General features: G+C 47.1%; 1 protein-coding gene across 8 annotated transcripts; it reads right to left on the reverse strand.

The window, feature by feature from the left end:
• Positions 1 to 46,264: 46,264 nt before the first annotated feature.
• Syk (spleen associated tyrosine kinase) lies at positions 46,265 to 116,739 on the reverse strand. 8 transcript variants are annotated; one of them, XM_052156776.1, is made up of 15 exons: positions 116,319 to 116,639; positions 90,063 to 90,254; positions 87,792 to 88,248; positions 86,567 to 86,727; positions 75,634 to 75,772; positions 73,969 to 74,050; positions 73,462 to 73,493; positions 71,968 to 72,036; positions 64,220 to 64,307; positions 62,667 to 62,844; positions 56,728 to 56,937; positions 54,087 to 54,276; positions 52,944 to 53,084; positions 51,843 to 51,955; positions 46,265 to 49,506 (listed from the first exon to the last, which is right to left on the reverse strand). In XM_052156776.1, the coding sequence occupies exons 3-15, from the start codon at positions 88,203 to 88,205 to the stop codon at positions 49,434 to 49,436; spliced, it is 1,890 nt and encodes a 629-aa protein (XP_052012736.1). In that variant the 5' UTR covers positions 88,206 to 88,248; positions 90,063 to 90,254; positions 116,319 to 116,639; the 3' UTR covers positions 46,265 to 49,433. The 8 variants fall into 8 exon arrangements, with proteins under 8 accessions (XP_052012736.1, XP_052012735.1, XP_052012739.1 ...); XM_052156775.1 differs by lacking the exon at positions 116,319 to 116,639 and adding an exon at positions 100,121 to 100,316; XM_052156779.1 differs by lacking the exons at positions 90,063 to 90,254; positions 116,319 to 116,639 and adding an exon at positions 116,646 to 116,739.
• Positions 116,740 to 118,497: the final 1,758 nt, after the last annotated feature.

A 118,497-nucleotide genomic window follows, 5' to 3' on the forward strand; every position in this document is an offset into this window, starting at 1 on the left:
ATATGGGATCTGAACTCAAGCCCTCATGATTGAATGACAAGCACTTCCCCAGATGAACCATCTCCCCAGCCAGGGTCTATATTTATAGAACCAGAATGCTGTCTTTCACTTGAGACTTTGTGGTGCATAGGCTCACTTATGGTCGAAGTGTGTAGGGAGATGTATAGGTCAGTAATTTACTTACTTGAAAGAATTAAGAGTGAATTTGAAATTGAGAGAAAGATGTCAACATTTAAATGAAAACCTTGGACCCATGGGGTGGCTCAGCAGATAAAAGCATTGGCAACTCCTCAGTCCTGACGACCTGAGTTTGATCCTTGGGATTCACATGGTGGAAGGGGAGAAGCTACACCTGAAAGTTCTTCTCTACCTCCACATGCATGCCATGCCACCTGGGAGCCACCCCTTCTCCAAATAAAGAAATGTAATAAAAGAGAAAACATTTGTTTCAATTTTTGAAATGCATACATACATTCATGCATACATACATACATACACACACATATGTGCTCGAGAGTAAGCACACACCACACACACACACACACACACATACACACACACACCACACAAGAGGTGGGGAGAGATTGTCTTTGAACCCCCAGCCACAGATGTAAGCAGACAACACAGGTGGTATTTTGGTGACTCAGGTGATGAATGGGTTTTGACACCACAAATGTGATTTTCTAAAGAGATGAATCGTGCTTGGTGCTGTTCCAAGCCAAATATTGAAGAGCTTCCTCTTATCTTCTATCGTAGCTAGATTCCTAGACCCTGTATTTACACATGGAGTGTCAGACTGTCAGCTCAGATAATGATCAGGTTTTTCTTTCTACATGAAAACTCAGGTGGGCATAGCAAAGTCTTGTGAGATGGGGCACAGTTTATTCTCTTGTGGGGTGACTAGCTTCTCTCTTTTATTCCTACTGAATGCCAGAGGCACCTTCTAGTTGTATAAATGAGTAAACCCCACATCTCATTTGCAATGGCTGAATTACAATGAAATAGAATTCTTAACCCCACATGGTCTCTTCTGGTAGAGCTAGCACACTGAGTGAGGTATCATGGGAACCGGGGCAGGAGCATATGAGCAGATATAAAGAATCTGGGGACCCTGAGCTCTTAATTCCATTGCCCTGGCAGGAAGGAGTTAGCAGAGCCAGAAATTGCCATTCTGAAGGTTGGCTCTTGACTGACTTCTGGGGGGCCATGTATTCATTCTGTCTGATTGGCTTGTACAAACTGGTTGATGCCAAGACCAGGTTTCCTATACTATGTGGTTCAAGAATTCCTTTCATGGAGAGATGTCAAGAACACCAACCTCCTCTTTATAAGGTCACAAGACAAACCAATGTACAAGTCTACTTGGCAACCAATGAATTTATTGGGTTTGATTACACGGTATGACTGAGGGGTTCCTAACAGGAGAGTGGGGTACTAAGTAGCCACGCTGGAAAATCTTCACCTGGCATGGATGGCAGCTTCCCTGTAGACATAGAGATAGAGCCCCTTCAGTTAACTTTCCCAAATTATAGGCTCCAGCACCTGCTGGGGATGGTGAGGCCGTGTGCAGAGAGGGGAGAATTGGGTACCAGTATCTGGGAACAGAGGCTGGAACCTCAGGTGAGATCCAGTGACCCTCCTACCCCTCCTCCTCTGGTGAAATATCAACCGAGACAGGTCCACTGGAGATGCTCTCTCAAGCAGGCCCAGCCATTGTACACTGTGCAGTTCTACAGCACTGTGTGCTAGGCCAGGGGGAGCCTATATGGTCAGCTCTCAGCGCAGATGCTGGTACCGAAGTCCCCGAGCCCAGCAGAAGGTCACACTTTACAGAATCTGTTCTGACTTAGTACTGGGGGCATTAGGTGCACCCTGTGTGACAGCTCTGGGAAGGACCCTGGAAATTGTCACCTGGATCCCTCCAGACTTTGTCCCACTCACCTCCCCCTCCTTACTCATTTTGTGACCCAGAACAGTAACAGCAGGGGGTATAGCTATCTGCTGAGCCCCAGGAGGCTAGTTCTCTTAGCTAACCACTGAAAAGAGAGGTTCCCTGGGGACTCTGTGCAGTATAGAAATAGTGCTTTCGCCTCCCTGTGGGAAACTCCCTTTGCCTGGTGATTCCTGTGGCATCTTCTGAGATGGTGGTTCTATGGGTAAGCCTTCTCAGAACCTAGAAACTACACTTATATAAAGGTCTCAGCAGGTCCTAAGGGATGAGGTATAAGGCATGACCCACAATGATACGATTGATGCCAAGTATGTAACCTGGAGCTGACAGGAGCCTGGTATCTCTTAGGAGGTGGTATCAGGTGGAAGGAATGTAGAATGAGACAATTTGTCTGCATTGATTTATTACATTTATTCAGTGTGCATATATAACACATTTGTTCAGTGTGTGGATAACACATTCAGTGTGTGTGTATGTATAACTGTGCATTTACATGTGAGTGCACATGCATGTGTGTATGGGTGTAAGTGTGCATTTACACGTGCCTGCACATGTGTGTGTGCTCATGTGTGTGTGCATGTAGGACTTGTGGGAGTCAGTTTTCTCCCTCTACCATGTGGGTCCCAGGTATTGAACTCAGGGCATCAGGCTTGGCAGGAAGAGCTTTACCTGCAGAATCATCTCTCTAACCCAATCTGAATTTCTTACTGTACAGGCAGTAAGAAAGCTGGGATGTTGATTAGCTGGATGGGCTAGAACGGGCTCTACCTGGTGGCTCATTGGACAAAGACACAATAGTAAAGCCTGTGTATTGGTTCTCAGAAAGAAGTAGGAGACCTTGGAGAGAAATCGGAATTCCCTCACAGAGAACAGAACCACCTTGAAAGGTTAGTGGTCTGGACACTAAGGTTATTGTTATGAGGGCAAAGCTGAGAGAAAGGAACATCCTACGAGGATCTGGGCAAGTGGGCTTTAGAGTTACTGAGTTTAGAGGAAAGTATGTCTGACAGCCATGTAGAACATGGACCTCTGAGCAGTATTCTTGGACAGAGCGCTAAGGAAGTTTCCAAGCAATGTGTTGAAGGTGATTGTATTAAATTTGTCATTGATGTGACAAAATACTGACAAAAGCAACTGAAGGGAAGGAGGAAGGGAGGGAGGAAAGGAGGGAGGGGGAAGGAGAGAGGGGGAAGGAGGGAGAATGAGGGGGAAAGGAGGAGGAGAAGGAGAGAGGGAGGGAAGGAAAGAGAGAGGGAAAGAGAGAGGGAGGGAAGAAGGGAGGGAGGGACAGTTTGCTTTAGCTCACAGTTTGAGGGTGCAGTCCACCATTGCAGAGAAAGCATGACAAGCAGGAGCCCGAGGCAGAGGCAGAGAGGAAAGCAGGTGCCCAGCTCACTTTCTCCTCAGGGGACAGAGACAAAGTTCCTCAGACAGAACTCCAGTTTTAAGTCTGGGGTGGGAGAATCTGGGGTGCATCCTGGGGCTTGTTTCAGCTGCTGCTGTGTCCTAACAAGCAACTCCACACAGAATGGCTTAAAGCTATATATTTGAGGGTCCAGATCTGGAAAGGATTCAGCTGGATTGGGTTATCTCTGTATCATCTGACTGGGAATGGGATGTATGTTGCCCATGTCTGGTAACATGTTTTTCCCGTGTACATGTGTGCACATGTATCTGTTCATGTTTGTGTTTGTGTGTGTATGTATGTGTGTATGTGTGTGTATGTATGTGTGTATGTGTGTGAATGTATGTGTGTATGTGTGTATGTATGTATGTATGTGTGTGTATGTATGTATGTGTGTATATGTGTGTATGTGTGTATATGTATGTATGTGTGTATGTGTGTGTATGTATATGTATGTGTGTATGTGTGTGTATGTATGTGTGTATATGTGTGTATATGTGTATGTATGTGTGTATATGTATGTATGTGTGTGTATGTGTATGTATGTGTGTATGTGTGTGTATGTTTGTGTGTGTGTATGTATGTGTGTATGTGTGTGTATGTATGTGTGTATATGTGTGTATTTGTGTATGTGTGTATGTATATGTGTGTATGTATGTGTGTATGTGTGTATGTATGTGTGTGTATATGTATGTATGTATGTGTGTATATGTGTATATGTGTGTGTGTGTGTGTGTGTGTGTGTGTGTAGTCTATAGGTCGACATTAGGTATTTTCCCCCATCACTTTCCACTTTATTTTTGGAGACAGAGTCTCTCACTAAAGCTGGAGCTCACAGAATCTGCTTGAATGTCTGCCAGTGAGCCCCAGGGATTCTCTTGGCTCTGTCTCCCAGCACAAAGATTACAGGTGTGCACTACTATGTCCATATTTATTATCTGCGTCCTTGTGTTTGTATAGTAAGCACTTTCCCAACTGAGCCATGCCCCTGGCCCAACTTGTTCTTTTTGTATGTGGTGTCCTCATGTTTCAGGGTCACCCAGGGGGTGGTAAGACAGTAGCCATTCGTCACTCCTGGTACTTGGATTCCAGGAGACAAGAGTGGAAAGCTGCCAGCCCCTTGTGTTGCTATTCTGTAGAGCAAAGCAAGCGGAAGACCTGGCACAGGTGAACCCATGGCTTGAAACACATTACTGGGACCATTTCCAGAAAATGGAGTTGCTTATAAATCTCTTGTGGTGTCCTGGGAGAGAGGAACTCCCTGAAATAAACTTCAAAGTAACCATTCAGACAGGCACTGGTGAGGGACAGGGCATCCTCTTGCTAGAATTCCTTGCATGAGATGTCAGGGCCATGGTGGAGCCTGTGAGTTCTTCCTCTCAGGGATTTTCATATATTTTCAGCTATAGATGTTAATTCTCTGGTCAAGCATCCAAGGAGTGTTTGGAGAACTTCTGGAGGAACCCAGGAGCTGATAAAGGAACAAAGCAATAACTGCAAATGTATCCTTACATCATGCCCAGTCTCTGTCACGGCTTGATTCTTCACACGCCAGTCCTCATACCTGTAGGAAGGAAAAGACCATGAGACTGTTGACAGTCCTGTGTCTCATCCTCCTACATATAAAAATTGATAACAAGACAAAAATTCCTATTAAACCCTTGTGTGAGGTCTGACCCTCACCCAGCACCTCTGACTCTCACCAGCAACATCACACCTCAGTGGGCAGCATCACTACCTGGGCGGAGCAATGACCACCTGGGCGGAGCAATGGCCACCTGGGCGGAGCAATGACCACCTGGGCGGAGCAATGACCACCTGGGAGGAGCAATGACCACCTGGGCGGACCAATGACCACCTGGGAGGAGCAATGTCTTCTCTTTTTGGGTTTTCTTAATGAGTTCACAGACTCCTGTTTTTTCTATCCAGACGTGTAAAAATAGGATTCTTTTCTTCCCTTTTGATGATCAGGCTGCAGGATTTGATCTTACAAGTCCCAAATCCAGTTGTCTTTCTTCCTCAGTCACCATGTGACCTACTGGACACCTACACTGGCCACTACAATATGGGCAATAGAGCAGTCGTTTAAGTTGGAGAGGGAGTCATTAACAAGAAGCCAGAGCTGAAGGGTAATGAGGAAAAGAAGGGAAGAAACAAGAGGTGCCTGTAACTGGGAACTGATCAGGTACCCTGATATGGAAAACAGAATGTACTACTCTAATTCAAAGGGTATGGAAATCTGGTGTGGATGGTAACTAGTGGTCTTTGCCACAGGGCACCACTGTCTCTGCTGCTGTTTAGACAGCTTCTGTGTCTCATGAATACTCAAAGGGAACTTTACATGGGGAAATACTGTATCACTTTGGGTGATGATGGTCTCATGGCTGGTGTCTTTGCCCTAAGTTGGGGTGTTTGACAGGTGGCACTGTTGGACTAGGTTTTATAGGGCCTAAGAATCTTTATGGGTCTTCTGTTGTCCTGTCACAGTAGGAAAATAACCAAAAGTTGGCCTCCAAACATACACATTTTTGTTAACATGCAGAGAATAAGAAATCACAGCTGCAGGAGCTCCAGAGGTGGATTCACTTGCCCACACGTGTGAGGACCAGAGTCCAGACCCTTAGTGCCTACACAAAAACCAAGCAGGAGGGGGTGACTTACAGGAGCATGGGGGGAATTGAAGGTAGCTGTGTCACCAAGAAGCCCAACCAACACGGGTGACAGTCATGACAACAGCATCCCTGATGTTCTCTATTCATGTTTTTTGTGTGTATAACTGAGGACAGGGGCTTTGTGAGCCCCATCTGTTTTAGCTCCTAGCACTTGCGAGATGTCTCTGCCTTGGGAGCTCACCTCCCCCTCCCAGCAGGCAATGCTTCCACACAACTGCCTACCTACCCCATCGTTGCTAGCATCTGATGCTCACCCAGGCATCACATGGTTTGTCTGGTAGAATGCAAATGTGACTAGGCAATGGTCCCAAGGTGGTCAGCCAGAGACAGAAGGTCTTGGGGACACCTCCAAAGAGGAGAAGGCAATACTTTTAGGGCCAGATTAACTTGTGAGGGAGCTGGTTGTTATACCCGAATGAGGCTGGCCTCCCTCAAGTTTCCTGTCATCCCATGGTTCCTCTACACTCACCAAACCCTGCTCATACGTAAACTTTGCGTGAGCTGTTTGATACCATATTGCCAAAAAGCTGGATAATCCCCACCATAGCCAAGCAGCTCATGTTCACCATAACCTAACCTTCTAGGATCCAAAATGCTAAGCTAAATAAACCCATTTTCTTTTTAACATGTGCATCCTTGTATACTTTGTATGCCAACAAGAATGGACTAAGACTGATGCCATTTGGTGTCATCTGGGGACTTAAAAAGGGATCAAACTGCAAATACTTGCAACCACTTAAATGGATCTTAACGTGATTGTGTTGATTGAAGGGAGTCAGACAAAACCCAAGAAACTTTAGAATCATCTTTATAAACTCAGGGGAGACGAGATGAGCAGATCTTTTCCTTGGCATTAGCAGTGGAGACAGGTAGACATGTTCACTGTAATATTTATGCACTTAACTGTATGTAAACTCTTCTTTAAAAATAACTGTGGTGAACAGTGACCCCCAGCTAATGGACCTTCAGTGACATGTTCAGCGGCAGACTGTGCCAATGTCATTTTTTTCCTACTTTAGTCTGCATTGATCAATGCAGAAAGAGACAGATAAATGTGTTCGTTGTGAGAAGATGAATATAGTTAAAGCATTCAGTCTAGGATCCAGATAGGTAGACACAGTGAAACTCAACTTTTATGTTTGAGTTTTTAAAATAAACTATTAGGGTGGTCTGGCAAGATGGCCACCAAGCCTGGAGACCTGGGTTGGATCCCTTGGCACATCAGGTAGCAGGAGAGAACTGCTTCTTCCAGGTTGTCCTCTGGTCTCCACACATGTGCACAGTAAGTCAATAAAACAGAATCATTTTGGAAGTGAAATATTAGGAAAAATCATATTGAGACTTTGCTGCCCTCAGAATCTTTAGACATGATTGGAAGGGAATGTATGTCTTCGACCCCCTGTAGGCAAGCTGACCAGTGCATGCAACAAGGTGCAGGCTGAAGCCAGAGGCTGATGACACCATGTATTCCCCAGTCACTTGAGGACCTTATCTTTTTGACACAGGGTTTCCCACTGAGCCTAGAGCTTGTTTCTTACCTAGGCTGCCTGGCCAGTAGGTTTACTCTGCCATACCCAGCTTTTACATAGGGAATGGGGATCTCAACTAAGGTCTTTAGGCTAAGACAGGAAGCATCTCCCAGCCCACAAAGATACATTGTGTCTGTGTGTTCAGGGATCCTTACAGCTTCCTGTTGGTAGATAGAGTCTGGCCTTGCTCCTACTGGGATGGGGACTTTCTTGCATCTCAGTTTGTAATTGGCTGTCGCAACCTAGAGAAGGGTTTTCTTTTGTTTGCAGATCAATCATTTGGTAATAATCAACAGGTATGGTGACTGGTCTGAAATTACCCTGGACTTTCTGTTTATAAAGTTCTGTCTTTAAATGATGACGGTATTTCCTCTTCTCTTCCAACATTTGGCTTCTTTTGGTCCGGTTCTTATGTAGTTGACACTAAGTACAAATCCTGGTTGTGAACTCAGGCTCTGGATGGTGATGGCCATAGCGTAGAACTTAAGCTCACTCTCTCTCTCTCTCTATTCCTTTCTTCCTTCCTTTCTTTCTTCCTTACTTCTTTTCTTCCTTTCTTCCTTCCTTTCTTCTTTCCTTCCTTCCTTCCTCTCTCTCTATCTCTTTTCTTTCTTTCTTTCTTTCTTTCTTTCTTTCTTTCTTTCTTTCTTTCTTTCTTTCTTTCTTTCTTTCTTTCTTTCTTTCTTTCTTCCTTTCCATTTGTGTAAATTTAGGCACCTTATTTAAGGTCTGAGTATCTCCTTTACTCTTCTGTGAAATGGGAGCACAAGCAATATTTACAGGCTTGGGAAGCCTCGATGTTTAAAAAGACAGTATCTGTAATGGAGAAAGTTCAGTCTCTGAGGAAACAACATATTCTCAACTCCTGTGAAAACAGGAAAGAATTTATAATCAAAAGTGTGTGTGTCCTTCTTTGGGTACCATTCATGTTTTGTTTTGTTTTGTTTTGCTTTGTTTTGTTGTGATAGGTCTCTCACTGACTTACACTCACCAAGTAAGCAATCTGGCCAGTGAACCTGGATCTGCCATCAATAATTGAACTTTCTCCCCAGGCCAGAAGGATTTGGATGGTGGCAGTTTGGGATGACAAAATCAATTTGATGGGACCAAAAGGGTGGACAAAACTATGTCTTGTTCCAAAGTTCCTCATCCACAGGTGTGAGGGTCAAAGTGGGGAGAAGACGCTAAGCTTTTCCGCACGATGCTAACAAGATGGTTCAGCATCATCGCAGGCTGCACATCCACAGTCCTATTTCCCTTCCCCTAGACGCTAGTGAAAAGAATTTAGAGTATCAGTCATGAGAACTAAGATGAAGAATTGGCTTTATGTTTTTAAAGTCATTCAGTGGGTCTCCCTAGAGCGGAACCACTCACTGATCTGAAACCTGCCATGAATCCCGAAGAGGAAGGTGGGCCTTAGCATCCAGGTGCGCGAGAGGGCTCGTTGGGCTGCAGGGAAGTCGGAGTTTCAGTGTGTGGCCGCGGGGAGGCTGGTGGCCAGGGCAGCAGTTAGACCCGGTCATATCACAGTTCCTGCCGGACACACATGGATGTGGGCCACCTATAATTAGGAGCAGCAGATGCTGTGGTCCAGGCTTTGCCCGCCGCAGGCAGTGCTGGGGCTTGCCTCCCTCGGAGGATATTTTAGGCTGGGGGAGTTTTGATTTTATTTTTGTGTGAGATTCACCTTGGATGGAAACCCCAGAGCTGATTGATGGCCTTGGCCAGGCTGCCTCTTTTATCCCTCCACCTAAATGCAGGCCAAGGCTGTGGCTTCAGTCAACGGCCACAGCTTGCCAGCTGAGATGGCTGCGGATCCCACAGACAGGGCCTGATTTCCGGCAGATGTCCCAGATACCAGGCAGGAGAGCCACCACAGAAATGGTTGCGTAAAAAGAAGGTCTGCTCAGTGTGACCTGCCAGCCACAGGCCGGCCGCACCCTTGCTCTTTCCCAGTTGGAAGCTTCAGGCATAGCTGATGTCCCTCCTTTCCCAGAGCATCCCTCTGACCCAGATGCTGCCTCTGTCCTGTCCACTGAGGCTTCTTCTCTGAGTGAGTCCTGTCACTTGGGGCCTCTACAGGGTCTGTCCCCTCACATGAAGGGCCCTTCCTGCCTCCAGTGTCAAGTTCAGTTTGAAAGACAGGAATGGATAGCTGACAGCAGTGCCTTTAGCCACCAATGTATCACCAACTGGACAACCATGCATCCCACACGCTCCATCCACTAGGCAGCTCCCCAACATATGTCATGGAACAAGGGTGAGGGTCATATAGGTCCTGGGCAGGTGGACAGGGCAAGTGTCAAAACCCAGAGACCTCGACTCTCAGGAGCTCTGCTTGAGGGCCAGGCCAGACACCTGCTCTATGCTAAGTCACTTTTCTGAGAAAAGAAGCAGAGGGTGTCCTCTACTTCAGAGGGGGGAAAAAAGAAAAAGGAGAATGTCCCATAAAGGTAGGGTTGTTTACACACACACATAAAGGTAGGGTTGTTTACACACACACACACACACACACACACACACACACAGAGAGAGAGAGAGAGAGAGAGAGAGAGAGAGAGAGAGAGAGAGAGAGAGAGAGAGAAGTCTGAGTTTGCATCCCCAGCACACAAGTAAAGAGACTATTAAAAAAACATGGTGAGCCAGGCGGTGGTGGTTCACGCCTGTAATCCCAGCATTCTAGGAGGCAGAGGCAGGCAGATTTCTGAGTTCGAGGCCAGCCGGTCTACAGAGTGAGTTCCAGGACAGCCAGAGCTATACAGAGAAACCCTGTCTCAAAAAAGCAAAACAAAAACAAAAACAAAAACAAAAAAACATGGTGAACTGTAATTGAGGAAGACAGCCAAAGTCAACCTCTACCCTTCACACACACACACACACACACACAGAGAGAGAGAGAGAGAGAGAGAGAGAGAGAGCTTACAGCAATATTCCTACTCATTCAGATTGATCTCATAAACAAATATTATTTTTAGCAGTGTGTCCTTTAAAAAAAAAGGGGGATGTGATTATTTCTGCAAGGATTGCTTGCAGAATTTTCCCTCTTCAGATAGAGGAGCACATTGTCTACCATGGACACAATAAATTCTCTTGGTTTTGCTTGACATTTTGGTGGTGGTGGTGGTGGTGGTGATGATGATGATATTTTTTAATTATATTATGGCTTAGAATGAATTGGTATTCACAGTTCTTCTGCCTCAGCCTCCTGAGTGTTGAGACTGTAGCTGTGCACTTGTGTTGAACTGGCTTTGGTTTTACGATGTGAGCATTCTGGGAGGTAGAACGCTCCTCAACAGAGGAGCCGCAGCTGGCTGGCTGGGAGGTGCCGTGGCCCTCAGGTAGCTCTGCTCCTAAGCAGCAGCTGCCTCACCTGCAGGGCTGTCTTCTGCCCTGTCAGAAAGGAGAAAGCTGTCTCGCTGCTTTCCTCCACTTAGATCTGCCATGCTGCAAATTGTCAGCTCTGGGCTTCAATCTGTCAAACGAAGACAGGGTCACTGCCCTCTGCTCTTGGCCGATTAAAACAATCATGGAATCCAGCAAGAGCATTCTGGAGGGTAAAGGTCCCTGCTAGGGAGATCTTATGACCCGAGTTCAATCCCTGAATCCCACAGTGGGAAGAGAGAACTGATATCTGAAAGTTATTCTATGGCCTCTACATGTATGCCTTGGCATGTGTGCTTCTGCATATACTACCCACATGCATTCACACTGTACACACACACACACACACAAAGTAATAGAAAAGTGATGATTCTAACAATACACTTAAAGCAGATCAGAGGGCTGAATAAAAAATGCAGAGGAACCACTTTCCCGAAAGGCTCCCCGGGAATGGTGGTGATGGGAGCCATTGTTACCCTGGTCATGTCTCAGTGACCATAGAACCGTGTCATTGAACACAAGAGGAAACAATGTGAGGTCCTGAATCCCCAAAACCAGAACAGGGCCTGCGGTGGATGCTTTCTGTCAGGTGAAGAGCTAGGTCTCCTCAGCTACAAGAAGAAAGGACATCTGCATTTGCAGAATAAGGGAATGAATACCTCTGTAAACTCAGTTGAGACTTGTCAGGTCTTTTATGTTCAGAGAACAAAAGGCTGAAGAGAGGAAGGGAGGAGGGAGGAGAGGGGTGGGCAGGCTGCAGCAGGCCAGTGCTCAGCTGCAGGCCTTTCTCTGCCTGCACTGAGCAGAGCCAGAGGCTCTTGCTGTTACGTGCACCACACCAGGCCCTGAGGTGAGTGAGGCTTTGATGGACATGTGTGTCAAGTCTGAAGGAGGAGAGGACACAGCCCTGCTCCATGCTGTCCTTTCCAGTTCCCCTTGGTGACTTTCCCTCCATAGATGTCCTCCGGTGTTCTGAGTATGTGCAATGACTCTTTGCTGTCCTGTCATAGAGGGCTCTGTCACTTACCTGGGCTGATTCCAGAGGCAACAATACACTCTCTTCTGATTTCTTTGCCTCTCCTCATACACTCAGACCCTTGGCCTGTTTTCTAGTTTTATAATGAATCAAGTGAAAAGGATTTCATTTCTTCTTAGTTCCAATTCTTTCCTCTAAAATAAGACCCGTCGCTTTTTTTTTCTCCCAAACCGAGCAAACTCCCTCCTCCTCAGCCCCAAAATATGGAAGCCCAGGTTTGAAAGTTTAGAACATGATATCTAAGGTTTCTGACTTCAGAGGACTTGGAGTTTAGGATTTTCAGATGCTGGCAGATAGATTCTATGTAAAGATGCAACGTGGCAGGCTCCCTGGAGTCTGAAACCCACTGGATTCTGAGAAGAGTGGTTTGCTGAGATCTGGGCCTCGCTGGGAGATGTTCAGGCAGACTGACTCAGCAGAAGAGGAGTCTGACAGGTGTCTGAGGTGCTGCTGTGGCCTTGCCCTTTGATTCTTACACATACAAAATGCCGGGGTGGCTATTCCCCTAACAGAAAATTGGGGAAATTGGGGTCTGGGAGATGGCAGAGAAAGTTGCTGTTTTTCAGGATTCATGGACGCATGCATATGTATGATGTGTGTGTGTGTGTGTGTGTGTGTGTGTGTGTATGTGTATATGTGTGTGCAGGTATATGTATGTTCATGTGTGCATGTGTGTGCGTGTGAGTGCGCACGTGCACGCATATGTGTGTGTGTGTGTGTGTGTGTGTGTGTGTGTGTGTGTATGTGTGCAAACATGTGGATGCCAGAAGTCAGCTTTGGTTATCTTTGCAACCTACTATCTGTTTTCCTTGACAAAGATCTTTTATGCTGTACAGATGCAGCTAGACTAACTGGCCACTAAGCCCCACAATCCTCCTGTCTCTGCCTCCCCAGTGCTGGGTGGAGTTACAGGCACCGGCCATAACACCTGACTTTGGCTGTTGTTGCTGTTGCTTTACATGATTTGGGGCGTTGAACTTGAAGTCTCATGTTTGCAAGGCAAGGAGATCACTGCATGAGTCATCTCCCAAATCCAATGTCATCGCTGTTTCCTCCTGCTTTGGGAAAGCACATTCTTAGGGCTGTAGAGATGGCCCCACTGGTAACATGTTCGGTGTATGAACCTGAGAAATTGAATTTGGAACCTGTAGAAGTGGGTGTAGTTGGTGTGCCTGTGATCCCAGCACTAGTGGAAGTAGAGACAGGAGGATCATGGGAGCTTCCTGGTCAGTTACTCTGGCTGCAATGATGAGTTACCTGAAAACTTGTCTCAAAAATATAAGGTGGATCCTGCATTCAGAAGGCAGAGACACAACTCTCTGTGAGTTCAGGACCAGCCTGCTCTATATACCAAGTTCTCGGCCAGCTAGGGAGATCCAAGGCAGAGATTAGTGCAGAAGAGATGGGACAGAGGTCTCTGGATGCCACATGTGCATAGCTGGACACACAGAGGCATGCAATTGACCTTTAATGAGAAGATACATTCTTGTCTCTGGTTCTATGTGTGTGTGGAGGGATGGGAGATTGTACGAGATCTATATATCTGTATAGCAAAGTGTAGCAAACATACATGGTGTGCCATGTGACCTGTCTATGGCTTCCCTTCCTTTTTCTTCTATTCTTTTTTTCTGCCCCCAACAGTTAGACACGATGTCAGGAAACCAAGCACCCATTTCCCCTTAAGTAGCCCAAGAAAATAAGAACCTTTACACTCTAATTCGGTTCCGTCTCTCACACATTCACAAAAATAGAATTGCAAAGCTTATGGTGGTTACGGGCATCAGACAGACCTAGAGGATGGCACATTCTTAAAAGTAGGATCACTACCCGGGCCAGGAGCGAAAATGCTTGTGCCTACTTAAAAAGCTGGCGTGAGTCATGTCTGCTGAGTTCGCCCTTTGATTTAGGTGCCAGGAACGATCAGCTCTTTCAGATACATTATCCAATTAGTGGGATGGGCCTGCCTACTGGCAAGGCCTGTTAGCTGCTCATGCCAGGGCCTTCCAGGGTTGTCATGGAGACCAACAGAGCAGATTCCTTCGACTGAAGAAGGTGTCTCTTAGAGACACGATGCCAAGTGCAGGACATTGGGTTCTAAGTCACGGCCATGTGGAGCTGGAGAACCAGCTGGGCATACCAGAATCCTAGAAGCAGAAATATCTGGGCTGTCTGGGCTGAGGGAGCCTCCACAGGACCCACAAGGAGAGAACATCCTCAGCTTTCCTTCAATTCCTCCAAACCACGTGACCGCTGGCTGCCAGCTGTAATCCTAAGATATTCAGCCCACATCAAGAAGGCTTTAACTCTTCGAGTGTTGGGTGGTTAGTGGGAGGTGTCCATCAGAGGTACTGGCTAGTGTTCCCCCATAACAAATACTTAGGATAATCAAAAATCTGTTTAGGATCATGGCTTTAAGAGCTTTGGTTCAGAATTGGCTGGATCCGTGGCTTCTGAGCCTGTAGCAACACACCACATTGTGATGCACACAGCCTTGCAAGGTAAAGCCATTCACTGCTTCATGACCAGGATTCTATGGAGACCCAGGAAGAGAGCGGACATCCTGCGAAGCTGTTTGCCCAGTAATCTGCAAAGTCCCACTCAACCCCATCCGCTAAAGGTCCTGGTCCTGCCACATCTCCTGGGATCCCCAGATGAAGCACAAAGTCCTTAGGGTCTGTGGCACATATGGGTTCTATAGAGAAAAGCACTGTTAGAGGGAATATATTTACAAAGGGACTTTTACTACCTTTTTACATGGTGTGGGTAGTCCAGCAATGGCTACCTACAGATCAGAGAATCCAGTAGCTGCCCCACCCATTAAGCTGGGTGCCTCAGTAGTCCCAATATGATGCTAAAGTCCTGGAAGATCCTTGGAGAGCCACTGGTTTTCAGTCCACAATAGAAGACAGACAAGGCTGGAGCCTAGAGGCAGAGCAGAAACCGCAATGATGAGTTCATGCACTTGCCAGCAAGAGTGAAGGCATCGGGCAAACATGGGTCATCTCCTTTCTGACCTTGTTATGTCAAGGTAGCTGCCGGAAGGTACTGCCCATTCCAGAGGAGGGTCTTCCTCCCCTCCAATCCTCCAGAGTGGGCAATACCTTCCTGAAAATGTCCTCATAGACCTGTCCAATGATATATCAGTTAGTTGATACCAGATCCAATCACGGGTAACCATCACAGAAGCCATTCTAGAACAAATAGATCACCCTTTCTTTGCCTGTGAAGCACATTATCTTGAAAAATGCCACCCTCTGAATCCAGCTCAAGGCATTGTAGCCTGGCTGGTCTCCCTGAGAGGAAAGGCAACAGTGAAAGCCATGGATTTAGCCAATTCTAAACCAAAGCTCTTAAAGCCATGATCCTAAACAGAGGATCCTATGCCTCCTTAGTCACATCAGACTTAAATCCATTTTTAGGTTGGAAAACTGTAGTTCATGGGGAAGACTCTTGTGAGTTTCTGTTATGTAACAGATTTGCCTTTAGATATACTCACCAACTCTCATAGAGGCTGTAGGTGGTAAGGAAGATGGCGCCTATTATTTAGATAAATCAGCTGAGATCCATGGAGCTGTGGGTAGAGTTGGGATTTGGCCCTAGGTATTTCTGGCTCTGTGTTCTAGTAGGATGCCACATAAACTGATGACCAAGGAACAGTGGGCAGACCACCTACAGAACTTGTCTCTTACACAGTTTTTTTTTTAAGACATTGTTTGGGACAGGAGAGACAACTTGATGGCTGGGTACTTGCTGCTTTTGCAGAGGACCCAAGTTTGAGTCCCAGCACTGATGTCAGATGGTTCACAGCCCCCAGAAACTCCAGCTCCCGGGGGTCTGATGTCCTCTTCTGACTTCCATGGGCACTGCATTCACGAGTGCATACTGCTCCCCACCTCAGACACATAAGTAAAAATAAGATAAATCTTTAAAGAGGCTACTTATTAAAAGAGCAGAGAAAAGACAAAAGAGCACTGTGGGTAGTGCCTGTCAACCACTGTAACCACTGTAAGAACTTGTGCCTTTACTGCGGTCAGTCAGCAACAAGTGCTTCCTGATATCCGTATCCCGGCAACCCCCGTGGACTCTTTTGGGAGATGAAAGGGAGGATCCAAGGGCCCAGCAGACCCTGAGGCAGTGCCCCAGCATCCCCTCATCCTTTCTTCTTCTTGTGAATAGGAATCTTGTGAACCCACTGGTTCTCATCTCATGGCCTTATTTCTCATTCTCTTCTGACACTTGTCAGGGCCACTTGACCAAGTGAAAAAAGCCTAATGAGACGAGGAATGGACAGATGGCTCAGAGGTGAAGAGAAGATGCCATCTTTGCAGAAGACCTGAGTTCAGTTTCCAGTACCCACGTCAAGAGGCTCAGCTCACACCAACTTGTTAACTCCAGCTTCAGGGATCTGGTGCCCTCTTCTGGCCTCCATAGGCAACTACACTCATGTGCGCACTCCCCCCTCCATACTCACGCATGCACACAAAATTAAAATAAATCTTTTTTAATCAATAAAATGAGAGAGAAAACAACAAAGCCTTAAAAGGGGGAAGGGATGGCCCCAGAGTCTAACCTAGGAAGCCATAATGGATCCAAGAACCTGGAGTTAAAAGGCTCATGTTGAAAGCAGCAGAGTGTCCTGCCTGCCCAGGCCACCTTTCATTAGACCAAAGGGAAGCAAACCTATTTCAGCGACTGTATTTTGGAGTTTTATTCAAACCGTCAAGCCTATTTGTCGCTCATGTGCTCCAAAGGTGAAAGTTGACTTGAAATGGATTATGACTGTAAGAACTCACCCCAGGCTGATTCAGAGTGAAAGTGCCGGCTGGCTCTGCACACAGGGCCTCCCGTCCTACCATGTGGAGCAAGGAAGCCCATCCTTGGAGGCAGAGTTTGCAGGTTGCAGACTTACAGTGTGCATAACTGAGGTGTGGCTTGACTCCCACTCAGAGAGAAGCCCAATCTCCTTTCACTATTGATCCCCAATAGTCACTGGGTGGGAATTATGTGCAACCTGAACTCACGTGCAATAAATAATAGATGAGATGTCTGCATTTGATGCAGGGAACATGGGAGGCTGGATTGAAGCAGGCAAAGAAAAATGGAGTCATCTCCTTTTGATGTGTGTGTGTGTGTGTGTGTGTGTGTGTGTGTGTGTGTAGGAGTAATTCTGCCTGGAGGCTTGATGCTGGGGCTGTGGCCCTGACTCAGACGCTCAGGCTGTGTGGAGGTGGACAGGATGTTTGTTTCAAGGTTGGCCGGCTCCTTGGTTTTTGAGCCTGTGACAAAACCTTCTCCTTGACCCCCTGGGCCATCCTGCGGAAGCTGGGCACCATGACGACAGAACACCGACTTAGCTCTGTGGAGTATCACTTGGGAACCAAGCTGAATCCCCAACCAACAGCCAGTACAGGTATGTTTAGCATCTTTGCAGTAAAGGTCCCTGATCCCAGATGAATCCTCAGTTAAGCCACTTCCCAATCTGACATCAAAGCCCAGAACCAGGCAGCCAAGCCATTTTCCAATTCCAGACCCTCAGAAACTGAATGGGAAAGGATTTCTGCATGGCAGTTTGTTAAGGTGATATAGGAGCTGAGTGTAGCTTGGTGGTAGAGCACTTCCCAAGCATATACCAGGCTTGGGGTTTAATCCCAAGAACCCTCTAAATAATGCCTCTATGTGCATTCTAAGTGTTATGGTTTCATTTCTGTTGCTGTGATAAAAATCGTTTGACAAAATAAACTGAAGGGAGGAAGGTTTTTTTGTTTTGTTTTGTTTTGTTTTGTTTTGTTTGTTTTTTAGCTCACTGTTCAAGGAACCATCTCTGTGGTGGGGCGGCAGGAACTTGGAGCAGCTGGTTATATTTTATCTGCAGTCAGAAGAGCATAGTGAGTGCATGCATCTGCCCAGCTCCCTTTCTCCATTTGCACAGCCCAGGATCTCCTGCCTAAAGAATGGTGCCGCCCGTGGTAGGCAGGTCTTCCTACCTCAGTTAATACAATTAAGATATTTCCCCCACAGACATGCTCACAGTCATCTCCCAGGTGATTCTAGATTTTCAAGGATACAGTTCTAACCATTATAGGACCATTAGTAGGACGTGCATAGTAGGTACTTCTACTTCTTTCTGCAGAGGAACTTTTCCTGAGGTACCCAGGAGGACGGATTTGAATGACACTCTGTATCTGGTACTGACTTTACTGAATAAGAAAGTGAATCTGACCAATATCTTAGGCTTTTTATTATGCAGAGGGCCTTACTCCTACCTCATGGGGTGATGTGAGACTTGGGTTTGATGGTGACAGGGACTGCTGCCTCAGGCCTCATTCCCATCCTCATATCTGCAAACACCCAGCACGGTTCTTTACCATGTCCACTTCACTCCCATGATCCATTCATATCCTTTGCACTTGTTTATGCACATATGGAACAGGTGGGTTCCTGCCTTGCTGTTCCAAGAAGCCCTTTTCGTATGACATACTTTGGAGACAACATGGCTAAAGACTGTACCAAGGCAGAGGCAGAAGCAGATACATGAGCCAGCCTGGCATCTGTCTTCCACTCTGCCATAGCATCTATCATGGATGAGGTAACGCCCACTCAGGAGCAGCCTCTCTCTCTGCTTCCTGTTCATTGGGCCACACCATGAAGCCTCCATACTCCCTCTGCGGTGTCCTGCATGGAGCAGCCATCTGTCTAGGTACTTTTGGTGACAGCTCGTTGCCATGAGCATTCCTCTGAGAATATACTTGTGTCTGAATCACTCACAGGAATGCACGTAGCTCCAGGCCTCATTCCTGCCCAGCCTTGTTTACAGATTATGTCAGTTATGGAACGAGACTTAAGCTATGTTAATTTATTTGAGAATCAAATTTATGTTTTCAAAGGTGGGAGCCATGGACTCTGCTGGTCTCATATGTTCTGATATGAGATAGTTCCTACAGGACATGTGATAGGATGGGTCAGGCGATAACTGACCATTACAACAGTGTCATTAGGCTCACTGTCCCCGTGGGAGGCTGGGGGAAAGACCACGTGAGCACAGCCCATAGTGCCAGAATAGGTCAGACTTAATAAATGGTACTCAGGCATAACCACCTAAGCAAAACTGGAAATCAGCTGCATTCAGCCAACAACCCTACCCATGCCATGGGCCTGAGCATTTCTCATCCTAATGACCTCATAAAATTGCAACAAAGAATAAAATGAGGTCCAACCAGTGCTTGAGCTTCACAGTAAGATGGTTATTCTCAATGGTTTGTGAGAACAATTCCGACGTAACGATCTGAGGTCATCCGCACGTGGGCCATAATTTTCACACAAACCGTGTGCGTGAATCTGAAGGTGAGCAATATGATCCGATAGCCTCACCATCTTGATGTATTCATTTCCTCTTTATTGTGAAGATTTAGATTGTGTGCTCACAGAGGCCAGAGGAGGGCATCAGATTCCCTGAAGCTGGAGTTACAAGTTGTAAGTCCGAAGTGGGTGCCAGGAACAGAACTCAGCTTGTATGTGCCTTATTCGTTGTACATACTTCGGACATTTTTTGGTTCAAAGTCACAATTCTTGAGTTACTGCAACTTTTGTCCCAGAGACACACTGCTGCTCTACTTTGGAGATACTGGACTTAAGTTTCGTGAAACTTTGATATGAAAAATGATATGAATGAGGTTATTTTAGGATTCCCTGTGAAAGCAGCTCCAGCCCATGGTGCACCGAGGAGGGGTAGGGCAGGGATGGGGTGGGGGTGGGGTGAGGCGGGGTGGGGGGAGCGTTCTGTCCTGAGCAGACACCCAGGAGTTTCCTTATCTGCCCAGCACTCAAGGACAACACTAAACGAACTAAAAGTGAACTTGCTTTTATGTCACCACATACTAGGGACTCTAAACATCAAAGGTGACATTCTCTTTTCCCTAGAACTCCTTGTTGATGTGATTCTGAAGAGCTCTTCCAGTGGTCCCTACACACCCATCCACTTAACATAGCAGAAGAGCTTTTCTCTTCTTTCTGTTTTTTTTTACATTTAGTTATTTTTTGTATGGGAATATATATATATGTGTGTGTGTATATATATGTGTGTGTGTATATGTGTGTGTGTATATATGTGTTTGTGTGTGTATATATGTGTTTGTATATATATATGTGTGTGTGTATATATGTGTGTGTATATATATGTGTGTGTGTATATATGTGTTTGTGTGTGTATATATGTGTTTGTGTATATATGTGTTTGTGTGTGTATATAGGTTTGTGTATATATATGTGTGTATATATATATATATATATATGTGTGTGTGTGTGTGTGTGTGTGTGTGTGTGCCAAGGCGCATGTGTGGAGATCCCAGGACAGTTTTCTGTAGTCAGTTCTTTCTTTTTTTCTTTCTACCCTGTGAGTCCTAGGGATAGAATTCAATTTCCAAAACTGGATGCAAAGTGGCCCTTACCAGCTGAGCCACCTAATCCCTCACCCATTTAACAGGTCCTTTATTAATTATGGAATTCAAGTCCTCTATGTTCACATGGAGTGTGTACACATTCATGTTGAGAGAAATTGTTGTGTAGCAATTTCTTCTACATAAATGCATTCTCTCCTAGAAGGAAGATCATTCCGCTTAGGTCGTAAACAAGACTCTCATAGAGTTTCAAAAAGCCCATTAGCACCCAGAGATTCTTAATCCAAATCATCACCTAAATAGCCCAGTTCTTAATTAGGTCTTTGCTCCCTTCCTCACTAGTCAGGTCTCCTCAGTCCATAATTCTTCCAGGATTACAGTCTCATGTTATGGACACTTGGAGCCAATCTAGTCTGGGGGTAGAAGTGGCATCTTTCATTATGGGGATGTTGAGATGACCCCAGGCCCCGTTCTTTCTCTTCTGCAGTGACATGTGTCACAGATCTGCTTCACCAGACAGTCCTCTGCGGGAGGTGACTTTGACCTTCTGACTGAGTCAGCTCCTTCCTGTTAGACCTTCCTCATTTTCTCTGGCCATTTTACCTTCCAGGTTCTGGATGAGACACAGTCAGCTATGCAGAACCTCCTCTGAATCCATCATGGTTCTGAGCTTGTCTTTGATCTTTTGAAATCTATCTTCCCAGTGGACTGATGACACGTCTCGAATGGGAAGAACATCTAAGATCTCCCAACTCCCTCAGGGGGCCTCAGTCTCAGTAGCAACTGTGATGTTTGATGAAATTCAGGACCTTCATGGGGTGCTAGGATTAGTAAGACTATCCCGTATGTGCAGCATCTGAAGATGCCGATGGGAAAAGCATTCCTAGGCAGCCCTTTGATTACCCAGAGAGCAAACTTTCAACTCTCACTTCCCAGTCAGATGGCAACCTCAGCTGTTAGAAGTATTTCACTGAAGTACTAATGCTGTCTGCAATGTGGCTATCTCAGCAGTACAAGCCTATTATTGACATCAGATATCCACCCCCGGTCCCTGCTGAATGCTTACATATTGAGTAAACACAAATATCCCGGAGTCCCAAATGCTGCTGAGTGTAACCTAAGAGCACGGAACAAGCACCATCAGTATTGGTTCTAATGAGCTTCCTGTTGCAACAGCAGCTATGATGTCATCATTTCAGCTGCTCTGTGGGTGTCTCGAAGAATGTCTACCACCCTGCTCTCTGCAGAGGCTGCAGCCATGGGAAGCTGAGTCCTGCATATCCCATGAGGTGTGTCTCATAGGGCCTCAGTTTGCTGCCGGGAGCTGCCCCTTGGTACACACTTCTTTGATCATACTCTCTGAGGTGTTTGACTGCTTCTAAAAACCTCTCAAGGGTCCCGTAGACTTCCCAACTCGATTCCCTCAGGAGTTTTGTCTGCTGTGTTACTTTAGATAACCTATTTACCTTCGATTTTTAAAGCTGTCTCTTTGCTCAACAGCCCTTTAAGGAAGAAAGGGGGTCTTTCAGCTCATCGCCTACCATGGCAGAGAAGTCATGGCAGCTGGACGGCGAGGTCCCTGGTCACATTACATCTACAGTCAGGCAGCAGAGATAGGTGAAGGTTGCTGCTTAGCTCTTTCTCCTTTAATCAGTCCAGGACCCCAGCCTGTGGGATGGTCCTGCTCATAGTCAGCAACGGTTGTCCTGCTTCAACAAACTGAATCTAGACACTCTGTCACAGACATCCCCAGGTTTGCCACTTAGATGACTCTAGTTTTTGGTGAGCAGGTAGTATTATTATTAATCACAAAGAGTATCTATCAACAAGTGGTGATATATAAGGCTGCCTCATTCTATGTGGTGGAATGGGCATTGGGTATCAACTGCTGATATGTACAGGGTTTAGGTAATCTTCCATCAGGCTGATTCATGAATCTTTCTAATAGTGATGACTGTTTCTTGACTTTATGGTTGTTTGTTATAGGACCCACTGCATGGGCTATTACTGTTGGGTATAAAATCTGGTCTTGGAACCAAACGGAGAGACAGATGTGGTTCCAGGAGACTTGGGATGTACATAAGCTTACCACAGCCAACAAACCGTGGTAAGTTTTGTGTTGGAAATTGATACATCTGTACCCTGAGTTATGATTGATACTTGTGTGGTTGGTATATGCTGGGCCCAGAGAGTGGCACTATTAGAAGGTGTGGCCCTGTTGGAATGGGTATGGCCTTGTTGGTACCAGGATCCATGGATCCAGGAATCAGAGGTGGAAAGGGGAAAAGTTCCACTCACTACACTCCTAGTGACTCTCTAGGAAAATTTTTGCTTCCTGTCCACTCCTGGTACCAGATTCTGTCTTCTTTAGGGTTTTTCAGATGTGAGTAGACACCATGACCAAGGCAAGTCTTAAAAAAGGACAACATTTAATTGGGGCTGGCTTACAGGTTCAGAGGTTCAGTCCATTATCATCAAGGCAGGAACATGGCAGCATCCAGGCAGGCATGGTGCAGGAGGAGCTGAGAATTTTACATCTTCATCTGAAGGCTGCTAGCAGAATACTGACTTCCAGGCAGCTAGGATGAGGGTCTTAAAGCCCACACCCATAGTGACATACCTACTCCATCAAGGCCACACCCACTCCAAAAGGGCCACACCTTCTAATAGTGCCACTCCCTGGGCTGAGCATATACAAATCATCACATTTCTGGTGGAGCAGAATTCTACATGGTGCCTATTCTCCTCCTAGTGTGCCAAAATTAGTGAACATAATTTTCCTTCAGTTCAAGTATAAGCCATGTGCTGATGGTTTATAGGGCAGAAAGGAGGAATTTGTTCTTCTATGCTTGCTATTTCCATAGGGCAGTGTGAGGGAGAGCCCAATATTTTGCAGCAAGTTTCGCAAAGGTCCTGTATCCAGTCAGGCCTATAGCTTGTTGAGAGATGGGCTCAGAGCAAGTAGCAGGTACTTCAGCTCTGATCCCAGACTCTCAGCTACAGTGCAGTGTTTTTGAAGATCTCTGCTGAATACAACATCTGAGTGTTTCTGAACATTGCTTCTTCTACCCGATTGACTTTTCTTCGCCAAGATCCAGCTACAAGCTGGGGTGGGGATGGGCAGGGAACTTTCCACATGTGCTCATCTGTCCATACTGTCTGCCTTCAGAGGAAAAGAAAATGGGGCCATTGCAAGGGATCTAGAAAGGGCTTGTGTGCCCCTCCTGGGTGACAGGGAGCCAGTTGTATACTACATATAGTGTGGGGCTGGTTTCTTTCCTTCCTTCCTTCCTTTTTTCTTTGTTTCTTTCTTCTTTCCTTCCTTACTTCCTTTCTTTATTTCTTTATTTCTTCTTTTTGTTAAAACTGATCTGGATACAGTTTTGTTCCTTCATTTTTAAACATTATTATTATTATTATTATTATTATTATTAATTGACTAACAATTCTGCACGTGTAGGAAGGCAATAGGAAGGCTTAATATATGTGAACAATGTCAGCATATCCATCAGTTCACACACCAGTCATCTATTTGTAGTGAGAACATGTAAGTCTATGCTTTGAAGGCAGCTCTGATATCTGTGACCCGTCTTTGGTAGCTATAGTCCCCAGACCCTGTGATGGTTAAGTGAGCCTCATTCCTGTCTGAGAAGACAATTTCACCTTTCCACTTACCCCCACTCCCACCCCCATCCCAGCACCTCCTTCTCATGTGGTTCTTGGCAGAAGTCTTCAAAGCAGTGGGTCTCAGCACACTCCTATTGCTGTGACTCCTTATATAGTTCTTCGTGTTGTGGTGACCCCCCCCCCACACACACACACATCTTTAAAAAAATTTTTGTTGCTACTTCCTAACTGTAATTTCCCTACTGTTGTGAATCATACTGTAGACACCTGTTTTCCGACGGTCTCAGGTGACCCCTGTAAAAGGGCCACTGGAACCCCAAAGGGTCTCAGCCCACAGGGTGAGAGCCACTGCTTTAATGAGACAAGCTTTGAGACCTCCATGATGGCCACCAGCAGGGATAATGACTGAATCGGGTATCTTCCCACCTCATAGGCCTGAGACAGGGTACAGTGTGGTCTAACCACCTGATGCTAGATACATGGGACTCCTCCTGCAGGAAGCACTAGAGTCCAGGTCCCTGGATGGGAGAGCCCAGCTCTGAGTCCATGAAGCAGAGCAAAACATTGAGTAGGCCAGGATAAACATGACTTGGTCATAGCTAGAAATGGACCAAGACCAGTAGCTGCAGTGCTGACAGGACTTTGTCTTCTTTAGGGCCAGACACGTGCATGTGCACCATCTGTGGTAATTCAACAAACTGTATTTAAGAGGTATATGTGTGCCGGGCGGTGGTGGCACACGCCTGTAATCCCAGCACTTGGGAGGCAGAAGCAGGCGGATTTCTGAGTTCGAGGCCAGCCTGGTTTACAGAGTGAGTTCCAGGACAGCCAGGGCTATACAGAGAAACCCTGTCTTGAAAAAAAAACAAATAAAAAAAAAAACAAAAAAAATTTAAGAGGTATATGTGCTACATATGTTTATGTGTGCTTGTATGCATATGTACATGCATGTGTGTATTGTACATGCATGTAATGTGTGTACATATTTAAATGTGACTATGAGTATGTGTATCTATATGTGTGTGTGTGCAAATATGTAGGTGTGTGCATTGTAATGCATGTATTGGTATGTACATGTGTGTATATGACTATACACATTTGTATGTATTTATGACTATATATGTATATTCATGTGTGTGTTGTTTGTATACATGCATGCTTATGGTGCCTATACATGCCTGTGTCTGTTGTATACCACATATGCTTATGTGTTATATGCATGTGTTTGTCTCTGTGTGTATGTGACTCTTGCTATGTATGTATCATGTATGTACATATGTATGTGTGCATATGTATGTATGTATGTACGTATGTGGTGTTTTGGTAACTATGAAATGAAGGCATGTTTTTCTTTGTGTATATATGTATGTGTTTGTATGAATGTGTAGGATCATGCATATGTGTACACTGTAAGTTAAAATATATGTATAAATCTTCAGGTGTATGTCTGCATATTGTGTGTAGGTCACATGTATTATCTTTCTGCAAGTGCACCAAATACCCAAGGCAATCAGCTTATATTGAAAAAATATTTATGTGGCTCATACATTTCCTGATTAGTTGGCCCTGTTGGCTGTGGGTTTGTGGCAAAACTTCATGGAGGGAGTGTGTACTGAAGGAAAGCTGTTCACCTGATGATCAGGGTGTGAAATGATGAAAGAGAGAGAATAAAATGGTGTCTTGTCATCCCCGTCAAGGCCAATGGCAGACCCCAATGCCCTACAAACCTCCTTCTGCTCCAGTTTCCGCTGATTCCTCAGTGCACCCATCTGGGGCAACAGCCCTGGAATACATTGACCTTTGGGATACTTGAGGCCCAAATTATTGCAGTATGTATGCATGAGCTTATTGTGTGCATGCTCTATGCACATATGCATACATGTGTGCATTGCATATTGTTGTTATATGCATGAGTTGGGTATGTGTATGCATGTGTGTCGTGTGTATTTGCACATATGCATGCTGGTGTGTGTATGTACATACTGTGTATGCATATATTTGCAGGTATGTGTTGTAAATATGTGCATGTGTGTATATGCATATATTTTGTATGTATGTGTGCATGTATGCATATATATGTTATATATGTCTCTCTAGATCTTAATTTCAGAAAGATCAGAGTTTGCAGGCAGGCCTGTTGTAGATGCAATAATGTGTGACCTCCTATGGGCTTCTTATGTCCTTAACCCTAAGTTCTCATCTTCTGTCTGCTCTGCTCTAAGTTGCTCCAGGCTTGTAAGTGCTGTGCTCAGGCCATTGGCTGGGATGACCAGTCACTGTCAGTGTATCTGGGACAAGTCCTGACCTAGGATGCCAAAGAAGAAAAGTCATCAATTGTCTTCATGGTGGTGGCTGGTGTCAGCATGAGCACTCTAGGATACCCCCAAAAATGAAAGCCCTAGGACCATGGTTGATCCTGAATTGGGAGGCTGAGAATTGGAAAAGTGCAGAAGCAAAATGGACAGTCCCTCCTCAAGACACAGGAGGCGGCCAAACATCACAGAGCCCGGTGGGTGTGCAGGCAGGCTCCGAGCTTATTACCTTGAGTCTAGGATTTTCTTCAGTCTAGATAATTTGATGCCTGCAAACTGACTTCTTCCAATGGAGGAATTCACTTAGCCTTCAGAAGTACACTGGTACCCCAGATAAAAGAGGGCAGAGAAATTCAAAGCAGCTGTTTCTTCATTCCCGCTGAACTTCAAGAACATTTAAGGATGGGTAGGTGACATGCATGTGGACCCAAGAGTGCACATAAGGTTGCACATGCGTCTAAGTGTGCGCACACACAAAACATACTTATCAATACATGCAGACCCATTTTTTTAAAACAACAGGTACTTTCCTATTGGCCCTTTCACCTATTTCTGGGTGAGAAACTAGACATCCATTCATGAGGCTCTTCCCTCTCGCTTCAAAGTCCATCCCCAGATAGCAGGGCCTCCTCCTATCTGCTTTTCCTTTGCCCTAGAGTTGGAAAGAACAGTCTTGAAATTCCTGTTTCCCTTTCAGTGCATGATAGAATGTCACAAATCACAGCACCCGCTTCCGGTCTTACACACAGGCCTGGTCATTTCTGACAATGGATCCTTTAAAGTTATGTTTCTGTGGCCCCTGTGGCTGGTGGGTTCGTTGTTGTTGTTTGTTTGTTTGTTTGTTTGTTTCTTTGTTTTACTGGCACAGTCTCAAGGCTTCATCTGGAAGCTGATGCCTACACTGGTGATGTGAGGGTGACCAAAGCCCTGTGCCGTACACATCCCTGTTCCCAAAAGCTCGCCAAACCATATGCTCAGGAATGTCACGGCTCTGATCTGGATACCTTGCTCTACACAGAGAGAAGGCAATGGCTTTCTGGGAAAGCACTAGTGGCCAGGGCACTGTGTCACACTCTGTCTCCCTTGAGCCACTTCTCTGTGCCAGCCAGCTGTAGATCATGACAATCCAGGAAAGAGGGAAGGCAGAGGGTGAGCGGCCTGACCCTTCACTGCTTCTTACTAGTAGGACAACCAGAGGTAGTACACAGAGTGTGCAGGGCTCATGGGATAACCTCAGGCAGTGCATGGAGTGTGCACAGATCAACGGGAGGGCAGAAATCCACCTACATGCTGGGTGAGCACCTCAGCCTGCTTGCCTGTCTGTAATCCTAGCCTCAGGAGGAGATGGGATCCCCAGAGCAAGGCAGTTAGCAAGACAGGACATATCAACAAGCTCTGGTTTTGACAGAGAAACCCCACCCCCCAGGGAATAAGGATGAAGGGTGACCAAGGATTGTTTTCTGACATCAACCTCTGACTTCTACATGCATGTATACCCACTCACATGCAAAAACATGCATTTGTGCACACACATTCAATATATGCATGCACATATCTACACACGTAAACATATATACCCTCATGCATGCACACCTGCACACATGGGCATATATACATACTCACCCAGGAAGGCATTCATGTATATAAGCACAAGCACATGTATGTGTGCACACACACACACATGGCCACACACATGCACTCGCACACTAAGCTAGCTCTGTGCAGTGTGTCTATTGTTCTGAGAGAAACCCACTCATACATGAGATACAAAATGCAAACTGTGTAGGACCAAGAAATAATTCCTCATGCACCTTAAATCTTGCTGTATTTTCATATAAAATTGGCACTGTACAAAGGTCTCAGTTTATGCTAATCATGTAAAGCAGCAGCTCGCAGTCTTCCTAAGGCAACCCTTTAATGCAGTCCCTCATGTTGTGGTGAGCCTCAACAAAATAATTTTTTGCTGCTCTTTGATAACTGTGATCCTACTACTGCTATGAACAGTCACACAAGTATCTGATATACCGATGGTTTTAGGTGACCCCTGTGAAAGAGGTCAAGACCCACAGGTTGAGAACCATGTATCTAAAACTTGACCTTGATGAGACATCGTGTAACTGGAAAACATCACAACAAGCCAAGAAGCTCTTTGAAGGAAGAGGAGGCTTTATATTTAGTACCAGTACACATCCATCTGGTACACTGTCTACCTGAGAGAGACAGTTATGGTTAGGGTATCCAGATTCAGAGACCATTCTTTAAAAATTGACTTTGCCCTTCAAGGGTAGTGAGTTTTGAAATTAACTTACTGGACAGCAGTAAGTGCTGGTGGAGCCGTCAGGGGCACTGCAGGTTTTAGGAACAACAGGTAGGTGGGTAGGAGGTCAGGGAGATGGGGGCACCATTTTCTCTCCATGGCAAGGGGATCTCTTCAGAGCTTCTCTCCCTAGAGTTGTAGCATGGCCCCAGGGGCCACACTAGGACCCCAGAATGACCCAGGCACAGTATGTCTGGGCTATCACTGGAGAATGATAGGCTGAAATACTAAGGATGTTTTGGAACAGTGTCCTTGTGGTCATGCAGAACCAGGACCTGGATCGTGTGGTCCCTTAGGTAGCCCAGTGAGGGCATTAGGGACAGCACAGGACAGGAAGGTTCTGTACTGTTTAGGGAGATGCACTTGCCCATGTCTGTTCTATAGGTCCATGTGCTGGTAAATTGTGCTTCCACACAGACTGACAGACATGTACAGATAAATACAGGCATGTACACAGACACATAGCCACAAGCAAATAGATATATAAACATATACAGATATAAACACGGATATACATAGAAATATATAAACACTTGTACAGAAACATATAAGTGTATATACATATATACATACATAAACATATATGAAGATAGATAGATAGATAGATAGATAGATAGATAGATAGATAGATAGATAGATAGATGTATAAGCACACAGACACAAATACAGACACAACATACAGAAGCAAACAGGCATACAAACACACACAGATGTGTTTGCAAATACATAGGCAAATATACAAACATATAAGTGTAAGGTATACACAGACATGTACATAGATTCACACAGATGTGTACACACACATGCATATAGACACAGGCAGATAGATGACACACAAAAGCATATAGACATCCTAGCATGCATACATACACAAATACACATAGGAATGGGCTCAGACATACAGATATGTGTATACAAAGAGACATACTGACAAATGTCCAGGCATGTATATATACTCAAAGATACCCAGGAATGGAAAATATTCCTACATTATTTAAATATAATTTGTTGTGTTGAAGCAGATATAAGGCCCTGCTGACAAATGTGCCAGACACGCTGGGCCCCCTGTTACTTCTGCTCTGTGGTCCTGAAAGAGGCCATGATAAATGCTCTCAGCCAGAGCCATCTAAGAGGGGGACATGGGAAGAAAGTGTTTGTGGGGCAGTGTGGCTGGGGACAGTGGATCTGGGGAACAGTGCACCCGGGAGATGGTGTGCTGGGGAACTCAGAATAAACTTGTAAAGTGAGAAAAGTTTGCTTGGGTTGGATGCTAGAGATGCTGGGCCTCCAGTGGGCGGTGCCCATGGCAACAGCAGTGAGCACAGAGAGAAGCAGCCAGCTCCCTTCACACCAGGAAGCAAGAGGAAAAAGAAGAAGAGACTGGGTTCTCAAAATCCTCTCTGAGTGCATACCCTGGTAGCACAAAGATTTCTTCAAGGTTTCATGATATGAGTGACAAGCCGGAGATCAAGTCCCTAAACTGCTAGGCCTTCAGGAAACGTTCCAGACCCACACTGTGGTGAGTGTCTTGGCCCTGGACTTTGGACATGGAGAAGCAGCAGCTGGTAAGTGCTGTTATTTTCATAGCTGAAATGCTCTGAGGAGGACAGAGAGACAGGGACCAAAACCATCACCATGGTGATTACCTTGGACAGCGGCAGAAACAGCAGTAGCATTCTGAGAGGCTAGATCGGCATGTTCAAGGCCACCCAGTAAAGAAGCACAGCAAATGTCTTCAAGTTGAAGTGTTCTTGACTCCTAGGGCTGAGCCCATCTTTGTGAAGGGTTTGAGAAGGTACTTGAGACACAATAGAGATGCTGGGATTGGAGCTGCACCTCAGCAGTTCAATTCAGGCCTGGCAGAAGATCTTCAGTAGGCTCCATAGGACCACGTGACCGAGATATGTGGGCACCAGATGTCCTGAGTCCTTTAGTTATGGAAAGTCCCCAGGTGTGGTTATTCTATTCCTTCAGTGGTGACTTCTAAAGAAATGGTTCAGAAACATGCAACTGCCAGAGACTGTGCAGCAAAGCTACTCACTCTGAAAAACGAAAAGAAAAATATCGCAGAGGTGATGCAGGTCTGCGAGGCAGCTTCCTCCAAACTGCCTTACCCTCTCTTAACAACTGCTTCTCCATCGAGCTCCTGGGTCTCTGGCAATGACTGCAGCATGAACGGAGTGATATTCCAGTGGTCGGAATATCAATCGTCCAGTGAGACTTTAGCTATGAAAGAATTTTGTTTCACTGGAATTAATTGTCTAGTTGTTCTGGAGAGTGTAAGACTTCTAGAGCTCCATGAATCTAGAAGGACATGTTTTATCTCACCTACACGACATAGACAGTGGTCATCAGGGCTCTCCAGAGAAACACAGTAGGTGTGTTTTTATTATAGAGGCTGAGTTGGAGACCTCAGGTAAGCAGTGACATCATTTAGACCTACTCTGAAGAGGTAGGTAGGTACCTGAGGACAGAGTAGGCCAATGGTACATATCCAGGTTTAACTCTAAAGAACCCCTCTCCCTCAAAGAAGAACTTCATTGGCTGAGGCAAGAAGGTGGGTGTCTTAGTTAGGGTTTTACTGCTGTGGACAGACACCGTGACCAATGCAACTCTTATCAGGACATTCAATTGAGGCTGGCTTACAGGTTCAGAGGGTCAGTCCATTATCAAGGCAGGAGCATGGCAGCCTTCAGCAGTCATGGTGCAGGAGGAGCTGGGAGTTCTACATCTTCATCTGAAGGCTGCTAGTAGAGCACTGACTTCCAGGCAGCTAGGGTGAGGGTCTTAAAGCCCACATACACAGTGACACACTTCTTCCAACAAGGCCACACCGACTCCAACAGAGCTACACCTTCTAATAGTGCCACTCCCTGGGTTGAACATATACAAACCATCAGAGTGGGTGTTCCAGGTCAAGCTCAGAGAGCAAATTCACGCTCCTGCATCTTCATAGTCTATTTAGCTCCCACCAGCTTGGGTGGTACCCACCCATAGTGGATCTTACCAGCTCAGCCCACCAATGAATATGCTAACTCTGTCTGAAATTTCCTCCTAGAGTCACACAGACATAAAGAAGGCTTTATTAGTCATCTGAGTGACCTGTAGCCCGGTGGAGTTGATGCATAAAAATGGCCGTCTCAGATCTACCCTTTGCTGACGTGACACCTGTGTACATTTCCTTAGATGAGACTTAGCCACCAGTGAGATGATCTCTAAGTCTTGATGATATCTAATATAAGCATGTTGCACATTTCAAACTCACGAGTCCCTCACCAGAAGAGAGGGAGAAGCTTTTGAGTGACATATTCAATGGTTTTTGCTGTAAAATTAATTGTCCTTATCCCTCACTCTGCTGCTGTAATAAAACACCCTGACCACACTAGTTAGTTTTATGTCAACTTGACATGAGTTTGAGCCATTTGGAAAAGGGAACTCTCGATTGAGAAGATGTCTCCATAAGATTGGCCTGTCGTCAAGTCTGTCAGGCAATCTCTTGATGAACGATTTATGTAGGAGGCTCCATCCACTGTTGGCAGGGCCACCTCTGGGCAGGTGGAGCTGGGCTGAATATAAAATAGGGCTGAGCAGGCTATGGGGAGCAAGCCAGTAAGCAGTGTTCCTCGTCAGCCTCTGCTTCAGCTCCTGCCCTGAGTTCTTGCCTGAACTTCCCTCAGTGATGGACTGTGCTGTGGAATAGTAGGCTGAAATAAAGCCTCTCCTCAGGATGCTTTGATTGAGGTGTTTTACCACAGTAATGGACTTGGGGAGGGGGGAGGTTATTCTAGTTCACAATTCCAGGTTACGGGGAAATAGACAAGGCCATAGGAACTGAAAACTGCTACTCACGTCATGTCACGCGAGGTCAAGACAGAGCCAATCCACGTGTGGCTACTTCTTAGAGGACCTTCACAACTCTTATCTACAACCCAAACCAATTTTCAGGTTGTATTTTCTACATGAACTAAAGCAATCAAGGTAATGTCCCATAGACATCCCCACAGGCCGATCTCTCTAGAAAATTCCTCCTTGAGACTTTCTTCCCTGGTAACTCTATTGTGGCAGCTTGTCAACTCTAACCTTAACACTTAGCAGCCCTCAGATTCTTACATAAAGCCGGCATGTTGTGTGTTGTCTGAAAAGGCACTAAGAGAAGGAAACAGAATGTATTGTTGTGTAGCATATCCTTAGCCATTCCTCCTCTTCCTGGACCTGGACCTGTCTCATGGCTACAGCTGAGTAACCCTCTCCTTCTCCCCCTTCTGCCTTCCCCTCTCAGTCTCCGAGTCACTCTGCTTCATCATTGCATGGTGGAGTGACCCACACCATCATTCCTAAAGGATCTAGACCCCGGAATCTGACTTTGGTTGGGTTTCTGTCCTTAGTGCAGATTAAATGCATTAGTAGTTAGCTCCAATGCTACAATGCATCAGTATTGCATTGAGGGAAGAGAGAAAGGCACTTGCCCTTGGAGCCCTTTAACCAAGAGGGATTCCGGATTCAAATTCTCCACTTCATGCTCCTTAGGTCTTCTGTCCTCTGTCTGTCTGCTGCGTGAGTCCATGCCTGCGCCCGTCTGAAGGCTATTCTTCGGATCTCTCCCTGCATCTGTTGCATGGTTGTGTCTGTGTCTTTATGAGTAGTGTGTGAATGTTCCAACTTATCACAGGCTTTTGCTCTGTCTTTATTGACCGGCATGGAAAGGATCCCATGGAAAAATAACAGGATTCTTTTCAGAAATCTTTAACAGAGTTTTACAAGGGATGAAGTCACTGGCTCCAACTGGTCTTAACTGTCCCAGACAACAAACACCATTGTTTATCAACCAACGTCCATAAGTGGATGCTTTCCACCTTTATAGTACATTTTAGGAAGCTGCTTTCAACTTCTGTGTTTGCTGTTGGAAGCAAATGACACGTATGTCTTGTTCTGGGTCGGGGGCACAGGAGAGTACATACCTTAAGATTGCAGCCAGCTATGCATTAGCTTAGGTTGTAAAAGTTGATTACATGGGAGATCCTAGGCAAGCAAGGATGGTTATTACAGTGTTCTCCTAGAGGCAGACTAAACAAACAGTTTGAGTCCACAGTAGGATAGCAGCCTTAAGTCTTAAGTGACCTCAAGGTGCGTTATTAACTCTGGCTGTGTGGTCCAGCAAAAGTTTCAGTCTCGTAGAACAGAAGAGATAATTTTATATAGTGCATTGCCACGGGCCTAGACTTTGTGGGCAGGGCACAGTAATATTGAGATGTGCTAGGGGGTCTCCTATACCCCAGGCAGACTCCTTGCCACTGCTTTTGCGATAGCCTACTTTGTTTTCTCTTGGGAGATTAAATCGGTCACCTAAGCAGACACCGTAACTCACTTTTAACTCAGAATTATGAAGGAACCCAAAGGAGTCAGATAAAGCCTTCACATCCACTTCCGTGCAGCTGTGTTCTTGCCCTGTGCTGGAAGCATCTCCCTCCCTCTGGCACTAAGACTTTAAGCCAAGCAGAGCGTTCAGTCAGAAGAATGGGGGGTTGGGGGAACGTTACCAAAGGTGCCCCTAGGGACTCCAGTGAGTGGCATCATCCCATACCCACACTTTGATCTCTGATCTGGGATCCCTAGTGCCATGGTGTTAATCTTGGACGTCTGCCACAGACATTCTGAATGTTGGTCCCAACCAGTGGTACTGTTTAGAGAGGATGTGGAGCCTGTGGAAGGAGGCGAAGTCTAGGTGGCAGAAACAGGTTGTGCGGGTGGGCCTTCAAAGCGAAGCGTACAGCGGCCTCTGGGTCACATGCTTCCTTCAACTTCCGGTTCACCACGTGTGAACAGGCCCCTCCCTCTGTTACCCCTGTCAGCAGCTGAGCTCCTCTGCCCTGCCCTTTTCCCTCCACTGACCACACCCCCAAAACTGGGAGCTCAAAGGACTCTTTCCTCCTTAGGCTGCGTGTCAGGTCTCCCCGGCAGTCACAGCGACGTGAATGTGACTAAAATGCCGAGCGCTATGAGAGAGACGGACAGACGGAGTTCATTCAGGACATCTCAGTCCCAGGAGAATCTCCAGGGCAGCCATGATTATTCAAAACTCTGAACAGTAGGTTTGGCTTCCTGGTGCTGTGCTCAGGCTAGCCCCTATCTCCCTCCCGGCCCCATCATTAGGCCTTGGTCCCAGTCAGCCAAAGGAGAGTCTGTCAGACAAACACTTCGGCACCACCCAGGCCCTGCCAATCTCCCTGGCATTTCTCAGATATTTTCCTGGTTGTGTCAGGAGGATTGCTCATCTTTGGTTTTGACTCATGTCTCAAAACCAAGGAGAGACATTAGCTGTCCCCGTCTTGTGGTTTTTCTCAATGCAGCTAGCATGCCTGAGCGTGAGAAGATGCTGGGACCGGGAGAAGGACCAGGTGGAGGCGGGGCAGAGCCTGGAGCCAGGGTCTTAACGAATGCCCATCTGAAAGCACCTCAGATCTGCTTGGTGCCATTTCCTTGCCTAGAAAGCGCAGGTTGGCCTTGTATATAGCACAGCCTTCTCCCTGGCTCCTGAATGCCAGAAGCTCGAATATTCTGCTCTGGAACGATTCATGAGTCAGTCAGAGACACACAAGCTCCATAGCTTGGTTTTCAAACCACTCTCCCTTGGTCAAAATCCCAGGCTTTCTGAGTGCCATTAGCAAGCCTGAGCATTTGTCTCGTCTGTGAGACCGATGGCTTCCCCGGAAGTGTCCCCAGGTTCCACTAATCAAGAGACTCTGGAGTGGAGACCAACAGGCTGGCATGTGGGAGGTCCCTTCTAGCTAAGTCTGCACCCCACCATTGCTGATCAAAGGCCCCAAGATGAGTCTATTTTGATGTTGAACTAGCAGGAATGATTTTGTGCCAAGTGGACTTCCCCCTCCCCCTTTTTGAGACAGGGTCTCTTGTTGCCCAGTCAGGCCTTGCGCTCATTGTGTAGCAGAGCAAGAGCACACGCCTGCTTTTACTCAGTCCTCGGACTAAAAACAAACCCAGGGCTTTGCACACACGAGGCAAGCTGTCCGCCGACCGAGCTGCCCGCCACCTCAGCTCCAAGTAGATTTTTAAAAGAGTAAATAAAGAGATCTGTTTAAATTGCTACTCAGCAGTACTTTGATGTCCAAGATTAGAAATTGCTTCCTTGTATATTATTTCTGCACCTGCTGGAATGTGATTCCTGCCGGGTCTCCACTTGGCAGTGCTGACTCTTGTTAAAACAGGCACTTTGTTAAGGAGGAAGCAGCTCCATTTTCTGCCTGTGGCCCGTGGTGGCCCTGTCCGAGGATCTGCTGCCACCTACTGGACATCTGAAGAGTAGCACCGACAGGCGAATTCCTCTGAAAAGTTGAGTTGGCTGACCTTCAGAGAGTTGATTCGTAAAGGGGGGGGGGGGGGTCCTATCCAGCAAGGAGAGGGTCCACTGCCCAGGCACGTTCATCTTTGTGTTAGGTGCTAGGTGCTATGATAGAGCTTCCCTTCCTGCTCCCATATCCTCCGACCTCCTGGTAATGCTTACTTTTTAAAACATGGTCCAGGCTAAAAGAAATGAACCAGAAGAGCCAACGGCTGCCTTCTGGACATTGCTTCATGATCGTCTGGGTGACCTACCCTGCTTCAGGATGCTCTTATCTGTGCAACCCATCCCCCAGGTATACGCCATGGCATGTGCAGGAGGGCTGGCCAGAAGGCTGTGTTGGTGTTACAGGGACAGCATGTTCCGGGGCTGAGGTTCATAGGATGGGCCCTGGAAACCCTGGTGCAAGGCATGGAGCTCAGGGCTGAGCACTGGGCTTGAATTCCTGCTGCTGCGTGGTGCCTTCTGAGGGGCTCGCAGCAGAGATGACAAGAAAAGACCCTGAGCTGGTGGCCAAGGTACTTCTCCCAGGTGGGTTCAGAGCCGGTGACTGGCTGTGGATAGACAGACAGGTAGCAGGGCAGGATGTGGGGACACTCTGATCAGTCCTGACTACAGTGTCACATTAGTGTGACCCCCACTGTTACAGCTGTTGCTGACTGAACAGTTACAGGGAGGTTCATCTTGGCTTTCTCCAGGACTAGGGAGGGGCTCTGAGAACGGGGCCCAACCACTCTCACTGACTGTTAGCATGTCGAAGAGTGGCTGGGACTTTGTGAGACATCCCCTCGGCTCTCGGCTCCCAGTCCTCAGAGGAATGCCTTGAGAATTAGAACAAGTCTCCACTAGAGCAGGACGCAGCCAGCCAAGCCCCGCTTCACAAAATGGCGCAGGCCTTCTCCTGCTATGGAAAACTTCCTCAGGGTTTCCCCTACGTCGCGCTTGTCCCCTTGCTTCTGTCTCTTTCTGTTTATCTGCACGGATGTCATTACGTGGTCTCCCTTGTTCTTTCCTCTCCCTTCCTTGTCCTGCCATCTCTCTCTCACACACGTGTGTCTGTGTGTCTGTCTCTCTGTGTGTGTCTGTGTATGTGTCTGTGTGTATGTGTCTGAATGTGTGTCTGTGTATGTCTGAGTGTGTCTGTATGTGTGTCTGTGTATGTGTCTATATGTGTCTGTGCGTGTATCTGTGTATCTGTATGTGTGTCTGTATATGTGTCTGTGTGTTTGTCTGTGTGTGTCTGTGTATTGTCTGTGTATATGTGTCAGAATATGTCTGTGTGTGTCTGTATGTGTGTCTGTATATGTGTCTGTGTGTGTGCATGTATCTGTGTCTGTGTGTCTGTATATGTATCTGTGTTTGTGTGTGTCTGTATGTGTATCTGTGTATGTGTCTGTGTGTGTGTGTCTGTGTGTATCTCTGTGTGTATCTGTGTATGTGTCTGTGTGTATGTGTCTGAATGTGTGTCTCTGTATGTGTCTGTGTGTGTCTATATATGTGTCTGTGTATGTGTCTCTGTGTATATCTGTGTGTGTCTATGTGTCTGTGTATGTGTCTATATGTGTCTGTGTGTGTGTCTGTGTGTGTCTCTGTGTGTATCTGTGTGTGTCTATGTGTCTGTGTATGTGTCTGTATGTGTCTGTGTGTGTGTCTGTGTGTGTATCTGTGTGTGTCTATGTGTGTCTATATGTGTGTCTGTGTATGTATCTGTGTGTGTATCTGTGTGTATCTCTGTGTGTCTGTGTATGTGTCTCTGTGTGTGTCTGTGTATGTGTCTATATGTGTGTCTGTGTGTGAATCTGTGTGTATGTCTGTGTGTGTCTGTATGTGTGCATGTCTGTCTGTGTGTATGTCTCTGTGTGTGTGTCTCCAGTGATTCCCCTAGTCCCTCTGAGAAAGGCTGACAGTGTTGATCATGTTCATCTTTGTTCTCCAAAGCACACCCTCCACTCCCAACTGTAGAGATGGCTCTGTTCCTGGGGCTTTTGAGAGACCAGGTGGTTATGTGCTAGGATGTCCTACCTCTGGGTGCTTATTCTCGTGGGAGCCGAAAACAAAGCTAGGGCATCACAGGCCTTGCTGGATCAAGTCCCACAGGCTGCTCTGACAGCAGCCGCCAGCCCTGGGTCGATTCCACCTTGGGTTGTTTGTGTGGCGACCACGGTAGGCAGTGGCATGCATAATTTCTCTCCTGATCTTCTTTGTCGCACCTGGTGGCACTTGCTCTCTGTCTTGGCCTAGAAAGGCCACAAGGTTGTTTAAGATGACATCTAGAGGGACCCCTCCCCACACAGATGATGCCAGGACATCACCCTGCCTGTGCCATATCTCTAACCAAAGCAGACAATGGCCACTGTGAATGCTGTTTGGATGAAGATGCTAAGAACTGAAAGTGGCCCTTTTGGAAGCTAATACTGCATGGGTCCTGGGAATCGGGGGCATGGGGAGGAGGTCAGTCCATAGAGGGCTGTGCTAGTGGATAGTCAGGGTTACAGCCTGGGCAGAGGAAGCCCTCTCAGGCCATGCATGGGCACCCATCCTCAGTATGCCAATTAAACAGAGAGGTCTTAGTGAACAATAGGGAGAAGAGATACCCAGGAACCCCCAAGTGACCTTTAGGCTCCTGATATTGAGTTAAGTTTAAGAAGAAGAAGGTGGGTCAAAGATCTCTGATCTGTCATTGTCTCAGCCCCAGTTTTTCTTGCAAGGTTGTCAGCACTGTGTGAATCTTGTCCCAGGAGAGGAGAGCCCTCAGCCACACCCTGCCCGGCTAGTACTAGATGCCAGCCTCTTCCTTCCCCCAGCATGTGACTCCTGGGGAAATTCCGTTTCCTGTGGATGCTGTCTCAGAAGTCTGGGGTGGAGGATGCTCTCTTTAGAGAGTGTCCATTCTGCAAAGACAGTTGGGGAACACAGCAGACTGGCCACAGGGGAGGGGCGAGCTGTCCTGCATACCGGCAGGTGGCAGCCCTTACCAGAGGCCATAGTGAGAAAAGTTTATTTAGGACAATTTGGCCACATCTGAGGTTGTCCGAATCAGAGACTCCAGATCTGGGAACGCGTTCCTGAGCTCAGACTTGTCTCTTTGGGGCATTCCCCATGGGCCTGTTGGTCATGTCATTTATGCCAAAATACAGCACCCCACCCCGCTTCTCCTCTCCCTAACTCTTACTTTGGCTCCCCTTCTCTTTTCCCTCCTTTCATCTGCTCCTCTCCCCCTCCTCCTGTCCCCCTCCTCCCCTTTCCCTTCCCTTTCCTCTCCCCCTCCTCTCTCCCTCTCTCCCTCCTCCCCTCTCTCTCTTCTTCCTCCCTCCCTCTCCCCCTCCTTCCTCCCTCTCCCCCTCCTCCCTTCCTCTTTCCCTCCTCCCTCCCTCTCTTCCTCCTCCCTCCCTCTCTCCCTCCTCCCTCAGTCTTCCCCTCCTCCCCAGTCTCCCCTCCTCCCTCAGTCTCCCCCTCCCCTTTCCTTCCTCCTTCCCCCTTTTTCTTTCAGACTCTCCTTCCCATCTTCCTTCACTCCCTCCCTTTCTACTTTTACCACCCTCCCTTTGTTTCCCTTCCTCCCTCCCCCTCCTCCCTCTCCCTCCTCCCCCTGCCTCTCCCCTTCTTCATCATGTCTCCCTTCCTGTCTCTACATGCGTTCTATCCTAATGCCCCGTTGTTCTCTGGCACCCTATCCCTAGCCACACTGCCACCGCAGTGTCACCCTTTGTTTCTGGTGTCTGCATGGCTCCCTCCAAGATCCCGGGAAAGGATGTACCAAGGCAGTCACGGTTTTTTTTTTTTAAGAACTTTCTCAAATTAACACATTTTTTGCCTGCAATCTGTCAAGACAGCTGTCTCTTTGTCCCTTGAGTTCCTTGTGGCTAGCATCAGAAGCCGACACAGGCACTTTTAAGGTTTGGGAGGAAAGAAAGGGGAACTGGAAAACAAGAAGTCTGAACTCTGGCAGATCCCTGAGCCACGGAACCCTCCCATGTAGAGGCTAAGTCTTTGCGAGCTCTGGAGGGCAGCTCAGCGCACCCTGGACTTTGCTGTTTCCTTGCTTCTGAGACATGAAGGTTACATAGGATGCACACATGTTACATGGTATACAGTCCTAAAAGCATGAGGAAGAGAATCTTGGTTTGGCAAGGTGGAGACAGTGTTACTTCAACGTCTTACCATCGTGGTGCATGGCTGGGAGGAAGTTCTTGTCATGAAAAGCTATTGGGAAAGGCCCCTGACAGGGGAGGGCCCCTGGGGGCTGTTCTCATGCAGAAGGCTTCAAGGAGGGCTCCTGCAATCATCTTCTCACTGAGATCATCTTCATCATAGAGATGCTGTAGAGGGAGGCTCAGTTCTTAAAATCGGTGCATTCGCCATCTTAGACATGTGCAGCTAGACACATCCCATGACTCGATTTTTCCTTTTGAATGAAGTTATATGGAAGAAAATTCAGGAACATTCCCAGCTGGAGGCTGCCCCATGCTCAGCAGTTGAGTGTGGAACGACCCGTTCTGTGGCTCTTAGCCACGAGCTAGGCGGCAGGTATGGCCGTTGTCAATGCTGGTGGTTCTAGAACCAGAAACAGAGCCAGTTCTCATGGTTCCAGGCATCCCTGTCCTTAACACTCTTTTTTTCTTAAGAAACTCTCCCAAGCCACATGACTATCAAGTTCTACATCTCCCCTGACCCCTGAGACCAGCCTTGGGAGACCCTTGGCTTCTCTGGTGAGAGAGGTATCTTACCAAAGGGATGGCGGATTCTCTTACAGGAAGTTCAGTGCTGAAGGCAGACTCTTCCCATTTGGCACAGGAGTAACGGCTCTTACAATTGCTTAAGAAATTTGGTCTGTCACATGAGTAGTATGGCAGGGCCAGTGGTAGGTGGTCCAAGATGGGAGAGCCAGCATCAGAATCAGGCAAGGGACTCCTTGTGTGTGTGTGTGTGGGGGGGGGGAATTGCCATGAAGCCATCTGTGGGGCAATCCCATGGACTGGAAAACGAGTTAAAGGGATCGAGAGGAGAGTTAATGTCAAGAGGCTCAGACACCCAAGAAGCTGAGGTAAAAAAGGTAAAACACCCATGCAAGATACATGGCTCCACACGTGTAAGAATACACCCCCCAAGAAAGAGACATGCATGTTACACATACACATGCATGACATATAGATGCACATACATATATCACATTCACAACACATGCACATAGACCTACACAAACACATTGGGACACACCACCATACATGCGTATACACAGACACACACTATACATAGGCATATCCGTATTCTCAAGCATACATACTGCATGAGTAACAGATATACACATCTCTTTCTCAATACACACAAACACACACACCACATAGAGCCCCTTCCACAGCCATATACATACAAAGACAAGCACACACATACACCAGATACAAATCACACTACAAAAGAACCAAAGACCCAGCACTCTACTCTAGACGGTGTCTCCACACCCCACTTGGGGGTGCAATAGCCGTCCAAGAGCATCAGGCCACACGCAGCCCCGCCTGCACATGAAGCTATCTGCACAGGAAGTCTTTTGTAGGAAGCTGGCTACTGCTCCGTGCTGTTGTGTGACTCTTTTTCCTGGGGAGGTGTGAACAAGCCACAAAAGGGGACTCTGTATGACACACCAAAGTAACCTCGCCACCAACATTTAACTTGGTCAACCAACAAGTTTACTGGCATTACTAGCAGGAGGGATGGGTTAATTGTGGGAGTGGGGATGACTCAAAGGCGGTGGCAACACCAAAGAAGCCCACCCTAGCCTGGGTGATGGATGGCTCACGGAAGCTAGCACCTTGGAGCTTACTGCACAACTGCCAGGCAGCTCAACGGGTCGGAAGAGTGTTTGTTCTAGGCAGCTTGGGTCCTTTGGTCTCTTGGCAGTCCTTACTGCTTGTATAAGCTTGGAGAGGGAGGAGCCTAGTGCATTTGTTCAGTTTCAGGAACTTCCTGAAACTTTTGAGTTGAATGAATCTTCCTGAATCTTAAGGAGGTTTGCCTGCCAGATGAAGTGCTTCATCAAGGAGAGAATTGATGTAATTGGGTATAATTGAGAATAAAAAGCTGGGAAGGCCTTGAGGAAAACAAGTCTCCTGAGAAAACACTGACTTGTGGTATCTTTCATTGTTTGTTTGTTTGTTTTTTGAGACAGAGTTTCTCTGTGTAGCCTGGCTGTCCTGGAGCTCACTCTGTAGACCAGGCTGGTCTCAAACTCAGAAATCCGCCTGCCTCTGTCTCCCAAGTGCTGGCATTAAAGGTGTGCGCTACCACTGCCAGGCGACATGTGGTATCTTATTCAAGTGAAATTCATTCTGGAATGAATATTTGTCTAAATGTTTTTTACTCACAGGAAAAAAGTATCAACCGAGATCTTTTTCTCCACCCTCCAAGGCCTGCCCTCCTTTCTGACAGGAGGCTTGCTTAGTTTCTGGTCTCCACTCTGTGGGGTTCCCCTGCTGCACTCACAGGGCCTTGGGGGAACACAGAAGAGGTTTCTAGGAGTGGCTTTATAAGCAAGTACTCTCTCCTCTGATTTTCAAAGTTGAATATTAAAGAAAACAAGACAAGGGAGGGTGATCACTGCAGGGGACAGTGTGCAGAACATGACCTGTCTGGGACTTTTACAATTGGGAGGAACCGGCCTGTCTGAAACGCTCTGAACCTCCATGTTCATTCTAGAACCAAACCTTATGTGGTTTGGTGCAGTGATGGCTCCAGCACACCCTGCTGGGGAAAGCTACTTCCTGCCTGGCAGTGAGTCTTCCTGAGGTGGGCCTTCTGCTTCCTCACCTGCTCCCCACCCTCTGGGGTAGAGGCCTTTCTCTCTTGCATAAGGGACAGAGGGACACGGGGAACTTAAGAACCTGTTCCCAGGCAGTAGAGTCTTTGTGGCCTGTAATCTAATGGTTTCGTCAGCCCCAGTGATTTATAGAAATTGATGCTGTCATCTGATAGGAGCTGTGGGGAAGAAACTGTCCCAGACACTGGCTCTTTATTTTCTGTGAGCGAGGGAGAGTTGTTTATGAGTAGTCTGCATTTTGAACGCTTTGTTCCGTGGCTCGATGACAACCACGGTGCACTGAGTCACCCACAGAACTCAGAGACGGAGCCCCAAGGACTGTGACTAATGGCTTCAGTGCAAGAAAAAAAAAAAAAGCTTAGCTTAAAAAAAATAGAAAAAGGAAAAGGCAAGCAAGCAAAGAACTCGGTGGGTTTCCAGCCCTGGTGATGGCTGGCAGGGATGAGCTCGGTGTGAGCTCCCGGGTTCAGCAAGGAGGGGAGCTGGTCTCCAGAGGAACACAGCTCAGCAGCGAGGGGCGGGCTTCGAGCTCGGTAGCTGGAGCATGCCGGTGACCATTTCCTGGGTTTGGTAGTGGCTACTTTGGAAGTGTTTTTCTTCCCGTGTGGTTCATTTTGCAAAGCTGTAAACTATTTAGTGGCTGTAAATACAGCTTTCTGTGATGAGCGGTCAAAGTCAGTCCTCTAGCGCCCTCTGCTGTAGCCAAATGATATCAAGCTTTTTTTTCTTTGAAGGGATTATTGGTTATATTGCCCTGGGGGTGTGTTTGTCAGAGAGAAGGGCAGGAAGGAAAGAGAGAGGGAGAGTGGGGGTTAAGGGAGAGGGAGGGAGGGGGGAAGAGAGACAGAGACAGAGACAGAGAGAGACAGACAGAGACAGACAGAGACAGAGACAGACAGCGACACAGAGAGACAGAGAGACAGAGGGGAAGAGGGAGAGGAGAAGAGGACAGAGAAAGGGGGAGGGGAGAAGAAAGGGGAGAGGGGGAGGGGAGGCGGAGAGGGAGGGAGAGGGAGAGGGAGAGGGAGAGGGAGAGGGAGAGGGAGAGGGAGAGGGAGAGGGAGAAAGAGAGGGAGAGGGAGAGGGAGAGGGAGAGGGAGAATGCTGAGGTCCTGTTGGGAGGTAAATGGACTTTTAGGAGGTAGGTCCTCTGTGGTTGGAGGGATAGCTCAGTGGTTAGGAACATATGCTGCTCTTCCAGATGACCAGAGTTCAGTTCCCAGCATCCATGCTGGTTGGCGCACAACCACCTGTAACTAGCTCCAGGGCTTCCAATACTTTCTTCTGTCCTCAGTAGGAACCCTTGCACACGCAGCACACACACACACATGCATACACAAATAAAAATAAAATAATAAACTCAAAGAGATGGGGCCTTCTGGAAGGAGGGCAGTTCATGGGGGATGCTGTTGCAGGAGATGTTGGGAACGCCCCTCCCCTCTCTCTCTCTGCTTTCTGACCACAGTAAGAGGGGAGACTCCCCCACCATGTGTTCCTTTCATGAGGTGCTGCGCCACCGCAGACACAAATCAGCCGAGTCAGGGACCCACAGCTGTGATGTCCCGGCAGGAGCAGAGAGCCCTGCGCCCTCCCTTCGACCATCAGAGCAGAGCAGAGGAGCTGCAAGCCAAGAAGGGAAAGGCTGAGGCCCGGGGCCAGCAAGGAGGGGAGGCTGGCCTCCTGGCGAGAGGTTTACAGTGGGTCAGGGCGCTTCTCAGGGGGAACCGGAGCTGAAATGTGTTGCCAGTTGGAGGTTTGCCTCCACAGGGGCACATCGCTGGTCCTCTATTTAAACCGAAACTTCTGCCAGGACCCCAGAAGATGGACTTAGGAGGGCCAGCGGCCCTCTTTGCTCCTATCCCTGATGTGGTTACACTGATTAAATCTCCATTCTCTGCTTTGCACCACCATGTCCTCTGTTGGATACTGAAAGAAGTGGCTGGACCTGGCTCGTTAGGCTGACCGAGGGCCTGGGCTTCAACCCTCACGCCAGGGACAGGACCTCGGAGACTGTGGCCAAGATAGGCCTTTCCTCCTCCTAAGTCCATTTTCTGGGGTATTTGTCACAGGACCTGGAAACCAACTGTTTCAATGTGTGAACTTACAAGCTTTGAAAGTCTGTGGTCCTTACACACACGTCCATGTGTGGCTAGACAAGTGTTGATTCGTGTGCATGCGATGCTCTTAAATTGAGGTTGTTCAGAGGCATTGACATTCTTTGGCATGTATATGTGTGTGTGTACATGTGTTCCTGTATGCATTTCACATCTGTGTGTGTGGATGCATGTGCATATGTGCATGTTTGTGTGCTTGTGTGTGTGCATGTGCGGGCACATGTGTGTGCATGTTTGTATGTGTGCATATGCATGTGTGTGCATGCATGTGTGTGCAGGTGTTCGTGTGTGAATGTGCATGTGTGCATGCATGTGTGTGCATGTGCATGCACACGTGTGTGCGTGTGTTCATGTGGGCATGTTTATATGTGTGTGTGTGTGTGTGTGTGTACATGCAGAAAGTTGACACTGAGTGTTGTCTCCAGCTGCTTTTTACTTTATTTTTCTAAGATGGGATCATAAGACCTGGAGTATGACAACCATGCTGGGTGAGGCTGGATGGCTGGTGAGCTGTAGTGATCTGCTTCTCCCTCCCCAGAGCTGGTGCCACAGGTGTGTGCCAATGCATTGACTCTCTACACAGGCGCTGGGGGCTAACCTCAGGTTCTCACTGTCTTCTATACCAGGCTTAGATTAAACTATCAACTTGACACAGCCTAGCGTCACCTGGGAAGGGAATCACCATGGAGGGATTTCCAAGATCAGATTATCCAGTGGGCAAGGTGGCACTGGGACTGGGGACATGTCCACATGTACATGTAATTATAGACATGTATACACAGGTTCATGTTTGCGTGTGCAGAGTGCATTTACATGAATGCTTGTATATGTATGTTAGTATATGCATGAGTATATGTTTCTGTGTACACATACATAAGATGCTTGCCTATGCACACATGAAGATGTATGTGCAATTATATGTAGTGCATGCATGTTTGCCTGCTCATAACTCCCTTTAGAATGAGAGGAGCTCAGAGCTCAGGACCTTTTCATTTTCACATTCTCTGCCTTGATGCTTTCATGTCGTCTTCACAGACAGGGGCAAAGCTTCACTCTACCCTCCCAGACCACTTCTGGGTCTCCTCAGATCACTTTCCATTAGGTTTGAGTTGGGCTGTCAGGCCTCAGCCTATGAATCCCAGACACAGATGCTCCCCCAACTAGATGGGGACCTCCTTGCAGGCTTCCTCCAGTGACAGAATACGTGAGCTCTGAGATAACGTTCCCACCCAAATGTAGCAGTATGGCTGAGGACTCAATATTTCACAGGCAGGTTGCACTTATGAAGATGCTGGTCAACTCTGATCGAGGGCCTATCCCATCATCCCCTGTCTGTATCCATAAAAGTCACCACAAGACTAATAGTAGACCTTTATTAAAAATAATTTCTGAGATAACAGGGAAACTCTGCATGCAGCTCCGGGTGGGAGTATTCCCTGAGACGGACAACCCGGGGCTTCCCTTTGTAATGCAATCACAGGCCTGGCATCCCTGTGGAGTCACTGTCTGGCACACAAAGCAGGTCTGGGTACAGGGAGGACATGTTCCACTGCACAAGGAAACGGGATTTTATGAGTAACTGGCTTGGGTGTTTACTGGAGAGACATTCGGTTCTGCGTGAGGTTTGTGGTGCTCGCAGTCAGTGGGATGTGGGGAGGCAGCTTGGGTGCTCCTTGTGCTCTGCTGACAAAGGGCCATAGGCAAAGGCACACAGTGACCCAGCTGCTAGGCAGAAGGGGCTCGGAGCAGCAGAGGCAGCTCGTGAAGAGACCCAGCTAAAGGCAGATGCCTGAGATGCCTTGGCTACTTTCCGAACTTGCAAAGTCGCATCCATAGTCTAGATTCTCCAGGGAGGATCCTCTCACCATCTGCCCTCCTCTGGAGCCCCAGGGGAGAGAATTTATTTTGATAGCACGACACAGTTTTCACCAGCCCTGGACAATGGCTGCATATGACTTCTGTGCGTAGGAACCTGTTTCGGCCTTCTGGGGGGAGGCAAAACCTGTGCCTCTGTTCTGCTCAGTCATATCCAGATTATGAATGGGCAATCCCAACCCCCGGGGAAGGAGAGGCACAGCTAGAGGCCAGGAATCAAACGAAACAGAAAGAAGACAGAAGCCTCCACAGGGTTCTCACACATGTTCTCTGACCTTCAAGGTGGCCTTTATATAGCCCTACCCTGGGGACAGGGGAAGGTAGGCTAGGAGCTCAGCAGAGAACTTGCTCAAAGCAGACATTCCTGTCTCCATAACCAACACAATGGCTCTTCCTCTCTTGACTAAATCTACATGTGGCCTGACCCACAGGACTTCCTCACCAAGGCTGTGTTCTGCAGGTCTGTCTGCTCAGTGAATTCCACATACAGGGATACATACCCTCCCTTAACAGGTCAACTGGCCTACTAGCACAATTCCAAGACACACTGATAGCCTCTAAACACTTCCTAACCGCACTCTAAGTGTAGTGCCTTGATATCAAAGACAGTGGATCCCAACCTGTGGGATGTGCCCTCCTTGGGGCTGCATATCATATAGCCTGCATATTAGATATTTACATACCAGATATCCTGCATATCAGATATCTACACTATGATTCATAATAGTAGCAAATTTACAGTTATGAAGTAGCAACAAAATAACTTCATGATTGGGGGCCATCACAACATGAGGACCTGTATTGAAGGGTCTCAGCATTAGGAAGGTTGAGAGCCACTGGTCTAAAAAGAGGCACCCATTTCACCGTCTCTGTTCGTCGAACCCACCGCCAGTGGGGCCTTCTGTACCATCCCTAGCTGTGTACCATCACAGTGTCTTAGAGGTGAAGAAGAGATGTTCTCATTGGTTTATTTCCCTAGACCTAGATGGAAGGCTATGCAGCCTTTGTAACTTTCAGGTCCTCAAGCAAAGGTGCTGTGAACAGGTGACACTTGGTGCATGGCCAGTGCCACTTGTTAGCCAGGGCTAGGAGGATAGTGGGAAAGTCTTAGCTATGTGTCCTCAGCACAAAGTTGCACTTGGCAAGGCTTACTTGTGGGGAAGGTCACATCTCTGGTTTTAATGTGAATTAAAATTCTATTCAGAAACTCATCTTGAGATGGTCTTGGTCACCACACTGCCATCTGCTCTAGTATGAATGTGTCCCCACAGGGTTTATGTGCTGAAGACTTAGTACCTAGGTTCACTGGCACGGTGTCTGGAGATGGGGCCTTTGGGGGGGGTGGATGATTAAGATGAGGTGGGGTCCTGATGGGGGCTCTGAGAAGGTGTCAGGGGCTCATAAAAGGAGGACAGACCTGAGATGACTCCTCTGTGTTGTCAAGATATCACATTGTGTGGCATTCAGGAAGGTCCCTGCCTGGCACTGCACCTTGCTGGTGGCGGTTCCAACCTTCAGAGAAAAAGGATGTACAAGTACTAGATACATTTCTTTTCTTTGTACATCAGTGTTCAGTTATAGCAACAGAAAACTGATGGATCTTCTTGTGGTTTGAGTGAGAACTGCCCCCCCACAAAAGCTCATGTATTTGAACCCTTGGTTGCCACTGAGAGGCTTGTGGAGCCTTTGGGGGGTGGGGCCTTGCTGAAGGAAGTGGATGGGGGTGGGCTTTGGGGCCTGATAGCCTGGTCCCACTTCCTGCTTACTGTTTGCCTCCTGAGCATGGGTGCCGCGTGACCTTGCAGCTTCCCATTCATGCCACCAAGCCTTTCCTGCCTGTTGTAGCGTCTTTTCCACCATGATGGCCTTTGTCCTCCAACTGTGAGCTCAAACAAGCCTTCCCTCCCTTAAGTTGCTAGTCCGGTATTTTGTGGCAGCAACAACTGTCCTGGATGCATTCCCTCTGCAGAGGGGAGGGAGTCTGTCTCATGCCTGACACACTCTGCTCAGTCGCAGAGGATCATGGGAGCCCACCTTCCCTGCCACCCACCCCCCAGCAGCCTACATGCAAAGTGTTATTCACACCTCCTCCTGCAAGCACACAACAGTGGACTTCAAGTCATTCTGCAGGGAGGTGGACTCCAGGGCTGTGTAAGCTGAGTCAGCATGTCTCAGCATCTCATCCACATGGTATTTCTGTCTTAGGGCGGGGCGGAGAGCAAAACCGCCATCCAGGTTTGTCATTTTCCTTAACCGCCTTCCGGCTTGCCCACTGCGCAGGTGAGGTTTCTCTTTATGTTCTTCGCTGAAGTGGCACAGCCCTTTTCTTTCCTGATCTGCAGGGGACGCTGAAATCCTGGACCCAGAGGGACGGAATGACGTCAAGAGAATTTGGAAACGGTCCCCAAACGTGACCCATAACGAAGACCACCCAAATGGAAACAAAGACCAGATAGACGAGTCCACAGGCCCGAGGTCTGGCTGCTTGTATGTCTTTTGGGAACAGAACAGTTGTGAGGGTGAGTCCTAGCCTTTGCCTGGTTAGCTCTCACCCCAGGCAGAGGGAGACGAAACTCTGAGAGCCAGTTCATCTGAATGAATTTCCTGTGATCGCTTGAGAAGCCACGGTGTGCACGGACAGGCACCCAAGCTGTTAGTTAACCACGTCGTAATAGTAATTGCGAAGCCTCAGTTCCACGGCTGTGAATCCTGGCCTGTTCTCGACACTGAAGGAGGAAAGAGAGATGTATTAGTGTCTGTCAGTAGGCATGTGGAAACAAGATTAAGTCACCGTGTCCCCCACCCCCACCCCAGCGGCGGTGAATGCTGGTCACTGCTCCTGACTCTAGCATGGTCAGAAGTGTCTCTTCCTGCTCTAACCTTACAGAACTCAAGCCTGCATTTTATAGCATCCCGAAGATCCATGTCCTTGTGAGCTGGAAGAGTTTTACACAATGATACAGAATGTCTTCTGTGTCTGAAGACACCTGATTTGTCCCTGTACTATAGAGGCACAGATGTTTGACTCAATCTCTCTGTGTACTTTCGTAAGTGTGTGTGCACATGTGTTTGGAGGTGTGATTTAAGTGTGTGTGGAGGCCAGAGGGCAACCTTGGTGTCCTTCCTCAGACACCATGTCTACCTTGGTTTTTTTGAGACAGGGTCTTTCAATTGCCTGGAATTTGTCAAGTAGGCAAAGCTGGCTGACCAGAAAGCATCTGGAATCATCCTCTGGACTCACCCAGTCTCCATCTTCCTTGCTGATGCTGGGATCACAAACACTTGCTGCCGAGGCTGGCATATTTTACGTGGGCTTTAGTGATTGTACTCAGGACCTTACAGTTACACACCAAGTACTTTACCTCAGTCCCTTGGCTCAAAATCTAAGAGGAGAATATGGACACAGCTGTGGTATACGGTACCCACATTCAAACTGGACTTTCAAGGACAGGGGCTTTGGTTTGTGCTCTTGCTAGAATTCACAGATTTTTGTGGCTGTGGTCCGGATCAGGACCCAACCCTGTGCATCCTAAGTCTCGGCCCAGCAAGTCTGTGCTGTCGCCAACAAGGTAAATGCTGAGGTGAGCAAGCAATGCCCGAATCTTTTACCTGACAATTCAAAGGGAGCTCACCCGACTGTGTTCATGAGGGGATGGTTCCAGTCCCCTCCTAACCCCCAAGGTGAACAAACCCCTCCAGTGTTCAAGTTCCTTCTACAGCAAGCCCAGGGACTGGGGAGACAGCTGAGTGTATAAAAGTGCCTCTGTCCAACTGTGAGGAGCAGGTATGGGTTTATGTCTGTCTCATGGTGTCTGTGGTCAGCAGGAGCGTCTAGCCTCGATGTTAGGATTCTCGGAAGCAGGGATGCTACCCAGATGTGTCTGAGTTTAGCAAAGGCCAGAGTGTTCTAGATGCTTGAGATGCCGTCTGGGATTCTGTGATTTCTCCCAATCCACATCACAGTCTCAGAAAATGTTAACAGCTGGTGACTTTGGAGTTGCCCTAGTTTGCCTTGTTTTATGTCACTCCCACAGTTACAAAACGCACATAGTAGTATCCCTGCCCCGAAGCGACGTGATTGGATGGTAACCCAGTCAATCTCTCTGGCCCGCCTCCTGTCATCATTTACATAGAAGGTGGCACATTTCTGATGCATCAAGAGAACTCACACTTCATTTTAATACCCAGAGTGATGGCTAAATTCAGACATCTATCTTGGTACCCTCTAGGCGTTTGTCTCTGACTCCAGTCCCTGGTAGATACATTCCCAGTAACCCCGACTTGTGATCTCCACCCGAAAAGGGACAGATGTGACCATCTACTTGCTATGACATGACTGCCTTTTTTTGCTTCTGTAACTTGCTTATGTGGATAACCGAAGATTGTTTTGAGCTGCTTTAACCAATTAAGTTGGCAGAACAGACCAATTTTTGGTTGCCTGTTTTGGTTGCCTCTTAAAAAACAAACCACAAACACAACAACAACAAACCGTTCCTCATGCCCCTCCTTCACAGCAATTTCAAAAATTGGCTCAGAGATTGCTTGGAGCTAATCGATAAATCTCTTAATTATAATTGGCTCGAGTCTGTGGCCTCTTCCCAGGGATCACAAATAACAGCAGCTGTGGCTCGTTTTACTTGTCAACTTGACAGTCAGGAACCACTTGGGAAGAGAGCCTCAGCAAGGCCTGTATGCAACAGGCTGGCCTGTAGGGGAATTGTCTTGATTGTACTATTTGTGTGGAGACCCAGGCCACCATGAGTTGCCATTGGACCAAGGAATCCTGGAGTAAGAAAGGAGAAAGAGAACTGAGTGCTAGAAACGTACGCGTCATCTTCTCAGCTCTCTCATGTGTTGTGACCGAGGTTTAAGTTTCCACCGCTCTGACTTTCTTGTGAGCATGGGCCGTAACATGGAGTCTGTGCTAAAATAAATCTCCCCCCACTAAGTTATATTTTGCCCACAGCATTTTATCACAGCGACAGAAACGTAGCTAGGACAGCAGTCACACAGCTTATGTCTAGAACCTTCAGGTCAATGTCGGGAAGGGTTGGGCACTCACTCGTAAGTCCAGCACAGGTTCATTAGGTCGTACATCTCTCTCGGGCACCCGGCGGGGCACCCCATCCGCTCTCCTTTCTCCAGCATGGCCGTCACTTCACTCCCTTTCATCCCCTGAGACGTGAAAATGCACAAAAGCTTTCAAAATATACAAACGAAAGTACCTCACCCGCAGACACACTGGGGCGCAGACATGGGGTGTTTGGTTTCAAGCAACATCAGTCCTATGACTAGGGGTCCCTCCTCTGGAATCCTAGAGTCAGATGTGGCTGCCTGGTGAGAAGGGCTGGGTTTGTAGGGGAGAGGGGAGGCTTTGGAGTTTGGAGTCTTGAAAGCTTCATTTGTGACAATCCATTGAGTGACAGTGACATCCTAGGATCTGCCTATACCCAGGAAAACACACACACACACACACACACACACACACACACACACACACGGGATAGTTCAGGTTGCAAAGTGCTTGTCTTGTAAGCACAAGGACCTGAGTTCAATCCCCAAACCCATATAAAAAGACAAGAGTGGTACTGAATGCTTGTGAGCCCAGTGCTGGGGTATAGAGACAGGCAGATCCCTGGGGCTCACTGGCTAGCCAGCCTGGCCTATTGGGTGAGCTCAGGCTAATGAAGAGACTGTCTCAAAAACAAAGCAAATAGTCCCTGAGGAATGACACCTGAGGAAGATCTCTGGTCTACACAGACACACACACAGACACACACACACACACACACACACACACACACACACACACACACGTATGCACATACATGAGAACACACACAGTAACAACTAAAATACTTGATGTCAATATCACCACCATTTCTATTTAGCTCTCAGGAAGGATGGTCTGGGGCTGTGTCTGATGTATTTATGTGTGTAGCACACAGTGAGAATGTGTTTGCTTAGTACCACATGCCATTCTCAAGCAAGTGCAAACTTTGGTTAGGTGGCACTAACCACCCACTGTTAGAAGGTCATGAGGACACCCCAGGGTGTCCTCAGATTCTAGGGGTTCAGGTTCTTGTGGCAATAACCCCATGCTGAGTGATGGTTTCCTATGTCCAAGAGGCTGACATGAAACACACAGCCAAGCGTGGCTCACTTTGTATGGCTTCTGCCCGTAGGAGAACGCTTCCCACATCAGGACGCCGAAGCTCCAGACGTCACTCTTACTGGAGAACTTGTAGTAGTTGATGCATTCGGGGGCGTACCACTTCACGGGCCACTTCCCGTGGGTCTGGGCCTGGAAGCAGAGTGGACATTCTGTGATGCATTACGTCAGGTGTGCACACGCCAATGCACACAGGAGTTGGGGACAGGAAAAAGGCTCTGCTGAAATTCAGTGTCAATTCAAAGGACTCAGAAAAATCTCTAAAGGATCCACCAGTTCTGGGGCCAAGGAAGTGGCTCAGTTAGTAGTGGCTTTGTCCAACATGCATAACCTCCGCAGTGGTTCTCAGCTTGTGTGACCCCTTTGGGAGTCACATATCAGACATCCTGCATATCAGATATTTGCATTGTAATCCATTTGCATTACAATAGCAAAATTACAGTTATGAAGTAGCAATGAAAAATGTTATGGTTGGGGGTCACCACAACATGCTTCCTAACTAGCATTAGGAAGTCTGAGAACCACTGGACAACCCAATCATGGTGGCGTATGTCTATACCCCAGCACTCAGGACATGGAGAAGGGTATCAACCTGGGCTGCATGAAACCTTGTCTCAAAAAGAAAAATCAATTTGTTTAATTTATATTTTTCAAAGAAAGTTAATGCAAGTATTCAGGGCCAGCAAGACAGTTCAGTGGGTAAGATGCCTGCTGTCAAGCCTGAAGATCAGAGTTCGAATCCTCCCATATACATGGTAGATGGAGAGAATCAACTTCTGTAAGTTGTCATCTGGTCTCCATTAGAACACTATGGCACACATGCCTACATACACAGAGCAAGATAAGTAATTGTATAAACAAAACAAAACAAAAACAACAACAGAAAACCAACATAGAATGCTAGTCTGAGTAAGTCTCCAGTTGAGAAGCATTACAGTATTTTTGGTTTTTGTTTCTTGATTGCCAGAATCAATCTTAAGAATACTTTCCACCAAGGTTACTAGTGAGATTTCTACCATAATAATATACAGAGAGCACAACTTTGTCTTTCTATGTCTTTATAACCCACAACCTTGACTATGCACCGAGCTGTCCGCTCAGCCTGCTCTGTGAGCCTGCCCTGAGCTGTCCTACCTTGTAGTAGTTTTCATCAGCACGAAGGGCTTTGGAAAGACCGAAATCACTAATCTTGGCGTAGTGCTGCGTGACCAGAAGCACATTCCTCGCAGCCAGATCTCGGTGCACAAAATTGCACTCTTCCAAATACTTCATCCCCATGGAGACCTGGTGAACCAGCTCGATGATGTTCTTATCCTTGACGTGCCTAGAATCACATGACATCATTACCGAGAGTGGACAGTGGCCATTCCAAACACGCAGCCATGTTCCCCGAGTACACAGAAGAGGGGTCCACTCATTCCTTCTTTTTCAACAATAGGATGGGCTGGGAAGATGACTCAGTGCGAGAACACTTGCTGCACAACCTGAGGACCTAAGTTTTGATCTCCAGAAACCATGTGAGAAAGTTGAGCGTGGTCACATGTGTTGTAATTCCAGTGCTGGGAGTAGGGTGGAGATCTAGAGGCTTGCTGGCTACCAACATAGCCAAAACCACACCACACTAAACCATACCAAGCTAAAGTATACAAAACCAAATGAGCAGGACTTCCTGTTTAGTGAGAGAACCTTTTGGTTTTGGACAGGGTCTCACTATGTAGCCCTAACTAGCTTGGAATGCACTATGTAGATCAGACTGGCCTCAAACTCAGAGATCCACCAACTTCAGCCTCTTTAGTGTTGGGATTGAGGGCATGTGCTACCTCATCTGGCTGTGTTTTAAGGAAATAAAGCAGAGTGACAGAGAAGGTCACAGTGTCCTCTCCTGGCCTCGGCACGTATGCATGGGCATGCATACCCACGCACACGTGCACACACATGCATATACTATACACACAGACACGCAAAAACCAACCACAAGAGGTGTGAGTGTGGCAGGTAATCTTGCTGACACACAGTTGTTCCAGACTAAACACCATTCTCCTGTGCAAGAGTGGGCTTCATTTTCAGGCGTGCTTTGAGATGGACAAAGATTCATAGCACTACGGAGAAAGCTTTTAGTAAAGTGCTCATCCTGCAAGCAAGAGGACCTGAGTTTGATGCCCAGCACCCACGTGAAATAAAAACCAGGCAAGGTGGCCTGCGATTGTAATCCCAAAGCTGGGGAAGTGACACAGGTGGATTCTTGGTGTTCCCTGCCAAACGGTCTAGCTAAACTGATGAGTTCAGGCCAGCGAGGGATCCTGTCTCAGAGGAAGCAGATGGTAATCCAGGGGATGGGTGTTGCTTTAGCTTGACCTTTGACCTCCACCTGCTGCACTCACACATGCTCACACCCAAACTTTCTCACACTCATGCTCACACCCACACATGCTCATACTTACACATGCTTACACACATACACTCACACGTGCTCACACTCACGTGCTCACACTCACACATGCTCACACTCACATGTGCTCACACTCAAACATGCTCACACTCACCTCACACATGCTCACACATGCTCACACTGATACATGCTCACACTCACACATGCTCACTCACACATGCTCACACCCACACATGCTCACACTCACACATGCTTACACCCACACATACACCCACACATGCTCCTACTTACATATGTTCATGCTCACACATATTCACACTCACACATGCATACTGGAAACAATAAAGAAAAGCTGTGCAAAATGAGCCCTGGCTCAGAGGAACCAGGGAGTTACTCCATGTTGACAGCAGCCTTAGAGCAGATGTGCCTGGACCACCTGATAACCAGCTCCATGAACGCTGCTGCCCCTGCACATGCAGGCACTGAGGTGTCAGTCAGACAAGACAAAGCTGGTGCCCCAGGAAAATGTTTGTCCCAGGTGTTTACAAGGAAGAATGCTCTGCCTGTTGGTAGGCAAGGCCCTGTCCACACACATTGGGGATTTTATCACTGGACAGAGTTGTTCTGACAGGGCTAGGGAGATGCCTTAGTTGGTAAAATGCTCGACATACAAGGATGAAGACCTGAGTTGGGACCCATACAAAGGCCAGGTATGCCAGTGAGGTCCTGTAATCCCTGGGGCTCCGTGGCTAGCCAGTTTGGCTGAATTATTCGTCTCACGAAATAAGGTAGAGAGCTGAAGAGATAGTTCAGTGGTTAAGAACATGAACTGTTCTTGCAGAGGACCTGAGTTTGGTTCCCAGAATCTATGTTGGGAGGCTCACAAGTGTTCTAACTCCAGCCTCCACGAGTATCTGCATCGTATGTCACACACTCATGCCAACATGCACACAAATAAAAACATTAAGCTGGAGACCAATAGAGGATAGAGGGTGATAGCTAGTATTGACCTCTGACCTCCACATGCACACATTCACACAGGTGCACACCCTCAAAGATGTATACACACACACACACACACAATATATATATATATATATATATAGATAGATAGATAGATAGATAGATATAGATATATAGATATAGATATAGATAGATAGATATAGATAGATAGATATAGATAGATAGATAGATAGACAGAGAGAGAGATACAGAGAGAGAGAGACAGAGAGACAGAGAGACACAGAGACAGAGACAGAGTCAGACAGAGAGGGGGGGAGGGAGAGAGGAGAGGGAGAGAGAGCTTTCCCCCAGAAATCAGGCCCCAGCACAGCCCAAAGGCGGGGAAGGGCAGCGCCTGCGCACAGCTCCCATGCTCCAGGGCACCTGTTCTGCTGCAGGTACTTGTTGAGGGGCCCCAGCTCCGCCATCTCCATCACCAGCATCCACGATTCCGCCTCGCAGATTCCGATCATGCGCACAATGTAGGGGTTGTCCAGCTGCTGCATGACGTTCGCTTCCGCCAGCAGCTCGTCCTTCAGGGCCGGGTCGTTGGCCTCGTTCTTCAGGATCTTCACAGCCACTGTTTTCACAACTCTGTAACGCAGATTGTAACTTGTGAGAAACTTTCCAAACTGCCTAGAGGTTCTCCTCTCTGTGGCTGCTGCGGAGCTGGGGTGGGGAGGTGGGGGGGTAGGGGTGAGGGTGGGGAGGTAGTTGGGTGAGGTGAGCTGAGGGAGTAAGGACCAGAGTTCAGATCCCCAGAACCCACAGACTGTTGGATACAATAGCATATATCTGTAATCCCAGTGCTTCTATGGAAAAGATGAGAGGCAGAAAGGGGAGAATCTATGGGTACTTGTGGGGCCAGCAGTGAGACAGCACACACACACACACACACACACACACACACACCACTAAATACATAGCTAGTACCATTTTGCCCCTTCTTGTGAAAATTTTATCACAGGTTTAAAATTTCAAAGCACACACAGCTGATGTCTGTTCTTTTGTCTAAACCACAGTTTGTTAGAATACTTTCTGCATGATCCGTGGGGTGTTTTTTTGTGAGAGAATGAAAAAGACCTGTATTTTCAAAACATGTTGAGGCTTGAAAGTAACACAGCCCAGTGAGGGAGAAGTGTTTCTTTCTCATTAACTCTGGGCTTGAACAACACGTGTGCTTCAGATTGGACATGGTGGTACTCACCTGTGAGCCCCAGCGCCCTAGAGGTGGAGACAGGAGGATTGTTCGTTTAAGGTCATCTTTAATGTCCTCTAAATATAAGACCTGCTATTCTCATCTGACCAGCTATGCCTTTTGCAGCAGAGAAGCAAGATCAGCTTCAACTGCTGATACTGGTCTAAGGAAGGGGTGGAGATGGTCACTGGGCTGTCCCCTGGATTCCTGGAACTCCCTCTGCTATCCCCCAGTCATCTGTGTGAAGTTCTGTCCTAAGTGAACATAGACACAGTCTTGGGAGGTGCTGAAGCATACGACTGTGGAAGTGAACAGCAGTCTGAGAGGGGGCGTCTAGGCTGTCTAGGGGACCCTACACATCCTGTAGAGGCCACCATCCGCATTGCAGCCAGAATTCTCAGTGCTGTGGCTCCTCTAAGTAATCCCACACACATACTCCGACATAAGCCCCAGTCACTGGTTCCCCAAATTAGACTTTGGTTTGTGGTTGGTGCTCTGTATGAAGGAGTAGATACTCATGTCTCCCAGAAAAATCTCCTGCAGTAGTGAGTCTCCCAATCTAGTGTTTGTAACTGGGGGCTTTTCCACCATTGCCCAGTTCCTGAAATAATAACTGAGATTTATCATTTATGAATAAATGCATAGGCTACAAGCTTGGGTTTGTTCCCTCTAACTTGTAACTCAATGACTCCATTTAATCTAGTCTAAGTCTGCCATAAGTCTGGTTACCTCTCCTCACTTCCATGTGACTGTCTTCCTCAGAGTTTGGAGTAAATCTCTTCCTGTGCCTGTCTCTATCCCAGAGTTCCTCTTTCTCCCTACCAGAACTCCCACCCCCTATTTCCTGCCTCAGCTAATGGCCACCAGCTTTTTACTGACAGGTAATACTTCCACACAGAACACAGGAGATTCTCTCTGCAGCTGTTTTTTTTGTTTTTGTTTTTGTTTTTTTTTGTTTTTTTTTTTGTTTTTGTTTTTGTTTTTTTTGTTTTTATAGACAGAGGAACTATGCCCCACTCTCTGTAAACACACGGAGCAGACAGCAATGGAGGACGGCCCAAGCTGAGGAAGGCCCCTGCACTGTGAAATATTTAACCAGCTTCAATAAAGTTCACCAGCTGTGAAGTGCATACAGCTTGCTGCAGCGTCATGTGATTTACTGGCTAGGTTATGTCTATACGCATAAAAGAATACAAAGTTCCTTTATGATACTGAAAATGAACTTCTGGGCCTAGAATTTAAAAAAAAAACATACATTGTTTTACATTTTTTTCTTTTTTGAGACAGGGTCTTTCTTAATCCACTGTGGCTAGAGACTCTCGCTGTGTAGTAGGAAATGTCCTTAAACTTCCAATCCTCCTGTCTCCGCCTCTGGGGCACTGGGGATCGCAGGTGTGTACCCGACATGCCCAATTGGAAGCGCACACATTGTTCAAGCTCAGAGTAAAAGAGAAAGAAACACTTCTCCCCCACAGGGCTTTGTTGCTTTTAAGCAAGCCTCAACGTGTTTCGAAAATAAAGATTTTTTTTTCATTCTCTCACAAAAAACATCACCCGGATCATGCTGAACTCTTGAAAGTATTCTAACAAAATGTGGCTTAGATGAAAAAACAGACATTAGCTATGTGTGCTTTGAAAAATTACCTGCTATAAAATTCCCACAAGCATGAGAAGGTATTTCTTTTGTTGAACCTTTAAACTCGAGAATCAAAACAGAACTAATCAGGAAAGGGGCCGAGGGGGGCTGAGTAGGGGAAGATGCTCCCTGCCAACATTGATGACTGGAGTTTGATCCCCAAACCGCACACATGTGCACACACACACACACCCCAACAAATAGACTAGGTCGAATAACAGAATAAGTGGGACACACACACACACACACACACACAGGAAAGTAGACACAGCTTGTGTGGTGATCTAGAATGCAGCCTATGGTCTGACAGGAGGATTTAAATATTCTCCTGTGGTCCCCAGAAGCCTCTCTGAGTCCTCCTGGGAAGACGAGAGCCCCCCTTCTGTCATCTCTAACCACGTACTTTGGCTTTCATAGTTGGGTCTATCATTACAGCTGTGGTGTGAGGCAGGGATCTAAATTAAGAAGTTAAAAAAGGTCTCTCAGTTCCTCTAAACATTTTTAAAAAAGAAAATACCGTGCCTTCTAGAAAAGCAGATGAGAGAGAGGATGCTCCACTAATTCTAAGAGGCTACCATTGTCCCAATTCCTAAATGTTTGTTTATGATGGCCCTGGAAAAGACTATGAAATTCCTGGTCTTCCAAGCATTGGGCTCTTCTACAGATAAGAGAGTCAGGCCCCATTATGAGAACTGTAAGAAGGCAATTGACCCATAAGTTCTTGTGGTGGTTTGAGTGAGCAAAACCTCCGTAGGCTCATCTATTTGAAGGCTTGGCCCCTAGTTTGGTAGAACTGTTTGGAGAACGTTTAGGAGGTGTGGGCCTGTTGGAAGGGGCCTGTAACCGGGGGTGAGCTTTGAGGTTCCTTGCTCCCTGCCTCCAACTTGCAAATAAGATGTCAACTCAGCTACTGCTCCAGCACATGTCTTCCTGTTGCCACGATGTTCATGGACTCACCACGAAGCTAAACAAGTCCCCAGTTAAATGCTTCCTTTCCTAAGTTACTTTGGCCATGGTGTCTCTTCAGAGCAATACAACAGTAATTAAGACACTTCATGAGAACAGATGGGAAAATTCTAGGACAAATACTCATGGGTTATAGTCAGTTGTTTATGAAAGGAGACGTAATGGACAAAGGGCTAGGGGTGCTTACCCCAAGATGGGGGGACATGTTTAAGATCTGAAATCTACTGGGTGTAACTCATCACAGAACCACAGTAAAGAAAAAGAAACACAGAATGAACTCAGTGGAGCAGGGAGAGTCTTCAGCAAAATTCAGTGTAGATGCAGGACTAAAGAACTGGCAGAAATAAAGGAACAAAATGTCCATCTGTCAGACAGCAGCCGTCATGTACAGATATAGGCCATACCGAAAGGAATGCTGGGATCTCTCTCTTGTAGCCAGGCACAAGGCCCCTGACAGTTATAAAACACTACTCTACCACTCCTAGATAATGCTCTAAGGTGGGGGAAAATACTCAAAGGATAAGGATTGGACATGGCTTTCTTTAAAAAGTATCATTATTGGGCTGGGGAGGCAGCTCAGTCTGTAAAGGGCTTGCTACGAAGTCGTGGGGACTGGGGTTCAATCCCCAAGACTCCAACATGTAAAAAGATGGTTTTGGTACACAGTCATAAACATAGCACTGGGGAGGCAGAGACAGGTGATTCCTGTGGTTTTTCTGTCCAGTCTCCACAGCCTAACTGACAGGCTCCAGATCCCAGTGAAAGACCCTGTCTCAAAAAGCAGGGTGGATGGGTCCTAGGAATTATTATTATTATTATTATTTATAAGGGCATTTGTACCTGCACAAATGCATACTCACAACTCACCCATAGTTGTGAACACATCTGAAAATATACAATCACAGCCACAAACATACACATGTAGGCACACACACACACACACACACACACACACACACACGATAGATAGATAGATAGATAGATAGATAGATAGATAGATAGATAGATAGATAACAGGCATTCATAAGTGACTCATTTGTATGTTAAAGAATAGCTACATAATAATAAACTGCTACTGGTCACAAATGAACTCAGCGCTGCCAGTTGTCACATCTCTGTGTAAAATCTGTTTTAGTTCATATATAAGATCAAGATGTAGGAAATGCTACATGATGCTACACGTTACCATAAAACTGTTAAGAATACCAAAAGCACTTGGTATTTCCATTCAAAATATCTGAGAATGCATGTAAGGGAGGTGTCTAAGACTTGACACAGAAAGCTAAACAAGTCAGCTGAGAGAAATCTGAAAGATGGCCAAGAATGGTGTCCAGGAAGGAATGATCTGAGTTTACAAATGGAAAGACTCAATGGTAAAAAGCCTTTGTTTTGTCTCACAATGGTTTTGGTAGAACTCAGTTCTCAACTCACTAAATCCTGCGGTTGAAGTTGTATATAAATTCATATTAACTAACCACACTAATTCATACTAATTAATCAATAAATTAAAATACAATAAACTAAAGCAAATCATGAAAGGTTATGTCTAAATACCTAAAAGTCAACATTTAGATATTCTAAAGATTTATATTTAATAATGTATCTAAGTGTATGTGCCTGTTTAGTGCAGGTACCCTCAGAGTCCAGAAGAGGGAAGCAGAACTCTTGGAGCTGGAGTTACAGTCAACTGCAAACCATCTGATATGCGTGCTGGGGACTGAATTTGGGTCATCTGGAAGAGTAATATGTACTATGAACCCCTGAGCCATCTCTCTATCCCTTAATTGTCAACTTTAAAAGTGACTGTGATTCACATACATATATTTAAACTAAGCATTATGACCATTATGTGTGCACACAGAAAGTGAGGAACCAGAAACAAAGATTTCACACACATATCAAGATCCAGTAAGTGCCTCCACCAAGGCTAGTCACAGATAGTTGTGTTCTGAAGGTATAATTTGTTCTTATTTTCCTATGAATTTGCTTATTTCAATTTAGTTATTGTGTACACTGTACTATGTACTAAAACAAACATGTCATGATTGTCACCACAGTTAGCATACACAAAGGATGCTTTTACTATAAATGAGTCAGAAACGAAGATTACAAGATGGCTCAGTTGGTATAAGAACTTGCTGCCAAACTTGATGACCTGAGTTTAATCCCTAGAAACTGTGTGAGGAGGAGAACCAACTGACGTGTACTCTGACCACATGAGTGCTGTGACACGTGTGTGTGTGTGTGTGTGCGCGCGTGCATGTGTGTGTGTGCATGTGTGTATGTGTGTGTGTGTGTCTGTGCATACACACCACACACACACACAAACATAAACACAAAGAAAATAAATTAAGAATTATTGTATTGGGAATGAATAAATATAATGCTAGTGCAAAAGTCCTTAGACATGTATTGAACTTCAATGTCTGGGATTAAATGAACACTCTAGGTGTGTCCTGATAAGTTTCCAGAATGCAGCTCGCACTGGGGATGACAGCAGTGTAATGGTGCAACTATACTTACTTTTTCATTTGGTAGTATCCCTTTTTCACAGTCCCGAAGTTACCGGAGCCCAGTTCATTGTCCTCCAGGGTCAGCAGGTTCCTGTCCAGGTAGACCTCTTTAGGCCGGATCTCTTCAGGGTCAGCATAAGGGCTCTCGTACACCTCTGTGTCCATGGGCAGGGCTTCTCTCTGAAGGCCTGCAGCGTAGTCAGGGAACAGATGACTCCGGACTCCTGTGAAACAGCAACCCTTGCCACCCCGCCCTCCATCCTTTGGTTTTATGGGGCAGTTGCATGCAGCAGAGAAGTGAAGCAGGGGAAGAGACAAGGTGGGTCTTCTACACCAGTAGTAATGGTGGATAAAACCTCCCTTAGGTTTTAAGCCAGGTGTGACAGTCTCCTATGGAGAGGTGGCACCAAAGACGACATGCTCCTAGTTGGCTTTTCATAACCGAACCAACAGAGCTCAAGAGAAATGGTATGTGTGCTTTCCAAGACTTTAAAAAGCCAATGTGCTTAATCGCCAAGATGCTAAGGACTAAGTTTCACCACTCTGAGGCTCACGTGGGAAAGGCCATGAACTCAGCACGTAGCCAGGAGAGATGCTGATGGTGTGTCCAACCCCATGCCTGGCTTGCTCATGCAGGGCTGGGGATGAAAGCCAGGGCTCCATGCATGCTAGACAAGCAATCTATGTGAATTACTCTTCCAACCACGAGGTATAAATTGAACGAGAGGTAACTAACTCTTGTTGCTTTCAACTTTTGTTTGGAGGCAATTGATAGCAATAAGCAGAACACTGACTGCACTTCCGAAGGTCATGAGTAGCATGACCACAACCCAGCAACCACATGGTGGCTCACAACCATCCGCAATGAGATCTGACGTCTTCTTCTGGTGTGTCTGAAGACAGCTACAGTGTACTTACATATAATAATAAACAAATCTTTGGGTCTGAGAGAGCAGGGACAGCAAGGAGAGGTCCTGAGTTCAATCCCCAGCAATCGCATGATGGCTTATAACCATCTGTACAGCTACAGTGTACTCATATACATAAAGTAAATAAATAAATCTTAAAAGAATAAATAACATGCCGATACTCATGAACCCAAGAAAGGTACCCAAAAGACCCATTTCTGAGAGCAAGTCACCAGTGCCTTCCTGAACTGAGTCCCCTGTGTGCTTCCAGTCATCACAGCTCTGTGAACAAATCTAGAAGAACCTCTGAGCTGTACCTACTGTCAAAACCACCCAGAGGTTACTGTCATCCTTTGGCAACATATTCTTCCAAGAAAGGCAGCTGGGATGCTACCGATGCTAACGGCTTGTTGGGTTTTTGTTTGCTTGCTTGCTTGTTTTATTTATAAAAGACCATTTCCACTAGACAGAACTGCTTGTTTTATGGATAGGTTATCGTCTGCCTGTAGCTGGATATCACCACTGTTTAGCGTGGACCATCACTGTAAGCCAAATTTGGAATGGTGCCAGGAATTCGTAAGCTGCCTCTTCTACACTCTGGCAAGCGTCTGTGCACCCTGCTTGAATGTGTATCGAGTAAAAGTGCATCTCTCACCTCTGTCTGGGCCCCAGGGCCCTCCCGTTGGCTCATAGGGGTTGAAGGACACAGTGCTCTCCGGACGGCTCCCTTGGGGTGGTGCAGGCTGAAGCACACAGATGATAAGATGTTATTTTCTGCCCTGATGCTACTATTTTCAAATAGTCATAGATAACTTATTCAGGGGAGACAGAGGATTAGGATGAGGTCAAAGAGGCCCATCTCATTCTTCAGGCAACTGTTTGGACCTGAGAAGGCCAGACAGGCTCAGCGCTTATAGCTTCCACCCCTGGCCCCGCCTTAGAGAGGGAGGGAGAGCGTCTGTTCTGTCCATCCCAGGAGATCTTCATTTAGCCCCTCCCAGAAGATGGCAGGACCTCACAGACTTGCTCTCCATGGGTTCATTTCTGCTGTCATCTAAGGTCAGGTGGGAGTTATTTAAAAAGCAAAGTCAAACCATGCCCACCTATTTTGCCTTCCATACAAATTGAGGTGCCAAGGCATTGCTACCACAGGCTAGCCCAGACCAACTAGCTGCAAGTCCCAGAGAGGAAGGCTGCATTCTGCTGCTGCCTGCCACACACACCCCCAACCCCAACCCCAACCCCAGGCACTGCGGTCATCATCGTGATAAGGATCATGGTAACAGCAGCAGGCACGTGCCCTGTCAAAGAGACATTCTCTCTGCCTTCCTGAAGGAAGAGAGCTCTTCTGGTCCCCTGTGGCTGGCCACTAAGGCGCACTGGCTCTTAGACACAGAGGTTTCTCATTCAACCCATCAATATCATTTTGCTTCATGAAGTAGGCAGAGGGTGCAAATCCCCTTATAGTCCTAAGGATTTTCCATTTGAAATTGTTTTCTCTCTTTTTGGGGGGGCCCATCTTTACTCACTATTTAAAGCAAGGTTGCAGCTATTAAACCTGTCTCACAGGCAAACCGCCGTCCAGCTCTGACCAGTCTCTCCTCTCATTTCCGTCTAATCTTGCGCATCTCCTTACCTTATCAGCATCCACACACATTGCCAGGAAGAAATGAGATAACGCCAGATTTGAGGGGAAGTGTAAAGAAACAGCGACGTTCAGCCAACATTACACAGCCACTGTCTTGAAGCACACATCAACATCTCACCCGCCTCACTGATGGGACAACCCCACCCATTCACATTTAGCAGCAGGGTAGCACCCGGTCATTACAACTCTCTGGCTTCATGGCGTTTACCACGAGTTACCATGGTGTTTACCGTGAGTTAGAGGCTGGCAACACCTGTTTCAGCGAAGCCAAAGGACATCCAGTGTCAGATGTCACAGGATCCATAGTCTCATGGTCTCTCTCAACCCTCCTGGAGGACCGTGTGCTAGAACTATCCATGGCAACAGAGCAGAAGCTGTGCAGACTTAGGCATTAAATCAAAGCTCAGTAGCTGGGCCACAATGGTAATGGACGCTAAGGAGAAACACACAACACGGACGCATGAAGGGGTGGAAAATGGGGAATAGGCAGGTGAATGGGTGAATGGATGTATGAGTATGCGGACGGATAAGTAGATGACTAAGTGGATAGATAAATGGATGGATGGTTGAATGGATGAGTTGGTAGATGGACAGATGGATGCGTGGGTGGATGGTGGATGGCTGAACAGATCGATTTAAACGTAGCCTCTCAGAAGACGGAGATGTGAAATGTAAACTTAGCATGGCTTAAAATGAATTCTCTCTTTAGTCTTTGCACACAAGAAGGGAACTAAGTACAGATAATCACTCCTGACCCTCTTAAACATTTACACGTGACGTAGGTAGAGTTGAGTGTTGCTTAGATGCCCTGCCTAAGAAGAACTCCCCTAGCTTATATTTGATAATTGCTACCATTATCCAGCTGCAGTTTTCAGATGCATGGTTAGCGTGACTACCCTGTTAAGTCTTTTGATTTTTCTCTGTACACAAGAAAGTTCTGAGATCCCCAGGGCAATCTCTGGCTCATCGTGGAGTTAAAGGATACCTCAGGATAGAGAGGACAGAGATAACCCTTCCTGTGGTTATAAGAGCTCCTGCCCTCTGCCACTCAGTGCCCCAATTGGGAGCTTCATGCAGGCTTTCTGGAATCTTCCCCACAACAAGGGCAATTCGAAAGGCTTGTTATAATAAACCAGCACTTACAATTTCCTAGCAAAAATCTTCTGGGATATTTTTAAAGCAGGGCTGGTGGGGGGGTCTTAGGAAATCAGAAACAAAAAGTCAGTATATCAAAGGCCCGAAGGGATCAGTGGGGAGGAGGCCTGAGCATCCGAGCTCGTGGAGGGAGCTCCCACCCAGATAATCAGGTGCTACCCTGTGTCTAGCTGACAAAGGAAAAGGTTGGGCATCTCTCTTGGAAACTAGGATTCTTCAAGTGGGTGTGGCTTCATTTCCAAGTCGCCCCAACAGAAAACACCCTAGGAGACCGAGTATTCCGGATCCAAGTAGAACCCCTGAGACCCAAGAGATTCATAACCTTTCTCATCTGGATGCATCAGACACAGCACCCACCACCGCCTGCCTCCTGCACAGGTGGAGGTCTAAGGGGACCCGGACAGTACTGTCACCTCACTCTAGTGTCCCACAATTCTGCAGAAGGAATGGGCGGTTTTGCCTGTGATAATTACCAGAGCAGTGGTTGGCTGCTTTATGCTGTAGATGAAGATACAAGGCCCTGCTTCCAGCTTTCCCACAGTACTTGGGAACAGCAGGCCCTTGCTGGGACCACTGTCACCACTAAAGGCTCTGGAAGCTAAGCCTCCACTGAAAGACGAACCAGGGGTCTGTTTAAGGGATGAACACGAAGGCAAGGGTCAGGGTTAAAAGGGAGGGAAATGGGAACCGTAGTGGGAAGCACTGCTGGTGGGCAGCACTGGCATGCGTTTTTGATCTCTCCACTTTGTACTCGGTGGTCTGCCCCTCCCTGGCATCGTCTGTCCTGCACTGAGAACAGAGCTGTGAAGGAAGTGCTGACAACTTCGCCCTTACCTTTCCACCTACGCACAACCGCTAGTCGCCTCTAGATGGCGCCAGGTATCCAACCTTCGGTAGATAATTTTCAAGGTCGAAGTACTGTCACAGTGCATTAAAAGTGGTGATGCACAAGACCCGTTTGTGTGTGTGCGTGCATGATATTGTGTGTGTGCGTGCATGATATTGTGTGTGTGGCTGAGCAGTTATGTGTGTGCATGTGCCTGTGGAAGACAAAGGTCAACCTTGGGAGTTGTTCTTCAGGAACCATCCACCCTAGTTTTTGACACGGGGTCTCCACTGGCTAAATGGCTGGTCAGTAGGCCCCAGGGACTCTGTCTCTCTAGGCTTGGGATTACCACAGCTCTCCAGCACACTCACTGTCCTGTGGAGCTGGTGGCCTCCGCCCTGTGTCCCGCTTCCAAAGCCTTGCCTTGGCTTCCTGGGTCTTGGCTCTCTCTCCCAGCCTCCTGCAAGTGTTTTCAATGCTGGCAGTGACGCTCCCCAGAGGCCACAAGCCAGAGGGCTCCAGGACATTGGGTGCAATCAGCCGGCTACAGTTTCTAGTCTCACAGGCAGTGTGATGAGGGCAGATTCTGTCAAAGGCAGGATGTGGTTAGGCTCCCCAAAGGTGAGCATATGCCCTGTATAATTATTCTTTAATCTCACAGCAAAAATCTAAACACTGCCCCCCTCTTCCTCCTCCTCCTCCTCCTCTTCCTCTTCTTCTTCCTCATCTTCCTCCTCTTTTTTTAAAATTAATTTATTTTTTAAAGATTTTATTATATATAGATAGATAGGTAGATATATAGATATAGAGGTATAGATATAGAAATAGATATAGATAGCTATATACTGTAGCTGTCTTCAGACACACCAGAAGAGGGCATCTGATCTCATTATGGATGGTTGTGAGCCACCATGTGGTTTCTGGGATTTGAACTCAGGATCTTTGGAAGAGCAGTCGGTGTGCAGTCGGTGCTCTTAACCACTGAGCCATCTCTCCAGTCCAACCTGGCCCCTTCTGATCACACTTTCTCAAAATCCCAGCCATCAAAGTTTACACTGAATAAAACATGAAATCTGGCTTTGACAGGAAAGCCCAGGGATATGTTTTCCATTTAATGGTCTTGGGGAGGGTGTGTGTGGCTAAAAAGCCTCCTTCAGTCTCCATGGCCATGGCCATGGTCATAGGTAACCAACACAGTGGGAATGGTAGGAGTCACAACAGCAGGGATTTTAAATGGCCACAAGTGCTCTTCCGCCTTAGCTAAGTGCAATTACATTCTAAGAATATAAACACATTCCTGTTTTCTAAAGTTAAAATTCACCTGCCTTGGGGCTAGAGAGAAAGCTCAGTGGTTAAGATCAAGTATTGATTTTTGCTACTTGCAGAGAACCCAAGTTTGGTTCCCAGCACCCACACTGGGCTGCTCACAACCAGTTGTAACTCTGGCTCCAGAAAGTCCAATGTTCTTTCTTGGCCTCTGAAGGCACCTGCCTGCACACATGGAACACATGCTGACACAGAATAATAATCGATTTCTGTATTTCTGTATTTCATATAATCTATCTGAATAATAATCTATTTCAAAAATGTACTCGATGGGGGCTGGAGAGATGGCTCAGCAGTTAAGAGCACTGACTGTTCTTCCAGGTGACCTGGGTTCAATTCCCAGCACCCATATAGCAGCTTACAACTGTCTGTAACTCCAAGATCTGAGACTCTCACACAGGCACACATGCAGGCAAAACACCAATGCACATAAGATAAGAAGAAATACATTCTTTCAAAAAATGCATTTGACTTTCCGAGCATTTTTCTCCTCCTGTTGCTAAGAACCAAATCCAGGGCCTTATTATAGTTATTAGATAGATACTCTGTAACCGAGCTATGTCCTCAACCTGGTTTGAAAATTTCGAATTGATAAGTCAAAGCACACTTTTCATGAGCTCTCTAAATGCTAGAGTTAATTCAAGTGCTTGTTGATTGGGTTTTGTTGGCGTTGGCTTCAGCTTCTCTAAAATGTGCACATTGTATAGGTGTGTGTGTGTGTATGTGTATGCACATGTGTGTGCATGTATGTGAGATTGCTTATGTGGACATTCAGGGACCAGAGGCTGGCATCAGATATCTTTTTCAATGTCTTCTTCACCTTATGGTTTGAGGCAAGGTCCTGTCTATTTGACCAGACTGGCTGGCTGAGGGATCCTCCTGCCTCTCCTCCTCAGCACCGTGATGGCACCGTGTGCTACAGTGCCTGGCTTCTTACTTGGGTGCCAGGGATCTGAATTTGGGAGCTCATGCTTGGGTGGCTAGCACTTTACTGGCTGGGCTATGTCTCCCAGCTGCAGCGTTGGCTTTTGCTATGACAACTGACTCTCCCGAGCAGTCATTACTGAATCACACAGAAGACCTGGAATGAGGCGGTCCTGCTGCTGAGAAGGGGCTCTGTTGATGGGATTGCGGCCCCAGGTAGGTGAGTTACATCATGAGGATGATCTCACATGGGCCTGACTCAGTCAAGCATCCTTAGATGCAAGTTTAGACTTTCTAGGGAAAGGGGAAGGGGGGAGAGACGCTGACCCCTCCCCCACGGCAGCTTTAGCAGCACCACTGAGGTTCCATCTGGTTCTGGACCCCCCTCCCCGTGACAATCTCCCCCATGGACATTGCAATCGCTTAACTAGTCTGTGTAACTCTGTGAGTCCTTTAAATAAATCTCTGTGTAGCTATATGTAGGCACTACATTTGCCATGTATAAGTAGCAATATACGCATATACAAATATACATATCATACAGAGGTATGTGTACAAGTACATTACATATTCAGGGCATATGCAATTCAAATATTATATGCAACTATCTACATCCAGGCACAGGTATTTCCATGTATGCGTTGTGTATATGAGTGTGTCATACATGTGTATGTGTGCTCATGTATGTACAGCAACTCTGGTTGATGCGTCTCTGGTGGAACCCAAGAGATAAATGGGAGATGTCATGATGAAACACTCTTTGCTAGGACTGTGCAGAGCCGGGGGCTGTGAGTTAGCAACAGGCCCTGGGCCAAGGCAAGTGGAATGGCAAGGTGTTGTCAGAAGCTCGGGAGGAGTCAGTTGAGGAGGGGGAGGCTCAATCAAGGCTTGCTGGGCCCCACAGTGTTCTGTGAGGCTTGTTAAGTGTAGTGTCACATTCAGGGCTATGGAGTCTGTGAGTGTAACCATAACCCGCAGTGCTGGCCTGAATGGACACCTCTGAAAAGCTCCCTTCATCAGTCACACTTAAGTACCTTAGCCTGTGAGGGACCAGGCTGCCTGGCTCCTACTGGGCTTGCTGGACATGAGCTACCGCAGTCACATGGGGCCCTCAGCAAGGAGCAAGTGTCAGGCTCTGAGCAAGGCTCAGGCAGCTGCAGAAGAGTCTCCAGCATGCTCCATCTCTGGCTGAGCTCAGCACAACATGGCTGCCTTCCTATTCAAGCAGCATGTTCCCCTCTCTTCTGTGCTCTGGCCAACAGGGTTAGGACCCTCTACTGAGTGGCCAATAGAGCGAGCGAATAAGAACTGAGTTAAATTCATGGGCATTTATGCTTTTGTTTTTAATAAATACCTTAATATTCAACTCTGTGTGCACTGGCTTAATCATATGCCCACGTGCTTGGAAAAACATTGATATAAAATTGAAACAACTGTTAATAAAGTTAACTTTACCCTATATGAAAGAGCAGCCTATACATATTATATACACATATATGTATATAATACATATTATATATGTGTGTATATGTGCACATATATCTATGCATATATATACACATACAGGTCTATGTACATGCATGCACATGTGTGTGTGTCTGTGTGTGTGCTTGTATATGTAATTCACTATAAAGTCAATATAAAGGTCATGACAGGACTTATAATTTCGGAACTTGGGAGGTGGAGGTAAGTTCAAAGACAGCCTTGGCTACAGAGTAAAATCCTGTCTCCCAAACCAAAAACTAAAATCAAACAAACAAGAACCCAGGGCTGGAACATAGCTCAATGGTAAAGCACTTGAATTTGATTCCTAAACCCTGAAAAAAAATATCTGCACGAGTCAAGGTGTATACATGTGGATCCGAGGACAACTTGCAGGAGTTGGTTCTGGCTTTCCCCTTTCACTATGTGTGACAACTCAGATTGTCAGACTTGATGACAATTGCCTTTGGCCTCTGAGACATCTCCCCATTAAGGTCTCCATTTTTTACTGTCCCTCAAAATTTGGCCATGTAACAAAATGCAGAAATCCACCCGATATCTCAGGGGGGCGGAGCTCCCCTGGAGACCTCGGTTCCCTCCATTGTGAAGGACTTTATGTAGCAGAAGCCCTGATGCTGCAGCTTGTGACTCTGGACAAAGAAGGTGAGCTGAGTGTGCAAAGACTGTCAGATATGAGAACCAGCAGGTGGGGCTCACGGAAGTGACTGAGGTACTAGAGAGCAGGACAACGTGGACAGACTGTGCAGTGGCAGTGATGGAGAAGCCACATGCAGAGCGGGCATGCACTGTGCAGGGGCTGGGAGGCTGGGAGGCTCAGCAGCAGCATAGGAAGCAGAGCGCAAAGAGAGGTGTGGAGACACAGCATGGGACTGTGAGGCTCAGCAGGTGTGCTGGGGGCTGGGCAAGTGGGAGGCATGGAGGCAGAGCTGCATTGGGCACAGGATAGACAGCCAAGCATGGGCTGCAGGAGGGTCTATCCTACCACTCAGTCAGGGACAGCAAGCAAGGGACGCTTTAGCACCTTTTTGTGGCCAGGCTTTGGGAAGGAGTAGGATTTGATTCTTGAGATTATTCCACCCGGTGACCAAGTCTAGAAACCACAATGGCAGAGAGGAATAGAGCGTTTAGTTTCAGAACAAGACACATGCAGGATAGTCTTCGTCGTAACATGCTACCTGGCCTTGATTCTGCAAATGCACTGCTCGCTCCTGCTCCCTTTATCTGCCCCAGGGAGATTTCCTGCATGCAAGTCTGGATCGTTTGCGATGTTTTCAGAAGAGTCTATCATTCTGGCAGATAGGTCTAGAATAATCAATAAGTAGTTTCCACCGAAGGCTACAAAATTAAAGCTGAGACATGAAGCAGCTAAGTTGTCTGTGGAAATCTTGTGTCTCAGGCTCCACAAGAGACTCTAGTCACTGACTGTTCAGTGGTGTCACCAGTGAGCATGATATCATCATCTACAAAATCCTGGGACATATGCAGCCCTCAGGCTACAAGTTGGACACAGATCTTTCTCAAGGGCACAGAATGATAAACACCAGGTGAGGCCCCGGGGAGGGGGGAGGCGCTGTGTTTCAGAGGACCCTCAAGCTTCCTGGTGTGTTAGCCAATTCAAAAGGCTCTCTGTTTGATAAGAAGTGCTAACCCAGGAATGAACAGTTTCAATTGGCCACCCCTTCATCTCCCAGAGACAAAACATGTGTTTGGCCTTTGGTAGATTTTGTTTTTTAACAGCTAGCAAAATAGAAGTCAAGATTTATTCCCTGGTGGTGCTACTGAGCTGGGATGTGCATGCTAAAGTCCCTAAGATAATGAGAAGAGATACTAAGTACCAGCTCCAACATCCCAGATAGAGAAGAAAATTGAGATTCTTCTCTCTTTGCAGGCAAGACAATGAAAGGACTAACCCAACACAGGGACATCTGGTCTACCTTCTTATCTAGTGACATGGAGTAGAATGTGTATTCTGGCCAAGATTCTTTCCTTCTCTGGACCTTTCTATTGAAATCTCACCAAGTGCTCCTTCCCTCCCCTAATCATTAGTCAAATCAATTTAGGTCAAGTCCTTAATAATTAGGTGTCAATCGGTTTGGCCGAAGGAGTTAGATAGCCAACCTCAAGGAGATACCTGTCCACTGGCCGTGTTATACTGATATACATGTTGGCAGGCCTGTGTGAATGGCACACACAAGTTCACACAGACAGCACAAGGCTGAACTTGGACAATATATTTCCCTTTTCTACATCTGACTGGTGGCTTTTCTGATCTCCTAGTGGGTTTCTGTCTCACTTTGTATAGCTCTAGAGAATGAAGTGAAAATAAAATGGCCAAGAAACTATGAAAACAGGTCTAGCTTAGCAGTGGGTCACAGGCTAATGGTTTCCCAGATTCACTAGATTCCCAGATCTTCAGGGATGTGCTCAGAGTCCATGTCCTTTGCTGAGTAAAACCTGACCCTCCCATGTGTCCAGACACAGCCGCTTCCCCAGCAGAGACACCTATAATACTTACCACAGGATGGGAATTTGAATTTCCTGGATGACCTATAAGAAGAATATGCTCTGGTTACAGTTCAGTTACTTCTGTGTTTGTACAAACCACCTACTTCTCAGATCTATCAATATGACTGAAACATACTGGGGAGACTAAACATTCTACAGCTGTACTTTTCTCTTTTACTGGATTTTTCATACATTCAACTAAGTAAGCCTTTCTCTTTAAGACAGGGTCTGACAGTAGCCTTGAACTCAGAGATTCCCTACCCTGCCTTCTTAATGCTGGGATTGAAGACATGTGCCACCATCCTGGCAACAAATGCAACTAAAATCCACTTGTTTTTGTTTGTTTTTGTTATGGTTATCTTTCAGCTAATGATTTCAGAAATTGGACTGACACAAGTTTAATCACATAGTAAAATTGAAGCCTCACCCTGTGTGAGTTTAGAATAGGTAAATCTGACACCAGGTTGACAGTGACCAGCTCCCCCAAACCAGAGCCTCTTCTGTGCCAATCACTCACCCATCTGCGCACCAATCTTTTGACATGGCACTGTGAGGACTCTTAATAGCCCATCTGGCTTGTAAGAATAATGTTCCACTAGCTGGAAGAGAAACAAGGAAGAAAAACGGTTAAGAGGGAGAGACAGGGAGACAGCAGGGCAAGTCACGGCCCTCACAGGGTCTAAAACTATCTAAACCCCAGATAGTCTCCTCCACAGGGTACTCAGGGGATGGGCCAAGGATGTCCTTGGGTAGAGTGAACAAACTTTTTAGCCTTGAAGCAGCTCCTCACATCCATAGTCAAGAGTGGAGAGTGAATGAATGCATGTGAGCTTACTGCTTGGCAAGCACTCTCTGCTCTTATACAGACCAGAATTCAAGCCTAGGGAATGATGCCACCCGCCAAGGGCCTGGGTCTTCCCACATCAATTAATGCAATCAAAAGAATGCTCACTCTTTAATCTACACAATCCTTCATTGAGACTCTCAGGTAATTTAGATGGTGTCAAATTAACAATTGAAACTAACCATCACGCAGCCAGATAGTGATACATTAGGGGTTTGGTGTCTCCACACCATCATCTCCATCACCTAGTCCTTTATTGACTCAATCTTTTGTTTGTTTGCTGAGATAGGATTTTTCTGTGTAGCCCAGGCTGGCCTTGAATTTACTACTTTTGATCCTTCTGCCTCCACAGTTAATGTAGTTATGATATCAAATTAAGGAAGCAAAGTGTGCTCAGTGGCAAGTGTGGAGAGCTGAGTGGATAATGTTGGGGTGCTTGAGTTGCCTCGGGGTTTCCTGACAGCTAGGATGAGAATGAACCCTTTGCAGAACAGGCATGTAGCGTTCCTCCGACAGGCAGTTTGTCTGGAGCCCAGGAAGAGTAGACTTGCTTTCTAAGCTGTTTTAACTTCCTGTGGTGGCTTGGCCATGAGGGTGCTTGTCTGTAAGGGTGCTCCCCACATTGGTTATCCACTGTGATGTCATCTGAAATTCAGTGTCTACCATGGCATTTCAGAGCTCCAGGACCAGCTGGATCACAGCCCCTAGAGTCTTTGGTCAATTATAGTGTGTGTGTGTGTGTGTGTGTGTGTGTGTGTGTGTGTGTGTGTGTGAGTGTGAGCATGGTCATGTGTGCACATTTTATTCCAGTCCCTGATGGCAAAGCCTTCTGTTAAATGCATGATCTTGAGGCACCAGGAACTTAATGGCTCTGAACAGGTAGTGAAAGCCTCTGTGGCTTCATTTGACCTGATGAGGATCTGTGTGAACATTTCTCAAACAAGTCTTCTAGAAATCAGAAAGTGGGTTGATGGAGGGTATGGGACAGATAGCCTCATTCCTCCTCTTGTTCCTAAGAACTTTGGAACCAGCAGCCCAGTGGGTCTGCATTGGGCCCTCCAGGATGGAGAGAAGGACAGATAGAGAGAGAGAGAGAGAGAGAGACAGAGACAGAGACAGAGACAGAGACAGAGAGACAGAGACAGGCAGATAAAGAGAGACACAGAGAGACATAGAAAAGAGAGTCCAGAGAAAGAGAGTCCAGAAGAGAGACAGAAAGACAAAGAGACAGAGAGACAAAGAGACACAAAGAAGAGAGTCCAGAGAAAGACAAAGTCCAGAGAGAGAGAAAGAGACAGACAGACAGACAGACAGATAGACAGACAGACAGAGACATACCTGCCAAAGGGTGTCGAACTTCTTCCCTTCAGGGATGGAGAGCTTCCCGGTCTTGTCCCTGTCAATACGATAGTGCAATACCTTCCCTTCGTGCAGCAAGCACAGTGCATAGGAGCCGCTGTTGTCTCTGGCCCTGATCCTGCGAGAGAGAGCACATCATATTACCCCCACTGTGACCTTTTGACCTAGGAAGCAGTACCCTCGCCTCAGCTGGTGGCTCAACTGCTGCCCACTATCAGCACCAGCAAGAGGGCAGGTGGTGGGCAGGCAGCACCCAGACCTCGAGATCACAGGAAGGCTCAGTACCAGAGCCAGTGAGCCAGCCCAAAGGAAATGCCAAGGGTGGAGAGGGACCATGGCCAGGGCCCAGCAGGCCATGGAGCTTCGGAGATCAGTGAAAGGGCTTGGGGGGGGGTGTAGCTCAGGGCCATAGACACAGGCTTCAGGGTGTCTGTGACGCCCCTAGACTCAGGTGTAGGGCAGACGAGGAATCTAGTGAGCATTTTAACAGAACTTTCTAGAGCACACATGGAAGATGATGAACGCTTCTACTCCCATGGTCTTCTGCGCTTTCTTACTCTCTCCTCAGTGCCAAGGCCGGGTTTAAAACCCTGTTTGACATTAGCAGGTGGCATCCCTGTCCTGAAATGGGAATGGTAGCCACGTGACATAAGCCAACAGAGACAGCCCGAGGTCTGAGGTGTCAGTAGGTGACTGAGACTTCACTGTTGCACTGACATACGTGTAGGACTCGAGGCCCCCATGCCAAGCGACAACACACAGGTGCATCCTTGAACCTCGAAACACAGGCACAAGGCAGTCCTGACATCAGAGGAGGAATCGGTACTTGGAAAGGCCCCAGAGAGGGTGAGACCGGAGCTGGCGTGGCAACAGGAGATGTGATGCTTCCAGTTCAGAGGCTCATTTCTCTGAGGCCATGCTATACTCCTTTCCAGCAGTTCATGCCTTCTAACCACGAGGTCTGGGGCAAGGTGAGTCTGTAGGACATCTTGTGGTCTGGGAGTCCCTGAGGCCTCTGTGGCCTCTGCATTTGCTCAAGAAAGGAAGATACATTTTCAGAGCATTCAGCATAAATACACTGGACTTGGGAAGAGCTCAATCAAGTCCCAGCAGCCTGGAGAAGGGTGTCTGCAAACTGGGGTGATTTTTACAGCTCTCTCCAGGTATGCGATGTCAAGGCCACAGCCACAGTTCAGGCTGGGCTGGGCCTTGGGACCGGAAGTGACCTCACTTCCCTTCCTCCTGCCAGTACCCATCTCCTCAAAGTCAGGGAGGTTACAACTTTACAAACCATTTCCTTTTGAAGTGGCGCTTCCTGGCAGAGTGGCCAGGACTCCGTCCAGGCCCCTGCTTGAAGCTCAGGGCAGATGGTGAAGGGTGGAAGAGAAGACTCTTTCGGGCCATTGCAGATGTGTGTTCTGAAACTTCGCCTCTGTGGAAATATCCCCTCCTTCCTACGGTGGCATCACCAGCACCCTGAGGTGCCAACTCCTTTTAAATGACCATGTGACTGATTAAAGCCTTGTTGGTTACTGGGTAACACCCGGTCACATAATAAAACACCATTTATGAACAGAGGGTTGAACCTGTTTTCTGGGGAAGCCATTCACAAGGTGTGCTGGCTGGATCTTATAGTCACAAGCAGCTTGCAGAAAGGACAATGTGTGTACACACATATAAGGGGCTGGGGACATGGTTCAGTGACTAGGAACACTTGCTGTAAATCAGGTTGGGCATGTCATGTCCACATTTGTCTGTAAGCCCAGTGACGGGGGCTGGAGAGAGACAGATGCTGGGAGCTCCCAGGCTGACCAGCCCAGCTGAAGCAGTGAGCTTGTGTTCAGTGAGAGAGGGAAAGAGAGAAGAGGAGGCAAGAAAGGGGAAGAGGGAGGGTAAGGGAGGGATAAAGGGGAGGGTAAGGGAAAGATAAGGGGGAGGGGATGAGGGAGGGGGAGGGATATGGGGAGGAGAAAGAAGGGAAGGGGAGGATAAGAGGAGGGTAAGGAGGAAGGTAAGAGGGAGCGCAAGGGGGAGGGCAAGGGGGATGGGAAGGGGAGGGGAAGGAGGAGGAGGAAATGCACACATCATCTCACCAATAGAAAGTGTAGGTAGGAGGGTTGGTAGTTCAAGGTTATCCTCCACTACAGTGAGCTGGAGGCTAGTCTGGGAGCTGCGTACATGTCTCACATATAAAACAAACCCAACCAAGAAGCACACAGATGCCAATATATAAAGAATTTGTACCCATACCTATAGAAGTTGGTTTGGGTAGAAAGATGACCAGAAGACACACCTGAATGTCATTCTCCTAACGGAGAGTACTCTGTTCCTGAGATCCCAAAGTCATGGAATAAAAGATGGGGTCTGAACTCCCATTGCTAAATCTATTATGTTGAGCTTGAACTAACTAATCCATCTGGTCTCCGTCCCTGGCTGGTTTTCTCTAGCTGGAGGAAGCTCCAGGCTCTGTGGAGCTCACCTCTGTCACGCTCACGTGGGAGGGGCCATGCAGGCCAGAAATTTAGGGCCAGTCTAGGGCAACATAGCATTGTTTCTCTGTTAAGCAAACGAACCCAATATTTCAGACCAGAGGGTGCTTAGTGGTGAGTCAGACAGGCAGGCAGATGGGGTAACTGACCCTGTGAGAGATCTGGGGGAATCCAAGTTAAGCTCACAGTGGAAATGCCACAACTAGGGATGCCGGCAGAAGTCTAAACAGTGCTGAATCCTGAGTGTTGCTGACATGAAGCAACTCCCTCCTGTGTCACTGTTGGGAACATACATAGTCCTGCCACTTTGGAGAGCCACCCGAGAAGGGCTCCTGACACTACTCACACCACTGGATCAGCCGTTGCATTTCCAGATGTTTGAGGCGGGCACTCAGCAGAATAAAAGCTGAGATGAGCAAACTGAGCCCTAGTCCTATAATTAGAATATTCATTTCTTTTAAAACCTGGTTCTGTTATGTGACTATGTTTTTGTTGGAATTCCAGGTGTGGGATTTGTGCTGCTTCAGATCACCCACAGACGCTAACTAGGATTGTCTCCTGCTTTAGGAGGGGTGTGATTTTTGCCAGCTGCAGACAGTTTTTGGACAAGTTTTTCTGCTAAGGCTCCCACTTCTTGGAAGCTCCCCAAGGGGACTGTGGGTAGTGACTCTCTGTAATGGAGGCCATGCTCCCCTCAGACAACAGGTAGCCAACGGCTGTGGTTACAGCCTGGCTCCACAGCCTGAGCCGTGCCCGTGGTAGCAGGGAGGAAATGAAGACAGAGACGGGAAACCCACAGGCTCAGCACCTAGAAATGACAGCAACCAGAAGGGCTTGCTATACCAAACAGTGCAGAAATTCAGAGTTATCTGCAGGCTACAAGCAGATCTGACTGGGATCTAGTGAGGAAGCTGCTGCCTGGCTTCCATCTTGGCTGCCTACTGATTTTAATTGACCATGGCAGGTGCCACGGGTGTCACACCATGTCACATACATTCCACGGCCAAGACTATAGAGAAAGCCTCAAGGTTAAGCTGTCTGATTTTGTTGGGTTTTATTGGCCTTAGACTGTTCATAGAGTCCCTTGACCAATGTTTAACTCTATGTGTGTAAGTGGACATGCATGTGTGGGCGTGTGTATGCGTGTGCATATGTAGTTATGTACAAGGGTGTGCGTGATGAAGTCAGAGGTCTTCCTTTATTATTCCCCCCTTACATTTTGAGACCCGGTCTCTGACTGAACTGGGTCACCGTGCTCCTGAGAGTTGCCTCTTTCTTCCTCAGTCCTAGGATAACAAGCACATGTGTGGGTTCTAGGGACTGAACTCAGGTCCCCAAGCTTGCAAGAGAATCACTTCACCGGCTTTGCTGTCTCTCTGGCTCATGGTTTGACTCTTTGCAGACAATGTTTTCCTTGAAATAAGTAAGTGAATGTATCTGCAGTTTGCTCTCACGAAGTGCTAGTCTTGTGGGGGCACACCATGGGACCCATGCTGGATGTTGTGCCAACTAGCCTTACTAGAGTCCTTGTTCTTCCTAGGCACGGCTCCTTCAGGGGTTGGTTCATTGCTTAGTAGACAGACCTTGTACCTGCCCCTCACAGATGTGAGAGAGAGGAGGGTGTGGTTTTTGCTGGAAGGGCTTGACCCTCTTCTCTACCCTGGTGTACCCTCGAGGGCAAAAGAATGTGTGGCTGGTGGTGAGACCAGGCAGTGAGTGGAGGGCCTCGGAGATAATGAGACACTGAAGGTTGCCGTGTCTAAGACTCTAGGGATGCAGTCTGCGTCCATACAGAGAGAGCAGAGCAGCTGCAGCCCCCAGCCTGAGGACCATTCTGTCTCTGATGCTATTGTCCAGGGGCATCTGTGGTGGGGTCAGAGATGAAAGGGGAGGAAAGATGTCTGAATGGGAAGGAGGAGAGGGGATGGAAGAGGTGAGGCAGAGGAGGGGAGGGAAAAGAAGGAGAGGAGAGAGTGGAATAGTAGGTGGGAAAAAAGATCCTCACTCAGCTAAGAATGCAGAAGTAGCTTTTCCAGAAGGGCTAAGGAAAACAGGAGATGGGAATCCTGGAGTAAGTGACATCCGGCACAGAAATGTTGTGTCTTCCAACGTCTTGAAGTAGCAACACATAGGCACACTGAGTGTTGTCTGTGCAGACCCTGAAAGCAAGATCAGTCCCTAAAGCAACCCAGGCATGCCAAACTTGTGTTCTCCACCCATGCATCCTTTAAAACATCTTCCACAAATGTCTCTCCCTGCACTGTGGAGAGGTAAAGTGCTTGTCTTGCATCCAGGATGAACTGAGCTCAACCTTTAGAATCCCTATGAAAACAGCCAGCCAGGCAGCCAGGCAGCCAGGCAGCCAGGCAGCCAGGCAGCCAGGCAGCCAGGCAGCCAGGCAGCCAGGCAGCCAGGCAGCCAGGCAGCCAGGCAGACAAACGATCAAACAAGCAAGCAAGCAAACATACAACAAACAGCAAACAAAGGCAGTCAAGTGTCATGATCTGTGCTTGCAGTCCCTGTGCTGGGGAGGCAGCGACAGGGGGATCTCTGGGACTTGCAGGTATTTGTCTTAGCTTAATCAACAAGCCCTAGGTCCTAGGGTGAAAGACCCTGCTCAATAACACGTTGGAAGCTCCTGGGGACTACCTCCTGAGGCTGACCACGGGTCTTTACAAGGTAGGCATACACCCACCCCTTGCTGCTTTCTCTCTGTCTCTCTGCTCCAGTACCTAGATAGAGATCCTTTTATGTGGCTTCTCTCTCAGATTCCCAGGGCCTCTGAGCAGCGTCAGTAAACTGACACGGACATCAGTCCACAGCTGTCTTTGAACCTTTCCTTCAGACTGGCTATGATGCTTTTTGTGAAGGCCCTGATGGCAGACCCACACAGATCAAATGAATGACCTGCCTTTGATCGCCCATACCAGTGTGGGAAGACTGACAGACTGAACTCGGCTTCCACAGTGGCCCAGGAGGCTCACAACAGCCACTGTTTCATTCCTTAATGAACAAAGAGAACGATTTCTTTGATGCGCACAATGTAATTTTGAAAAGTATGCATAGACCACAATGTGAGCTGAAACTTGAGCTGGCAAACTTGTTTTGCAAATGAAAGCAACACAGTAAGGGCTTGGGGATGGGGGTAGGTGGTCCAGTCAGTAAAATGCTTGCTCAGCAAGTGTGAGGAACTGGAAGTGCCCCCTGCCCCCCATCCTTTAAATCCCAGCACTGGGGAGGTGGGGAGGACCCCTGAACGTCACTGACCAGGAACCCTAATCTAATTGATGAGCTCCAGGCCCTAGTGAGAGACCCTGTCTCAAGGAACAGTGTGGTTGGCTCTTGAGAAGTGACATATAAGGTTGACCCCTGCCCTCTGTCTGCATGCATTCTCATGTACACCTGCATGCATTTGCATGTACATGCACACGCACACACCAACATTACTGGGGTTCCAGACAAACACCATCACTAGCACTACCATGGACAGGAGCTGTCTCTCAGGCCAGAAGCCACCACTTGAATCCTGAAGGAAAGCATTCTCAGCACCGGAGATTCAGCATCCCCACAGATGAGTATCAACCAAATACACTCAAAAAGATCACCCCAGACGTAGGTAAGCACGACTTATGAGAAAAGAGGCATTGGATAAGAGAGACAAGGAGGAAAATGGGGATCATATACCTGGATATGCTCAGTATTAAAACCACAAGAAATGGGATACAAACTAGCTGTGCCTGGAATGTTTAAAGAAACAAAACAGGAATCTCCGACCAAGCAATGAGATGCTCCTAAAAATGTCAAGAAACAATTTTGAAAAATAAACAAACCCTACTCAGAATTTAATTTCTAGACTTTGAAAAAAATGCAACTGTTCTTGAAAAGTTAATGAGCAAAAGGACAGATTAGGCCAAGATTAAACAAAAGTTAATATGAGAAGAAACATGGCTACAGGCCCACGTGACATGGGAGGAGAAGCAGCGGACATTAAGCAGGCCGGAGAGGCTACAGTAGGGATCCCAGCACGCTTCCTCTGAAGGACAGGGGAAAGTGGGCATTCTTCAGAGTTGATTGGAAAGATCCGAGGAAGCAGGGAGCACAGGTCTACCACAGTCCCCAGCTCATCTCTGCTATAGACTGGGGTGAAACAGCATAGCAGACATAGACCTACAGGGAGCAGTTACCATGACTACCAGCAGACGCCTGAAACTTGAGAGTACTGAACCACATTGAGCACAGCTTTTCCCGGGCAACATTACTCTTCCTCTTGAGCCATTAAAGTCGTAAAATAAGGTCTTTAAGTAGCGTGGCATGGTAGCAAACTCCCTTCCCATGGCTGGTCACACACAACATGTTCTGGCAACAAGAGGTCACTAGAGCTCTTACGGGTACTCCTGCTAGGACATGCCCCTCCTCAGAGAACCTCCTCTTTCTCTCTCAGAGCCCCTCGGACGTCCTCAGAGAGGTCCTCCCATTGAGACACTATACAAGCTAAGATTATGGCTGTTGAAGACAAGAGCCCAGTCCTTGTTCCCAAGGTACCCAGAATGGATAGAAAGCTATAGAAGAGACATTGAGTGTTGACTTCTGACCCCTCCCTAACACATATATATATGTGCATACGCGCTCATGAATATGTATATACATAGACACCTCTTTTATAAGACACCTTGGCAGGGAGTGGTATGCTACGATGTCACAGGCTCTGTAGCATGTGGACCTAAATGACTGTGGCGAGGAAGGCTTGCCACAGAACCCCAGCTCCCACCACGCTGCCTGATGCTTCTCCAGTCAGCAGACACCTGGCTCTTTTGTTGAATGAATAACTGCTTCAGTGTTCCTTTTTTTTTTTTTTTTTTTTTTTTTTTTTTTTTTACTTTGCACAATGTATGTCACAAGTCAGAAAATAGGAACTGCGGCTCACACAGCAGTTTAGGGACTTCCTGGGTTGGTGACTCCACAAATATGAAATTTATAACTCTTGGGAATACAAGGGCAGCCTACTGCCTCCACAGCTGCCCTGGGGCTCCTATACTTGGTGCAGTTCTGTCAGCAGCTCCTGCAGGCTCTGGATGAAGGCCTGAGGCTTTATTCACTCTTAAATTCCTTGGTGTGAAGGGACCTTGGGGGATGAAGGATGTGGTAATGAGTCTCGCCTGTCACTGTGGCATTCTACGTGTGGGAGGTGGACACCAGAGTGGACTCAACCCCTTGAGCATCATGGGCATCCTTGAGCTGCATCAGAGATGCCTGGGAAGAAACTGTGTGAAGGCAGGAAGGCTGTGCTCTCTCTTTGGTGTGGAGGGAGCTTTGGTGGCCTACTCCCATTGATTTGGCCCTCCTTCTCACTCTTCCACAGGCAGCTGATTGATATGGTGGGAAACTAACAGAGGATGAGGAAGGGAAGAAACGTGGGAAAGGCTTCCAGATCCTTCTTTGCCCACACGCATTACTACTAATATTACTACCAGTGCGGGATTCAAGAGTGCACCCTGTCCCAAAACGGAGGACTTACACTGGACCATAAACAAATCCGAATGAAACCAAGCTGCAGCCCTCTGTTTCTACCAAGAGCTCCTGTGCGACTGTCTCAGCTTTCTCCTTGTTGCAGTGAGCACTGAGAACAAGACAAGGTAGTAGAGATAAAGCGTGATCCATGCACGGGTCACACCCAGTGGGGTGTGTATAGAAACGACAGAGAGGACACAGGTCTGTCTTAGCATGAGTGGCGTAGATGCTGGCACGCAGAGTGACCTGTACATTCTGTATCATTCCCACACACAGGATACCTGCCCAGATTTGGGGCTTTGAATGGCCCATCCGAACATCTACCCCATCCATGAACTGCCGGACTAATCCTATAGATCCAAAGCTATAGGATCTCCATGACACTGGGCAACAACAGGAGATCTGAGTGGAATCCCCGTGAGGTGCCAGTGCAGTCAGAGGCTTTGTACCAGATCAACAATTCATCTCAATAAACATTTGCAAGCATAGCAGCATGGACCAAAGGGTATGCTCTGGGACACACGGTGACACACTACAGCTTCCACAAGATTTTTTTTCTCTGTTGGCAGACTTGCAAGGGTTAGGGGAGGGTACAAGGGGAAGGAAAGATGAGTGAGATTGGGGTGCATGATTTAAAATTCACAAAGAACTAATAAAAAGTTTTCAAAAAGAAATGATTAAGATAATCTAAAAATAATTTCAATTTTACTATTATTTTTATGTCTGTGGGTGTTTTGTCCGCACTTGTGTCTGCATACTACATGCATGCCTAGTTCATGCAGAGTACAGAAGAGGGCATTGGACAGTTGTGAGCCTACCATGTGGGTGTTGAAAATTGAACTCAGGTCTTTTGGAAAAACAGCCAGTGCTCTTAGCCACTGAGCCATATTTTCAGCACCTTACATAATATTTTTTAATATCAGAAGTCAGAGGAAATTCTTTAGCTAGATGCAAATGCAGAAAAAAACCCCACCTATATTTCTAGGAAGACAACCTGGTGCTGATCAATGTTGCCTGACCATGAGGCTACACACCGCTGAATCTGAGAATGTTGCGCTGGAAGGAATGGGCTGGTGGTTCCCAGAAGACCTCTAGGGACATGGGGTGACAAATGGAGACATGCCTACAGCACTCCCTTGGCAGGCACGTCTTTAGATGACAAGGCTTACCCACACAAGGTCAGCTCCCAGCCTCTCTGGACCACAGACCCTGCCCAGCCACTCTGCCCAGCTACACTGTCCAGTTGCTCCAGAACCTTCTGAGTTTAGGCTCATACTGACCCAATGCAGATGCCCAGGCTAAGAATCTAAGGTCCAAGCCCTCACACTACTGAGCTCGCCAGGCTGAAGCTCACAGACCTATTTCCGTTCAGACAGCTACATCCAGGTTTGCTCCTGAATGTCTGCATTAGCCCTGTTTCAAGCACAGACAGAATTGAAGTCCAAGATCTAGGGGGCAGATCTGAGTGAACAGACCATACCGTTGCTCTAGCACCACACTCGGTGCCCCAGTCTGTTGCTCGTGGCAGAATTCAGGTTGAGCACTCTGAAAGCACTAAAAGTACCATGGGGGAAATTAACCTTGACCTAGGCAGCAGGGATGACGGTTTGGTTGGTAAAAATGTTTGTAAAACAAGCACTGGGTCGTAAACTCATCCCAAGAACCCATGTAAACATCTGGGTGTTCCAGTGAGTGCCTGTAACTCCAGCACTGGAGAGGTATAGACAGGCAGATTCCTGGGGGCCACTGGCCTATCAGTACAGACAAAACAAACCCCAGGTTCAGTAAAAGACTGTTCCTCAAAATACTTGGAGGAAGGGAAGGCCAGCGAGCTAATTCACTGGGCAAAGGTGATCAGTTTCTGCACACACTGGCTGCTTTTGTGTGTCAACTTGACACAAGCTGGAGTTATCATAGAGAAAGGAGCCTCCCTTGAGGAAATGCCTCCATGAGATCCAGCTGGAAGGCATTTTCTCAATTAGTGATCAAGGGGGGAGGGCCCCTTGTGGGTGGGGCCATCCCTGGGCTGGTAGAGAGCAAGCTGAGCAAGCCAGGGGAAGCAAGCCAGTAACATCCTTCCATAGCCTCTGCCTCAGCTCCTGTCTCCATGTTCCTGCCCTGTGTGAGTTCCAGTCCTGACTTTCTTTGGTGATGAACAGCAATGAGGAAGTGTAAGCTGCATAAACCCCTTCCTCCCCAACTTGCTTCTTTGTCATGATGTTTTGTGCAGGAATAGAAACCCTGACTAGGACACCATGCAAGCCCAGTGACCTGGGTTTAGTCCTTGGAACCCATGTAAAGGCAGAAGGGGAGAACTGACTCCATGACAGTTCTCCTCTGGCCTGTACATACATGTACACCGTGGCACAAGTACTTCCTTTACCAACAGACACACACACATTAATAAATAAGAAAAGGATATTAATATAAATAAGCAACTATGAAGATGCCCAGCCTCTACCTCTGACCTCCATACACATGTCCACATATATGTACAAGCATGAGCAGGAAAGCCGACGCACACAAAAATTGCTCAGAAATGATAAGCATCAAGTGCTTCTAAAACATAAACAAATTTCTAATGCCGGCTTGGATGAGATCCCACGACTTCTCATTACCTACGTGCAAATATTCCTCCATCAGAAAACACCCCCCCACCCCATCCAAAACAATCCAGGTCTCACCAAGTTGGATAACAAACTCAACCTTCATTGGGCTGGACGCCATTTTCTTTAGGCACAATGTCACACTTTATGGCCAGACTAGATAAAAAAAAAACACATGCTGGGTCACAAGTGACAGCAACTCCCTTGTTGGTAGATGGTGATTTGTGATGCCTTTCTGTGTCACCTGGATTCTAAATGGGGAAGCTGTTACCTCTGGGTGAGGAAGTAGGGAGATGACTTGTCACTCACAGGAATTTTCCATTGGTCTTTGACCCTATGAGGACCGTCTGCTCCGATTCATCCCTGGAGATGTTACCGTGAAACCAGGGCATCTTCTCATGGGCTGTGGTGGCGATCAACTTCTCCAGTTGGGGCTTCTGGCTGATGATGGCTTGCTCCAGAGCCTGGCCCTGTAGTGAATGGAGAGAGACTGAGCTGGCCAGGTAAAGAGGACTTGGGCCCATCTGTCCCAGGTCCTATCAACACCAAACTCTACTCCCCCTCTTGCTCATCTTTCTCTCATTATAAGGGAACCTGTATGACTTTGGTTTATTACTTGCATGTCTCCAAGTGTAAACATAAAGGAATGTGCTTTGGAATGAAGAGATGGGCCCTTGAAGAGCCACACACACACACACACACACACACATACACACACACACACACACACACACACACACACAAAACTGAATATGCACATGATATACCGACGGGCTAAGAGAAGGGATCCTCCAAAGATGCTCTACACCCAAACTAGTTTCAATGTGAACACCCAGTAACTTCATAACAGGCAAGGAGCTGTAAGATGTGTGTGAGGTCGGGGGACCTGAGACAGATCTAGTTGCTGAGTCTGAGCAGCTGAGCTTGATTCCCTGGGACTAACGTGGTGGAAGAGAGACTGACCCCTGCAAGTTGTCTGGCCTCCACACACATGCCGTGGACTTGTAGGCATCTGCCTCCAACATGCAAAATCAATACATGTAACCAAAGAAAGTTTAAAAGGATGGGGTGTGTAAGGAAGGCACCTGTGTCTTCATGTGTGTCAGGGCTCAGCTGTGTCCTACGCCCCATCTTCCCCACCCATTGTGCCTGCAGGAAGGCCATTAGAGGAGGTCCAGGAAGAAACAAGGTGGAAATAAAAACAGGGAAACAGATTAAATGTAGAGAGGACTGCTTTCCTTTTCCCTCCTAGTGAGAGAAAAACAGATCTTGGTAATGAACACCCAGAGTTGGATTTAAAAAAGAATAAAACCTCAAAGGAGTAAAATTAAAACGTAACCTTCTCCTTCATGGTGAAGGGAGGGGGCAGAGAGCAGAGGGGGATATGAGGACTCCGCTCTGGTCCCATGCGCAGAGACAGTGGGAAGGAAGGTAGCAAGGGGCAGTGCCATGCTAGCTTAGTCTTTGTGAAAAGGAGGCACAGGCTTCTGAGCAGGTGTAGAGAGCTCTGTGGTCTCAGGCCCAGCAGACTCACCTGAAGGTTCCAGGTCTGTTTCACGTATTCCCTGATAAGGTTCTCCTTCAGGTCCTCAAAGGGCCCAGTTTTGGGCTGTACCCCTGGGGGCCGGTTGAAGGGCTTCTTGAGGAGGCAGACAAGGCCATCAGGTTCCTGGGAGTGGTAATGGCAGAGGTCTGCTGGGCTGGCATGGGCCCTGCCCCCAGAGATGGCGTAGGTGCCATTAAGTTCTCTCTCAATGGTGTAGTGGTGTGCCTTCTTGTTATATGCCACTGACAAAGCGAAACCACCCAGATAATTGCGGCTCTGGCGCAGTAAATAGAGCCCATCAGTCATGCCTCCCTGGACCAGGTAGTCTTCAGCCTCTTCCCGGGTGATGTTGCCAAAAAAGTAGGTCAGGTGGTTGGCGCTGTCCGCAGCATTGCCCGCCATGTCTGCGTCCCTTCAGAGTTCTGGCAGGTATGTAGAGAAGTACCTGGGGAACCACAAGCAATTTTGAATCCTCTATTGTAAGGAAGCTGCAATTAGCATTCTGTAACTGTTCAAGTGTCACTGGATAATTGCACTAGCATAAGGAAGGAGGGTTGGAACTAATTTATGATCAGGAAAAAATATTCCTTCTCGGCTAGTTGGGAAAGCAATATCTGATAACTAAAGGTCGTAAACTAAAGGGAAATTTATTACAGGTGAAAGGACAGAAGATAAAATATTGACTGGATTTATCTATACAAAACTTCAAAACTAATGAGACACAAGGCAAATAATTTGCCTCTTGACAAAACCATGCTAACGTATGACATAAGAATTATTGTTTTAAGCTTTTAATGAGCTTATGGATATACTAGATAGATAATGAATGTTTATTTAGATACTAGACTTAATGAAAACACATAGAAACACTTTTGTTGTAACTCCTTATTCGATTTATTGACTTGAATAAATGTCTTGAACTCACTATGAACCCCTTTCAGAATGTAAAGACACTTGGAAAACCATGTGATCTATCTCCCAAGAATGTGTAAGAACTAAGAACGATGATGATAGGACACAAGGCTTCTTTCATTAAGCAACACAAAGGAAAAGGCTTTTTCTTTCCTTCACCAATAGAGAGATAAGTTTTTTTTCTCAGCAATAAAGAGGATGAAATTTTTTCTTACTTAGGGGCCTTTTCTTACTTTCAGCAATAAAAAGGTAGAAGCCCTTTCTTTATCTGATCAATAAAGATTGGAATTTATTTTTCATCCACAATACATGAATTTTTTTCTGTGTTGGCACTTTTTCAATGGAACTTGCTCATGGGAGCTTTTGCTCTATCTACCAAATGTGTGTGTGTGTGTGGTGTGTGGTGTGTGTGTGTGTACACATGAATATGTAAGTATAGAGATGTCTGTATGTAAGTATGCATGAACACTTGTGGAATTGATGAGACAGGTGGTCAGGCCAGATCAGAATGTATGTGAGTGTGTATGTGTATATGTGTAAGAGAGAGAGAGAAGAGAGAGAGAGAGAGAGAGAGAGAGAGAGAGAGAGAGAGTAAAATGAATCAAGCCTCTTTTCTTTTTCATCCAGAGTCTGCATATGTCTATGTGTGTGACTGATTTCTCCCTCTCTTCCTTTTCTTTTCTTTCTGGTTTACAAAGAGTTAATAGCTCTGCCTTGCCAGCCAGGAGCTCCTGAGCTGGAGAAAAGCACTGACAATTAAACCATTTTTCTTCTCAGCTCCCTGCTGCTGCTAGCAAGAGTTTGTAGCTGGAAGCCAATGGCTTTTGGCCTTAGAATAGCAAAGGGTTATACACAGAAGAATTACCAAAGATAAATAAACTTTGGCCTCACTGCCGACTCCATACCCCCATTGCTGCCTCTTCAGTGAGAACTGGTGTTGAAGGCTCCCCACAGTATTACAAACACGTGTGTTCCACCAAGCCTAGATGTTTTGCATGAGTTCTGGTTAGTGAACTCAAACCCTTGTGCCCTCAAAGCAAGCACCTTACCCACTAAGCTACCGCCCAGACCAAGGGGATTTTTTTTTCTCATATTTTGAGATCCCCTTGGCTGTTTATTTTCCCTCCCCACTTCAGCTTTCTCCTTGGTCCATTGTGACAAAGTAACTTCCCTTTAACACATCAGCAGGGCTGGCTGAGGGAGATATGAATGGGACCGTTACACCTCTGTGTTTGGGGCAGCTCTCAATGTTTGATGAAGGGTCATAAAACCTTTTGCTGATGGTAATTAACTAATTAGACAGACATCCAGTCTTTCTAGGGAGGTCAAGAATATGTGTTGGCTCACCTAAATTACTCCTGGATGCCCAAAGGTAGCTTGACCTTCACAACTCCACTCCTTACCCTGACCTCTCATCTTGAGGAACCGCCATATTGCTTTCTCCCTTAAACGGAAGTGATAGCAACTGCAACAGCCAGTGAAGACAGTGCTGAAGACTGTTTTGAGCCTTCTCTCTCTCCTGTCCTCAATAGATCATCCCTGGAGTCAAAAAAAAAAGACTGTTTTCTCTCCAAGCACAGACATACAGGGAGCAGACTAGTCCCAGTCATCATGAATGTGGCCAAGAGCTGAAATGTCTAGAGGGAGGTTCACCAGCCAGTTGCTAGGGTTTGCCTAGCAACACAGTATGCAAATGGCTCCTCAAGCCACTGGTGCTCCTCACCCATTCCTAACTCTGCCTGTGGTAACACCCATCCCCAAGTCTTACCTGGCCCTCTCCTCTGGGCCTCATTCTTTTTTTGTTTCCTCTTTGATAACTATAGCCACAGCCTACAAGGCCTTCCTGGGCCTGACTCCAGCCACTCCAGCTGTGTCCCACATTGTCCTTCCAGGCCTCTGATGCCAGGCTCATCCTCTCTTGGTTGCAGCATTTTTGCTAACAACTTTCCTCCCTCCCAGGCCTGTGGTTTAAGTTCCTCCCAACGCCTGGATAGCCTCATGATCTGATTTTTCAGTATGTGTCTCTGCCCCCCACATTGCTCCACAACACATCCTCATTTAAATTCACTTAAGTATCCACTTCCCTTCTAAACTGCTTCCATCTTTCCCTTACATGAAAATGTAAGTTTCAAAGGTCTGGATACTCTAACTCGGTGGTTTATGTTTCAGGGTCTACCAGATGTCCACAAACCATGTGCCAAATGGGCACATGTTCCTCTTTACTTTAGAGAGTTTATCATGGGTATATGCTATTTTCCTAATGAAAATGCTAAATGTCCAATTTGTATAAGTCCAGAGGCTCCTGGAGACCTGCTCACCAGCTGCCCAGATGCCTAGCTCTGTATCTGATGTCTGTGTTGATGGAGCTTACTCACGTCTTACACAAACTCATGGTTTTTGCGGAGAAGGGACCACTGTCACATGTTCCATGCTTCAGTAACAAAATGCATCTCATTGGATTCCATGACTTTTCTCTGCAGCCCAGGACACCATGCATATGCATTGCTCTCAAGTACTTCAAAGGCCTGCCAACAGGCAGTCAATGCATTCTTCCTACTTGTCAGTATTTCCAGAGTGTGCATGTTTTTTTAAAATTTTTCCCACATAATTTCATGTTGTTTAAACTCCTTTAAAGAAAAAAAAGCATCACCAACCCTGAAGCTGCTGCCCTGATCTCCTTGGTCTAGGCCAGGGGCCTACAAACACAGATGTGGATGGGCCCAACTGTCCAGCATCTGCCCTAGGCTCCTGGAGAATGAGAAGTTTCTCTTCCACATGTGGTTGTGACACCCTCCCCACCTTCTATTTACATATGAAGACAGCTGCATTGCCACCCCATCCTGCCCATTAGGTTCTCCAAAACCATTCACAGTATCATCTCAGAGCTGCTCAGCCTGGGCAGTCTTGACAGAGGGCCTGGACCGGTCCTTGGTATGAGTGTTTAGGGTAGTGGGGACTTCTCGTCTACTACACTGGAAACCACTAGTTGCTGTGATGTGTTTGATACAGCCTGTCTTTGTGTCTTTGGTTTCTCTAATCATTAAATAATTCCATGTCCCTTTATTTATTTGATGATCATTCTGAACAATGAGCAGATGTTGTGGAAACTCCTCCCCGGTGGAGACATAAACAACATCTCCCCTTCCTCATAAGGGTCCAAAGAATTTTGAGCCCACCAAAATTTAGTCTAGGAGACCAATGGGGTTTTTAGGCTTAGTTACAGAGCATGGCTGAGGGGTTATGGGTAGGAGCGTAGAGGATCCTAAAACAACTACAAGAGCAGTATCCAGAATGGGCGATGGCTTCTCCATGGCTACACAGCCAGAACCCCCATTCTCTAGTTACTCCCCCATCCTACATACTCCAGCCCTGCCCTGAGACCCAAGCCATATGCACAATTACAGATGACTGGGAGGAGTGTCTATAGTATTGCTTGAGGGTCCAATGACCGTGACTATACCCTCCTTCTCTGAGGTCATGTTGCAGTCCATGGATTGGCTCCTGACAGACTCCTGCAAGCAGGAGCAGCCAATCTGATGAGAATGCCAGCTCTCTTTCTATAAGCATGGTGCTGGACAACAGCAGAGGCCAGGAGGGACCCTTGGCTATGATGCCCTCTAAGCCTAGAAGGCAGCAGGCATGGGATGCAGAGCAGAAGCTATAAGAAGCAGGCTGTGCCAGTGTCCCACCTGCATGACCTTAACACCTGTGCATCCCCCCCCCCCCCAGTTCTCCTGTGAACATGGAGGGCCGTGTCAGAGGGACTGTGGTGCTTTGGTTATGGATGGAAGACGGGTACCATGGCAACTGGCACCTTGGGATGGCAAGCTCTGAGCAGATAGGAGGAGTGGGTCTCACAGATATAAAGAGGAGGAATGGAAATGCGTGCTCACCAACCAGGGACAGACACATCAGGATGGGAAAAAGGTGGGATGCTCAGACATAATGTCATCCCACCCTCTGAACACTGCACTGGTTAAGTCCAGAGCAAGGCCCTGCTTCTTCACAGACTTGATCCTTGTTAGGTTTAAGCTAGGGGCTATCCAGAGCACACTTCCTACGTCTTACAGATACTAACAGACATCCATCTCTGATACATCCACGAGTCTATGTGAGGCTTCCCAGGAGCCCTGGGACTCCAGGAAAGAAATACTAAATCTAGAGGCATGGCAGCTGTCTGTGTGCCTCTAGCTCAGATAGAAGCCCTCAGAGTTGATTCTCAGCTTCCTGCTGCTATAGGGAGAGGTCAACGGCTGTCTGAGTCTGTAAAGCAGACTCCATGAGTATACAGAGTGGAGCATGAGAGGGGAGCATGAGACCATAGACATCAAAGGGCTAAGGCACAGTCCCTAACGGTGCCATTCCTCCAAAGCTGTAGTTTAGGTAATGGAGAGAGTTGAATGCTTTCAGGAAGCTGCCTACATGCTGGGTGGTTTTCCTCTCCCTCTGCTAGCTCTGAGCATCTGTCCCCATAACCAGCTACAGGGTACTATTTCACACACACGTGTGTGTGTATACACGCATGTAGGTGTGCATGTGATTGCATGTGTGCACATATGTGTGTGAAAGATACAGAGACCGAGAGACACAGAGAGCCAGAGAAACCCAGAGAGACACAAAGAGAAGAGAAGAGAAGAGAAGAGAAGAGAAGAGAAGAGAAGAGACGAGACGCGACGCGACGCGACGCGACGAGACGAGACGAGAAGAGACGCGACGCGACGCGACGCGACGAGACGCGACGCGACGAGACGAGAAGAGAAGAGAAGAGACGCGACGCGACGCGACGCGACGCGACGAGACGAGACGAGAAGAGACGCGACGCTACGCGACGAGACGCGACGCGACGCGACGAGACGAGACGAGAAGAGACGAGACGAGACGAGACGAGACGAGACGAGACGAGACGAGACGAGACGAGACGAGAAGAGAAGAGAAGAGAAGAGAAGAGAAGAGAAGAGAAGAGAAGAGAACAGAGAACATAATGTATATGCATGTGAAGGACAGAGGTTGACATCGGGTATCTTCCTCTCTTTCCACGTTATTTTTCGTAACAGTGTCTATCATTAAACCTAGACTTGGGCAGACTGTCTAGGGTGCTCCAGGGCTCTGCCTAGCTCCACTTCCCTAGCCCAGAAATTACATTTGCCAGCCCTGCCTTTCTCATGACTGACTGTCAGCCCAGTCCCGACGCTGCAGAACAAGCACATTACTCACCAACTGACTTCTGAACTTCCTTTCCCATTAGACAATCATATGGCAATTCCCCAGTCCCAGGACTAAGGAGGACTGTGTGACCTCTGTCCTGTCACAGGCACCAGTGTAGTACTCAATGACCTCCAGAGACATGGAGCAACAGCCTTGCCTGTACTTGCAAGTATGATACTTCTGACAGACAGCCACCAAGCTAATTAAAGAATCAAATTTCTCAGGGAAGGCACAGGCAGATCCTTAGATCCTGGAAAGCAGGTACCCAAAGGCAGACCACAGGCACAACCAGCACCTAGCAAATATCTCAACATCCTGCCAACAAACCAGTGGTCTGGGCTCTGACAGTCTGGAGAAGGCTTTCTGGTACCCAGAATCTGAGAGAGAAGAACTCAGGCCAGGAAAGATGCTGAGACACACACGACTGAGAGTATGTTCCAGGATGCAGTCAGCCTTTCCCTATCCCCCCTCACTTCTTCTCTATGTGTACAGAAAGTCCAGGGGCCACAGTGCTCTGCCTGGGTTCCTCCAGGGCAGCACCATCGGTGCCAAGGACTTACCATCTACTGTGCTTGGGGTCAGGGATGAACCCCAGCCTTCAGGTTATTTTACCATCACAAGCGTCACGGCTCACACATCCTCAGTGCCATGTCTTTCTCTTTCCTCCTCTCTCTGCTTCTTCCATACCCCTGACCTTGGTCCCACTTTCCAGTGCATGACACTAAATACAGTCACTTCCTATGATGAGCCGTAGATACTTCCTACAGAAGTGTCTAGAATTTACAAATTTTCAACCACTGTTTCTCAGGGTACTTTTAAGGTTTATCTTGGAGATCCCCTGATTACACTTCCGCCAGCCAGACAAGGAACAAGAATGCAGATATGCGTCTGTTTAAAGAAGCAGCTCATATTCACCGCCAATACACTGACACTGAGCTCTGGGCAGGGCTCCCATGTTTGTAAGGAGCTCACGCAGCATGGGTGCACACAACAGCCCCTCTGTGCTTCAGGACCCTAGGCAGTATTTTAGCCTCATGCTTGGGATTATTTTCAGTAGGGATGTCACCAACAAAAAAGCACACACACACACACACACACACACACACACAAGCTATTAAAAAGTGGCCTTAAATAGATCAAGAAAATGGCGCTGTTTATGCTGTGAGACAAGATAACCACTGTCCTGGTTATCCTCATCTGTTAACTTGACAAAGGAGGAGTCATCTAAAACCTTGATTGGGGGATTGTCTGGGTCAGACTGGCCTGCATCCACATCTGTGAGAGATTGTCTTGACTGACAGTGTATGTGGGAAGGCCCAGCCCTCCACAGGCAGCACAATCCCTAGAAAAGTGGCCCTAGGCGGTGTACAATAACCACATGAGCACAAGTCTGAAAGGGAGCAGCAAGCAGCATTCTCACACAGTTTTATCTCAGGTTCCTGCCTAAGTTCCCGCCCTGACTCCTCTCAGTGACAGACTGTGACCTGAAAGGGTAAGCCAAATAAACCTTTTCCTCCCACAAGTTGCTTTTGGTCAGGAGGTTTTCTCACAGAAACAGAATTTAGTGCATGTCCACAAACAATGACAGAGAGTCATAGCTGACTGGGGTTGCCAATACATTTTAGCGAAATGCCTGTGCCTGTGTGCACATGCATGTGTATGTGTGTGCTTTTGTGTGTGTACGCGGGAACCCAACAGAAATCAACCTTAGCTGGTGTTCCTCAGACCCCACACCTGTCTTGTTTCCTGAGACAGGCTGTCTTACTGGCTTGGAACTTTCTTCTTTTGTTGTTGTTTTTTTGTTTTTGATTTTTTTTCAAGATAGGGTTTCTCTATATAGCCCTAGCTGTCCTGGAACTCACTCTGTAGACCAGGCTGGCCTCGAACTCAGAAATCCACCTGCCTCTGCCTCCCAGAGTGTTGGGATTACAGGTGTGCGCCACCACCGCCTGGCTGGCATGGAACTTTCTAAACAGGATAGGCTGGCCACGCAGCCCAGGGATCCACCCATGTCTTCCTACCTCTCCAGGGCTGAGAAGTACAGACCAACATGCCTGCTGCTACTGTTGTTGTTCTGTAGGCGTGCATAGGATTGAACTCGGGTCCTTGTGCTTGCAAGACAACACACTGACTGGGTTATTCACTCCAGGACCAAGAATCAGTGAATCCTTAAATAAGGAATCCACAATCGAGTGTTCAGCAGCTCTAAGTAATTTCTCCCCTTCCCCCCATACTTCCATGAAAAGACCCAATCTCTTTCACCAAGACCCTGAATGCTGCAGTTTAGAGAAAACCAGTTACTTGTATGTCAAGACTACATTCACCTATATGCAACTATATTTATTAAAAGCTATTCCCCACACTTTCTAGCTAGATGTGAACTGGAAGAGAAGAGGCAGCCTGTGTCATGTTCCCTTTCTCTGACTAGCCTCTGTCCTTGCAATCACTGGGGGCTCTGAGCAGTGGGGGCAAGGCTTCACCCCTTTTGGAGACCGCCAGAGCATGGCTTCTGCAGTGAGGCTCCCCTCCCCTTCCAGCTGCCCGATTCTGTCCCCTGCAAGACCCTGTCAGCAGTTCTTAGTCATTTGAGATTGCTGTGCTCCCACCACTTGGCCAGAAGAGCTCTTGGTGTAACGGGGACTGTGGCTGGAGAAACGAGCTCTCTGGGAAAACACCATCCAAGAGTAACATCTGCCCACTCTGGACCACACAGAGAAACAAAATCAGGAAGATGCAAATACAGGTTCATCACACTTGAAACCACATGGACACTCCAATGCAAAACAGCCCCACTCAAGTATACCTGGGAAATTTCCTTACAGCCATAAGTTGAGTAATTAAATGCTAGAACTTCATTTAAAAGAAAAACTTCCTCTGAGGGCTATGCTAATTTTCCTTTAAAAAAAAAAAAAAGGAATGAGCCCAGCCTGGAGGGAGAGTCAGTCTCACTGGGTTAGTCCGGCTGGTTGGTGACAGGCCACCCCCATGCCCTGAGCTCTGCAGCTGACTGCCCGCAAACTGCTTTTACCAGAGCTGTGAGCATTCACACCGTTTCTACTCGGAGATCTCAACATGTAGAAAACACGTGGGCCCAAAAGTGGGCCCTAAGCAAGGAAGGATGGAAACCAGAGGGTCCTGGGTCTGACCTGGGACCTGTCAGGGCGGCTGCATCAACTTCATTATCAGATATTGGCTTGTGCTCTGGGAGGCTATCTTACAGGTCTCTGTCCCCCCAAACTTACACCCTGCCTAGATGTCACATTGCACAGACACCTAGCCTCCCAAGGAGGAGCCACAGCTTTATCTGAGGAGCACCTCCCTGTTCCATCCTGGCAGTAGCTCAGGAGATGTCGGGAGATGTCTCAGAATACATAAGCCTGTACTTCAGAGACAGGAAGCACAGGCAAGGCTAGCCTGCTTAATGTCCACCATCCTTCAGAAATAGAGAGCCAATAAAACACACAAAACCACATCCTGACCCTTCAAAACCAGACCAGTGTGAGGCAGCTTCAGAGCAGAGAGTCCCCAAGACACACCCTGCAGAGGCTGACCCATCTCAGCTGGCCACTGGATAGACTCAGACTCCACAGGCAAGTTCGCTATGCTGGGGATCTATGCCTACCGGATGCCATTAGCACAAGTCCCAGCGGATGCCTGGGGGCCACAGAAGAGTAACTGTTTACTTATAAACAAGCACCCAGCCCACCTAAGTGCACTTAATATTTGCACATGCTCATGTATGTGTGGGCATTCGGATGTAGGGAGGCCAGAGATCAACCTCAGATGTTGTTCCTCGGGTGCCATCCATTGTATTTTGAGACAGGACCTCCCACTGGCTTGGAACTTGCCAAGGAGGCCAGATCACCGAACTAGCAAGCCCCAGGGATCTGCCTCTTCCCACGCATCGGAATTACACACACGTGTCTGCACATTCACCTTGTTAAAATCCAAGTACTGGGTACGGAACTGAGGTCTTTGTGCTTGACAAGCACCATATTGGTTGAGCTATCTCCCCAGCCCCTGTTATACATAACTCTTAAATCTAAATCACAGACCCACCGTACAGACCTGCCGAGTGGATGCCACAAGTTAGTCAGCAAGTGACTGTGCCCGAGAGAGCATGAGAACCCTGTTCCCCTAACAACATGTAGAGAGAAGAAAGCTGCCATGATCCAGCCAGGATTGCATGTACCCCGGTTCTCACGGGTACTTTTTGCACCCTATGTGACTGGCTGACATTGCCTACAGATGACTCTGGAACAAAGGAAGAGAGTCCTCGCAGGTCCAAGCTTCTGCCTGCTCAGATGCCTGCTCTACACATGGTTTTAGGCCAGCGCAGACTTGGCGAGGAGGCAAAAGAACAGGTAATTTGTATGGACATCTCTCCTAGTGATTTTTAAGCAGGAAACTTGGAAACTTGGGCTAGAAGCCAGGGTTTTCCTTCTTGAAGTGACACTGTCTGTGAGGGAGGAAAGCACACAGATCCTAGGCCCCCTGGCCTGGCCAGGCAGGCAGAGCAAATGTTCCAAACAGCCCCTTGGCACAGCAGAGAAACCAAGCAAGGAGAACCACCCAAGCCACTCCCCACATTCATGGAAGCACTTAGCATTAATCCCAGCACTGTACTGTAAGTTTGGAGGTAGAGACAGGAGAATTCCAGAAGCTCATGGGCTAGGCAGCTTATATATTTTAGCATTGAATAGCAAAGAGACTGCTTCTCACTCAGAGTTGTCTCCTGACCTACACATGTGCACCATGGTATGCGCATGACAGCTTTCTGTCTCCCTCTGTCTGTCTGTCTCTTTCTCACACACACACACAAATACAGACACACACACACAGACACAGATACATATACCATACATACAGATATATACATACATATATGTACACACCACACACACACATATACCACACATAAAGGTATATACACATATATAAGTACACCACACACAACACATATATGCACATAAGGGTATACACACATATACACATATATATATATATACATATACCACACACATATACATAAATATGTATATATATCTTTATATATAATCATATCACACACATACACATAAAAGTATATACACATATGCATATAGAACACACACATACACCACACATATACACATATACCATATATATAGGTACATACACATATATACAAAGAACACACTCATATATCATACATACATTTATATACACATATATACATATACATCTCTCTCACACACACAGGCACCATATATACAGGTATATACACACATATACATACAACACACACATACAACATACATACAGGTATATACACATATATACAAAGAACACACACATACACCATACATACATTTATATACACATAAATATGTATACATCTCTCTCTCTCTCACACACACACCATACATACAGGTATATACATATACACACATATGTATACACACATATACACATACATACACACACACTCACACATAAAATGCCAACAATTGACCAAGTGCCAGACATTTCCTGATAAGAATGTCTTCTGGTTTTTTCTGGCATCATCTTGGGACAAAGTATCCAGGATGGGTGAACGGCCATCTATTCTTCTGGTTCCCACCTCAAGCTCCATCCCAGAGAATCCCAGCTGAGTGGCTGGGGTTGAGGCCACAGAAGACACTGTGCCCAGCAGACTCGATTTCATTAGGCCGTGGGGGCCTGGCTGAAGCTGCTGGCGTCTAGGCACTATTTTTACTTCCCCATCTGGTCCCCTCACAAGGACAATATGCACAGGGCCCTCAAGGCCTCTAGAGAAGCCAAACGACCCAAATTCGACACAAAGGACATGCCATCTGCTCAAGGAAACCTGGGTTCTTCTGAAATTCACGGCTGTAAAATATTCCAGGAAGTTACAGTGGAATTACTCCCGAGACTTCATATCTGTATCTAAAGACACAAATTAATCCCAGTGCTTAAAGAAAGTGCCAACGGTGATGTACACAAGGGAGAAAGTTGACTCTGCCACATGAGAACTGCAGCAATTGTCAAGTCCTCCACAGCTCAAGATGAACAACTGTCCACCAGGGCATGGTGTAGCCCAGGGGACAGTATCGGCCAGGGAAGCACACACACGCGGATACTGGCGTGCTCTCTAATGCCCGCCCATGGTGTGGAGAGCCATAAGGTCGCCATTATTGACTGCCACAGATCTTACTTACCTTCCTGTCCTGGGTTCACAGAAGACCTGGGCTCCCGGGCACCAGGCAGCATGGAGTGTGGAAGGGACCGAGCTGGCAATCTTGAAAATGGGGATGTCCACAAGGGACAGAAGGCAGAGGAGAGCAAGTGGAGGTTTCCTGCTGTTCAGTGGTGTCTGTAACTAGGGAAGTGGCTTTTCCTCAAAGTGTCAGCAAGCAAGACAAGCCAGAAAGCAGAAGTGAGAGGGTGTGTGTGTGTCGGGGCACGGGGTGGGGGGGTGGGGGGGTGTTGCTTGCTAATTTCATAGTCAAAATGAAGTTACAGTCAGAAGGCAGGGACCCCAAACAAACACATGCCAGCTGAGGAGGAGCCGTAGACATGGCGGCTCTTGACCATGATGGGCACAGTGACTCTTGAACATTCTGTATACATCCTGGCTAAACCTGTGTGCTAAGTTTAGGGTACACCAATTTCTCTTCTCATTATTTTATTGTACATCATATTTGACGATTCACTAATTCCGTTGACAATTTTAAAGGTTCAAAGTGGATTTTGTGCGTTTCTGTTTACAGTTTGCTTTTTTTTTTTTTGAGGGGGGGGAGGGTTCAAAGTTTTCCATGTTACTTCCTTTGACCATTGCGGCTTAGGCTAAACATCCTATGATTCTTGATAATTTTTATAAAACTTAATTTGCTATAATTAGAGATCCTTATCTAAAATTATAGGTAACTGAGTTGGTACACCCCCTTTATCTGATACATCATCAGGGTTTGGGTATGACACTCCAGGGTTCGTGTGCTGGGAGCTTGGCTAAGGTGTAGCATATTCGAGTGGCAGAATCTTTGAGAGGTGGGGTCTGAGGTACGAGGGAGAGAGTTCACTGAGGCATGGGCCTTGGAAAAGACTAATGGCTATCTCAGAGGATGAAGGGAAGTCTCAGTGAACTGGGTCAGTTACTTTGACAGTGCGTTGTTATCAAACAAGATCATTCTGCCAATTTCGTCCCATCCACAGCCATGACCCATCACAACCTTCCACCATGTGGTGTCACCTGCCAGGATCGCATGCAGTGTAAGGGGCTCACCTGCCCTGGCAGCCTGAACTAGGCTTATCCGTCCTAAACTGCTAGCCCAATTAAACTCCCTTTCTTTAGAAAGTACTTAGTCTCAGGGATTTTGTTATAGCAGCAGACCTAGTGTTAGGGGTTTTGCTCTAAGCATTAATTTTAATATCATTGAAAAATGTTGGTAAACTATTTTTTCATTTTTGAAAAAAATATATTATTTTATGCATATGAGTATTTTGCCTACATATATGTATATGTATCATGTGTGTGCTTAGTACCCATAGATGTCAGAAGAGGGCAGAAGATACCTTGAGAATGGAGTTACAGACACTTCTGAGCTGTCAGTGGAGTGCTGGGATTTGAACATGAGTCCTCTGCAAGAGCAGCCAAGTGCACCCAGCTGCTGAACCAATCTGCCAGACCCTCAAAATTTCATTTGTATGCTAGTTAAAATATTTTAAGAGTTCTTTTGAGACCTTTATCAACTCATAGGTTGTATAAAAGCCCACTATTCACTTTCCAGATATTTTTTTGTTATGGATATATGGTTTAATTTTGTTGTGTTTTAAATGTAAACTTCAGGGGCTTTCCAAGCAAGTACTTTATTTGGGTAACTATTCCTTGAGCGCTTGAGAGGAATGCCTTCTTTGGTTGTTAGAGCTGACATCTCACAAATGTCAGGTTGGTTCACAGTGTTGCTCTGGTCTCTTCATGGCTATCGATTTTCTAACTTCACCTATGAGTTGTAGAACGAGAGAAACTGACATTCCAGATCATAATATTGGTTTTGTCTCTTCCCGATTTCCATTTTCTCACAGTTTACCTTATACATTTTGGTGTCCCGCTGATCTGAGCTGACGTGTTTAGGGGTGCTATGTCTCCTTGGACGTCTGGCCCTTTGGTTATTATGCAACTGTTTCCTTTAAACCCTGACCCCTCTCCAATGTTTTTGTCCTCTAAGTGACCCAGAACACGAGGCGGGTTCTGACATGAACAACCCACTGGGGCGTTTCTAGCTGGAGTGTGGCTCCAACCATGCTCTTTGTCTTGGACTCCGCTCTCCAATGCAGAAGGATGCAGGTGCTTTCCATCCTGATTGCTGGCTCTCTCCCTGGCCCGTTTCTCACATCTTTACAATAAGAACCTAGCGAGCTGTGTCTACTAACTACATCTTTTTACTGCCTTTATCTTCTGATGTTGGGGGTGCTATCCATGCCAGCACTGACCAATCTCTAGAAAGTTCAAACACTCCACGTGTAACAAACCAATCCAAAGTCCTCCTTTAACCACTTCCTTTATCAGACTGTCGTATGCCAACGTTTTAGTCCCCGGCCCTGATCACTCTACAGGACCAGGCAATGAGGGAAGACCCTCCTCTCTCCAACTCCTGACATCACTGAGTTAACAGATGCCCCAAGAAGGTAACTGAGCCAAGACTTTAAAACTACAGTTGCCTTTTAAGGAAAAGTGTGTGTGTGTGTGTGTTTGTATGTGTGTGTGTAGGGGGGTAAAGACCAGAAAAGAAATGGCAGCAGCAGCCAGGACAGATATTGAGGGTCCAGGGAACATGCAAGAGACAGCAATGGTTTGAGAAAAATGAGACTGAGCTTAATGAGTTCAAAATCCCAAAGGAAAATACTTAAAGGCAAGTAACACTGATATCCCCCCAAATGTAAAAGGCGTGTTTACATATGAAGTTCATTATCAGAAACCAAAGAGGCCTCATCTCTAGGGGTTAAAGGGACATCTAAACCCCAAGAATAAATGACCCGAAAAAGTAAATGACCCAATCTCAGCTGAAAGCAGAACTAACCCTACCTCTGGGCCTGCATCTCGGGGATTTGAAGTCATCTATGGAGGAGACATTTGCATGTCTGCTGTTTACGGAGATACTACTCACAATAGCCAAGAGGCAGAAGCAAGCTGAGGGCCTGCAATGACTGAGGGAAGGCTGAGTGGATAAGGCAATACGGTAGGCATCGGCTGTGGAGTACTAGGTGGGCGTGAAGAGGGAGTGAGCTGCCATATGTAAAAACAAACGCATGGAACTTTCAGACATGAAGTGAGGCTGGCGCACAGACACAAGCTGCACTTCACTTGGATGCTGTGGAACTATTTCCTCAGAACTGAAGCATTCCCTCTAGGAGGGAGGCTCATAAAGCCTAAGGGAAGAAGACTGGGGAAAAGGAGACTCTTCTGTGGGGGTGCAGGCAAGCTGGGCAGGGAGTAGCAGGGAGGCAACCTTGGTAAGCTGTTGAGTGAAGCAGCTGTGTCCAAGCCACCTGTGTTCCTACTGGTCTCATACATACACACACACACACACACACACACACACACACTGCTCCCATAATGCCAATAAACTCCCTAATTCTCCAACTGTGATGGTTTGAAAATGCTTGGCCCAGGGAGTGGCACTATTAGGAGGTGTGGCCTTGTTGAGGTGGGTGTGGCCTTCTTGGAGGAAGTGTGTCACTATGGGTATGTGCTTTAAGACCCTTGTCCTAGCTTCCCTGAAGCCAGTCTTCTCCTAGCAGCCTTCAGATGAAGATGTAGAACTCTCAGCTCCTCCCGCACCACGTCTGCCTGGTTGCTGCCATTATGGTCCTGCCTTGATGATAATGGACTGAACCTCTGGACCTGTGAGCCAGCCCCAATGAAATGTTGTTTTTATAAGAGTTGCCTTGGTCATGGTGTCTGTTCACAGAAGTAAATCCCTAACTAAGACACCAATCTAGACTTGGTACAAATGGTGTCTTTGGGGTCAGCAGACATCTGCTCACATCTCCTCAAGAGAGTACTAAAACAGATGAGAACCCTGAAACTCAAAAGAATCAGAGGATGGAAAGCTGGTACCAGGGGCCGGGGAGGGGATGTGGCAGAGGCAGGGAGTTGTGGTTTGGGAGACCAGAAGCATGCTTGAGCCTTTGAGGTCATGGATAAGGGAATTAGCTTGATCTGGTCACTTGAAACTGCTCAGGCACAGCAGAGCATCATGGGCTTCTCCTTGGCAAGACCTCCATCTCAGACAACAGTGAGCAGTGCCCCCAAACAGCCCAGGAGAAGGTGATCTGGCTGGGCCCAGGGCTGAGCAGAAAGGAATTTCAGAGCTTGGAATGAGTTGTCTAGAATGTCGCCCCTGTCTTTATCAAAGGATGAGACGAGGTAGCCTGCAGAACAGTCTAAGGCCTGCTGTGTCTCCGCGTGCTGCTGGTGACCACTGCCTGGTACTAGCAAGCTCAGCCACAGGAGCAGCACTGCTCCAATGGTTTGGCAGTTTCCCTAACACACCAGTGATAGGGTCCCAAATTCTCCAGAATCTTAAATCTCTAGGGGCTGGGCCCAGAAATCAGATTTTCTGAGCGGCTCTCAGGTGAGCCCAGCAGGCGGCCTGCAGAGGAATGAACACATTCTGGAACTCTGATCTCTATGAGAGCGGGGCTCTGGACTGACTCCTGAAAGGACAGGTCAGCCACACAGCTGCTGATTGGAGGGGGACCCGCCAGAGAAAAAAATGCTCAAATTTCCCCTGGGTTTTCTAAGGAAGTCCAGTGGAAGGCCAGCTGACATTCAAGGAAATGTTCTGAGATGGTTCAGTATGCCTGGCGATGGATTCAGGATGCAAACAAAATCCTGGGCCTGTCTGTGAGGGATTCTCTAGATTTTGGTTGAGGTGAAAAGACCTGTCCTATATGGGCAACACCGTTCTGTCAGCTGGGGTCCCAGACTGGATAAAAAGGAGAAATCGGACTAATGACAGCATTTGTCTCTCCCCTGATTCCTGACTGAAGATGTGACCAGCTGTCTCAATCTTCTGCTGCCCTGTCCTACCTGCCATGATGGACCAAATCCCTAAATTGTGAGCCAAAATAAGCCCCTCCCTTCTTAAGTTGTCTTGGGGGGGGGGTGCATTTTATCACAGCACCGAGAAAAATAACTAATATTCCCTTTCAGTTAAAATTCCTCCACCATGATCTGTCAGGCTTTACTAAGAGGGTCATGGGGTGCTGGGAGCTGTCAGTGGAGCCCAGCCCTAGCTATGGTGACTGGAGCAGCCCCCGCTCCTCACTTCCTGACCCCAGGCTGACTCACAGGAGAGAGGAAGCCTTCTAATCACAGGGCCCTGCAGAGCAATACCTCTTGCGGTGTTTTATCTTCTTCCAAATTACACAGCACAGGAATTCCAGAGGCAGGCATGTCAGCCTCTCTCCACTCCAAGGACCAGGTGGTTGAGGACTGAGGAGATGGGGAGGAGTGAGGCTCAGTGTGAGGGGTCCCCAGTCCCTGGGACAGCTCCGGTTTCTCACACACTTCTCTCCACCAAAAGTATCTAAGGGTGTTCCAGCTTCTTGCTGGCTTACCTCCTTCCAATTGCTCTCAGACTGGGTGGCAAATGGGGCTCTGTCCCATAAGCAAATGGAGCCACTTGCACAACGTGACTTTTACATTTTATTCCCCTGCAAGGGACATGATCCCTCTTCTTGTCTTCCTTTGAAGAAAGACAAACCTCAGACTCTAAATAGGTACTAAAACATTGTTGGTATGTTCTCTCTCTCTCTCTCTCTCTCTCTCTCTCTCTCTCTCTCTCTCTCTCTCTCTGTGTGTGTGTGTGTGTGTGTGTGTGTGTGTGTGTGTGTGTGTGTACATATGGGCATGCATGCAATACCAGGGCTTAAAATCCTAGATCCTCACACATGGTAGGCATGTGCTTTAACAATGACCTCCAACTCAGACCCTGACTGTTTTCTTTAAAACTGGGGGAGAAATGAACAAATAGCAAGGATCTCCCCAATACTCATACAGTCCTCTTATATATATATAAATGAGTCTTAGTGAGCACTCAGCCCCAAATGGGGCCTTCATATCATCACTGCACCTGTCCCAAGGCTGTGTGTCCCACCATGGCACACCTTGAAGGAGCGGCTGGAAAGAAGGGAGAGCCAAGACACAGGGAGGAGTGCTGTTAGCTCCCGCCTTCTGGACATGCCCCAGGCTAGAACTCACAGCCTAGTCAAACCTGCATTAGATCAAGCCAGTCACTGCTCCAGCACAGGTGGAGGAGGGAGGAGCTGGGGCAAAGGCCCACCCCCAGCTGAGCCGTGCAGGGAGTGGTCTTTTCTTGGGAGTGTGATGCTGATAGGCTGCCCAGGTTCCAGTGCTCAGATCCTCTTGCTCTATCCTGTGAACTGGCAACCCTGACTACTTTCCATGGGTTAGTCAAAGGGGAGGAGGAAGAGAAGGAGGAGAGGAGGGTGGTGAGGAGGAGGGGAGGGAGGAAATGAAGGTGGGAGGGTGCATGTTACCTGGAAGGAAATAATGAGTGAATATAATCAAAATATATTATATAAACATGTATGGAATTGTCAAAGCATAAATAAAAATACTTTTTAAAAAAGACTTCCAGGAACTGAACCCTGCGCAGTATCTGAAGAGGACTGGCTCACAGGTGTTCACGGAGCACCCGGATCTGCAGCTGTATGAGCCCTTAGCATTGTGCAGAGCATGCCTGTTGTCATAGTTACTTTCCTATTGCTGTGAAGAGGCAGCTTAGAAAGAAAACTGTGACTTGTTCTCAGAGCCTACAGTTCCACGGGTAAGAGTCTGAGACATCATGGTGAGGAGGAGGACTACGGGCAGGCACCCCCTGGAGGAGCAGCTCAGAGGTTACATTCTCATCCACAAACAGGGACACATTTGTGTTGGAGGGAGAGAGAGAGAGAGAGAGAGAGAGAGAGAGAGAGAGAGAGAGAGAGAGAGAGAGAAGTTGGCATCTAATCCTTGCCAAATAGTTCCACCAACTACAGACCAAGTCTTCAAATATATGAGCCTATGAAGGCTGTTCTCACTCAAAGCAACACATACATTTTCACACGGGCTTCATCCATCGCTAGATTATCTACGATACATAACACGCAGTGAATGCTGTGTAAATATACTGTACTGTCAGGGGACCAGAGCATGAAGGACAGTGCTCACAGGACAGAAGCAGAGGTGTCTTTGAATACTTTGTGTCTGAGGCTGGTCCATCTTCAGGAAGCTGTGGCTGTGGGGGCTCCACGTGAACAGAACCAACCTCACTGTTTAAGGTGAGAAGGTGAGAATTTACAAGTTTCTCAGACGCTGCGTTCTCATCTGCAAGAAGTCAGCAAGACTACCACTGGGGCCAGTTCAATTTTCGTTATGACTTGTGAGTAGCATACCACTGAACTGAGTGGACAACACTGGTGTGTGTGTGTGTGTGTGTGTGCATGTGTGTGTGCATGTGTGTGTGCATGTGTGTGCATGTGTGTGTGCATGTATGTGCGTGCATATGTGTGCACATGTGCATGTGTGTGTGCATGTATGCGTGCATTGTGTACACATGTACATGTGTGTGCACATGTGCATGTGTGTGCACATGTACATGTGCGTGTGCATGTGCGTGTGCGTGTGTGTGTGTGTGTGTGTGTGTGTATGTGTACAGGAAGTTGCTGTGTTACGGTAGGAAGAGTTAGACCCCAGGTCCTCTCTGATCAGGATATTAGATATCTTTAAGAGGAGTGATTAGCTTTAATTGTCAACCTAAAACAAACTGGAGTCCATGACAGGAGAACCTCAACAACTGAGGAATTGCCTAGTTCAGATTTGCCTGCAGGGATGCTTGTTGAGGGTGGTCTTCACACACACACACACACACACACACACACACACGGCTCCACCAGCCATATGTGGTGGCTCAGTCTAATTCTACCTCTTGGGAGTCTGAAAAAGGACTACTGTAAATTCTCGGATGTCCTGGGCTACAGAATGAGACCCTGTCTCAAACACCAAAGAAGAGGGCCAGTGCGATGGTCCAGGATGAAGAAGAGCTTGCCGAGGATAAGTGATAGCAACTGGAGGCGGGGAGGCCTGAGCTACAGAAAGCCAGCTGGGTGTGAACCTGTGACCAAAGCAGCGGGCAGCATTTCTCCATGGTTTTGGGGATTCCTGCCGTGACTTCTTTCAGTGATGGGAGTAGGTGTAAGCCGAAACAGACCCTTTCCTTCTCTGAGTTGTCTTTGGCCATGGTATTTGTCAAGACAATTGAAGGAAAAAAACAAAACAAAACATGGCACTGGGGAGACTGTTCCTACAACAGAAACCTGGCAAGTACTGCCCATAATGGACACACACTGTGAGCCACAGTGATATAGGAGGCAAGGCTGGCAAACTCCTCCAATTTCCAGACCCCCCAACATCCTCTGGTGCGGGGTCAGGCTTAGGTCTAACTTAGGGTCATCCTCTGGTGCGGGGACAGGCTCAGGTCTAACTTAGGGTCATCCTCTGCTGTGGGAGCAGGCTCAGGTCTAACTTAGGGTCATCCTCTGCTGTGGGGGCAGGCTCAGGTCTAACTTAGGGTCATCCTCTGGTGCGGGGACAGGCTCAGGTCTAACTTAGGGTCCAGCTGTCCTTTCACCCTGGAAGTATTTACCTACACGGACATAGCCACAAGCTACAAGGCTCTTGCAGTTTGGGTAACGAGGTTGAGAACTGAACCGTCGAGCTTGATTAAGTTGGTTGGCATGTCCACGGCTGCATGCCCCGTGTTGTACATCGTGACAGGGAACCTAGAGAGAAGCCTCCTGAGCTCACCTGGGTGGCATGCATGCCCACTCTGAGACTAACGGCAGAGAGGCCATGATTGGCACTGTATACACATGACCCCAGGGGACAGTCTGGGAGCGCTCTATATCTCTCCCTTCAAGAAGTTTCTTCCACTAAGACAAAACTTGGGGGTTACAGATTTGCTTTTTTATTAGAGGGATGGTACATTTTGTTCCAAATATCTGCAGATCTGATAGATGAGAGACTGGTAGATAAATAGGTACACAGATGGGTGTATACAAGGGCTGGAGAGATTGCCCAGTCAGCAAAAAATGCCCCCAGAAAGCATGAGCCAGGTTTAGCACTTTTTACATGAGATTTTGGGGCCTGGTGGTCCACACTTGTAACTTCAGTGCTGGAGAAGGAGAGAGGGAAACACAGGAGGATTCCTGGGTCTCACTTGCTGATGGTCTAGACTACTTGTTGGGCTCCCAGCTAGAGATGATTAAACAGTTCCGGGTTGAAGAGATGGCTCAGGGGCTCGGAGCGCATGCTGCTCCTGCTCCTGGTTCAGTTCCCGGCACCCATGTCAGGTGGTTCCTGGGCACCTGAAATCCCAGTTCCAGAGGATCCTACCCCTTCTCCTGGTTTCCACGGGTGCCTCCATGTCTGTGGTACATACACATACACTCAGATACACAGGCATATAAAATGAAATTTTAACAACAAATACCCAAGGCAGATTTGAGGATGACAGTGAAGGTTGATCTTGAGTTTCTATACATACTTGCAAATACCTGAATCATGCACACACACACACACACACACACACACACACACACACACACACACACTGTACACCTGGTAGACTGGACAGAGGCCCTGGAAAAGTGACATTCAGCATCGTTTTGCAGATGAGATAACATGAACCTATGAAATTGAAGGAAATGGTGGAGGAGTCAGGATCCCGGACTCCTCTGTGAACTATGCTGTCCCAAGGACTCTGGCAAACCACCATTTCCAAATTGGACAGGTACTGACCAAAACCACAGTCTCAGCGTTTGCATCAAAAGGTGTATGTGACAAGTTCTGGTGCTTTCTGTTTCGAGGACAGCAGTGCACTAGACACATTTGGAGCTAAGCAAGTGACCGCACACACCGCCGCCGGCATATGGCCTACACGAGAGCAGCCTTCAGGTCACCCTCTGCTGCAGCCCGAAAGGTCCAGCTGTCAAGCCACAGTCACCCAGAAACCATAGCCTGAGCTGTCAACCAAAAGGAAAGCAGCTCGTGTCCTCATGAGAAAAAAAGAGAGAGAGAGAGAGTTCACAGGAACAGGCATGGAACCAAAGCTGTGATCTCTCAGTAGTGGGGTGGACTAAGAAACGTGAGAAACTAATCGGTAGGACGGAAACGGTGCCGAGGGACTCGTGTGGGAGCAGCACCTGTGGGCGCACACTTTCCCTCCCCGGGAGTTATTTTATGTGCATTCTCCTCTTGCTAGTGCGTCTGGCTAAGAACAGACTCACACTCTCAAACACGTAAACACTCTGAAAATTCCAAGAGTGGCAGATTTTTATGAATGTAAGCACCTGTGTATGGAAGGAAAATGGTTGCATGATCTCTCTCTCTCTCTCTCTCTCTCTCTCTCTCACACACACACACACACACACACACACACCACAATACAGTAATTATACCCAGCACACTCACAAATTCCAACACAGTCGAAACTCGTTAGCTTTCGAGGATGTATGGGCTAGTCATCCTGTGAGCTGTTCCAAGATGGTTCCTTTCCTGTTGCTCCAGATCGAATGGGGCAAGTGGCCACACCCTAGACTTCCCTGAAGCTCAAGCTGGACCCATGTATCAGGAGCCCAGATTAAACAAACAAACAAACAAACAAACAAACAAACAAACACCTTTGAGTCTGCTTGACCCTGAACAATCCTCAGCCTCTGGAGGCTTTGGTCCTTGTTTAGGGACAGAATTTGCAGAAGCAATGTGACGAATGTCACGTTTCAAAATCAGTTTCCTTTCTGCTCTCATTCACCACCCATCCTTCCACTGAAACCGTGTATTCTATTATTATTGCTATAGTTATTGTTATTGTTATTGTTATTATTATTATTATTACTATTATTATTACTATTTACCAACTTGGAAAAGACATGCTTCTGACCATGTAAGATTTACAAACTTACAGAAACAAGTGAAATGACAACAGCTGTCGTCACGTGCTTCAGTCCTTCTGCATGCTACAGCTCACCCTTCTCCTGTTTCCCACACTGATTCAAAGAGTTTTCCGGAGTTTGTGTTTACAGCCCATGATATTCACCTCAGCAGTTAAAGGCCTGGGTTTCCCAGAGAGCCTACCATTCCCCTCTCTCAGATAATAGAGCATTAGCAATGGGTGAATTTATTATATTTACATTTATTTAGAGTGTAGATGCCTAACTGCTGCACTGGAGGAAAAAAAATCCTGCAAAGCATGATTCAAAATATATTCACATAGAAGAAACCACAAAATTTATATTGCAACTAAGAAGTAACCACAGAAATAAAGCTTATGGGAATGTGCCCGGCAGTTATGACAACAGGTTATGGTAACATCATGCATGCATCTACTCGCTGGCCTGACAAAAGGCAAAGCAGAAAACAGAGAGCACCAAGACGTAGATTTAGTCAACAAACTCCTCAAGGGATTTCTTCCTGCAGTTCTTAACATATGTGCAGCCAGACTGAAGAGCCTTTAAGACTGGAGCAGAGAGAAGGCAGCTCCAGGAGGGGAAAGAAGGAGGACGGAGGGTGGGGGGGGGGGGAGGAAGAGGAGGAAGAGGAGGAGGAAGAAGAAGGGAGGAGGAGGAAGAAGAACAAGAAAATAGAACTGAGAGATAACATGAGGTTTCAGTTTTATGTCATAAAGTTGAGAAGAAAATTATATTAGGTTCTGTGCAATCCAAAAATATAGCAATAACAAAGTTTTTCCCTAGGAACAGCAGAGAGAAGCAAAGGAGGAACAAGGAAGGAGGCGGCAGAGCAGAGCACGACGGGCCAGTCTCTATTTTGTTTCTATAACAAAATACCCAAATCTAGGTACTTTATAGAAGTGTATTGAGCTCACATTTTCGGATGTCAAAGGCTTATCAGCTGGCATGGCCCTGTGAGCTACAGACATGACCGAAGGGACCTTGGCAGGGGTTATGAGTAAGGAAGTCATCATATATAGAGTCAGGAGCCAAAGCCAATCAGAAGCCAGGGTCCTTGAAGAACAATGCTAGTCTCTTCTGAGGACAATGCCCCACAGCCCAAGCCCTTGGTTAGGACCCACTTCTTACGGGTACAACAGCTATTCAACACCCAAACACCCACTCTGAGACTCTACTGCAAGTACACTGACCTTCAGGGCCATAGGCAAACTACTCAATCCATAGAATACCCAAGGGGTTCTACTGCTAAGAGCTGATGAGGCTGCCAATCCTGAAGGTTACACAGGACTACTGGGCATGGAGCACTGTTGGGGAGGATGGTGGACTCTGGCCGGGTCTTCAGAGTAGAGATGCCATGACAAAGCATGGACTCAGAAAGTCATGAATGATAATAAGCACCCGCAGTAAACACTTGATGAAACTGGTTAACCCCACATCACGGAATAATCGTCACCGGAAGGTATGGGAGTCTGGCTTCTGCCCGCTACTCATACTCAGCTACACTGTCTGAAGTTAATACATAAAATAAGCTAGCCAGTGTGCCTTGCATACTGCTTCCAAAAGGAAAAGCTTGCTCTGGGAAGCTGGACTATGGGACAGAAAGACGGATGCAAAGACTGAATCAGGGAGGGGATTCTCAGTTAAATTAAAACAAAGTAAAGAGACAATATTAACCTAGGTCACGCTGAGACATCTCCACAGCCATGCCACAGGTGGATGACACATGAGGCTAATCTCCCTAAAACAAAGATCTACCCGTGGAGTCAAATGTACAGAAAGAGGCAGGAGTAACTTCCACTGTGTGGATTTCAATTTTTTTCATAGACATGCTGAACCCATGTAAGTCCATCAGCTTTGGAATTATGGATTTCTCTAACTGTGCTGACCCTTCCCTCTCTATTCACAGCACCTGGATCTGCCACATGGGTGTCTGTTCTACCTTTCCTAGCTGACCTACTCCCCCACATGCCTTCACCCCCTCGCCCCCAAGCCTGAAGACTGTCCAAGGTTCAGGGCACACACAGCTTCCATTCAGGACTGTGTATGGGGGGGAGGGGAGAAAGAGTTCCTTTACTCTTCCCTCAACACACCCACCCTCCACCCCAACACTACAACCCTGAAAACATGCTCACTTCTCCCCCACCCACCCACCAAGAAAGTCTCCAAGAAAGAGAAGACAAAGAGAGGGCCATACTGGTGCTACTAAACTGAGGGCAACAAAGGAAATGGGCTTTCTTTGCATGTCTTTGTTTTTAGCCATGTTTGGCTATATTTAATATTTAAAATCAGCCAGTGAGTTGTAAGAGATGCAGAGCAAAAATTACATAGGTTTGGTTTGATTTGATTTGTTTATTTTGTTTTTGAGACCAGGTGTCAGGTAGCCCAGGCTGGACTCAAACTGGGTAGAGGCCCAAGGATGTCCTTGGCCTTTTAACCCTCCATCTTCCTCCTTCCAGGAGCTAGAATTATGGGTATCTACTGCTACATTCAATTTATTTGGTGTTGGGGACTTTATGCATGTTAAGCAAGTACTCTATTGACTGAGTTACACTGCTAGTATTTTTCTCGTTATACCCTATTTATTTATTTTTTTTAAAATAGATCTCATTTAGTCTAGGTTGGTCTCAGGATTGCTGTATAGTCTAGGATGACTTTGAACTCTTGATTCTCCTGCCATTGACATCCAAGTGTTATGACTACAGATATGTCACGACACTTGTCTACATAATCGATTTTTTAAAGCTTATTTATTTTTATGTACAGGTGTGTGTGTGTTTGTGCACACAATCATGCATGTCTCTGTGTACATGTGTGTGTTCACATTTGTGCACAATCATGCATGCATCTGTGTTTTTGAGTATATGTTTGAGTTTGTGTGTGTGTGTGTGTGTGTACACATTTGTGCACAATCATGCATGCCTGTAAAAGCTAGTTAAGGGAGGAAGCTGGAGCCCCAGGTGCTGGAGTTACATATGGCTGTGAGCCTCAGTGTAGTGCTGGGAAATGAACCCCTGATCTTCTGCAAGAGCAGTAAGGAATCGTAACTGCTGAATCAGCTCTCCCGCTCCCATAATTGATTCTTTAAAGGAAACAAAACAAAATAAACAACCCTCAAACAGATCTAGGCTAACATTTTTTGGCAAGGTTATAATCAAATAAAATGTCCCTGAAAATATATGAAAATGCACAAATCTACATAAAATGCAACCAGCCTCATTAGTGTTTTAATCTTGTACAATATTTCCATAGGAAAACCTTTTTGCCCACAGTTTAAATATAAGGTTGAAAATTGTGATGTTAAAATCCAACTAGGGTAAGAAATTCATCTGTGCCATTGTTAGGACTCTGCCTTCTGACATAAAAAGAAAAAAAATCAACCCATATCAACCCATAGAATATGAGAATATATATATATATGCCTATAGTTCTATTTTTTTCACCCACCCAGTTACCAACAACACTAATCCAGAAACAGAAAATATTTCAGAGTTGCAAAGGTAGACAGGCCAACAGGGATAGTTGGTAACCGGTCCATAGAGTGAAAGCTGAGATGCTGGACATTGGCTTGCATCTGAAAGGAGACCTCATCAGCCATTCTTGGGCAGAAGGAACAGACAAAAAAAAAAAAAAATTCAACAAAGGCCCAAAGGCCCAGCTGCAGAGAACCGGAAACTTGTCTTCCAAGGACTGCAGCTGTGAGGAATGGCCACGCCCCTTCCTGGAGAGTCTTGTGCTCTCTCCGGAAGTCACAGGAATGATGGGAACATGTCTCTTTGAAACTTTATCTCTAAAGGATGAAGCCCCGTATTCTTGCTTGGGCGACATGGGATTTACCTAAGATGCTTGAACATTCGGTAAATTCTTGCTATTTCCCGACAAAGGGGAACTGCCCACTAGGCACTGGAACCAGTTAAGTGTCCGGCAGTAAATGCACTTGACCTTCAAAAGTACAACATAGTTTAAGGAATCCAATACAGACCTAATTCTTGAGCCCCAGCGTTGAAAAACAAGGCTTGTTTTTCTTCTCTTTCGCTAAGTTTTAAGGAACCTCACTCACTGAGCGACACCACCTGCTCTAAACGGACACAAGCTATTTATAGTTGGTATCTATTCCCCTCGAAATATAGACCCTGCAAAGCATGAAGAAATAATAGTTTCCGGAATAACAAAATACTTCCCGACAACGCCAGAGTGGTCACAAGCAACGGTATTTCCCTATATGAATGCCCTTATAAATTATAAATGTAAACCTTAGATCTTTAAAACTCCTAAATCCCAAACACACAGGGAATGATGAGGGACAGTTTGCTGGGTGAGTTCTACCAAGAGGCCTTTGCTTAACACTCAAAATCCAAATTGGAGAGATGATACCTACATGTAGAATATTAAATATAGACTTTAAAGGACCAAAGAACCATACAAGCCTAGCAATAAAATCATTATTTAAAAAAAAAATCAATTTCACCTCTCAGGGGTGAAATATATTCCCCACTTTCATCCTAACCAGATATTTTAAAAGGCTTTCCATTTTTAAGACTTTTATTAAATCTGGCATATCTAAGCATCTCAAATACAGAATACCCATCAATCTCTTTTACTGCAAAATTTCCTTAAATCTATTAAAATTATTGGTTTGGATAGAAAAAGATGATTTGGTGAAATAATTTCAAGTGGCAAAATTTATCACTTAAAACACCTGCTATCTTGTAAGTATCAAAATCTTTTTTACTCAAATATAAATATATCCATACAGTATTTGAACAGTCATGTCAGGGAAAGAGGACACATGACTACTGTTTAATGACATTCGATTTTAAAGCTGCCCAGTAGAGGCTGTGGGTTTGCCTTGACTAAAGCAAAGGCCGGATTGATCGCGGTACTCCAGGGCATCACACGCGCGGTATTTTTTAAACATTGTAATTTAGAGGTGTCGACATGTCCATCTCTTTTGAATGCCACATGCTGAAATGTTTCAAGAATTTAAAAAAGAGAAGACGCCAAGGGGGGGGGGAATACCCCCAGTCGAGAATTTTACTTAACTTTGAACACAATCTTTGGTCAGCCAGGTAAAAAATTAAAAATTAAAAAACAAAACAAAACAAACAAGCAAAGACAAAAAAACAAAAAACAAAAACGGGGAGCTGACTTCTCCAATTCTTTCTACTCTAAGGACTTTCATAGGAGTGGGTCTCCTTTCAATGGCTTTTAGTTAAGTTTTGGGAGTCAAACTGATACATATATTCAAATGTATATGGCAGTGCCTTAAACAGTATCCAAGGATTTGGAGAGGTGACTTCACAAAGGAAGTCTGCCAGGCGGAGTGAACTTGCTGGCTTTGGCAGGGGTTCAGAGTTTGGGAAAACTGCTCTTTCCCTCACCTACCGCATTTCAGAGGCGCTGGGACTCTGAAGGGACTCGCGGGCGCGCACGACGGCAGTCCGGGATCTCAAATGCTCGGGGACGCTGCCTCGCTTCGGGGGCGGGCAGCGTGGAAGTCGCCCGGTTCGCCGATCTGCCAGCCACCGAGAGGCGGAGTTCCCGGCTCGGCCTCGCTGGCGACCGCGCTCCCTGCGCCGCGAGCCCGCGCGTTTGCAGGCGGGAGTCCGGGTCCCGCGCGCAGGAGCCACTGGAGCTACTGGAGCCTAGTATGTCGCCTGGGGGTGGCTGAGGCCCTGTGCTAAGTTGCAGCGATGCGGAGTTGGCTCCTACCTGGGCAGGTGGCCGCGTCCTCCAACCCCCTCTCCTCCCTCCTCCAGTTTCTCCTCCGCCGCCCTCCCCTCCAGCCTGGCCCTCACGGGTCCCCGGTTCTCCCCGCCGCCCGGCTAGCCGCTTCCTCCTCCGGGGAACTTCCTCAATGCGCCAAGACAGCGCCCTCGCTTCCTCCGCCGTCCTGAACCTGAGGCACACAGCACCCCGCCCAGAACCCAGCAGGGTTAGGCAGCGCCTAGGACGGAGTCAGGCCGTGAAGTACCCCGAGATCCAGTATAGTAACACCCCCCCCCGCCCCCCGCCCTCAGAACTCGAGCTACAACGGGGCAGCACGCTGAACCGAACCTGGGACAATTAGGATCCGGTACTTGGACCGGACAGCAACCCCAAACCGGGACTAGGAAGTGCATTTAACATAATCAAGTCGTCCTACATCTCCAAGCCAAGCCTCAGCCGATCAGCACCCTGCACCTGATCTGAGCAGGGCAGAATCACTACCATAGCTTGTCAGCACTGCTGAACCTTGAAGAGAGGCAGTGCTACAAACTGAGCTGGAGCCAGCACAGGGCCTAGGCCACCCCCAGGTGACATACAGTCCTCGGTCCCCCGGAGAGACAGATTCAGAGGAATGCTTACCCTTCTCCAGATCTGAAAGTCCCAGGGACCAAAGCCTCTCTATGCAGAAAGAAGGGTTCATCTCCAAAGCTTAAGCTACTCTCCTGGCCCCTTCTCCCTCCACCACAGCCCAACAAAGCTGTGACTGAGACTGCTTACTGCACATGGTGTGTTTAGTGTCAGCAGGCCATGATACTTCTGCCAACCCCTAACCTAAGTGAACCGAAAGATGCCTCCAGAGGCTTTTGCTTGACCAAAGCTGTTTTTGAGGGCATTGCCTGTTACCCACAATCTTGACTCCTGTCCTGCAGTTCTTGACATGTTTTTTGGTTTTGTTTTCTGTTAATCTGTTAACTCTGTAAGGTTCAACATGGTCACATTTGTCAAACTAACCAATACTAAGTTGAGGATTTAGATACAGTAAATAAATGAATAAATAAATAAAATTGAGATTCTAGATACTGTTTGTGGTGAATTTTAAAGAGCAGTGTCCTGTCAAATACAGAAATAGGCTTAGGAGGTAAAGTGCTTACCATGCAGTAAGAAGGACCTGAATTTGATCTCCAGTATCTATGTGAAAACTGGGGTAAAGGGGCAGGAAGCAATAATTAATAAATAAACGAGATGGTAAAGGATGGTACTTAAGATAGGTGGAAAGAATAGCAAGAACGATCACAAAACACTTTGCCAAAACCATAGTCTTACAAAGGCCACCAAAGCCTCACACAGAAAACCTTTCTGCAAGGATGTGGGTCCAGCTAATCCCTGTGTCGCTATGAATGGACACTGCTCTTATTAGTGATCTTTGCAAGCAAGGATTATTGGTTTTACACAGTGCTGGGACCTGGCATATGCATTGTGCCATTAAAAGCGCCCCCTTTTCTCACCCTTTGTGACTACCCTCTTAGTGTCCTCTGGTATGCATATTCCCAGCCCAGCACTCTGACACTACCAAACAAATTCATTGTTTCTGTAAAATCCTTGTGTCCTTGGTTTTGTGGTTTTTAGTTTAATTGTAGCTTATTTTTAACTGGTTAGTGTATGTGTCTATAGGTGTTCCTATGTGCAAGTGTGTGCAGTATGCACTCATGTATGGAGGTCTGTGCATGTGTACACACAAATGCATGTGGGGGCCAGAGGTCAACACTCAAATTCTTTCTCAATCTGTTTCCACCCGAGATTTTGAGACAGGGTCTTTCCCTGAACCTGTAGATCACCTATTTGACTACATTAGTTG

This window comes from Apodemus sylvaticus, chromosome 14 (assembly GCF_947179515.1).
Source record: "Apodemus sylvaticus chromosome 14, mApoSyl1.1, whole genome shotgun sequence".
Classification (NCBI taxonomy): Eukaryota; Metazoa; Chordata; class Mammalia; order Rodentia; family Muridae; genus Apodemus; species Apodemus sylvaticus.

Bases quoted from the DNA above. Each gene is read 5' to 3' on its own strand.
- Syk (XM_052156779.1), bottom strand. From the start codon at position 88,205: ATGGCGGGCAATGCTGCGGACAGCGCCAACCACCTGACCTACTTTTTT. The intron at 53,085-54,086 runs GTAGGACAGCTC...CTCTGCTTCCAG, and splicing joins CTGATGAAAACTACTACAAG to GCCCAGACCCACGGGAAGTG. The intron at 51,956-52,943 runs GTGAGCCACGCT...TTCACGTCTCAG, and splicing joins ACGGGCAGAAGCCATACAAA to GGGATGAAAGGGAGTGAAGT.